The sequence below is a fragment of the Petaurus breviceps genome, unplaced genomic scaffold (assembly GCF_028583685.1).
Source record: "Petaurus breviceps papuanus isolate PSGF00001 unplaced genomic scaffold, PetGlider_PUasm1.0 65, whole genome shotgun sequence".
Classification (NCBI taxonomy): Eukaryota; Metazoa; Chordata; class Mammalia; order Diprotodontia; family Petauridae; genus Petaurus; species Petaurus breviceps.
Window position 1 is genome coordinate 1163757 of NW_027186436.1, and position 139140 is coordinate 1302896.

The 139140-nt window shown below is 40.2% G+C and overlaps 2 protein-coding genes across 4 annotated transcripts; one reads left to right on the forward strand and one right to left on the reverse strand.

Annotated features, from left to right (window-relative positions):
• The first annotated feature begins 27850 nt into the window (after positions 1 to 27850).
• LOC138173829 (transcriptional repressor protein YY1) lies at positions 27851 to 69530 on the forward strand. 2 transcript variants are annotated; one of them, XM_069103922.1, is made up of 7 exons: positions 27851 to 28660; positions 37292 to 37366; positions 52015 to 52177; positions 58616 to 58676; positions 60724 to 60882; positions 61900 to 63362; positions 68958 to 69530. In XM_069103922.1, exons 1-6 carry the CDS (start codon positions 27970 to 27972, stop codon positions 62080 to 62082), a joined length of 1332 nt encoding a protein of 443 aa, XP_068960023.1. In that variant the 5' UTR covers positions 27851 to 27969; the 3' UTR covers positions 62083 to 63362; positions 68958 to 69530. The 2 variants fall into 2 exon arrangements, with proteins under 2 accessions (XP_068960023.1, XP_068960024.1); XM_069103923.1 differs by lacking the exon at positions 37292 to 37366 and having other exon boundaries at positions 27855 to 28660.
• A 22426-nt stretch (positions 69531 to 91956) lies between these two features.
• LOC138173832 (mitochondrial basic amino acids transporter-like) lies at positions 91957 to 117737 on the reverse strand. Of its 2 annotated transcripts, none has more exons than XM_069103928.1 (4): positions 117720 to 117737; positions 102152 to 102195; positions 97114 to 97197; positions 91957 to 94184 (listed from the first exon to the last, which is right to left on the reverse strand). In XM_069103928.1, exon 4 carries the CDS (start codon positions 94149 to 94151, stop codon positions 93447 to 93449), a length of 705 nt encoding a protein of 234 aa, XP_068960029.1. In that variant the 5' UTR covers positions 94152 to 94184; positions 97114 to 97197; positions 102152 to 102195; positions 117720 to 117737; the 3' UTR covers positions 91957 to 93446. The 2 variants fall into 2 exon arrangements, with proteins under 2 accessions (XP_068960029.1, XP_068960028.1); XM_069103927.1 differs by lacking the exon at positions 117720 to 117737 and adding an exon at positions 117394 to 117615.
• Between the last annotated feature and the right edge of the window lie 21403 nt (positions 117738 to 139140).

Sequence of the window (139140 nt, forward strand, 5' to 3'; positions counted from 1 at the left end):
GATTTTTTTAAATCTTTTTTATTATTTGTATCAATTTGTATTAATCTCTTTTTTCTCCAATACTGCTTGTGCTGGTTTTCTTCCTGAGGTAGTGGTGATCTCTGGGAGATTTGGAAGGCTGGGGCATAGTAGGGACAGCATTCATTTCACATAAGCTAATACAGTTTGCCTTTAAGGAGGCAATCCTTGGAATTTGGTTGGTCCAGAGAAATAGAGACATAAACCCACTCTATGAGGGGTTGGTGTTCCTAAAGTTTACCAGAGTTTTCACTGACCTGGTGAATTATTGCACTGTGTGGCCCACAAATTTTTAATTTAATTCCTATATCACAACACTGACCCAGAATCCTCTCTCAGAATCACTGTTCCATCACCTGTCTTAGGGACAGAACACAAAGCAGAAGCAGCAGTATCCAGGCCTCAAGGCTCTACTGCGTGCTCACATAGGCAAGCACATGTTCTTATCACCATGTGCTATCATCACAATGGCTTTGAGGGCAGGAGGGGCAGCAAGAGGAGCTACCTGGGCAACATCAGAACAGGTGGATTGAAAGAGAGGCAGCAAAAGATGTGTCAGCAGTAGAAGGATCAAGCCAAGGAACAGAAGAGGAGAACAAAAGCAAGTAGAGAGGGAATTTTCTATTATCAGGTAAAGGGGAAGTAAGACCTGGCCAGGGTAGCACCTTGCCAGCTGCCCCAGAACACAGGATATTTTTTTAAAAGCTAGTTGTGTCTGATGTGTATGATAAGCACTGCCACCTTCTCCAGGGCAAGGATGTTGTTCCCAAGAGATGGGGAGACCTGTGCAGTGGCTGAGGCAGAACTGTTGGGACCCAGGAGTGGGGAGGGAAGGTGGTGACTGACATTAGAAGATGATGACATTGGCACTGCATAAAGGATGTGGGGAAGGGTGAGGGAAGGTGAACAGAGTACCAGCTCCCAAACTAGTCATAGTTTCTTGGTAATTAGGAAGCATCTAAGAAAGAAAGGAGAAGAGGAGAATGGGGAGCTAGGAGAGGCCTCCATGATTAGGGATGTAGTGAAGAGAGTACCTCACACGGCCCCTTCCTCCCTGATTTCCTCTGCTCCTTTTCCCCCAGTCACCAATCATCTTTGATACAACCTCCTAATCATAGGTACCAGTAAGGAATTTCTTTGTCATCTCAAATTACAAGTCCTTTAGTCATAGCACATGTCTTCCCATAGATAAAGAGCATGCCCACCCAATTCCATGGGAGGTACCCCAACATAGCAGATGAGAGAGCTACCCCTTTCCCACAAGGTGAAGAATCTCCAGCTTAGTTATTATCTAAAGATCCCCTCCAATACGAATGTTCTATGTTCTAAGCACCCTTCTAATTCTTACATTTTGTGATGTAAGTCAATAGGCCCTTCTGGCGCTGATTTTCTCAGCTTGGAAGCAAAGTACTCTCTGCTTACCCCTAAGGCATGCCTGTAGGGTTATTAGGATGCAAAACCACCACAAAGTTAAATTAGTAACATATGATTCCTCCTCAAAGTGTAATTTATTTTCTGGATGAAACTAGATAGTCCGTGCTCTCAGATTAAAACCAATCAGAAACTTTGGCTGCGGTAGAAGACAGCAAATAGGCTGCTTTCTACTTAAATCAGCTTTGTCTATATAAGATGCTGCACTGCTATCCATTCCCCATGGATTTTGCTATTTTTAACCTTGAAGGCACTGATGTGGTTCATGCAATGATTACCTGGATTACTCCTTTTCCCTTCTACACATTTATACCTAATGCAACAGTAGGGAATCTTTTTCTATAAGTGGTCAATGAGCTATGGGAACAACAACAAAACTCTAACATTAAATAGTAGAAGTAATTTAATTTATGAGTTTTCTACGCTTAGAAAAAAATTCATTTTTATATTAAGACTAAGGTATATAAAGCAATTCAATAAATATTTTAAAATATATCTCATTTCTACATTTTGGACTGTTGGAAGGGGCAAGTAAAAAGCAGGGAGAAGTGATTAGAAGGAGAGCAAAAGAGGAGAATGAAATGTGAAGAGTTAGAAAGACAGAGAAGGAAGCGTTTAGAGAGATAAACAGAAGGGAAGGGAAAATAGAAAAAGAAGAACAAGAGAGAAGGATAGACAGAAAAGGAATAGGAGAAAAGAGAAATAAACATAAAACGGAAGAGAGGAGAAAAGAGAGGAAAAATTAGACTCAAAAAAGGAGTCAGATAAGGAGAAAAGGGGAGGGAAAAAGAGAAAGACGAGGGGATAAGATACAAGCATAGAGGGAAAAGAAAGATGCAGAGAAATCGTGTTTTGGATAGAGGTTAGACTAAGCCAGAGGTGTCAAATAAATCCGCTACTTACAACACTCCCAAGTACAGCCAGAACCAGATTAAAATGTAAATGGGAAACTTTTAACATAAATAAAAATACAACAGAACATAGTGTTAATAGATGTTTTTCTAAGTCTATATGAAGCAGCAGGGATCATTATGTGCAATCCTGAGTGGTTCATTTCCATTTGAATTTGACACCATTGGACTGATGATTTCTGAAGGAGTCCTTTCTAATTATGAAACAGCCACAAAAACCCAAAAGGGGGGAAAAAACCATCACTTACACATATAATCATTCATCATCATTATTATTACCACCACCATAATTAGCAACTCTTATTAAGAACCATTTACATACAATATGCCTCCCCAGAATAGAGAAGGTATATGTGTTTTAGCCCTCAAGGAACTTAAAATCTTTTTTTTTTTTTTAAGCAATTGGGGTTAAGTAACTTGCTCAAGGTTACAAGGCCAGTTATTTCTGGGTGTGGTACTAAGTATCTGAGCCCAGATTCAATCCCCAGGTCATCCCGACACTGGGGCTGGTGCTCTTACTCGCTGAGCCACCTGGCCACCCTAGGAACTTATAATCTAATTGAGGAGAAAGGATATGTGCAAAAATACAAAGATTGATATAAAGGAGCATATGAACTAAATGAGTGGTACTGGCAATAAGCAAAGAAATTTAGAATTTAGTCACCCTCCCAAAATCACATTAAGGGGGGAAAGATAAATCAAATTGGAGGCTGAATAAACTGGATAAACAAACTGGAAGCAAGGCAAAGGACTGTTCATTCTTTATCTAACAGGTACAATCAACTTGAGTGCTCTTCCAAAAATCCTGGGAAATGATCTACAAGAAATTAGAAGACAAATATTTCAAATATATTCAGTGATTCCACAGTCTCACTTGGCAATTCCAGATATCCCCTAACCCTTAGTCAAATTTATACTTTTGTACCTTTCTATAATAGACAGAAATATGGACTTAGTTCATTCCTTTATTCATTCATTCACTTCTTCAACAATATCTTTGAGCACCTTAAGCAGGGCCTGGTATTTGGTGAATAGGGGAATAGGAAGATATAAAAGAACTGCTTCCTACTCGTTGGGAGCTTATCACAGCTCAAGCACTACCTTCTATATAAAAATCTTTCCCGATTCCCTGCCAAATACTAGTACCCCCTTTCCCAAACTAACTTGTATTTAACAACTTTATATTTATTTATATTTATTCTCTTCTATTTATTGATTCTGTTTATTACTTACATATGTATTTGTCTCCCTTATTAGGATGTAAGTTCTTTGGAAGTAAGTATATCAGGGGTTAATAACCATTTTTCCTATCACAGAACCCTTTGGCAGTCTGGGAAAAACTATGGACCTCTTCTCAGGATGTTTTTAATAATTGAAGGAAATGATAAATTTCAGTTAGAGGCCAGTGGAAATAGACATGTCACTTTTTTTTTCTCATCCATGTTCACAGCCCCCCTGAAAATCTCATGATCTAAGGTCAAGAAACCCTACAGTACTGGGTTTTATTTGTTTTCTTTCTGTCTGCATACTTAGCACCTAGCAGAAGGCCTCGTACTGGTATGTGCTCACTTGATTGAGTGACTGAAAGGAGAGAAGACTCAGACACTTAAGTTACACGCTTTGAAAGATTCATGATTTGATTGTTGTGGGTACTCCTTCTACTAACACAGACCACCATCTTCTTTTGAGTTTCTATGGTCCCCAAATTAATCTCTTGATTTTTAACTTCATGCCAATGAACTTCTTTATACTCCATTAGTCAAGGGTTCACACAATAGGCATGGAATCCACTTCCATGTTGTACCTGAAACCTTTCCAGCTTGTTAGTACTTTCCAGAGATTGCACTCCAGTGCATATAGCCTTGGAGAAAACCCATGGTCCTCTCCCTTATGACAAGAGGAATGAAAAAAGGACTATAAAGCAGCATGCCACTTTTTTTCCCCTCTTGGACAAAAGTCCTCCTCCCATGCATGCCTCATCATGAGATGAAGGTGATCTTAAGGTTCTGAAAGGCTAAGGCAGTGAAATTGAAGCTTTGGTAGGGGCTACAAAGCTTGAAAGGTTTCAAAAAGGAGTCAGAGACAGACTGAGTCTGCTGTGCCAGGACAAGCCTGGCTAAATGTGGACAGAAACTCACCACCAGCAGACAGGGCATTAGGTAAAGAATCTTTGTCTGTGGCAACCCAAAAAAAGTAGATGACAATTAAAAATAGTTTTTGGTCCAGTACAGTTGGCTTCCAGACCAAATATTAGAATCCAGGGTATTGTCAGCAAAAGGGTTGTGTGCCAAGGGACAGTAAGGTTGGAAAATGAGTGGTGCGTGTGTGTGTGTGTGTGTGTGTGTGTGTGTGTGTGTGGTATGAGTGAGAGTGAGAGAGAGAGAGACAGAGAAACAGACACTGAGAGACAAAAAGAGAAAGAGCCAGATTAGGAAGGAGGGAGGGACAAAGAGGTGCAGAGAAAGGGAGAGGAAGAGAGAAAAAGAGAGAAAGGCAAATAAAAAGGTGGGTATTGCCCAGTTATGTTTTGAGCTCTGGTCTATATCAGTAATCTGAAACCTACTTCTCCCACCAAGCAGCAGAGAAACCCATGATGAGAAGCAGATAAGATATGTTCTCATATCACTTATCTGAATTGGGCATTTCCTGAAGATATCCCAGTAGTTTCTATTTTGAGAACACAGGTGACCAAGGGAGTGCAAGAGAATTGTACAGGACTAGCTGAGATAAGCATTACCTGTAAATGAAAGGTATCTGACACCAAAGTGATGTCAAAGTGATGGTGAAAGGCAGAAAGCTTGACTGGAGTCATTGCAACAAATAGAGTCCAGAGGGTATTAAAAAAGAACATACTTTTAGATTAAATAAAACCATTAATTGCACTGGTTCACTCTAAATGTGATATTTTCATAACATGTATAATAAAGAAAACATCACCTACTGGAAGAAATGAAAACTGCCAATATTTATATTCTCACTCAAAATGAAACTAGACAACTTCATCCCCTCTGAAATTCATAGATCCAGGATACTAAGAACAGGATAGAGCCAAGATGGAGGCGTAGAAGCAGGAAAACTCCCTGTGCTCCTCCCATAACCACCTCAAATATAAAATGACTCTAAACAAACTTGAGGGCTACATAACCCACAAAGAGATGAGAAAAACAAATTTCCAGCTGAAGAGAGCCCAGCAGGCCAACAGGAAGGGTTCATCGCAGTCTGCTGAGAGCAGATCCCAGCCCTGCAAGAGCCTGTGGTTTTAGCCTCAGGGCAGCCCAACCAGCCATGGCTAGAGGGACATGGGGAGAGTAGATCATCAGCAGCTGTGGCGGTTTCCAGAATTATCAACCCATAGATGCCAAAGACAAAGTGAGAGCTCAGTGTAGATTTTTGGAACAGGGAGTGCAGGAGTGCAGTCTGGCTGCTGCCCCTTGGAGGGAGAAGCGGCTGAGGCATAGTGGCCGCAACTGCATGGTTGCTTCAGAGCTCCTGGCCTGCAGATTGTAGGGGGACCAAGCAACCATTTTGAGGGGCAATCGCTTTTGCTTTAACCTGCTTGGATCTGGATTACTGTCTAGGCTGGAGGTTCTGGGATGAATGACCAGTGAGCCAGAGCCTGTGGAGGCTTCAGAATGGGCAGACAACTAATAGCTCCAGCAGCTGTAAAAACCCCAACAATTTGGGACAAAGCTCTCCTCTCTGGAAGGAGAGTTCTACTGTGGCAAAAAGCTCAAAAGTCAAGTAATTGAGTGGCAACACGAGCAAGCAAAGGAAGCACAGTAAGCACAGCAAACCAGCTTTAGATTCCTTTTTTTGGGGACAAAAAAGGATCAAAGCATGGAACAACAGGAAGACAACAAAGTCAGAACTCCTACACCAAAAGCTTCCAAGAAAAATATGAATTGGTTACAGGCCATAGAGGAGCTTAAGAAGGATTTTGAAAACCAAATAAGAGAAGTAGAGGAAAAACTGGGAAGAGAAATGAGAATGATGCAAGAAAATCATGAAAAGAGAGTCAACAACCTGACTAAAGAAAATAATACCTTAAAAAATAGACTAACTCAAATGGCAAAAGAGGTTCAAAAAGCCAATGAGGAGAAGAATGCCTTAAAGAGCTGAATTTGCCTGATGAAAAAAGAATCTCAAAAGCTCACTGAAGAGAATCATTACTTCAGAATTAGATTGGAGCAAACACAAGCTAGTGACTTTATGAGAAATCAAGATACTATTAAACAGATCCAAACAAATGAAAAAATAGAAGGCAATGTGAAATATCTCACTGGGAAAACCACTGACCTGGAAAATAGATCCAGGAGAGATAATTTTAAAATTATTGGACTACCTGAAAGAGATGATCAAAAAAAGAACTTAGAAATCATTCTTCAAGAAATTCTCAAGGAAAACTTCCCTGATGTTTTAGAACCAGAGGACAAAATAGAGGCTGAAAGAATCCACCAATCACCTCTTGAAAAAGATCCCCCCCAAAAAACTCCTAGTATTATTTTAGCCAGGTTCTGGAGTTCCCAGATCAAGGAGAAAATATTACAAGCAGCCAAGAAGAAACAATTTGAATATTGTGAAAACACAATAGGATGACACAGGATCTGGCAGCTTCTACACTGTGGGAACAAAGAGCTTGGAATATGATATTCCAGAGGTCAAAGGAGCTGGGATTAAAACCAAGAATCACCTACCCAGCAAAGCTGAGTATCATGTTTCAAATTTCAGGGGAAAATATGGTCATTCAATGAAATAGAGGATTTTCAAGCATTCTTTTTTTTTTTAAGCAACTGGGGTTAAATAACTTGCTCAAGGTTACACGGCCAGTTATTTCTGGGTGTGGTGCTAAGTATCTGAGCCTGGATTCGATCCCCAGGTCATCCCAACACTGGGGCCCATGCTCTTACTCGCTGAGCCACCTGGCCACCCCAACTTTCAAGCATTCTTGATGAAAAAACCAGAGTTGAATAGAAAATTTGACATTCAGATACAAGAAGCAAGAGAAGTGTGAGAAGGTAAACAGGGAAAAGAAATCATAAGGAACTTATCAAAGTTGAACTATTTATATTCCTACATGGGAAAACAATAATTGTAACTGACGAAACTTTTCTCAGTATGAGAACAGTTGAAGGGAATATAAATGTATACATATATATATATATATATGTCTATATAGGAGGTTATATGGGCATATGAATACATATGTGAATGTGTGTATATATGTGTACAAGTATACATAGAGGGCACAGGACCAATTGAATAGGAAGGGATGATACTTAAAAGGTGAAATTGAGAGGTGAGAGAGGAATATAATGAGAGGAGACAGGGAGAGACAGAATGGGGTAAATTATCTCATATAGTAGAGGAAAGGGAAAATGGTTACAATGGAGGGGAAGAACAGGAAGACAAAAGGGAATGGAACAACCTTACTCTCATTGAATTTGGCTTAGGGAGGGAATGACATACACACTAAACAGGGTATCTCACCCTACAGTAGAGTAGGGGGGAAGGGGAAGAAGTAGAGAAGGGGGGAAGAAGTAGAGGGGGGATGATGGAACGGAGGGTAGGGGAGAGGGAAGTTAGAAGCACACACTTTTGAAAAGAGACAGGGTCAAAGTAGAGAATAGAACAAGTGAGAGATGGAATAGGATGGAGGGAAATAGTCTTTCACAATATATCCACTATAGAGAGGTTTTGCGTAGCTACATGTGTACAACCTACATTGAATTGCTTGTCTTCCAAGTGGGGGTGGGTGACGAGGGAGGAAGGGAAAGAATCTGGAATTCAAAGTTTTAAAATCAAATATTTTATATATATATATATATATATATATATTTTTTTTTAACATGCAACTGGGAAATAAGATCTACAGGCACTGGGGTATAGAGATTCATCTTGCCCTACTGGAAAGTCAGAGGGGGGGATGGGGAAGGATATAGGAGAAAGCAGATTGGGGAGGGGGTATACAGTGGAATCGCTGTTTTGGGGTAGTGGGTAGGGGAAAGACAGGGAGAAAATTTGTAACTCAAAATCTTGTGGAAATGAATGATGTAAACTAAAAATAAACATAAAATTTAATTTTAAAGAAAAAAAAAAGAAATTAATAGATCCAGGGGGTCACCGTGGGGAAATGAAGGTCAGTATAAGAATCCAGGGGACCTAAGGAGAGGCTAACCAAAGCTGGCTGTGGTGGAAACTGGACCTGGTCCAAAGCCCAAATTCAGAAACTAAAGCTGCAAATTCAGTATTTGTAAAATTAGTCTCATCTGAGTTTCTCTTAGGTATCTATCTTAAAGTTAAACCACAGCATTTCTAGTAATAATAGCTTTATACCCCAAAAAGATCAAAGAAAGAGGAAAAGGACCCATGCGTAAAAAATTATAGCAGTTCTTTTTGTAGAGGCAAAGTACTAGAAGTAAAAGGGGTGCCCATCAAATGGAGAAGGGCCAAACAAATTACAATATATAGATGTTTTGTTGTTCAGTTGTTTCAGTCATGTCTCTTTCATGACCCCATTTGAAGTTCTCTTGACAAAGATATGGAAGTGGTTTTCCATTACTTTCTCCAGCTCATTTTACAGATGAGGAAACTGAGGCAAACAGGGTTAAGTGACTTGCCCAGGATCACACAGTTAATAAGAGTCTAAGGCCACATTTGAACTCAGGAAGAAAAATCTTCCTGACTCCAGGCCCAGCACTCCCCTGTGCCACCTGGCTGCCCACTGTGATTTATAGTGGCTCTTTATGTAGTGGCAAAGAAGAGGAAGTGGGGTGCCCATCAACTGGATAATGACTGAACAAATTATGATATATGAATATAACATAATATTATAGTGTCCTAAGCAACAATGAAAAGGGATGGCTTTAGAGAAAACTGGGAAGACTTCATGAACTAATGCAGAGTAAAATGAGTAGATCAAAGAGAACATTTTTTATAACATTGTAAAGATAATCAACTTTTAAAAGGTTTGAGAATTCTAATCAATGCAATGGTCAACAATGATTCCAAAGGACTGAAAATGAAGAATGTCAAACACCTCCAGATAGAGAGGTTAGGGAATCAAGATGTAGAAGTTGTACATTTCTTAGAAACAGCCAATATTGGGGCGGCTAAGTGGTGCAGTGAGTAGAGCACTGGCCATGCAGTCAGGAGGAACTGGGTTCAAATCTAGCCTCAGACAACACAAAAACTAGGTGTGTGACCTGGGCAAGTCACTTAACCCCAACTGCCCTCCAAAAAAAGGAAAAAATAAAGCCAATATGGGGATTTGTTCTGCTTCACAATGCCTATTTGTTACAAGGTATTTTTCCTTTTTCTTTTTTTCCTTTTCTAGTAAGAGAGAAAGGATGAAGAGAGAAAAAATATGCTTGTTAAGTTAAAAACATAAAATAAAACTTAATCTGAGCAAAAAAATTTAAATACATAAAATGACTCAAGATATGTTTGTGAAAGACATATCTCTTCACTACATTCAGTGTTTTCTTCTGTTTTGGGTTTTTGGTTTGGGACTTTGTGGCAGAGATAGGTTTTTTTTCCCAAAAAATACTCTTGAATGACTTGGTCAGGTTATTTATTTAGTCTTGTCTGTGGTTTCTAGTTCTGTCACTGGAATGTACTTTCCCAGGTATGTTTCACGATTCTGCAAACTTCATGGGCTCCTACAGTATAGGCAGAGTACTTCAGGTTTCCAGAATGCAGACTTCTAGTCCCCTCTCCACAGTATCTTACAAACTAAAGGTTTCCAGTCCGACGACCTAAGCTCCCACTGGCTTCCCTAGTGTGACCCCTTTCTCAGTGCCCACAGTGTTGTCTTTTCATGAAGCCCTGAGCTAGATTGGAAAGTTTACTATTCTCTTTAGACTTCCTGAACATTTTTCAATCTGGTACTCTTTTCATCTTTATATAGGAATACTTAAGGGAGAGTGAGTCTATAACCTTTCGTGGCACACCATTTCTAAGCAGTACCATGTTTCCCCGATAATAAGACACTGTCTTATTATTTTTTTTGGAAAGAAAAACACCAGAGGGCTTATTTTTAGGGGAGGGCTTATGTTGTCCTGCCTCAGCTCTCCTCCGTGGCACTGCTCTCATTGGCGCCAGCAAGCAAATCACTGGGGAAGAACAGGATGACGCGCTCACTGCTGCAGCTCTGATTGGATGCAGCGCGGAGCACGGCATGCGTTTCACCCGGGGCGGGGAACAGTGCATACAGAGGGTACCGTAATGTAGTGTGTAGCGCAGGGGATCACCTTCACTATAGTAGCAATCTCAATAGGGCTTATTTTCGGGGTAGGGCTTATTTTAGAGGAACCTTACACAGTAAAGGGGAGGGCTTATTTTCGGGATAGGTCTTATTATCGGGGAAACACGGTAGTCTCATACTAATAACTTTTTTTTTGCTTTTTGGAGGGCAATTGGGGTTGTGACTTGCCCAAGGTCACATGGCTAGTTTTTTGTTAAGTGTCTGAGGCCAGATTTGAACTCAGGTCCTCCTGACTCCAGGGCCGGTGCTCTATTCACTGCACCACCTAGCCACCCCGATACTAATAACTTTTTACCTTGACAGTAATGATTTCCTTCAAAAAGGGGAGGAATAAACAAGAAAATCCTATTATATTCTATGTCTGATTCTCACTAAGATTGAGAAACTAGTTTATATAGAAATGACTGAACTCTGAGAAGAAATGACCACTCCTTCCTAGAAGATGCTATAGAGATAAAGATTTCTTCCCTATCATGTCAGAATAGTCTGACATGCACTATAGATTATGGTACAGCAGATTTCAAATGGTTCAGAGAAAAGATAGGTGGAATCCTACTTATTAAAATGTTAAGGGGAGTCAGCCCAGGAGGGATAGGAGATATTCAAGAATAAAATCCTGTGTGAATACACCAGGAAACAATTTCAACAGCAAGGAAGTGATTATATTTTTCTTGCTATTTCTCAAAAGCACAACCAAAGATAAGATTAATGTTTAGGGAAGCAATTTATGAGGATAATCCCTTTTTGACACAATGATAAAAGTTACCAATGATAAAAGTCAAGGGTAGTAAGGTGGCATAGTGGCTATAGCACTCACTTTGCAGTTAGGAAGATCTGAGCTTGAATCCTGGCTCAGAGACTTAACGGCTGTGAGACTCTGGGCAAGTCACTTAACTGCTTAACCTCAGTTTTATCAATCTGTAAAAAGGAGTCCTTCAAGAAGCCGGATGACTTATTAAGTATGTTACAGAGGGGAATCCTACTGGATATGAATCAAACTAGATGGCTACTGAGATTCCTTCAAACTCTCAAATTTTGTAAAAAATGAACTTAACCAAATCAAAAAAGCATTGTTTTGGTGAGAAACAGGGTGCTCTGTTTTGCAGTGTGAGACTTTGTTATGCTATTCTTTGTAATGGGATTTTACTGTAATAGCATCTATTTAAAGAGAGGTTTCTGAAGGCTGAATAAAACCTAATATCAATTTTGACTGGGTGTGTCAAAACAAGATTATCCTTATAAATCAAATCTACTTAAGACTTCCATGGGCAACAACTGTCTTAAGCTGTACTTTTGACAAACAGAAGAAATAGAAATATCACTTCATCACAGTTGGAGAGATCAAAATGCCTCTTTGGGAGTTATGAATACTATTCTTCATTTTCTTTTCTACACTAATTCTTCTATTAGTGAAGATTTATCACTGCAATTATGTGAATAATCTGGAATTATATCCAAATTCCAGGCAGGATATACTTTTATTTGCTTTCAAAAGAATAAAATTTATTTCTTCCAGAGGCTTTTAAGGACAACCAAGAAATTAAGCTCAATAACATTCAGTAACTGTGGAGTCTTGTTACTGAAGGACTTCCTTTAGGCCAATCTTCATTGTTGAGCAATAAATCCCACCCATTCCCCTTTCCCTGTTATTAAAGACAAATATTCATTATTAAATGTTAAAGTCAGCACACCTACTATGCATAGCCCTATCCTACCTGTAATTTGTGTTATACACTTGAGACGTGAGCCAACATCCAGTCTAACTCACTATGAAATTCAGGGCTCTTTTCTAGACATCTTCAAGTGTCCATCTACTCTTTTTTTTTTTTTTAAAGCAGTCGGGGTTAAGTAACTTGCTCAAGGTTACACGGCCAGTTATTTCTGGGTGTGGTGCTGAGTATCTGAGCCCGGATTTGATCCAGGTCATCCCAACACTGGAGCCAGTGCTCTTACTCGCTGAGCCACCTGGCCACCCCTAAACAATTGGGGTTAAATAACTTGCTCAAGGTTACACGGCCAGGTGTTTCTGGGTGGGTGCCAAGTGTCTGAGCCCGGGATTCGATCTCCAGGTCTTCTCAACACTGGAGCCTGAGCTCTTGCTCGCTGTGCTACCTGGCCCCCCCATCTACTCTTTTAACACCCTCAAGGGCAGGAAATTCATTCACTACCTCTTGAAGCAAATCATTCTATTGTTGGGCAACTCTAAATGCTATTAAGTTTTTTGTGCTGTAAGCCAAAAAACTGCTTTCTCTAATTTCTACCCTTTCAGGATGCTGGTCCTAAGTCTATTCTCTCTTCCAGGTGCCTAAAGTTAATAATCCTGTCCCTGCATAAGTCATCTCTTCTCCATATTAATTTTCTCTAGTCCCTTCAATCATTTCTCACATGACATAAAATGATATGGTTAAAGAGTACTAGACTCAAAATTAGGGGAGATCCAAGTTTAAATTCCAACATTATACTATCACTGGGCAAGTCATTTAATTTCTCAGTTTTCTCATCCGAAAAATGGAGATTAGATGACTTTAATTACATGCTTATCTCAGAGGACTGATGCTAGGAAAGCTCCTTGTAAGCCTTAAAGTACTACTATGGACAATATCCATATCTGTCTAAAGCACAGTGCCTAAAACTATCCATACATAGCCTTTCGGAAGAGCCTTCACCATCACAGGGAATACTAAGATGAACTGTTACTTCTTTTGCACTAGACAAGATACTTTTCTATTCATGCAGCTTAAAATTTGAATACCTCACAAAAATCTCATTCAATTAATCAAAAACTCCCATTCCTTTAACAAGCTGACAATGGTGATTTTGCTAAATAATTTATTAAGGACAGTGGTTGTAGCCAATATGCAATGGTAGAGAAAGTTAGCATGGTGTAATAGAAATAAATTTATAATCAAATCTAGCTTTGACCCTCAGTTCTGTCACTTAACTATGTGTCCCTGAACAAGTCACTTCCTGTCTAAGGCTCAGTTTCTGTATCCTGTGAAATGAGGATGTTCAACTAGATAGCCAGCAAACTCTAATTTTCTATTGTTTTATGATTTGACAATTAACAAGATGATACTCTTATAGATTACAGAAGCTGGTAATATAACAAAAGATGTTAGCAAGAAAAGTTAACAGGCCCTACAGGAGAATGGATTAAGAATAATGTAATTTTCCTAAGGATTGAATCATGAGTCACTGGAACACGTAGGAGAAGGCTAAGAAAGAAAAGCATAAAACCTCCACAGATTGCTGTTGTTTCTCTTTAGACTTCTTTAACATTTTTTAGTCTGGTGTCCTTTTTATATCTTGGTTGAAATACTTATGGGAGAGTTAGGCTGCTCTATGACCTTTCATGTCACTATCTTTAAGCAGCATAAAATCTCCACACAAACATATGATTTTAGACCTCAGAATTCAATGAATCGAATCCCCTCTCTACAGATGAAGAAAATGAGGCCCAACAACCACCTCCACACCTCTATCTTCCCCCCACCTCACCCCCCAAGGACACATGCAGCCAACCAGTTATAGAATTCCCCAGGGCAGAACTTTTCCCCTTATACTGACACTGCAAACAAAAATTTTTTGCCCCTCTTTTATTTTGCAATCCCTTCACTCTTGCAGATAATTCAGGGTTATTTTTTAGTTAAAAAAGAGATCAGTAACCAATCTCTTGTCTAAACACATACCTACAAGTTGCTTATTTACAATTCATGAGAGTTGCTTATTTACAATTCATGATTTCCAAGGTTCCTTCCAGTACTAATATTCTGATTCAATCAATTAGCAGGTATGAATTGAGCACCTGCTATGTTTGGGCCAGGCACTGGGGATATAAATACATCTTTTGTCTTCTCCCCACCTATAAACTCAGTTCAAGTACTACCTTCTACATGAAGTCTTTTGTGATCACATATCCCACCCCACCCCCACCCCCGCCCCTGCCCTGTAGCCGGTGCATTTCCCCTCCCCCACCAAAAAAGTATCTTGCATTTTGCACATACCTACATGTACCTTCTCTCTCTCTCTCTCTTTTTTTAAGCAATCGGGGTTAAGTAATTTGCTCAAGGTTACATGGCCAGTTATTTCTGGGTGTGGTGCTAAGTATCTGAGCCCAGATTTGATCTCCAGGTCATCCTGACACTGGAGCCAGTGCTCTTACTTGCTGAGCCACCTGGCCGCCCCAAGAGCCATCCATTCTTTTAATTCAACAGGTTTTGGGGTTTTTTTGGCTTTTTGAAGGGGGGGAGGGCAGGGCAATTGGGATTAAGTGACTTGGCCAAGGTCACAGGGCTAGTAAATGTTAAGTGTCTGAGGCCGAATTTGAACTCATATCCTCCTGACTCCAGGGCCGGGTTCGCCACCTAGCTGCCCCACAACAGTTATTTTTAAAGCATCTACTAAATAAATAGGATTGGGCTAGGTAGAGGAATACAAAGTAAAGAATTAAAAAGCCCCTGTCTTCATTCAAGAAGCTTTCATTATACTGATTCATACATGCAAACATAAATAAATACAAGGCAATTTGATGGGAGGGCAGACACAACTAAATAGATCAGGCAAGGCCTCCCTTAGGGCTGGCACCCAATCTAAGCCTAGAATGAAGCTAGAGGAACAAAGGAAAGAATGAAGGATGTTATGATGGTTTGAAATTCGGGAGTAAGGGAGAAGAGGGAACTTAAGAAAGAACGTAAATTTTGATGACAGAAATCTAGCAAGATATTTTGGGGTTTAGGGGTTAGACTTCTTTCTTAAAAACCATGCCTTAAACCAAATTCACTCAGGCTGTCACTGATTGGTCAACAATAACTCCCAGCCCAAGCCCCACTTAGTGGTCATTGTCTGGGCCCATAGTGAATGTAGATAGTAATTTTTTCTGTTTGGGCCAGATCTTCCCCCTCCCAGATTAAGGCTGTTTTGTATTTTTTTAATTGGGGGAAAAAAAGGCCATTCCTTGGCTCATTTCTTACCTAGCCTTAATAACTAAATGGGTGTTGCCTCAGTCAAAGCAAGAACTTGGAAGATCCTAGCTCAAAAAAGGCCAAGATCTCCCACTGCATCCAGAACCACCTCCAAGTCGTCCTGATCTTGTCCCTAGACCCAGATGGTTCCAGAGAAGAGACTGGTGACTTTGCACAGCCCTCCTTCACTTAAATCCAAAGCAAAATGAGAAACAAGCACGTTAGGACAAGAATTCTGTGTCTTCAACTGATTCTTATCATTGAATCAGCTCCCCAGACTTCTCACCATTCTAGCAGCCCTCTTAGGAATCAAATATAATCTAGGGCAGAGGTATCAAATGCAATTCAGCACTTTAGGCTGGACCAGATTAAAATGTAACTGGAAAATACTTAACAGATACAATGAAAACATATTAATGTATAGTTTTCTAAACAATAGGTAGCAGGCAAGGATCTTTATGAGTTTAGTGGTCTCTTATTTCTGTCTGAGATTACCATCACTGCACTAGATCAATATGCTTAGTGAATGTGGCTGATTAACTATGGTATTCTCTTGACTACCACCTCACAGGTGATTTATTCATGGAAAGCTTCTACTCTTTCATACCCCACCTCCAGTTCTTCTACATTAAGTTCTATAATCATGCCTTAACTACTCTGTAATTTTACAGTTGGTTCTCTGACACTACATGTATCTCACATTTATTCCTAAGAAATTTCATTTTATGAGATTCAGCCCATTCCTCTGTCAAGGTCTTTTGCTATCTCGACTTTGCCACATTAGCTATTCAGCCAAACTGTGTCAACTACAAATATATTAAGCATGGTTTCACCTAATGATTAATGAAAACGTGGAAGAGCAAAGGATATCTAGGGCACTCCATTTCATATAGCCCTCCATGTTGCTATAAATACATTAATATTTTTGGTTTTAGTCATCTAATGCAGCAAGCAGCCAGTAAAATTCTGAGGGCAACCAAGACAGATTAAAATGTAACTGGGAAATGTTTAATAAAATAAAAATACTACCTAGATAATATTAGTGGTTTTCTAAGCACATATGGGGCTGTAGCAATCTTTTAGAGTTTGACTCCACACATTTTGAGTCTACCAAATTGTACTTTATCTATCTAATCCACATCTCTTCATTTTGCCTACAATGATAGGATGTATTCCCACAGATTTCAGCACAAGGTCATAAAACAAAATATCAATGCTTCTGAGAGAAATACAAAGTGCTAAACAAGTTCTCAGGAATTATTTTTGGATAGGTTTATACTTGAGATGAGGGGATTCTGTAGTGGCTTGTAAAAATGTTTTCCCTGCTCCATACATAGCATTTGGCATTGTCTCAGAAACCTTCATTTTAGTAGTTATAAACTAAATAAAATGTGCCTTGAAGGACTTTTACTTCCTTAAGCACCTAGCTTAGCACTCCTGTTTACTGAATGAACTGACAATTAGCTGATCCAAAGAACAATACTGCATTAGAAGGTCAATTCTAATGCTTTCAAGCATGATGATTAATTAGCAAATTCCATTTTCATTATATTGCGGGGCACTAATCAGATTCAATCACTGTAATAAATCACCTAGCCTCACAAGAAAACCAACCAACACATGGTAAGTGAGTTGGGTGGTTGGTGTCAGTTATGATTCCTAAGTCTCCTTGAACTCTAAATCTACAATCTACTAAACTATAACCAAACTTTAGATAAATGTTTTAATTTTGCCAACTTTATATAAGATCTCATCTCCTAAAACAGGTAAGTAGGAAAGTATATTATGCTTAGGTGTGAACTTCACATGACTTACCATTTGAGATTTATAAGCAAAAGTTATCAGTTAGTTTAGAAAAGCCACTGAATCTGAATTATCCAGGTAAAACTGAGTTCTCACCTTCAGAATTAGTCTCTTGGTATGTACACCAAACCCATATCAATTTTCTTTTTTTTGGAAACCCTGGTTGAATCTCAAACTTTATCTAGTGTTGTGATGGATTTATTGCTCTAAGTCACTCAAGAGTCATAACTTAAGAACGAATCAAAAAGTAGAATATCAAACATTTAAAATGTTTTCAAGAAATATTTATTAAGTAGATTGCTACAATTTGTTAAAACTTCAAAGTAGATAATCCATGGATTGGAGAATGGAAAACAAACTGTTGTATGAAATGTAATGGAATATTACTTTTCTGTAAAAAAAAAAGTGAGTATGAATATAGACAAATACAAATGAACTGATATAAACTGAAGCAGAACAAGAAAAATAATATGCACAATAACTACAACAATGTAAGCTGGAAGAACAAAACAAATGACGCCAGTGAAATTATAATGAACAACCTGGGCCCCCAAACAATGAACTAATGACCAAAGAAAGAAAAAAATGCATTATTTACTATTGCCAAGTACTATAAGAAGTATGGGAGATAGAGATAAAACAAAACTATTTCTGATCTAAAGATCAAAATCTAACTTGGGGTGGGTGGGGAGAACAAATATGAGAGTTCAGCTGCAGTGGCAGCAGATAGCAGGCCCCATCCTCAGGGATGTACCAACAGGTCACATGACAGTACCTACACCCACAGGTCTCAAGGGCATACAGAACCGACAGCTGAGAACTGTGTGTATTGTCTCCAGTAGAATGAAAGCTCAGGAGCTGGGGTGTCATACTTTTCCCTATGTACCTATAGCACTTAGTACAGCATTTATCAGATATGCTTAATACATGCCTTTTCACCTTTTTGATGGTTAATTTTATTGAAATGCTTTTTATTTCTTATAAAGGAAGGTTCCTTGGGAGGGAATAAAAAGAGTGCCACATTGGGAAACATAGATAATATTAAAAACAAAAGATAACAGTAAAATATATTTTTTAAAATGTTGAGCATATTGCTAGACTGATTTAGTTTGCTAGAACAGCAGTCCTAATCTGGGGATAAAAGCTTATATCCATTCTTTCTAATGTGAATTAAAAAGCTAAGAGATTGAATCTACAAAGCTAAAACAATCACAGGATCATAGATTTAGAGATTATCTAGTCCAATCACTACAATTTACAAATGAGGAGACATTTCCAATAAAGTAAAGTGACTTGCCCAAGGTCATACAGCTAGTAACAGAGAAGATCTGAAGCTGGGTTGGTCCCCTTTCTCCAAATCCTACATTTTCTCTTGCACCAGAGGGTCAATTAAGACAATCATCTCTGTCTTTATTTTTTTTTTAATTATCTTAATATATAGCTAAGAGGAAAGGTACTTTTGCAGTTATATTTTATTATACTAAGTCAAATGCCTTTCTGTTAGTTGAACAACTACAAAAATAGGGTCTTTTGTTGCAGAAAATTTTTGGTGACATCAAACTTAAAAAACAAAGGACACAAAATATACTTCCATACAAAGTATCTGGAAAGCAATTCATTACTGTCAAATAAATGACAGAAAACACATGCTAGAAGAGGTCAGGAGGCAGTTCAGGTCAATTATACACACATTTATTAAGTGCCTATTGTGAGCAAAGCATTAAACTACTTCCAAAGTTTGGACAAGACATAATCCCTGCTCTCGTGGAGCTTACAGTCTAGTAAGCCATAGAATACAATATTGTCTACTACATGCAAAATACTAAGGGGTAACACAATTTAGATAAGATACTGTCCCTGTCACCCAAGAATTCACTATTAGCAAATGAGACTCTGACACCGATACATTAGAGTTTAAAAACAAAGTGTTACACTGTTTGAGGGTAAGACTGTTACCAAAATCACCAGGAAGTAGGAAGTGGCATTAAATCCGTTTTAAAAGGGAAGGAAAAGCATTCCAGGTATATACAGGGTAGATTTGGGGAGTCAACTAGTCCAGTCTGGCTAGTGTCAAGTGTCCAAAGGGAAGAAATGAAAAGCCTGGAGGGAATTTATAACAGATAGCAGAGTGGCTCTTACGCCGGTTCAAAATTTATAACTTCACTAGATAAGAAATGGGTATCCAGTGAAGATTTTTGAGAAAAATGATGTCACAACTAAATCTATGCACAAGATTACTTGGCAACGGTATGAAGGAGAGGGAAAGAATAAATGAAGAGATGTAGGCAAAGAAATCACTTCAATGGGCTAGGTAGGTGGTGATAAGGGCTTATATTATTGTAGGAAAAGTGGAAATTAAAGGAGGGACAGAATGAGAGTTGTGGTAGAAATGGTATTAACAGGACTTGGTGACTACTTGAATGAAAGGTGAAGAACCAAGTTATGAACACTCGGGACAGAATGAATGGTGATGCCACTGACAGAAATAGTTAAATTTGGAGGAAGGGTAGCTTTAAGACAAGAAAAAAAAAAACAATTAAACTTAGCTTTGGATATGACTAATCTGACGTGCCATAGGGACATTCAGATGAAGAGGTGGGTGTCGTAGGCAGCTGAAGATGACTGTCTGGAGCTCTGTACTGGAGATAAGGTTTGAGAGTCATCTGCATAAAGGTGGTAGTTGAAGTCTTGGGAGTAAATGAACTTGTCAAAGGAGAGTAAGAAAAGAGACATCAGATGAATCATCTTAGCCCACAGAAGAAACACACACATTCATATCCTGGATGGCTCTAACTTTGCAACTTACCTTTTTCTTCTATGCAAGCTCCCTTTGTAATACAGAATACAAAAATATTTTCCACAAGACCTATACGTCAAGGGCTTCTTTGTGCTAGGCTCCAGAAAGTTGCTTTTATGGATAAAGATAAAACAATCCTGACATCCTGGGGCAATATTAATTCATGGCAGTCTGTTAACTATGACAAAGTGATGGCAGTAAAAAATTATTTCATCTCAGTATCAAACTCAGTTTTAATAGCCATCATTATTCAATTTTTTCACTTGTCTACAATTAAGTATTGTTTAGGTAAGTATTATCAGTAACATTCCCATTGTATAGATAAGGAAACTAAAGCTCAGAGTAGTGAAATCATTTATTCAAGGTCACACAACCAAAAGCAAGTATGGATGTAAGCCTGGATCTTTTGACTCCAAGTCCACTACACCACACTACATTCTCAGTCATCCATCATTTTGCATGAACAATTTGGGTGTGTCCATATCAGATATTAATATATCAGGGATCAGTTAAGAGAACCAAAAGTTTTAAAAGGAAACTGTTATTTTTTACCTCCAACTACACCTTTACAGAGAAAAAATATAATTTAGACAGCCATTGCTCTTTGACCAGCCTTCACATACAGGATCAGATCAAAAAGAGGTTAAGAGTTCACCAAGGGGCAGGGGGGTGGCACAGTGAATAGAGTACTGGCCCCAGAGTCAGGAGGTCCTGAGTTCAAATCTGGCCTTAGACACAACACAAAAACTAGCCTGTGACCTTGGGCAAGTCACTTAACCCCAATTGCCTTTCAAAAAGCAAAAAAAAAAAAAAAAATATTTTTTTTAAAAACGAGTTCACCGAGTTCAACACTCTCATTTTACAGATGAGAAAAATGAGGCCAAAAAAGAGTACCTTTGTCAGAGAGCTACAGTAAGGACAGTCAGAATTTGGACCCAAGTCAGTGACTACAGTTGGATAGTAGGCTCAGAATTAAGAGAAAAAGACTGGTTTGTATTTAGAAAAGTTACTCAATTTTCATTTAGCCACTTGTGAAATAAAAGTTATGAGTTTCATCTGTGAAATATCGAAGCAAAATTTACAAGTTATATTCTGGCTGACTTTATTCAGATTTGAGCTTGCCAAATTGAGTGGGTACAGAATACCAAATGCCATTTATTAAAATTTAAATAAAGGATTCAAGTTTGAAAACAAAAGTTCCACAAAATTAAAGCACTTTTCTTTCACATTTCTTAAAATCTCCCATAAGGTCTAAATGTAGGCCCTATTTGAATATATTAAGTCTATCATAGTTTAAAATTTTAACATCTGAATCCCGGGTCTTAGTCCCTTTGAAATCAAGAATTCTAAAATGTTACATTAAAGTTTTTACTTAAGAATAGGATCCCAATAAAAGGAATCAATGTACAAAAGCACATGCTGTTTTTCCATTAAGTAAAGCTGGGAATGTATATATTTTCATTAGCTTAAGGAGATTGTTAAGAGGTAGAAAAGATCCCCAAGATTCCAAAAAGGTGCATTCCAATAAAAAAAAAAAACAACAAAACCTCAAACCCCCAAAAACAAGCCATGACCCATCACTATAGATTTAGTCCAGTTCAATTGTGTTACTTTTTTTTTTTGCTTTTTGGAGGGGAGAGGCAGGGCAATTGGAGTTAAGTGACTTGCCCAAGGTCACACAGCTAGTGTGTCAAATGTCTGAGGCCAGATTTGAACTCAGGTCCTCCTGATTCCAGGGCTGATGCTCTATTCACTGTGCCACCTAACCACCCCCAATTATGTTTACTTTTATTTCAAGTCTTCTGTTTATAATCAAGTTGGTTAATTGCATAATATAAGTTACATGGGTGATCCGCCTAGCAAAACAGATTGCTGCAGAACAGAAATTCAGGACAAATTAAATGTAATTACTTTCACTGTACCTGGAAAAGAAAGTTGATATCCCTGTGACCTATAATTGATAACACCATGAAGACACGTAGCATTAATGCTGCTAAATTAATGTTGAAAGGGGGTCATTAACTGTACTTTATTGGCTGTGACACAAAAGGTAAAGAATATTTGAGAGAACAAATTTAATTTTCAGCCACAGGTTTAAGAATATATTTGGAAAATGTAAAAAGATGGTTTAGGGACAAACATATATACAACACACAGGCTATTATTATTCTGGTGACTTTTTATCTTTCAAAAAAGATAACCGAATACTTGGTGCAATACCAAGCATTATATTCTTAATCATAATTAAATGAGACTTCCTGACAAGAGAAGCTTACAATCTAAATTAAAGAACATCAGTATCATGAAAGTAAGTGTAGGTAGGAAGACTTTTCATTGTCTCTAAAATATCAATCTTATTAAGGCAACAATTCAAAAAATCCAATGGAACAGTGGAAAATGTATTTACCTTGTCTTTAGATGGGGGGAAGAAGGTTGATCTATATCACTGCCATCTGGGCTCTTTAAAATTTCAGGAATTTTTTAGTACAAACTTAGGAACTGCTGCTGTTGCTGTTGCAACCTGTCGTCAAATCACCTCTCTATCCTGAGGAAGTATGGCGCAAAAAGACCAACTGAAGTACTGAACTGATAAATGCGTATTTTGAACTGATAAAAGGGGTATTTCTTATGCAAGTACATTTTATTTGAGCAGCAAGGTCCAGGGCCAGAGAAGCTATAAGGTCTTAGCCTGAAGTTTAAGAAGCCCCATAACATTATCCAAATATGAGTACTGTTCCAACAAAAAGATAAAAATAAATTCCTATCTGTAAACAAGTATGTAACATCATTATAGATCTAGAGCTGGACCAGAGAAGTCACTAGTCCAATGCCCTCATCAGATGCAAATAAAAACCACATCAAAACGTTACTTTTCAACAGGTTTATTTATAGGCCTATGAAATATCTTTATATGAAAATACCTTATTTTCCTGAGTATATGAATTAACATTTAGTGATATGAGTTGATAATTTAGAACTTACTACAGGAAAAGGAAATTTGTTTTCTCTACAACAGAACAGTAATCTCAAAAAATCCTAGAAAAACTCAGTCATTGTTGGTGTCAAATGATATCACGTTTCCCTTCATTTATGGTCATAAGAATTAGGGCAGTCAACTTGTACTGTCCATAGTTAATTTTTTGGCAAGGCAGCTAACTATACAGCAAGGCCAAGACAATGCTAGACTTGGAAGTTGGGAAGACCTGAGTTCAAGTCTAGGCTCAAACACTTACTGTGTGACTCCTGGACATGTCACTTATCAAGTCTCCTCAATTTCCTTATCTACAAAATGGGTTAATGATGCCTCACAGTGCTGTTAAGAGAAATTATTGAAACATTATGTAAAGCAATTTGCAAACCTTAATTTGCTATGCAAATGCTAATTATTCTTTTCAGTTATGAAAATGATCTGTATCCTGAGCAGCCAATTAATTACCATTAGGCTCAAAGAAATTGATAAATACTGCTTCCTTATTAATGAAAAACAACTTAATCACATCCTGGAAGATGGCTTGTTACACTTTCCAGAAAAACATTTTCATTTGGTTACATTTGTTTGATAAAAGCACACAAGTGTTTTATATCCTTAATATCACAGTGATAAGTATAATAAGTGTTACACCTCCTGGGACTGCTTTTCCAAGGCACCTGAATGTATTTCTGCTCTTTTCAAATCAAGTTCAAGTGCATTCATCATTCAAATATTGATAATCAGTACTGCATCATATGAATTAGCATCACTGACTTTTTTGTTATTCTTTTATTCAACCACAAGTAATTACATCAGGAAATTACTTTTTGCTTTGAGTTCAACTTCAGCTATAGACTTTTTTCATTGTAAAGGTTTACAACATTCATTCATGAAAATCCTGAAGGGTCTTTCCGGTCTTATGGAACTTACCCAACAAATGATTCCAAAGACCTTATATAAGAATACACTTTTGAATTTCCTATATTTTCCCCCGAAGAATGGCAGCTATCACCATTTTCCACTGTCAATATTGTGAACATGAGCAAAAATGTTAATAACTGAATCATAACACATAACAATGATTAAAGTAGCTTTTACACATGCCTCCCAACTATGCTTAGAGAGATATTCTGTTACATAGAATCCTTTACTCTGAATAATCCTTAACATTTTGCTAAGGAACTAAAAGCAAGATACAGGCAGACAGACGGACAGACGGACACGGACACGGACATAGACACACCCCCATCCCCATCTAGACAAGGGCAAAATGTAATGAGGCCCACAAATTCCAGTGAACATATATGTATATAGTACATGAATATTTTTAACATACTTCTCTGCCATCATGTCATCTGCCACGTTGGTTGCTCTACCTTTCCTCTTCAGTCACTAGCTGAATTTAGTTGCTGCCTAGAAAACACTACCAACGGGCCATGTTCCCCCACTATGCTTTTCTAATTAATGATTTTTAAAATAGAGTTCAAACCAAAGAGACACACCTCATAACAACTGAACTGATTCGCACATAAATGATCTAGTTCAGAATCATCAATCTGACTTATTTGGCTTAAGTGATCCAAAACTGACATGTTTACTTTGAAGACTATACACTACTATTTTATATAATAATAAAGATTTCTGAGATCTACTACTTCCATAATCTGTACAGTTTGCAAGAAATGGATCAAACACAGCCTTGATCTCTCTCAAGCCTAAAAAGTTCCAGTTAAGGACAGATAGGGGGCAAAATGGACAGAGCACTGGAATTGGTAGTCAGGAACATCTGAGCTACTGTGGCTGTGTGACACTAGGGCAGATCACTTAACCAATCTAAGCCTATTTTCTTATCTGCAAAATGGAAATAATAATAGCACCTAGGGTTGTGGTGATTAAATAAGTAATATATGCAAAGTTATTTGCAATCCTTGTAAGTGTCTTATGAATGTTAGCTATTAAGTGGCAAGTTGAGCTTTTTGTTGATTTCACTAAAAGCTAATGCACAGACTGCAATAATGTTCTGATTTCAGTCCTCACTACTATACTTGAATGAGAAATAGAACCTCTGTATAGTTATCTAATTTGGTTCTTATTCAAATGTCATTACAGCACAGTTACCCTTATGGATCTTTCTACATTGCAAATGAAATTTCAGCAGTCAAGATAATTCAGAGACCAAAATCAGAGAACTAAAGATTTAAAACTAGAAGGGGTTTTAGGAACGTCATCTAATCCATCCTTTTCTTTTAAAAATGAGAAACAGATGCACAGAAAGGCCAAGAGGTTTGCCCAAGATCAGAAAGGTAGCTAGTGGCAGTGCCAAGAGTCAAACCCAGTTCCTTTTTAAGTCCAAATCCAGTGCTCTCTGCTATAGCAAATTATGATCTATAAAGTTTATCCTAGAAGAGATGGATATGTTTTGCTGTTTACCGGGCTTTTCATTTTTTTTTATTTTTTGCTGTGAGGCCCTTTCTTTATAGCCAGTCAAATAACAGTCAATTTTCAATCATTTTAAACTGCTCTTGGGAGTTTTTTTTTTCTCTTCTGATATTCACTTTCAAAAGTCCTCTTCATTTCTAAAAGTCCTCTGAAAAAAACAAGACTATCATTAGGCAAATTCTTCCCTTCTAACGTTTTGTATCACTCTGAAATTCAATTGTGCTTATCTCAGGTATTATCTATGTCACTGCTCAGCACTGTGACTCTGCAAAAAGTAGACACTTACCTATATGACCTAAAGGTCATTTAATAACTTCTCCAGGTCTCAGTTTCCTCATCTAAAAGTAGAGGAAGTTGAGATAAGATGATCTCTTAATTTCCTTTCCCCCTTAATAATTTCTTTGTGATTACTATCTGTATCTCAATATTTCTGCTCTTTCCTTTCATTCTCTTTACTCCTTCTATTCATGCAGTGAGCAACTACTGCATTCCCTGTTGCTTGTACTGGGGTCAACAAAACCACATACCTGGTGCCCAACCCTCTGGTGACAGACCTCTCCAAACTTGGGCTAATTCTTGGAGCCTGTCCAAATGGCCCAAGCTATATTGGAAACATTATGGCACAGTGTTCAAGAACCCAGTATCCTCCTTTATGTAGGGCAGCATAAAAGGGGTAAGTGGAAGATATTTACAGTTGAGAACAGAAAAAAAAAAGCATAAAGAAAACTTTTTGACCAGGATAATTTCTCAATTTACAGGTTTTAGAGATACAGATATTAGATAATGTGTAATACAACCTCTTTGTTTTACAGATGAGGAAATAGGTGCAGATCGGTTAATACAACCAGACCTAGGTCACATAATACTAAGTAGGGGAGCCTGGATTAGAACCTAGGATCTAGTATTCTCTAATCCTCCATAGCTGTTAACAAATAGAATTCCCGATTTTAAAAATCGCTTAACTACACATTCATGCCCAAATATCACAAAAATTATCTGCAAATCATGGGGTGGAGAGGGGTGTGTGGAGAGTCTGGAGCTCACATACATGCTTTTTTACAGAACGTAGCCTAAAATGTTTACGACAATTTTTAAGTGGCTCTCTCCTCCATCCTCCGCCCTCCTCCCACCATGATTCAGCTGCTCTCTGCTCACTGCAGAACCCCCAAGGCACCTACAACGGATCTGAGGCTTTGTGGGCAGCCATAACCTGTGTGGGTCCGTCATCACAGCTTCAGATTAATCCGAAGGCAGATTCCCTCCCGACGGCAGCTGGGCCAGAATCAGACCAAAGCTCAGCGATGAGCTCGACTGAACCAACAAAGTTGCCATCATATGGCGAGGACAAACTTTTCCACAGCCTTCCCTTCTGCCCCCTCCCCCTATGCCCCTCCCCCCAAAGAGGCATCGAACCCGGGGTGGGCGCCCCAGCCGGCCCGGGCTCCCTGGCGGCCCATTCTGGCCCGATCACCCTCTCACCTCACGGTCCCGGGCCCTCCGGCTGCGGAGCTGCCGACTCACCCCCCTTCCATCTTCCCCGGGCCTTCCCGCTCCCGCTGCCGCCGGAGCCCCAGCCCCGAAAGCTCCACACCAAACCTTGCCCAGGCCCACTCCTCCACATCGAAGGTGGCGGAGCAGGGAATGCAGAACCGCGACGAGCGGAGCTTCCACGGCTGACGGCCGGGGAGAGGACGGGAGTGCGGGAAGGCGAGCCGAGCCGCTCAGCAGGCGGTGCAACAACGCCCCGGTAACCGAGCGCAGCCTGGAAACGCCAAGGCTGCACATACACAGGCAGTTCTAACCGTTGGGGGGGCTGGGAGGAGAAGAGGGAAAAGCACTACGAAAAGGAGGTGGGACGTCAACGTACTGACGTCATGCGCTGAGAGGAAGCGGGGCGATTCCCCTCCCCCTCCCTCAATCCGGGCGGAGCTGGGGAGTGTGGGAGGGGTCTAAATCACGGCAGCCTGTCACAGCAAACGGCGAGGTCGGTTGGGGGGGCGGGGAGGGAGGAGCCAGCGAGAGTGAGTGAGAGACGCGCGGAGGGAGGGAGAGGAAAGAGCGGAAGTCTCGCGAGGCGATACCGGAGAGAGTGTGGCGGCGGCGAGATTTGCAGTCGGGCTGAGGAGTTGGTATTTGTGTTGAAGGAGGAGGCGGAGGAGGAGAGGAGGAAGAGGGGGGGAAAGCCCGGAGACCCGGCCCGAAGGGTGGGGTGGGAGGGGAGGGGCCCCCCCCCTCCCCTCTCGCTCGTTCCCTTCCCTTCCCCACGACCGGCCGCCTTGCCCGCCTCGCCCGCCCGCAGCGGAGGAGGACGCGGACGAGGGGGTGGAAAGCGGCGGTAGCGGCCGGGGCAGGCGGCGGCAGGAGAGGCTTCAGCCATGGCCTCGGGCGACACCCTCTACATCGCCACGGACGGCTCAGAGATGCCGGCCGAGATCGTGGAGCTGCACGAGATCGAGGTGGAGACCATCCCCGTGGAGACCATCGAGACCACCGTGGTGGGCGAGGAGGAGGACGATGAGGAGGATGACGAGGACGGCGCGGGAGGCGGCGGCGGGGGGGGCGGCGGCCACAGCGGCCACCACCATCACCACCACCATCACCACCACCACCACCACCCGCCCATGATCGCCCTGCAGCCGCTCGTCACCGACGACCCCAGCCAGGTCCACCACCACCAGGAGGTGATCCTGGTGCAGACCCGCGAGGAGGTGGTGGGCGGCGACGACTCGGACGGCCTGCGGGCCGAGGACGGCTTCGAGGACCAGATCCTCATCCCCGTGCCCGCGCCGGCCGGCGGCGAGGAGGACTACATCGAGCAGACGCTGGTCACGGCCGCGGCGGCCGGCAAGAGCGGCGGCTCCTCGTCGTCTGGCGGCGGCCGGATGAAGAAGGGCGGTGGCGGAGGCAAGAAGAGCGGCAAGAAGAGTTACCTGAGCGGCGGCGGCGGAGGGGCAGGCGGCGGTGGTGGAGGCGGCGGGGCCGAGCCGAGCGGCAGGAAGTGGGAGCAGAAGCAGGTGCAGATCAAGACCCTGGAGGGGGAGTTCTCCGTCACCATGTGGGCCTCAGGTGAGCGGCGCCAGGCCGAGGAAGGCGAGGGGATACGGGACGAGGCCCAGGAGACACGTCCCCGGCTCCCCCGGCCCCGGGGATGTTTTTGTTTTGAAGGGAAGCCATGTTTTATGTGTGTGATGGGCGCCGCCATCTTCTTCGCCAGGGCAAGTATGGCGGCCCCAAAAGATGGCGGGGCCTGTGCGGCGGCGGGGGCGGCGGGGCTGCTGGGACCCGTCCGGGGGGAAAGAAAGATGGCGGCGCTGGCGGTGTGGATGGGACGTGGGGGGGGGGGGGGCGGCGGGCGGCGGGCGGCGCGCCGGCTCCACAACTAGGCCGCAATGGCGTAGTTTCTCCGAGAGGGGGAAGCGGCTGCGAAGGGGAGGGGGAAGGGAGGAGTGGAGGCGGGGGGTGGGGCCAGGCTCGGAGGGGGGGTGGGGCGGGGGTGTCTCGCAGCGTTTAACTCCACGCTGCCGCCCGCTCCTTTCTCCCCGTGCCCCCACCCTCACCCCACCTCCCCCCTCTCCAGCTCGTCCTCCCTCCGCTCCTCCAGCCACGCGCCCGCCCTGTCCGGCTGCTCCAACCTCTTTACTCCCCCCTGCCTCTGCAGCCTCGGGCGGGGGGGGAGGGGTGCCTCCCCGGGTCACCGTTACCCCGGGAGGGGGGGTGGAACCGCTGCATTGTTCTAGCCGCGGCTCGAGGCTCCGCTTTCTCCTCCTCCTCTCTCCTCCCGCCCTCTTCTCGCGGGGGCGGGGGAAGGAGCAGAGTTCTGCCTTCCCAGCCTTTTACCCCAGCGGACCCCTCACCAGCCCCTGGGGCGACCCCGGCGAGGGAGGAGGGGCCTGCCCGTTGCGGCTGTTTTCTGGGTCCACTTAGAAAGTGGAGCTTGGAGAAGGAAGTCCTGGAGGGCCGGAGGCTTCTTCGGCCGGTAAAGCCTCGGTGCTCGGAGAGGAACGGGGCCGGGATCGTGCTGAGGTTCTTATAGAGATTAGATTACAGCGCACACACCCCGGGTCTGCCCCCCGGCCCCACCCCCTCCTTTGGGGTGAGAAGCTATTTGTTCCTTCCCTTTTCGTCTCCTCTCCTCCCTAGGGGACCCTTTTCAAAAGGGGTGGGGGAAGCTTTTCCCCTTTTCACTTTAGTCTTTTAAGTTTCCCTCAACTGGTTGGTTCCAAGACTAGACCATTCTCAGGAAAGTGTGCTAATTGAAGCACTTCTTTTTGCAGTACTTTATTTTCAGCCTTTTCTCAATATTGGTATTGTCTTCATCTTTTATTCGTAGTAATAATAACAAACTGAGAAACTTGATTTTGACCTAAATTGAAACCATGATTGGAAATGAAAACTAACAAAATATTATCTCAATTTTTTTCATTGAAAATATTTTAAATTTTAAAAAATTAATTCATCTTTGGTTTTAAACATAAAAAGTTTTTTGGGAGAAAAGTTAAATATATATGGGGTAATTTTGCTCTCTAAAGAAGAAAATCTTTCAAAAGGTCTTTCACTTTGCTTTTCATAGAGATATTGTATAACTATTACCTAACAAAATTCGAGGATATTAAATAGGCGACTAAGATGATTGCTACTGCAAGTAGTAATTCATCTGAGGTTTCAAGGTTGACACTGAACTTGTCATCCCCTAACTGCCTTTTCCTATCTTCTCCTACCCCCCAAAAAATCCTGCATACCAGTAGTTTCTTTTAAGTTGCCTTAATTTTAACTTTTGAATCGAAACAGTTTAACAACAGTGTTGTTGTTAAAACCAGAAAAGAACCAACCGTGATTAAAAGTCTAGCAGATGAAACTGGTTTAGGTCTGTCCAATGAGAAACAATATAACTCAAGCCAGGTGTAGGTATGTGATTCAAGGAACAGTTGAATAAATGGACTATGCCCAAATCATCTCAACATACGTTGACATGCATCTAGAGATCTTGAAGAATGCCCTGGGGAGATTTTAGTAGCTTGACCACCCCCCCCCCTGCAGAATTTATAGAAACTGCTTAGCAAATTGATCAGGATACAGTTGTTACAGGTATTTTTAAATTTAATTTAGGGATTTCTGGGCTGTTAGAAATTTGGGGTATAAAGTTTGCTGATTTTAATTTTTTTTTTTAATTTTCCTAAAATTATTTGGGGGGGTAAATGAAAATGTACAATTGAAATGAGTGTAATATAATGTAATATAGTGTAATCCTGAAGTTATGCTTACTTATTGAAAAGATACATAATTGTACATAAGCAATTAAAAACCAATGTGAAAATTAAGGTTTAAGGAGAGATACAGCTGTTAGGAAGTGATTTGGAGTCATGAAGACTTAAGTTCAACTCTTAGGGTATGTGACTATAAACAAGTCACTTAAACTATATTCTCCTATAAAATGGAAATAATACCTTGTTGTGGGTCATTGTGAAGTACAAAACGTACTATATAAACATCAACTTAACAAATATTTGATACTCAAAATAACCCTTGGAGGTGAGTGCTGTTATCCCCATCTTGCAGTTAAGAAAACTGGGCCAAGTGACTTGCCCAAGGTCTCAATGCTAGTATATAATAAGGCTCAGTCTTCTGACCCACTGTGACCTAGCTTCCTCATTTGTAAAACCAGTATAATGTTCTGTGTTAAAATATTTAACCCCAGGGCATCCCTATGGCATGAGTATTGTGCCTGTTTTTACCATTGAGGAAGCTTGTGAGTTGGCTTGATACAAGGTGTCAAAACTTGTATTTTAACCCAACTCTGACTCCTAAATCTAGCATTCTATTTTTCAATTTCAGAAGGGTTAATAGAATAACTTCAACTTTCAATTTTATAGGTGGTAATGTGGAGTCTGAGGTAACTTGAGAGAGGCCCAATGGTGCCAGGTTAGCCTGACTAAAAATCGACTACCAAAAAGGTTGAAGATTTTTACTGTTTTAAGTAATTAAAAGCTAATTATCGGCATTTAAAAAACATTTTCCCACTGCTATTCACATAGTTGCACAATTTAGGATTTATTTTAATGTAAATTAACATAGGATGAACCTGTAACAGTTATAAGCATACTGACATTTAATTAATATTAGATGATAATATGTGGCATTTTGCTTCCACTGACATGTTTTGTGGTAGGCTATCCCCCTTCCCTTTGCCTTTGTGGTTGAGAACATATTACAGAAGAAAAGCTAAATGGTTTGTGGTCAGCAGGGCATGTCCTAAATTCCAATTCACAATATGATTTTCTTCTTAGAAGTGGGATAACTTGAAGTAGAAACATGAGTGAGGAAATGATTAAAACATTCCATTGTTTCACTAAATGTAGACAAAAATGTAAGCTTGGATTTAGGATTATTTTTTTTTAATACTTTAAACCGTTAGCATAATAGTTCTGCATTGGGATTATAATTTGTAACAGTCCAGTAAATTAGGTCATGTTATTGCCATCCTATAGATTAGGAGTTCTTAACCTGAGGTTCATGGATAGGTTTCAGGGGGCCTATTAAGTTGGATGGGAAATTTTTTTTCATCTTTATTTTGACTAATCTCTAATTGAAATTTAGCAATCCTTTCCATTTATTTGAAAACACTGAACTAAGAACAGGTTCATAGGCTTCACCAGACGGCCAATTGGGCCCGTGGCACAAAAGAAAAAAGCATGTAAAAACCCCTGCTATAGATAAAGAATTATTCATGGTAAAGGATCCTTGTCCATAATCACATGAATAATAGTGGTGAAAAGTCAGAGAGCCTAGGTTTGAATCCCATTCTGTCACTTAGTGCATATGTGACCATGAACAAGTCACTTACCCTTATGCCCCACCGTTGTCTTCATTTATAAAATGAGAGGATTGAATTAAATGATCCTCAGGCATCTCTTCTAAATCAAGATTATAATCATAAATTAAATTAGTGAAGTAAAGAGGTCCCAGGTTTAATGCTGTCAAATATAGCAGAATGTCATTTGGGGTAGAATTCTGTCCAGTGTTCAGGAATCAATTATCATATTTCACCTTCCTGCTGCTGCCATCTACCTGACTTTTCTAAGAGGAGAGAAAGAATCAAGGAATCCTATGAGCTAGAAGACCCCAAAATACCTGATCTACCCCAAAAGCCATCATTTTACAGTGGCCAAAACTGAGTTTAACTTGCCCAGGGTCACACGACTAATTAAATATGAAACATTCTTTTTATTAGTATAGCTAATTTAGAACTGTAGCTTCAATGATTATCTTTTGAATGGAACACAGGCATGAGTAGAACAACAAAGTTCTTCATTCTTCTTTTTAAGAAAAATTGAGAAAGTTATATATTTTGGGCAAATGCCTTAGTCTCACGGTATGGTTGGGTATTTATTTGCTTGCTTGGTGCTTTTTTTTAAGCTATAGTAATTTTTTTTTTTTTGGAGGGCAATTGGGGTTAAGCTATTTGCCCAAGGTCACACTAGTTTTTGTGTTAAGTGTCTGAGGCTGGATTTGAACTCGGGACCTCCTGACACCAGCGCTGGTGCTCTATTCACTGTGCCACCTAGCCAGCCCTAAGCTGTAGTTCTTAATCACAGTTCAATTTAGAATGTTGTGAACAAATTACTTTTGATGCTCTTAAAATGCTTTTTTCTTATGAATAATTAAAATAAATATTTCTATATCAAATTTAGAACTCAGTTTTATATTGGGATTCTCCAGAACTCATTTTTCTCTTCTAAATATTGAACCATTGTCCTAGTGAGAACTGGAAATTCCATAATTGTGATAGAATTGCTATACCTTTATTTGAGGGAAAGCTGTGTATTTATCATCTGTCCAACTGGATGTTGAACTGCTTTATGTTTGAGTTGTAAAGGATGTTAGAGATCATCTAGTCTAGGGATTCTTAACCTTTTTTGTATTGTGGATTCTTTTGTCCGTCCGGTGAAGGCTTAGCACTCCTCAGAATGATGTTTTTAAAATACATAGAATTGCAAAAGACCAAATTATTGAAATATTTTTAAAAGTAAATTTACTAACCCCAAGTTAAGCATCCCTGATATAATCCAATCCTTATACTAATGAAAGTGAATACTCCAGACTCAGTGACTTTTTCTTAAGTTACATAGAACCCCACATCCTTTAGTTCTATCATGAGTGTGTGTGTGTTTATGTTGAGTTGTGTAGATAAAAAGGATGAAGATGAAATACATATATCCCTCTGGGTTTCAGATGAAGTGCGTAATAATCTAAAGGATATTATATACGCTTTCAAATGAAATTGTATGGTCAGTTTTTCCTGCACTGTTGACTGTCATATATGTCTGTGTTTGTGTAAAGGAGAGTATAGAATATGTTTGAACAAATTGACTAAATTAGACTTCATTTTCAAAAGAAAGCTCCTGAGGTAAAATCTTTTTTTGAAGGAAAAAACTGTTGGCTTCATGTTTTTTGAAAGATTAAATCTGACCTCTCTTACATCAGCAGTGAAGAATTTGAGTTATGAATGAAAAGCTGTAAGGAAAAATAAATGTAACACGTGGAGGGAAGGCTACAAATTATAAATGTGTTAAAAATATTGTCATCTAATCACTTCAACATTCATTATTATTCTTTATTTTGTTGTACTCCTTATTATGCTTTCCTTTTTACTTCGAAGAGCTATAAGTATCACGAAGCTATGTGAGCACTGGTGTTCAAATATGCCAAGTGTTTTGGTTCCTATGACAAATTCAAAAATCACTTTTGGAGGAAAAGCAATCAACTACAATATATAGATTTCTTACCATCAAGAGAGGATTCCCTAGAAAGTAGAGGAGTAAGGTTATTTGATGTCTGAACCCAGTTGCTAGAGTTAATGCTTGCCTTCTCCAAGGCTTTAGCCTAGAACTGGCATTTTAGAGCTTGGTAGAAAGTAGTTCAGCAAGTCAGTAGCAAAGTAAATTAGAACTGAGGCCCCTTGAATTCTTATTCCTCTGAGCTGTTCTTCAGATGGATAGTATTGAACTATTTCACTTCCTAAGAAAAAGATTGAAATATAAAGTTTTCTAACTTCATGAGTTCAAAATGTAGGTAAATGTAAAACTAAATGGGTCTTTAATTGAATGTTTAAAATAAGTTATGAGTCACTTCATCAAATTAAATTGCACAGTTGGTTAAAATGTTAGCAAGAAAAGTTTACTATCCTCTAGTATTTAGCAAGTGCTGTAAATCAGGTTTCTGAATTTTTTTTTTTATTAATTTGGGGGGCATCGTGGTATACTTGGAAGAGCTTTAAATTTGGAGTTGAGACCTGAATTCAAATGTTGGCTCTGTTACGGGTATAGTCTTGGGCAAGTCACTCAGTTTCTCTGGGGCTCCCTTTTCTCCCTTTGTAAAATAGAAGGAAGATTATATGACCTCTAAATTTGATTTCTTAAGCACTAATTTTATGATGCGTTTTATTTAGATGTGTCTGAAATATTAGAGTAAGTGCACAGCTTAAATTGAACCAAACATTAAACTAAAAAAAAAAAAACCTTCACTCTGGCAACAAGCAGGAGGCATTTCTGGAGGGAAAAGGGATTTAGATAAGGCTTGAAGCAAACAGTTCAATGGAAATAGAGTGGAACTTGGGTCTGAGACCAGAATTCAAATTCCCCCATGTCACAATGCACCTGTTTATCCTCTTAGGCAAGTCACATAACCCCTCAGCTTCAGTTTCTTCTGTAAAATGAGTATTGGGGGAGTAGATGGACTCTGTGGGCCCTTTTGGCTCGAAATCTATTATGCTAATATATTTTAAAAGGAGCCGCTGTGGCATTAGAACCCACAGGTTTTTAAGTGTATACTTCTGAGTACATAGTTTTTGTTCTTGTTAAATTTTAATATTTGATGGGTGCTACCAGAGGGTGTGTTTGAAATGTATTGATATAATCATTACCTCTTCACTTCAGGAAAACCCAGAGTGCTGACCTAGGAGTCAGAAGAATTAGGTCCTGTGACCAGCTCTTTTAACCTTTGTGACCTTGAAAAAAGTCACTTTACCTTTTGAGATCTTAGTTCTTCTGTCTAAATTAATATTGGTCCTTTGAGGTGTTTAGCAATCACTAAGTGAAGATAGCGCATACACACACACACACACCTTCCTTGTCACAGCATGATTTGGCCAGAATGTTATCTGGAGAACTTTTATTAGGTTACATTTTCAATTCTTCGTGGAACCTTCTAATTGATTTACAGGGAAAGGATTCCCTATTCACCCAGAACAGTATTCTAGAACTCCTTCAGGTCTTTATTAATCTGGTAGAACATAATACATGTGAATTGCAGGTAGTAAGGAAACTAGAAACTATTTTGTTTCCTTGATAACCAGAGTTACATGCCTCCTGATCCTCTCTTGGTAATGTGTTGCTGTAGCAATTCTCTGAATTGATGTGAATGCTATGTTGTGTTCTTGATCATTAAAAAAGAGGGGGCAGCTAAATGATTATTTAATGCAAGAACCCATTTTTATGTCTGCCAATTCCATTAAACATTTACTAAAGATATATTGTGTGCAAGGCCTGGTTGTTGCTAGGAATACAGAACTATAATCCAAATCCTGCTCCCAAGTAGCTTGTAATCTCAGGTTAGGAGAGAGGATGTACACAGGTCACCATAATACAAGGGAAGAGGAGAAGTGCAAGAGAGAGGTTCAGGCAAAGGAAAAGAAGAAGAAAGAATTTTCCACTGGGGAGCAGGTGTTCTCCTCTCACAGACCCTGAGTTGGAAAAGACCTCAGAGGCCTCTCTAGTCTTATCCTTACTTTAACAAGGATCTCCTCCACAAGACTGCTGACCAGTATGCCCATCCCACCCTTTTTTATGTCATTCAACAAGCACTTAATTAAGTACCTCAAAGCACTTTACGTAAGGTAGTGGGGACAAACAAAGCTGTTCCCTGCCCACAAGGAATTTTCCTTTTAATTTGGAGAAACAACTGAACAGTTAAACCAATACAAAATGATTTTAGTGGAGGGGGACACTAACAACTGAGGGATTAAAGACATCCAGTGAAGGAGAACCTGTTGTATTCCAAGGCAATCCAGTTAGACTCTGGAATATTTCTAATTGTTGGAATGCTTTTCTTTACATCAAACCTAAATTGCTTAGAGTTTCTGTCCTCTAGGTCCAAGCAGAAATAAGTCCAATCCCCCTTCAGCATTATAGCTCTTCACATACTTGAAGACAGCTATCATATTTCCCCCTGAAACTTCTCATCTCTGCTAAACTGCCCAGTTCCTTTGACTAGTAACATTCTTGAATCCCTTTACCATCCAGGTTAACCTTTTTTTGAATGCTCTACAGCTTAATCATTTGTGGTTAAAATGTGACCTTCAGAACTGAGCAATCCTCTTGGCCTGATATGTTATGAAAGCCTTACTGGTCTCCCCACCCTTTTCAATCCTTACCTTAGATCCTGGCCAAAAAAATGTTTCTAATGTGTAGGCCTGATCATTATACTCCATTATTCAAATCTGTTCAGTGGCTCCTTAGTCATCTTTATGATAAAATGTAAACTTTTTTTCTAGTTTCACAGTGCTCTATAAAATGGCCCCAAGCTTAGTTTCTAGCCTTATTTCACACTATTATCCTTCATGTACTCTATGTTCCAGCCAAACTGGACTAATAGCCATTTCATGGTCTCATCTTGCCCTTTTCCACCTCTTCATTTGCACAGGCCATACCCCATGCCTGGAACAGACTCCCTCCACATCTCCGTCTGCTGAAATCCTTCTCTTCCTTCAAGACTCAGGTCTGGTTGTCAACTCCTTCCGTGAAGTCTTTCTTGTTTTCTTTACCCACCCTCCCCCTCCCCCGTTCCTGTCTATAGCTAGAAGTGATCTCTCCTACACACTTAACACATTTTAACTTGTATTAGCTAGTAAGGACAGAAATGCAGTATTTTGCTCACTCTCAGTTTGTTCATTAAGATTGAAAATCTTGTTTCAACTCTTAGCATAGCTTTTTAAAAGTTTCGCAACACTAATTTGAACCACAGAGTGTTTGTGACAGTAATTTGTGTTCAAATCACTAGTATAAGATAGGGTTTTAGACATTGTCCTAAATGTTTATAATCATCAACTGATGGTGGAGCATCTAGTGTTTGCATGGCACTGTTAGCCACTGTGGGAGATGCAAAGACAAAAGCTCATGACCCCTCTCCCAGAACTTAGCTATTTGGAGAGACGAGCTGTATTCCAAAAGGTAACTGAGAATATGAGTTGACAAATACATACAAGAAGCCACACAAGGAAATTCAAGATTAATAGATGGTATCCTATAAGTGTTGCCAGTTATTAATAGAAGTTAAAATAATCCAAAAATTGCTTGATTTTGAAATGGGATTTTGTATTTATTTGCACGTTTAAAATTTTTTATTGGTGTCTTTTGTTTTTACATCACCTTTGTTCCAAATGTATCCTTCTTCCCTACCAGCCTTTAAAAGAATAAAGGGGGTGATTAGTGAAGCAGTTCAGCAAAATTAACCAACAACCAAGTTGAAATGTGCAACATGTATAACCCCAATCCTCCCCCACCTTTACCAAGAAAGAAAGGGAGGTAAATTTCCTCATCTTTTTTTAGGGCCAGGCTTATTACCCAGAAGATACAGCTTTTTGTTTTTTCCATTTATACTGTTGTCATTGTATATATTGTTTTCCTGGGGCTCATTATATTAGAGGATCAAGCATCTAGAGCTGAAAGGTATCTTAAAAGCTATCTAGTTTCATTCTGATGAGTTCTTGCCATGCTTTTCTAAATTTTTCGTATTCATTGTTTCTTATGCCACAGTAATATTCCATTTTGATTACATTGCATTTTGTTTAACCATTCCCCAATTGATAAACATATCAGGCATTTTTTTAAGGTTAATTTCAAATTGCTTTCCAGAATGGTTTGGACAGATTTACAACTCTATCAGTATTAATTTCCCTGTATTTCTACAACCTGTCCAACATTTACTGTCTCTATTCGTTGTCATCTTCGACCATTTTCTGTGTGTAAGTTGAAACCTCAGGGTTACAGTTCTCTTATTGGGAGCAATCTTTATATGGTTAATAGTTGGTAATTCTTCTTTGAGAACTTTTTCATTATCTTTTTGTCTTCTGTTCATATTAGTTTCCTACGTATCTTGGATTTTAGACTCATATCAGAAATATTATTTGCACTTGAATATTCTGAAAATAACAAAATATTCAGATATTCTGGGAATTTTCTTCAAATGAGAAGTGTTATTTAAGATAGTAGAGAGAGGACTGGCCTACATTGTAGTTGGGAAGACCTGAGTTCAAGTTCTATCTCTGACACATTGCCAATCTGCCCAGGAGCAAGTCATTTAACTTCATTATCTTCCTCCAAACTCATGCTTCATCCTCACCCTCTTTCTGTCAAGGATGCCACCATCTTTCCAGTCAACCAACTTTACAACCTCTTACTCATCCTCAACTCTTCATTCTCCCTCAGTCCCCCACCCCCACATCAATTTTGTCAATTCTACTTACATGGCTTCTCTTGCATCTGTCCTCTTTATTCATACATCCTCCACCCAGATTCAAGCCCTTGTAAACTCGCCTGAAGCAATAATTTCTTTCTATTCAGTCTCTTCCCTTCTCCAATCCATCCTTGACACAAGTGCTAAATCTAGTAAAAACCAACTGCATACACCCTGTTCAAGAAGATTTAGTAGCTTCCTTTTTTTTTTCCCTAGGATAAAATACAGATTTGTCAGGCATTTAAAGCCCTTCACAATCTTGCTATATAACCTGTCTTTCTAGACCAATATCACATCATACCTCACAATCTGGTTCAGCCAAACTGGCCTACTTCTCCCTATATACATGTACACATTGCATCTCTTGGTTTGTGCCTTTGCACATACTGTCCACCTAGACTTGGCCATGTACCTGCCCCGCACCTATGCCTCATAGAATCACTAGTTTGCTTCAAGGCTCAGCCTCAAGTGTCAACTTCCTACAAAAGACCTTTTGGAACTCCCTCTAATTTCTTTGCATATTTTTTGTATTGGTTTATCTGCACTGCACATTTCTACCCAGTATGAGTTCTTCAGGGCAAGGACTGTGTTCATTTGTCTGTGTTTCTTTAGCTTCGCATGTAAAATAGGCACTTAAGAAATGCTTGTAGATTGAATAACACTTGAAGTGTCACAGACAGTTCCCTAGAGCTTTGTTATAGACAAGTCGTCTTTAGATGTTCCTGAGTCTCTGTACTAGGAGTTCCCTACACTGATGGACAGGTCCTCATGAAAATAACTTGTGTAACAGGACAAAACTAGGGATAAGAGTGAAGATTTCCAGTTACCCCTGGAAGTGCAATAGGACTTCAAAAGGAAGAGATTGCTGTGTCATACAATTGTCAGCAAAGACTTCCCCAAGGAGGTTAGATTTTGAAAGGAGAGAATTTTTGGATTGAGGGCATGAGCTATATGAAGAATACTAGGGTTAAGAGGAATATGTCAACAAAATTCAATTAAAAGTTTTATCAAAAGAAATGTCTAGTCCCTGTCCTCAAAGCACTTAGAATCCTCTGAGGATGACAGAAATGGAATGACAGTGCTATATGAGACAGAAGGGAGAGAAAGATCACTTCTAGCAGAAGTGGAATAGGGAAGGTTTTGTGGGGAGGTGCACCAGAACTGAGCCTTGAATGGAAGGATTTTAATAATTGATAATCTTGTTTTTTTATATCACATAACTTTCCCTAAATGCCCACCTTATAACAAAGTTAAAAAACACATAAACCAAGTTCAGCATATATGAGGTATTCCATACCCCATAACCCTCTACTATTTCCAAGGAGGGAAGCATTCTCATATTTCTTTCAGAGCTAAGCATTTAATTTCAGGGGATTTTTGCTATTTACTTTTCCATTTACATTTTTGAGGTGTTTTCATTATTTTCTTGTTTCTACGTTTACTTCACTTTGCATCAGTTTATACAGTCTTCCACTACTTCTGTGTTCTTTCATATTCATTGTTTCTGTTAGCTCAGTAATTGACCTTTCGTGTACAACAGTTTAATGATTTAATGGCATCTGCTTTCTTCCCATTTCTTTGCTGCAACGAAAAAATGCTCTTAATATTGTACTCATTACAGTTTTTATCTTTGACCTCCTTGGAGTAATATTCCTAGTAATGATATCTCTTGGTCAAAAGGAAATGGATTATTTCCAAGTACATTCTTTATGTATAAATGAAAGGATTTTAACAGGTGGAGATTGAGAGAGAGTTCATTTCAGTCAGGGGTGGCATGTGGCAACAAAGGCACAGAAACTTTAGATTTGGAAGAGAAAAGAGAACTAGTCCAACTCATTTTGCAGATGAGAAAAAGGCTTAGAAATGGAAACCATATGAGCCATCAATTGGGGAATGGCTGAACAAATTGTATATGAATGTAAGATTTTATTGCATTGTAAAGAACAGTGGATACAAAGAATCTGGACACACATGGGAAGATCTGTATAATCTGAAAGGGAAATTAACAAAAGCAAATCAATTTGTGGGATGACTATGACAGTATAAAACAGTATTGAAACACTGTAGAACACAGTGATCGATTGCCATGTCAGAAGATCCTTAGATTGAGAACTAGAAGGCCAACAGTAATCCAACCCCTACCTCTCTTTCCCTATTTACAAATGAAAAACTCTGGCCTAATGAGATTGTGACTTGCCCAGGGTCACACAGTAAATTGTTGAGGTGCTACTGTTGATGAGATGTCTCCTTCCTCTTCTGGTGGTCTGTTATTCAATCCTGTCTGACTTTCATGACTCCATTTGAGGTTTTCTTGGCAAAGTTACTAGGGTGGTTTACCGTTTCCTTCTCCCAGCTCATTTTATGGATGACCTGGCCAATAGGGTGAAGTGACTTTACCAGGGTCACGGAGCTAGTAAGTGACTGAAGCCAGATTTGCAGTCCCACTGCACCACCTAGCAGCACAAAATGAGGCAGATAATTGTCAATAAGTGGGTGCTGATGTGCAAAAAAAAATTTCATCAAAATATTTCCCCGCTCTACCCCCAAAGAGATTAAGTTGATTGATTTGAGACCTCACAATAAATAGCAGAGCCCTTACTTCATATACTTGTGTGCTTTTCCACTATACTCATGATGAGTACTTGGAAAGAGAAGATAAGAATAGAGAGAAATAAGCACCTCCAGTTTGGCTGGAAAGACCAGAAAGCTAGTGGGAAGCTGAGCTGGATTATGTAGGGCTTTGGATTCCAGGTTTGAGAAGTTTATACTTTATTTGGGTGGAGGTGGGGAGGTAGAAAGCCATTATTAAAGATGTCTGAGCAGGTTAGTTATATTCGACTTCTGCTTTAGGATAATTTCTTTGGCAGCATGTGGAGGCTGTATGAGAGAGGGTATGATTCTGAAGTAATGGTGTTAAGATAGTAGGGTGTTAGCTGGGGAAGTAGAAAGGAAGGGGATAGACTCTGGTAAGTAACATCTTCAGTGTGGGAAAGTTTAATGTGTTCTAGGTTCAGTATGGAAATGCTAAAAATTGGAATGGATTGTCCATTTATGCCTATCTATTTATCCTGCCTTCTTTTCAATAATTTCATTGTCCATTGGTAGTTTGGCCACAGATTAGAACATGCTACTGATGGGGCCAGCTACAGAGAACAAATTGTTCATGGCCACAGGCCATAAAGGGAGTTACCCAAATGCATCCATCTATCTCGAAAATGTAACAGAATGGATGAATTAATGAAATCTAGCAACCTTGTTAAGGGGACTCAAAAAGTACATGTCCTGTGTTGGAGGACAGAGTTTCCTCTATGCTGTCTTCATTGTCTTGGATGAAAAGTTACCTGAATGATTTTCCACTAGCCATACAGTAAATGTGAGGGCATATATAGCCATTTAAGTACATCAGTCTTGTTCTAGCAGGGTAGGAGTCCCCAAGATGTCTATTTTTATCCACAGTGTTTTATGGTGTTTGAGTTCAAGTATTAACTCCAAACACAGTAGTTGGATCTTGGACATTTCACCTTTAGCAAATTATAGTTTTCTCATGTGTAATGAAGGTAATAATTCTTGTACCTACCAACCTTATAGTTAATTAGGCAAGTGTTTTGTAGATCATAAATAACCATATGAAATGTGAGCTGCTCTTATTTCTATTCTGATTACCTTTCCCATTTGCCATCAGAAAATTTGAATTCTCAGCCTTTGTTGGGAGAAATCAAATGTGCCTGACTCATACTACCTTCTTAATATATGGTTGTTGATGGACTGAAAAAAAGGCTCAAAAATAAAACTTAGTTATTTACTCTATCCCAAGTTTGTCGAACATGATGTATAGACTAAGAAAACTGTGGTAGGAAAGGTTAAAGTGACTTACCCCAAGGTGATCACAAGTAGTAATACTCATTAGGTATAGCCAAGATGGTGGGAAGGAAGAAGCAGTATAATACGAAAGTTTAGATCCATTATACCCTTCAACTAATACCTAACCAACAGCAAATATCAAAAAAAGAATGCCAGACTGAATAGTGATTAGGAATTCTGCAGTGAGTCATCTTTCTAATTCAAAATCACAAATTCTACTCACTGGCAAGTGACCAAGGTGAGAACTATGGAACAGAGGTGGGCTGGGACTCATTGCTCAGAGATGCTGTTCAGGCCAGCAATACTAGAGTTTCGGATCAGTGATCAACTAAACTCTACCCCTCTGCTTCCCGCCTCCCCCCCCCCCAAAAAAAAAAAAAAAAGGTGATAGAGCTATTATCAGGCTATAAATCCCAAAGAAACAGAACTCTAAAAGAGGAGAATAATTCCAAAGCACCTATAAGCAAAACCTCAAAGAAAAATATACTTGGCCACAAGACTAATTTGAATTCCTAGAAAACATGATGTATGAGATTATAAATGAGTTTGTTTTGTTTTTAATATAAATGAAATAAGAGCTTTGGAGGAAGCTTGGCAAAAAATCAACAGCTTAGCACAAAAAGTTTAAAACTTTGCTCCAAATAAGACACCCTGAAAATTAAAAGTGAATCAAACAAAAGTTCATTATGACAAAAGTCATTAAGAAAATGGTAAAGTCAAAAGACTGAGAAAAAATAGAAGAAAATAAAAAGTTACTCCTAGCAAAAACAACTGATCTAGAAAAGAGATCTTCAAGGAAAGGTGATTTAAGAATCATTTTACCTGGGGGCGGCCAGGTAGCACAGTGAGTAAGAGCACCAGCCCCAGAGTCGGGATAACCTGGGATGGAATCCGGGCTCAGACACTTAGCACCCACCCAGAAACACCTGGCCATGTAACCTTGAGCAAGTTACTTAACCCCAATTGCTTAAAAGAAAAAAAAAAAGAATCGTTTTACCTGACAGCTATGACCAAAAGGAAAAAAAAAGATCTCAGATATATTTATAGAAACTATTAAAATAGAATCCCCCTGCAGTCTCCTGAAAGAAGTTTCAATATCCAGAGCTTCCCAAGTCAAATTAAAAAAATACTATAAGCATGTAAAAAAAAACACTTGAGTACTGAGGAACCACAGTTAAGATCCCACAAGGTTTAGCAGCTACCACAGTGAAAGAACAGAGAGCATGGAATAAGCCATTCTAAAAGGTAAAGGCATGATAGTTAACATTTGAATAGCACTATATGCCAGGCACTGTACTAAGTGCTTTACAATTATTCTCTAATTAGATCCTTACAACACCATTATCCCCATTTTACAAATGAGGAAACTGAGGCAAGCAAGTTGAATGACCTGCCCAGGGTCACCTGGCTAGTAAGTATCTGAGTCTGGATTTGTTCTTAGGTCTCCCTGACTCCAGAACCATCAATTTCTCCACTATATGTCTAGGACCATCACTGTCTCCACTATGCGACTTAGTTTACTACCAAAAATAGTTACCCAGAAAAATTTAATATACTCCTGCAGAGGGGGAAAATGGATCTTAAATGAGATATCTTTCAAGACATTCCCAGTGAAAAGATCATGAAGTTGAATAGAAACTATAGAGAAGAAATTAGAGAGGAAATAAGATGAATGCAAGCAGTGTTTGCATTCCAATGATAATATAAGCATCCTCTGGGGGGGAAATGTCAGCAGAAGTCACCGGGAAATGAGTAAGATGGATGGATTGGCAGTAATTTGTGTGGTGTTTTATCTTGGGAGGGGATACAACAGAAGAAGAAATGTATTTCACTTAGCTGGAAAGAGTGCAAGTATAAACAATCAAATGTTACAAACTTTGCTTTTTAACTCAGAGTAAAGTAAGAACCAGGAGAATAATTTATACTATTTTTTTAATTGTGAAAAATAATTTTGAAAGATTTTTTAAATCCATCGAAATGATCATGATTCCAAAGGACCCATGAATTACAATAGTGCTTACGTACTGACAGAGAGGTGATAGACATGCAGAGTGAAATTTGCGATTTTGGGCACAGATTATGTGGGAGATTATTTTGCTTGACTATGCACATTGTACAGTAATTTTGTTTTTTAATGTGTTCAGTTTGTTAACAAAAATAGGGGTAGCTAGGTGGCTCAATGAATTGAGCACCAGCCCTGGAGTCAGGAGGACCTGAGTTCAAATCCGGCCTCAGACACTTGACACTTAACCAGCTATGTGAACTTGTGCAAGTAACTTAACTCCAATTGCCTTGCCTTCCTCCCTCCTCCCCCCCCCCAAAAAAAAAAAAAAGAAAGATGCATTTTAAATCTAATAATTTGATGTAAATTTGTGGGATTTTTCCTTCATTGAAATTTTGCTGATGCAATATTGTCATGTATCCATATAGTATAGTATTGTGAGCAAGTCATTAGATGCATATATTCCTTCAAATGCATGCTGAATTTCATGACAATGTGTGATACACTCAACTGCCCACACTTGCTTGTTAAGAACCTATTGGGGAATTTGACCACTGATTATAACTTGAATTTTGTTTGTATATATGGAAAATAATGTAATCACTACAACTGTAACTCTTACACAATAGATGAAATATGTTCAAACTGTTTTCCAAAATTTTCATTCAGTACCTCTCAGGTGCACCTGAGGCTACCACCACCCCCCTGGATCTTCCAGCACCACCCAGGATACCGTACTGCCCACTTTGAGAACCTATAACTTTATACTATAAAATTATGTCACAGTATTCCATCTTTATTTGGGAATTCTGCTTCTCAGTATAGCAATATATTTATCAGATTATCATTCAATAGGGATAAGACTTTCATGCTCACTAGGATAAACACATAACATTTTTAGATTGTGAATATTTTCTAGTCTGAAGATAACAAGGTGTTATGCAGGTTCATTTACTTTGGACAACATCTGACAACAGTTTTGGTATATCCTTGAATGAAAAACTGCTGCTTTTTTTTTTTTTTTTCCCCAGTTAACAACTGCTCCATCTTCCGGGTCACTATGAAGGTCTTTGCTTGTTTTCTGAGGATTAATTAATTAGGCTCTTCTACAACAGTAAAGAGTTCTGTCAGTGGTTGGTGCTTGACCATAGGCCTTTGTGCTTGAAAGCAATGATCAATCCTATTTGATTGTGGGCTTAAATGATAGTTTGAAACACTTCCCCACGCCAACAGCTGCTGTAATATCTCTAACAGTCATTGAAGTGTGCTATTTAAGAGCTACCTGACTTTTTTACATTTCCTTAGGATGATAAAAAAAAATTAATAACTCAATAAAAGAGAGCGATGGCACAAAATCTAGCATTCAAATGGCCAAAAACTAGTTAAAGGTAGAGAAATCCTATTAATCCAAGTCCTGGTTAAGTCAGATGATTTTAGTCAGCCTGATGTCAGTAGATGTGACTACTGCTGTCAAAAAATGAAACCATATCAAAATTATTGCTGGTCCCAAGTCATTTGCATACCATAGTTACTGCAGGCATTAGGAGGATAGAGGTAAAGCTGCAACCTGTTATCTCATTGATGTCAGGAACTCCCAAGGCAGAAAAAACATACCAAAGCAGCTAAGCTGCAATGTAGTGTCTTAGCTGCTTTAAAAAAACAACTCAGAAATTGGTATCAGAGGTGGATAGTCTTTCTTATATTTTTATGTCTGGTTCTCTTTTCTCTGTGCTATAGCTGCTTCTCACTGCAGGTATTATCCTTATTTTACAGAAGTGTTCATTGAGGCTGGAAAAGGTAGTGATTTGCCCATTGTCACTTTGAGTGTTTGAAGTGAGATTTGGGGTCTTCCTGAGTACACAGGAAGAAATAGATTTTAATTAGAAGAGATGTATGAACAAAAAGATGGAGACAGGTGAACAGTTCAGAAACAAGATTATGGAAGTGGTTTGGTTTAACTGGATTGAATAATACCAGAAAATAGGAAAGGTAGATTTGAATCAAGTTGTGAAGGGCTTCAAAAGCAGGATCAGGATTGAAGGAGTTTGTTCATTGAAGACATGTTGGGATTGGGAACAAGGTTGAGCAAAGAATCTCTTGCTAAGACTGGAGGACCCAATATTACCTCCTGGCTCAACTATTGAAATAGCTTTCTCATTCTCACTGCCTCTAATTTGTCCCAATTTCCACTTGGTTCCTCCACATAGTTGCCCTTGGCAGCTAAGTGATTCCTGAAGTTCTGGTGTGACCATATCTGTCACTCATGCCAAAGAATCTCCAGTGGCTCTCTTTTGCCTCTGGGATCAAATACAAAGCCTTTTTTTTTTCCAGACTTACTACATATTACTCCCTTTGAGTCATTCTACAGTCCATCAAAATGGCCTACTTGCTGTTCCTCACACACAAACCACTTCTGTCTTTGTGCAGGTTGTCCCACATGCTTATAATGCACTCCTTCCTTGGCTTCAACTTTTAGACACTAGCTCATTTCAGAAACCACCTCCTATATGAGGTGAGGCCTTGATTTTCTTCCCTTGCCTCATCCCGCCCTCCCCCCCCCCCCCCCCAAAAAAAAAAGTTACTTTATGTTTTTTGCTGGATATGTATAAGTTTCACCTTTTAGAATGTAAAATACCTTAAGGCCAGAGACTATTTAGAGTTTGCCTTTGTATACCAGCTTCTATCACTGTATCCAAGATGGTTTAGATGTGTAGTAAAATGTCTCTACTTGATTTTGTTGATAAAAAGATTGTCCTGTATCAGTGAGAGCCCAGTAAAGTTAACATAAATTTGTAAGGAAACCAGTTAGCTCCTTAGAGGGGGTGGGTATTATTCAGAATTCCAGACCAGATCTTCTATCTTGGCCCTACTTAACAGTTTGAAGAACTTTATTAGGCAAATCACTTAAGTCCTCTGAGCTTTAATTTCACTATCTGTAAAATGGTCTTTCAGTACTTCCCTGACAAGATTGTGTTGTGGATCCCATTTGTATGTGTATTTTTAGTGTTGGCATAAGTACACACTTTTTTGCTAGAGGAATTTTTTTGTCTGTGACCATGGCATTATATATTATTGTATATAATATATATTGTATATAGAAAGGCATTTATAGTACTCAAATGAGACTGTGGTCTTATTACTTTAGTTCGTTCCTTCTAAAGATTCTAATCAGATCCCATCTATGTTGGGTGAAAGAATATATCACCAAATATCCAATTCAATCCCATTTCTATTTGACTGCAGTTTTTCTGTGAATTTGTGTAGTAGCTTTAGAGTTTATTATAAATACTTAGAAATACTTCATTATTTCAATCTTTTTTACCTTGATTATGGACATTAACATTTCGTTATCATTCATATTTATTAAACCTCAGGTGCACATCCTATATTTTCTAAAACTTGAATTCTGTGAATTCTTTAGAAGTAGGATATGTAAAATATTATGCTAATTAACAGCACATTAGTTAATCTCATGTTCACTTTACAGAGTTAAGAATTAGAAAGGAAGAAAAACATGAATTATATAAAGGAAAAGGATTTGGAATTTTATGACTTGACCATGTGAAATATGAACCTAAGGGTTCCTTCATCTTAAAGCTAGTCTAAAATTTAAACAATGTTAAACATGTTTCTATCCTGTTGTTAATATACCTGTTGGAAAATTAATTTCTTTCCCTTGGCAGCCAGTCAGTCCCTTTGTTTAACATCCATCAGGAAATATCAAATAAAAAGCATTAATGCTATCACTTAAATCTATTTTCTTATGCAGTGTCCACATCACATGTCTAATTAACTCTTCCTTTAACCTTTTCTGGGTCGAATTATCTAGGTTCTTTTTGTCATTGTCTCCAAGGTGACAAATGTATATATTGTTCCATGGTTTGTAAAAGCACTTACCTCATTTGGACCTTACCAATTTGTACCACAATTCTGTGGTACAGCTAGATTCATACATTATCTCCCATATCTTATAGATAGATGAGAAAACTGAGGTGGTTTAGTCCATTTCTCATTTTGTTTCTTTTTATACTGATCTTAGTGACCCACTTTTGACTGCTCCTCTCTCCCTTATTTCCATGATGTGATAATAGTGATTACCTGAGAAGTGCTGCGAATAATTTGAGGTTTATCTTACTATTTTCTTTATCCCAGTAGTTCATAGGCTCTTCTATATGAGTGAATGGGATGTTACTGTGAGCCAGTTTGGGGGGAAAGGGGGAGGGGTTAAAGGGAGAGGAAGAGAGATAAGTTGTTGTGAAGAAATTTGGTTACATTTCCCTCAGATTCCACAGTAATGATATGTCCATTTGTGATACAAGTTAGAGAAATGAGAAGAGGTAGATGTTAGCTATTGCCAGGCTTTTTCCTATGCCAGTCAGACTCCTCCCCAAAATTAGAGTTTAGAATGAATATAGATTTTTTTCCCCCTAGATGCAAGCTTACTTACTAGGAATTAAAACCAATAATATTTAAGGTTTTTGGTGTATAACAGGTATTTTGCTTCAGTGTTTAGAATGGGAGTAAAGATGAGTTGGATGAGGAAGAAGAGGACAGCAAAGTAGCATTCTGAACTAATATTAGGGCATTTTCCTATAAATACCTTATGCATGGGAAACAGTATAGCATAGTGTAAAGGGAACTGGGAAATGCATGCTCATATTCACGAATCTTTTACTTAATTTTGGTCACTATACTTAACCTTTCTTGGCCTCAGTTTTCTTAGCTATAAAATGGGGATAATAATGCTTTCTTTAACTTCATTCCTCCTATGAGGTAAAAGTTTTCTAAACCTTGAAAGTGCAATATAAATGGGAACTTTTATTAGTTACATTTTTAACTCTTTGAGCAATTTTTTTTTATACAGGGATCTATACTCAACCTAATATTCTTAATTTGTTGTCCTTGGCTGCAAAGGAGTAAACTTGGGGCTGTATATGTGCTTTTAGGTCTGTGGGCCAGCTCAAACAATGCAGTGAGTTCAGTGGTATCATTTCTGTGGGAGACAGTTGCTTTGCTGAGGAAAGGAGACTATTCTTAAACTAAGGACTTTGAAAGAAAAGGTGTCAGTAGGTTTGTAGGGAAGAATATTCTAAGAAAGGGTACCACAAAAGTAGATAGCTCACAGAGTCAAGAAGCTGTTCATAAATGGTCCACTGTTGGGTTGCCTATAGAGTATATGAAGAGAGGCTAAAAGAGTAGATTAAAACTAGATTGTGGGTTGTTTTGATTGGCAGGCTGAGTTGTGAGGGGTTTCCCCCTAGTAGGGAATAGAAATCACAAAGTGTCTGCTAATTTTATAAGTTACAAAATTATTTTGGTACCTACATGAAGGATGTATTGATAAGTGTGAGATTTGAAGGGGAAGGAAGGCTTTTCAACACTACTGCAATCATTAGAAAAAGATGAAAGTGAAGAGTTGGGGAAGGGAGCATTTGAGAAAGAGTTCATAATTAATTGGACATAAATGGAGGGAGAGAGAGAGAGAAAAGTTAGAAAACGGTTTTTGATCCTGGGTGGTTATAAGAATGACAATGCCACAGCAGCAAAGGAGAAGTTAGGAGGGGGCAGGTTTCAGATCAGAAAACCAAGAAAAAGGCTAGTATGAATAAAGTAGAGCCCCTGTGGTTATAAGCTACTTAAATGGACATAACCTTTAACTAATTCCAAATACAAGAGCTGTTTTGAAGATGCAGAAGATATTTTGGATTGGATACACAGGATGGGGCCACTTTCAAGGTAGGGGGAGCCTTTGGAGGTTTTTGTTGGCTTATCTTCTAAAACAAAGGTATTGGGGATCATGGTGGATACAGAGAATGGTTCAGACCCAAGAAGATAGTCTCTGATATGTACTGGCTATGTGACCCTGGGCACGTCACTGAACTTTTCAATGTTCTAGGCAATTTTAAACTAAGAAGCTGTTGGCCTAAATTGATAGTGTAAGTTATCTCACTAGTAGTTCCCTATGATGAATGAAATAATGGTCTAGTCCCTATCCCTTTGTTTTGTTTTTTTACACAGGGAAGTAGGTGTATTATAGTTTTTGGTCTAAAGATTATTAAGGAAAGTATTTTTGTAGACCTTAAAGAATCTTGTAGTTATTTTCCAGGAAGGAGAGGAAAGATGTGAGAGATTTCAAGGAGATTTTCCAAGACTTGGTGACTGAGCATAGGAAATGATGGGGAGGAAAGGTGATTTGGGTTTTGAATGTGTTAGATTTGAACTTATTTATGGCACGGTATTCCACATGCCAATGTCCTACAAGCAGTTGATCGTTATGGGTATAGTTATGCTAGTTAGAAGGAAGAAGAGAATCTTCTAACCCCCAAGCTTGAAATGTATCTCTCAGACTAAAATATGATTTAAATTTTTGTATACATATCATCATTTCTATTCCCTGTCCTCCACCCTCAGACATCTCTGGGTATCTGTAAGCTTCTTGAGGGCAAGGCCAGTTTTATTTTTAACAGTCTTTACATCTCACACAGTTGATATTACAGTGCCTTATATAGTAAGTTCATATATTATTAACTTTAAAAGATCAAGAAGATTTCTTAGGAAATTTAAAGGAAGGTACTTTTAAAAGGGGGGAAGAGGTGCTCATAATCGAGAGGCAGAATCTTGTATGCTGGGGACGGCTAGGTGGCGCAGTGAATAGAGCAGCAGCCTTGGAGTCAGGAGGACCTAAGTTCAAATCTGGCCCCAGTCACTTAACAGTCACTAGCCGTGTGTCCTTGGGCAAGTCATTTAACCCCAATTGCCTTGCCCTTCTCCCCCGCCAAAGGCAAACAACAAACAAACAAAAAAAAAAAACAATTTATGTGCTTAGGAGTCACTGAAGTAATGTTAAAGAGAAGGAAGGCTGTTTGGAGGGGGGAAGAAAAAGTTATTGAAAACCTGGTTGGGGGGATGGTTAGTGCAGTTCCAGTAGAGGAAAGAGATGGCTACAAAATCTAAATTACTGGTTGCTTTAACTTTGAGAAGTTAAAGCAGTTCTAACTGAATCTGCACATCTTTATAAATCCTAGGGTAATCTCATAATGTGTTTCAGATGATAAAAAAGATATTGACCATGAGACAGTGGTGGAAGAACAGATCATTGGAGAGAATTCACCTCCTGATTATTCTGAGTACATGACAGGCAAGAAACTTCCTCCTGGAGGAATACCTGGCATTGACCTCTCAGATCCTAAGCAACTGGCTGAATTTGCTAGGTAAGTCACAAGAATTGCCACCTCCCCAACCCCACCCCCCTTTAAAAAAAAAAAAATTTAGAAAATGCTCTGCAGTTCTGACCAGCCATGATACTGTGCCTTAGTTGCCATTGTAGTTTGTATTATTTTGCTAGGTAAACTTTGAAAACAAAATTGATCAGTTCTATTTTAAGCAAGTGTGCTAATGTGTGTGGCAGCATTTTGGATCCTTTGAGACCATAGAATAGAGACAATTTTCTCCATCATAGAAACCAAAAATCATCTTTACCACATTAACTCTGCTGTTTTAATCCTAAATTTTGAAAGTATATTAGACTAGAGTTTAGGAGACTTGGGATCATAGTGCTGTTTCTGTTGACTGATTCCAGAGAGTTATTCAACCATTCTGTGCCTTGGTAAGACATTAGTTAAATTAGAGAATGTTTTGGTCAGATCAGTTAGCAGGCATAGCCTCATCCCTAACAACACAAATAGGTGACTAGGAATCTCTAAGTCAGTAACTGGTGAAAGGTTAGGAGAGACCTAGACCAAGGTCCATATACAAAGGCTCTTGCCTCAAATATTAGCTACCTTTGTGACCCTGGGCTTATCACATGGCTTCCCAGCGACAGTTTCCTTACTTATAAAATGAGTATAATATATGCACCTGCTTCTTGGGGTTGTTGTGAGGATCAAATAACATTATGCCTTTAAAGCACTTTGCAAACCTTAAATATTACATAAAGGGCATTTAGGAAGTAATAACAGTGTATGGAAAGAACACTGTATTTGGAGTCAGGACCTAGTGCAGGGGATGGGTATCTGGGACCTTGAGGCTACCTGTGGCCCTCTAGTCCTCAAATGTGGCCCTTTGACTCCAAATTTCACAGAACAAAATCCCTTAATAAAAGGATTTGTTCTGTAAAACTTGGACTCAGATCAAAAGGCCACACCCAAGGACCCAGAAGGCCACGTGTTCTCAAGGTTGCTGGTTCCCCACCCTTGACTAGTCTCAATACATGCTGAGCTTCAGTTTCTTCAGCTTCAAATAAAGATAACTTCCCATATCTACCTCAAAGGGTTGTCATGAGACAACCCACGTTATGTGCTTTGTAAACTCTTAAAGGGTGCAAACATGGTGGTACCACTTTTACCTATGGGGAGGGAGAGGCTTCATGGAGCAAGAAGGCATAGTAGAGGTTATTTGGGTTTCATCTTTGCTGTCGGAGCCTGTTAGCCTTTACTGTGGCTTAGTGATGTACTTGAGCACTTTTGGCCCAGTGAATTGGTAACCAAGCTTTGACTAATTGATACTTGGGGGAACTAGAAAGTACTGTTGTTAAATATGGTGGTGGTGATATGACTTCTTGATTCCTTCTACAAACATCATCAGGTAAGTTGAACTGACTTACCTTAACCAATGGTAATCAATTATAGTACCTTGCAGCTTGCAGCAATATACTGTTGAAGAGTATTTGTATAATATGTATTAAAGTGGTTTCTTTGTTGGGCGTTCTGCAAGTATTTCTCTTCCACATTATGACAGTAGGTAGGTATAAAACAAGTTGAAAGCTTTTTTTTTTAACTTGGGGGGCAGGATGGTTTAAAACAAAGAGGCTCCTTTGTTTCTAAATTTTCTTATATTTCTAGTATTCTTTAATATTCCTGGTTTAAAGTGATCTTCCCCTCTGGGGACTCAACACAGCCCTTCTATTATATATCTGTGTCCTGTTTTTCTGCCTGTTTCTCTTAGCACCTAGGATTTACTTATGATAAGAGTTAAGTAAATTTTTGTTGGAATGATGAATGAATCATATAAGTATATAAATTATGTTTATATATTGGAATTATCTAAATATATTCTAAAAACTGTTGGTAATACCATTGGTTATAGAAAGCAATTACTAATTGATCCAGGTAGGTTGATGAATAAACACTCCTTGCTGAGAGCTTTAGTTTCTAATTCAGGGCTATCACCTTTATAGGTAGCATGGGGTTGGAAGATGGCCAGCATTTAAAATTGTGCTATTGATGACTGTAGTAAAAATAATTATGACCTTTTGAGGGACCTAGCATAATATAATAATAATCCCTCACATTTCTATAACATTTGATAGCTTACAAATTGGTTTTCCTTAAAATCATCTGTGGGAAGGCAGAACAAATGTTATCCATTTTACAGATGGGGAAACTAAGGCACAAAATGGTGAATCTATTGTTAGGTAGCAGAACTAGTACTCAAAGAAATGTCTTCTGATTCTAAGTCTAGTTTTCTTAATCACTATAACATATAGAGACTTGTGAAGATATCTGATCAGCAGTAGAGAATAGCATTGATGTCTGAATTGCTCCCTTTGGGCAAAATTGCCAGACAGCAAATTATTTGGGCCTATTCCACCTCCCTTTTCCACCCCATCCTCCATCTCCGCCACCTGCTGTGTAGTGCCTTTGTGCTTTGGCACACCATGTTGCTTTCCATAAACTACCCATGCTCCAAAATTGTCTTTTGTTTTCCAGTGGAGTTGAGGGGAAATGGGGGGAGGGGGACTCATTTTCTTCAAGCCAAAAAGAAAGTCAAATGATCTAATTAAAAGTGATTCATATTGAGAGGTTTGACCAATAAGACCTTAATTGGTATATCTTAAGCAAGAACAACTTCCTGTTAAAAAAAAAAAAATTTTTTTTAAATTGGCAAAGGGAAGAGGGGTTAAGAATCTTTAATGAATTCTGGCCCTTGGTTTACCCCTAATTTAGTTTTAAGTAATTTGTATTAATTTTTGGCACAACAGACTGCAAAAATTTGTTCTTTGAGAAACCCAGGCAGTTTATAAGTTGATAGTGAGTCAGTAATATTTTTTATTATGATGTCAAATACAGACCCTACCTACTTCACGAAGTTGTACATAAGATCAGATCTAAGTATTTAAGAGTATGTCATTAAGAGCAGCCCATTAATTAATGGTATGTTTCACTACATTTTTGGTTTTGGAATGATTTGATTATTAGGCCCTTTATCAAATATTTCATCAAAAGCAATGCCATTCTTTCCATAAATCAGTGGTAAGTTCTACAAGAGCTTTTGGCCTGCTAAAATGGTCCAAAGACCCCCAAAATGTTCAATCTCAGGGCTGAAGAGGGATCTTAGAAGTCATCTAGCCTAATAAAATATAAGCTTGTTGAGGGCAGAGACTATAATTTTTTTTTTATCTTTTGTGTCACTGATTTCTTGCTTCTAATAGGCATTTAATCATTGCTTTGTTGGATTGAATATAGCCCAGTAGCAGGATTCACTTGACATCCCCACCAGATTACTCCAGTACCTTTGCTTGCTTGAAGATCTTGAATGATTCGAAACTTCTTACATCAAAAGGCAGCCCATTGTACTTCTAGATATCTCACATTCTTAGGGGAATGTCTTTTAGTGCTTAAAATAAAATCTAATTTCCTTGTATAATCCATCCTTTGTTCCTACTTGTCCCATAAAGTAGGCAGAATGAGATTGAGATCAGTGACAGTATGTGATGACATAATCAAGACATTGAATATTCCCACTAACTCCTCATTCCTTTCCCAGGCTTGAACTTCTTTCTAAAATAACCTTCTCATGATACTGTGATTCTAGAAACTTAAAGTATATATTAAACTTAGTTCCATTTCCCTGGCATTAAGATGACCCTTTTGCAGCTTTAACTGTGTTTGAAGAAGCAGACTTTCCCAAACTAGCATTCCATACAATTTCATGGAGGAAAAATGTTCCATTTTAAGCTCATTAAAAGAATTCTGGTTGGATTTCCCTTCCCCATTTTTATATATAGCAAATTACCGATCTAGTAAATAAAATGTCTTTTCTGCTTGCTTGTTTCTTTTGTCTTGACCTCAGCTCTTTACCCTTGAATGCAAGTAGATAATCTGAATAGGATTACATGATTTGAACTTTTATCTGATAATATTTTAAAAATTACAAAATCGCCCCGTTCAGAAAATGGATTTGTTTTTTCTACTAGACTTTAAAAGATCATAAACTCTTTCATTTTTATTCAGTCCTCAGAATGTTTGGTTTACTGTAATGCTTTAAGAACTAGATTTCTGTGTAAATCCAATGGTGCATTTTAAAATATATTTCATACTGAAATTCATTGTTCCATAACCTAACAAAAAAGCAAATGTTTCTTGATTAAAGTCCATACTTAATGGACACTGAATGTCCATACTATGTATGTCTCTTTTACTCTTCTAACTTCAAATAATTTTTTGTTATCTTGATTTAATTTTGATGTCCTCAAAAGTGGAAAGAAGCAAAAAAAAAGTTTGTATAGATTGGATATTTTTGCTAATCAGAGGGAGAAGATGAGGGAAATTAAAACTAAAACTTTTAAAATTTGGCTTTTATCAAATTTCACATTTGACAAGTTTGTATTTGAGTAAAAAGTCATAGTATTTTTGATACTATTGCACAGAATTCTAAGAAGTAGCAAATCTGAATCCAACCTCCAGGTGGAGCAGTGTTACAAAAAAAATCTACTTACATCTGTTAGATATGGATACAGGCCCAAACCCAGAGATTTATGAGTCTTTGTTACAGAACAAAGCCTAGTACAGGGGTGGGGAACCTTCGGCCTTTAGGCCACTTGTGGCCTAGGCCCTTGGGTGCAGTCTTTTGGCCTAAGTCCAAGTTTTACAGAATAAACCCTTTTATCAAGGGAATTTGTTCTGTGAAGTTTGTATTCAGTCAAAGAGCCACACTGTCAGATCTAGGGAGCCAATTCATATGTGGCCTCAAGGCCACAGGTTCTCCACCCCTGACCTAATACGATATTTAGAAAACATTTGTTAATTAGAGCCATAATCCAGTTATCAAGGCTTAACATCCATTTCCTTAAAAAACACCTACCTATATCTTTTTGGTTTGTAAGGTAAAGCTATCTAGGTGTATAGTCCCTACCAGGGTTGTTTAGACTGCTTGGTTCAAGAACTTGTCTCTTTCCTTTCTACTCTACATAGATCCTAAGGGAGAAAGTAAAGGGAAAGTTTTTTTGATGATCTTGCCAAAAGACCAAGTTTTAGGTCAGTGAAAATGCCAGGTAAGTCAGAGGATAATTTAGGAACCAGACAGTAATCGGAGAGCTATGGGTTCTTTCTTCTTGCCCCAAAGAAGGAGGCTGTGGTGATCCTTTGATCTCTTTGTTTCTGTCTACCTCATTTGGCAATAAGAATCCCCATGGTTAACAGTTGCTGGGGTTTGGAAGTTAAGTTTTTTGTATTTACAAAGTGCCAGCCTTGATCTGCTCTGTCACCACTGCCATGGCTTTTATTAGCATAACGCTGTGTGTATGGAGAAGAAAGCACTGGATTTAGTCAGATCTGGGTTTGAGTCCTGGTACTACCATATAACTAAGCAAATTGCTTCCCTTCTTAGGAACCTGTTCCTTTGTTATAAAAATGAAAATAGTAACACTTGGACTGACAGGGAAAAGTATTTTGTCAGTAAACTATAGATAGCACTGTGGAAATAACTTGTTCCTGTGACATGTTTTTCTTCTGAAGTCCACATTACTTTACAATTCTTTCCTGATTCTTTACCTGCTGACCTAAAGTTTACAGTGGAAAGTCAAAATTAAAGAAAATTTCTTCACTCCATAGCCTGTGTTGCAAGCCGTGTTCCCCTTTTGTCAGAATTTTTGATAACTAAAGCATCAGTTCCTAGATTCTTTCTATTCTGGTTCTAGGATTCCATTGTTTAACTTAAAATGAATAAAAATCTGAAATATTTTATCTGTATTGGATACATACCCAAGAATATCCTTTTTATAAACCAGAGATAAGAGAGGTAAAAATCAAGCCTATTATCATTTAACAAAGTCTTTATATGAAGGACTTTATAGTGCTTGACTTAACTGGTACTAGCAAGCCTACTACAACTAGCTATCTGCTGGTGGGTGTCAAAAGGTGTGTAATCAGGATGGTGAAGGAACTACAAACCATTTCTTGGGGGTCATCAGAAGGAGCTGACAGTGTTTGGACTCGAGTCTGGGGGAGAAGGGTGGGAAATGATCATTATCTTTGCAGATGATCATTATGTGTCCTACAGAGTAATGTAGGAAGAGAAATTATGTGTAGTCTGTTGATTCAGAGACAGAATGAGGGACAAAGAATTGAAGCTGCAGAGAGGCAGATTTTAACTTGATATATTTTTAAAACAAACTTTTTCAAACTGTTGGAGCTAACAAAAAGTAGAATAAGCTGCCTTGGTGTAGGTAGTGAGTTGTGTTACACTGGAGGATTCGGGGATATTGTTGGAGATTTCTGTCCAGGTTGGACTAGGTTTCTTCTGAGGCCCTCCTACTCTGAGATAATGGTAGCTCTATGATTTTTATATTAGGATAACATTTCAGGGAATATGATTTATTTCAGTTGAGTCTACCCACTCCTGCAAATGCCTGTCTCTCTCTCTTTTGTAAGAATGAAGCCAAGAAAAATTAAAGAAGATGATGCTCCAAGAACAATAGCTTGCCCTCATAAAGTAAGTAATGCTAGGGGATTTATGGGAATTTGGTGATAATTGTCATTACATTGTAGAATGCTGAATTTTACAAATTTTCATTTTTTTCCCCATCTTCCTATTGACAAGACTTTGCTCCTAGAGTTCTTTTGTTGAAATACGGAGATTTGACTTATCTTTGAATTAGATATTCACTTTTTGACATAGGTAGCTATTTGATGTAACTTTTTTTTCCTAAAAGGCCATTTTAGTTAAAGGGGACTGCATTGTGGCCTCAGTCCCTTTATTACTGTTATATTAATATACTGTTAATCCTTTTTAAGCATTTTATCAATATTTGGAAATTACTCAAATGATACTAACTTAATATTTATCTTTACCTCAATGTTCTGATGAATTATTGGGACACTGGGGTTGTTATTCCCAAGATCCATGATTTTCAGTGACTGATCACAATCTTCCTTCACTTGGGGCATGAACTTCTCTGCTAAGTTAGTCTCACAGGTCAGACAAAATAAGTCTTGACAGTAGGCTTGTCTACCTTTGTAACTTTGCATTAGGTCCTCCCCAAAATTAATTCTTTGAAGATTTAGGGTCAGATCCATGCCTCAGGAAGTCACTGGAGAAAAAGATATATATGTCAGCAGATATGTAACTTTTCAAGGTACATGAGTTTCTGATGTAATAGACTTGTTTTCAAACTTAGCTCAAATATGAATAATCTGATTAACAAAGTTTTTTTCATGGGTACCATGGGGAAGTGGTACAAATAAAAAGGTTTTAAAATGCTAGAAAGAAATCTGAATTTTGAGTTAGACACAGAAATTGGTGAAGGGAATGAGATAAAAAGGCAAGGAAGTCATAAAATAGGGAGTGAAGATGTGTAAATTTAGCTTCAGCAAAATCATGTATTATATAACTCAGTACTCACAGCTTATGTTTCTCAGTCTGACTTCACTGAATTGATGTTGAGATTTGTAAGTGGGAAAGGACTTTGATTGGGATCAGAAATGAATATGGAATTTAAAATAGTGTTGCTGAATTTCTGTCATCTCATTTCTTTCAGAGATTTTTAAAAAGCTCTTAATTTCCCAACTAACTACTTAATAGCCAAGGTGAAATGACTTTGGTTCCTCAAAACCTCCAACCTCAACTCTGCTCACCATATACCTTTTTGTCTGGGAACTGCTTTAATGGTTATTTATTCTGTCCTTCTGTCATGATGTTTTATCATTTTTCCAGTCACTCCATTATTTGGCAACAACTGCAGAAGAAATTGTAATTGACACGCTTCTTAAGCACCACATATCCATTAGCCTCAACATGCATTGCATTGTCTGCCTCTCTCTGTTCCTCGTGTCTCACAGAATCAATTTCTTCTGTAGTTGCCATTCCTTGGAGACCCTCTTGCTTCTTTCTCTGTCAAGAAGGGGAAAGAGGCAAAGAGAGAAGAAAGAGGGAAGTAGGAGATGGAGAATGACAGACCATACTTTCACCAAAGACTATGGGGCCCACCAAAGGTATTGGTGGAGTGCCATCATTTTAATTCATTTCTTTATCAGTGCTTCTTCCTGTTAATATACTTTTGTAGACAGCAGATTTGGGAGAGACAAAGTAGACTAGATAGAGAATCAGGAGACCTGGGTTCTAGTCCCAGTTCTGCCACAGATGAGCCATGTTGCCTTGAGCAAGTCACTTTCCTTCTATGGGCCCTAGTTTCCTCATTTGTAAAGTAAAAAGGTTAAACTGCATGATAGCCTTTTTGGTCTCTTAACATTCTGTAATTTTATCTTGAAATGTTTTATTACATTTGCCATTAGAGAAGAGACTAGATCATAAGCTTTTGAAACCATTGATCTTTGTAAAGTAAGTTATACTGTAATTTTTAAGTAATGTAAGAATTATGGGTTGGAAAAAGTGAGCAGACTTTGAGAGAAGTTTTATGTTAACGCTGCTCATTTTGGTTTTGTTTTGTTTTTTTAAGTTGACAGTAGTGACTATCCTGATAGGATTTGAATAGTTAAAGAATTTAAGGCAAAAATAATGAAGTTTTTCTCTCTGCTTTAAGGGATGCTCAAAGATGTTCAGGGATAACTCTGCCATGAGAAAACATCTGCACACCCATGGTCCTAGAGTCCACGTATGTGCAGAATGTGGAAAGGCTTTTGTTGAAAGTTCAAAACTAAAACGGCATCAACTGGTTCATACTGGAGAGAAGCCCTTTCAGGTATAGCCAATTCTTTTCTTCTGTCTGCTTTGCATAGTACTAATATTAAGTGGGCTGGATGGTAGCATCATCAGTATATTGTATATATTCTGAAATAAACCAATAAACATTTTGTATAATTGTATTGGATAGCTGTGTTGGAATCATGTAGTATCAAATATTAGATGTGATTTAATAGTGTTAACACCCAGATGAACCATTGTTTGGTTGGGGTTTTGTTTTTAGCATTTATCAGTTGTAAGGGTGACCTTAGTTTTTTGTTTGTTTTTCTTTTGACTTCATCTATAGTTAGCTCACAACATTTGACCAGGTATTTGGGGAAAGGATTACTAGGGGAGAAAAATAGCAATCTTCTATGAGAGGGAATCTAGTTTTGTCTTTGTGCTATGGTTTAGGAATATTTAATAGTTTTTCAAGATGTTATTTAAGAATTCTTTTCTGCTGTGTTTCTTATTAGGATCATAATAAATCGTTTATGGTTAATTAAACCAATTAATTGTGTGTGGACATGTATTATATATACATTTGTATATTAATCTGTAGCAGTAAGCTTAATTTTTGTTTCCTTGAGGTTATCCTTAATATGGAATTTAATATAATAAATAGATAAATGTACTTTGGAGTAAAAGGCAGGATTTCAATCCCTTGAGATCTCATATTAGAAATTTTTATAAAACTGCTAAGGAGCTTGGTATAATTTAGTTTCAGGATGCTAGGTAATTTGGTAAAACTCCTGCCAACTTGCCAGATAGTCAAACTGTGCTTTGAATTAACATTCAGATTGGGCTACCTGTACATAATACAAAATGGGTCAGTTCAGTGTGATCCCTGTGTAGGGATCATATAATCGCACTAGAGAGTAGCTGTGTATAAGACAGTGGGCTATAGAGAGATCTGATTTCCTTAAAGGGAGAGTAAGCTACCCCCCAGAGAGAAATGGAAGTTTTGCCAGCCCATCTCCCAGGTAACTGTCAAAGTTGCTGAACAGTTTTGATAATGTGGTCTTTCCTCTGACAGTGCACGTTCGAAGGCTGTGGGAAGCGCTTTTCACTGGACTTCAATTTGCGCACACATGTGCGAATTCATACTGGAGACAGGCCCTATGTGTGCCCCTTCGACGGCTGTAATAAGAAGTTTGCTCAGTCAACTAACCTGAAATCTCACATCTTAACACATGCTAAGGCCAAAAACAACCAGTGAAAAGAAGAGGGAAGAATGTTCTCGAACTCGAGAAGCATCTTACAGGAGTATGATTGGAAATAAATATGCCTCTCCTTTGTATATTGTTTCTAGGAAAGAATTTTTAAAAAAGAATTGAATCCTACACACCTAAAGGACATGTTTTGATAAAGTAGTAAAAATAAAAACAAAAAAACCACAAAACAAAAAAACACACAAAAAAAACTTTTAAGATGACGTTGCTAAGATGCTCTATCTTGCTCTGTAGCCCAGTTTCAAGAACACGGTGTTTTTGTAAAGCCCCAATAGGAGGCTGATTCATGAACTTGCATCAAAAAAGACAATTCTTTATACAACAGTGCTAAAAAAAATTGGACTTCTTTTCACATTCTTATAAATATGAAGCTCACCTGTTGCTTACAATTTTTTTAATTTTGTATTTTCCAAGTGTGCATATTGTACACTTCTTGGGGATATGCTTAGTAATGCTATGTGTGATTTTTTCCAGAGGTTGATAACTTTGCTTGCAGTAGATTTTCTTTAAAAGAATGGGCAGTTACATGCATACTTCAAAAGTATTTTCCTGTAAAAAAAAAAAGTTATATAGGTTTTGTTTGCTATCTTAATTTTGGTTGTATTCTTTGATGTTAACACATTTTGTATAATTGTATCGTATAGCTGTATTGAAATCATGTAGTATCAGATATTAGATGTGATTTAATAGTGTTAATCAATTTAAACCCATTTTAGTCACTTTTTTTGGAAAAATACTGCCAGATGCCGATGTTCCGTGTAATTTCTCTTTGCCTGTTCAGTTACAGAAAGTGGTGCTCAGTTGTAGAATATATTGTACAGGCATTGACTTTTTATTAACACCCAGTATGTACATCCCATGTAATAGAAAGGGCAACAATAAAATAGTGGTCCTAAAGGAAGAAAATGGCAGAAAATGATCTGTAAGCACAGTCTTTTTTGTTTTTGTCCAGAATAATAATTCTTGAGCCTCCCAGAAATTAGAAGCTAAATAAAGCTACTCAAGTTTCCTTTACTTTTGCATTTAATTACAGTGATTTGTGATGAAAGCGGTGCCTGAACTTTACAGACCATTGTATATTTAAGATCTGCCTAAAGTCAGAATAGGTAATGGACATCTTGGGTTAGACATACTTGAGAGCTCCTCAATTCAGGATGGTTGAATTGTCGTTGGTGATGTATTTGTTCTTTCAGCACCCACCCCTGCCATGGCAAAGCCACTCAATGAAGCTGTGTTGACAGTGATCATCCTTATGTGCTTTGTCGAGGTAAGATATTCCCAGTGGCATTTGGGGGCTGCAGGGGGGTTGGGGGGGGGGGTGAGGCAGTGCACAGAAGAGATTGGGTTACTCATTACTCCATTGAGGTTGTATATTCAAACCTTTTTTTACAGCCTTGAAGTTGCCTTTAAGGTCATCAGTGAGCCTTTGAGCCTTCCCCTTAATGTATTTGTTTCTCCTGTAGAGGAATGGACTGTTTCTAAGCCTTTGTTCCTCTCTCCAGTAGAGTCTTTCAATGTTAGTTTCCCCATTGGTACCAGAGAGTCACTGAAGAACTGGTAACCTGCATGCTTCTGAATAGACAGTGAGTGCAATTTTGCAAGGTGACTATCATTAGACTGTTACAAAATTGTACTCAGGGAATATTTTACCTCTCATGTTGTAGGTATGATTATAATCTCGGAATTTTTATTCAAGGAATAAAATTAAGTATCAGACACATTGAAAATATTTTTTACAAACTGCCACAATACAGTAAATTCCTTATCCAAACAGCCAGATGCTTTTTTTCTATGTCAGTGCTTTTATGAGAGACTGAAACAAGTAAAGTAGCTGTTATCAGTGATTTCTTTATTGAAAAATAATTTTTAGGCTATATCAGGGTTAATTGATTCAGTCCATCTATCCCATCTCCTAAACTTTCTACATGTATTGTCCCATAAAATAATCATCACTTAGACTTTCGCAGGGCCTCAGGGTCATCATAAGTGCCTTCTGAATTGTTAAGAAAGGTTAGGTTGATTTTAGTATTTTGGTGATATATGAGAAATAACTGTGTAGACTAAATGGATTTAATTATGTAATTAACATTTTGCTTCATTTACAATCGCTAATTGATCCAAGCCTATCATAATACTTATTTGGTGGTCATTTAAATAATAGTAGTGGTTGTCAGGTGGTTAGGCCCTATAAAGGGTTCATGCTAGCTAGATGATTAGTGAGAACAGGAAAGAACTTTAGAAACCTCTTCCAGTCCACTTATTTTATAGATGAGGAAATTGAGGCACAAAGAGAAATGACTTCCCTAAGATCACATGGCAGATTTTCTCTCTTAGTCCAATGTTCTCTCCACTTTAGGAGAAGGGATTAAAAATCTCAGGCAGCCACCTTTGACTCCTAGGTTGCATGTTCTACACCAGGTAAAAGTTAATCAGTTAATCATACCAGTGGAAAAAACCTGGGCTGCAAGTCCAGAGATGTGTTAGTCCTGGTTTTGTCTTATTCACTAGGTGACCTTAAGGATATCACTTCTGCTTTTTGAACTAGAATTTCCCCATCTATGAGATAAGGAGGGAGGGGGGTTGGAACTTGGTGTTCTAGGTTCCTTCCGACTTTGGAGTTCTGTGTTCCACAATCCCATTCCTCAGCCTTTCGAGATACATAAGACTTTACTGTATTTGGCAGTATGTGTAAGAAGTAAGCCCTTGGATGGATTTCTAACTTAAAACTGTGTGCTGGCACACATGATACTATGCTTTGATTAGACTTGAGGCACAGAGTCCAACTTATTAATGTAATATAAAATGGTTCAGTGTCCTAAGGCTTATTTGTGTCTGTGTGAGATCATCAGAATTCCAACTGAGCCACTAGTTTGCTTTATTTTTAAATCAGTTAAATTTCCATTCATCAATCCATGTAATACACTGGAATCTCACCATAATTGAGACCAGGTTGCACAGAGATCCATCTGCTAATTATACTCATTAGAGCTCCTTGGAAAGGGGGTCCAAGACAGGCCCATGTTTATATAAAGCAAATCTCTAAGGTAGACCTTTTTTTCCTCTGTGCCTTGTTAACCCCTGGGCATGTCTTGAACCATCTTTTCCAACCAACCCTTCCTATTCTCATAGCCTCCTTTCACACTGTAGTCTGTTCAAATTTATCTTGTCCATTTGGAAAGTATGAATTTTTTTTTAGGAAGTTTCATGTGGGGATTGGTAGAGATAATATAAAGGGATTACAGCAACAGTTAAAAAGTGATTGACAACCTTGAAAAATGTAGTAGTTCTTTAACTTTGTTGATCTTGAATTTTGCTGCTTATGTTTAGATTTATAACTTGCTGAAAATACTAAAATTGTTAAAGGGCTTCTGACAATAGATTTGAAGATTTGACTTGATTTATGATAACCCTCATTCATTATCTTATCTGTAAACAGATATAAATGCACATTTCTAAGCTATGTGACTTCAGAGGCAGGTTACAATTCATCAAATGTTTATATTTTTTAATTTCTGGTTAGTTCCTGATTTTTTGGACATTGGGGGAGTCTGTCAGTCCAGAGAATTAGTCTCTTCAAAGGTGACAAAGTTCAGATGATCAGACCCCAAAACTTGAGGAATTCAAGAAAATGATTATCTGTAATTTGTCCCTGTTGCAGAAACTGGAATAATTAGAAGGGCTTGTCTTAATTATTGCAAAAAACAAACCTGGAAGCAGTTTTAAGATTTGGTCTACAGCATAACTAGGTAGAGGTCCTTTCTTATTCCTGAATATATAGTAAGAATTAGATTAGCAAATTGATTTGTATGCAAATGATTCTGCTAATATACTTTTTGGAGTGTTTCTTTAGAAACTCATTAAATCCTAATATGCCTGATTATGTGCCAGTATACTGTACTAAGCCTGCTAGAGATAGAACAATTAGTAAGGCTGTGTCCCTGTCCAAAAATCTTAGTTTATTGTGAAGAATGAATGGGTACACAAGAGAATATAAATTAAAGTATGAAAAGTGCCTAAGAGGAAGATAAAGAGCTACTAAATAAAATGTGGGAAAGGTCTATTAAACTGTTAGAAGGGTTTGAATATTTTCTGGGTTTTTCTTTTTTTCCTCCTCTTACTAACTAGCTTGGTATTTGTAGGTCAGGTATAAGGTAATCTTCAACCCAACATGCCCAAGTCTATGACATTCCAGGCATATTAGGATTTGCTGAATATTTGTTACCAAGTTTGAGACAGTCACTTTGAACACATTTCTGAATCTAGAACCTTTTACTGATCTAACTACTTCCACTACAGGCTTATTCCTATCCCTACCATGTTCTCTTGGCTCCTAGGGAAGGTGGCAGTAGCCCAGTTTATATGATCTTTTGTGCAGTACCTGAAAATTTCATCTCTGTTGACCCCCATGGAGAAAGGGATTGAAACTCAGAGGCCATAAGTAAAATATTTAACAAGTGTCAAAGACCTGAGCTACTTTTCTAAGATGCCACTTTGGCCTGAGAGCCTTTTTCTTATAAAATAGGCTATTTCTTCCTGGTTCAGGCAGCAGCAGACCAAGGAAAGACTGCATGCCTATGTTCCTGTCTTGGCTTTACAAAACTGATGATGATGCACAACCTAGACTGGCCAAAAACTTTCAGTCTCCCTCTTCCAATACCTTCAGTGTCATAGGGAACTTAAATATTGAATAACTGTTAAAGCACCTATCATGTATGTCCAAAGTATTGTGCTAGGTACTGGAGGGGAGATAGACTGTAAGAGAAAATGAAGGGACATCTCATCTAAGCCCGTCTTGTTTTAATTATTGAAGGCTTTTTATACCACTCGTTTTGGATTAATGGGACAAACACCCATCACGTAGATGAAAATGTAAGGTACAGAGAGGTGAGATGTTTTTTCCCTAGGTTACATGAGGAAAAAGCTGGGGTTTGAACCCAGATCCTTCTGACTCCCAAGTTTCTGTTCTCCACATTGTAGCATATCCAAAAGAGACAATTCATACACAAATATGCATTTCTATACAAAGTATGTGTAGTGTAGGATGAAAGGCATTATAAGTACAAAATACTTTTCTAAGGAGGATCATACAGAGTTGGGGGCATGTAAGAATTCCTAGAGGAAGCAATATTTGTTACCTGGCTTTGAAAGTATAAGAAACATTCCAACAGAAGGGGCTATTAGAAAGGTGTAGGAGGCATTAGCCAAGGTGTAGGAGCTGGGAGGAAGTGCTACAATAGGCAGAAGAGATGAAGTAGTTCATTTGGGCAGAAGAGGAGCACACACAGAAAGGAGTGCCATGCAATGAGAATGGAGAGGTAAAGAGTACCAGAGAGTTGGAGGGCTCTCAGTGCTGTACTGAGATCTCTAGACATTCATTAGGTAACAGGGAAGCATGAAGGGGCAACATGACTAGGTTTATGCTTAAGGAAGGTGGCAATGAGAAAGATGGTGGAGAGGGGAAAGGATGGGCGTACAAAAGCCCTGTTAGACTACTTCAGTGTTCATAATTCGAAGTAATCCTTCCACCTATGTTGGGGTTATGAGCACAAGGGGAAGTCAGAATGGAAGTACTAGGTCCTTGTGTAGTTTTGTAGAGAATGGAAATGGGTATACTAGATTCAGAAACTGCCTGACCCAGTTTTGTTTTTAAACAGGCCTGAGCTTAGCCTTTAAGAGTCTTTAATGCCAATTACATTAAAGTATACCAGAATTCCTTAGTAGTCAGGGGATTCAGTCAGCAAACCTCAGGCATGTAGAGCCTTATTGGAAGGCATCCTGGATCTGGAGGTGAAAGGCCTGGATTCAAAACCAGACTTTAGCTGCTCTGATCTTATGTTTTAAATCTAGATGTAGCAAATTGTTAAATTCTTAACTTTCTCTTGAATCTGGTCAGTTTCACATATAATTCTCTAAATAGACTACCCTTGAATATGTTATAATACTTGTTTGAAAGGAAGAAAATATGTATCTGATAATGAATGCCTCAGAACATCTATGATTTCAGCCATGCAGTGGCAAGTATCATTGTATTAAAAAGAGCATGGACTCCGGCTAGGCTAAGAAGACTTGTTTTGAATCCTAGTTCCACCACTTAATAGCTGTGTGACCTCAGACAAACTATTTGTAAAATGGGGATGTTTGCACAACCTACCTCACAGGGATGTTGTGAGGAAAGTGTTTTGTAAACCTTAAAAGTGTGATGTAAATGAGTTGTTAGCCCTGTGGGTACTCCTCCCACACCTGCGGATCAAGTAACAGCTGGTCTCTAGGAGCTGCTGCGGCCAAAACGTTAATCTCCTATTGGCTAAACCTGGTGAAAAGAATATGCACTTAGCTAGGCTGTTCCTCAGACTACAAACACAGGTTCTGAGAACAACAAAAAAACCTGTGCCATGATAAAGTATTAGAAGAGGACTTTAGTGAAAGACTAAAAATTAATTGCATAAAATTATCATTAAATAATATATACATGCTATAGGGAGTTTGAGGTTTGGTTTTTGGGGTTTTTTTTATGAGGTTAGACTTGTTTTGGGGATTTGAGGGGGATTTTTAAAAATATTTCCTACTTACAGTTTATTTTTATTCGCTATTAGGATCACATGTAATTTATCCTGTTAAGAGAACTAATAATAGAAAAATAATAAAACTTGAGAGAATTCAATTTGGTTTCATATATGTCCAAATTTGGACAATTTCAGAAAACATAGCTTTTGTCTGGACCCAATGTAGCAGTTCTTTGTCATTGTTTTATAACTTAATGATATGCAAATAACAAGTGTAGTTGCATGTCTAATTACCTTGAAGCTTTAAGTCATTGAAATTCCAAACCAGAAAAAAAATGACTGATTTTTTTTTTCCACAGCCTAAAAGGTTTCTCCTATGTTGACTACATTTCATTCTGTATAGAAGAAATTACAGGTCAAATCTGTAAAAGACAGCATTTGAATGTTGAGTAGGATCTTCATTAATTTCTATTGGGTGACATTTGTGAGTGCCACATGATGTGTCAGGATCAAGGAATGCACTTTTTTCGTTACTGAGGGAAGGGGTAACTACTGAATCATTCAACAGAATTTTTCTTCGAAATCTGGAGGCTTTTATCACCTGGAAGTAGTAATGGTTTGATTAGTTAAGCCAGGTCATGGAGAAATTTCATTTTTATCCACTTTCTTGTGACTACTACAGGCCACAATTCAAGGACTTGAGCGGTGCATCTCCTGTGCATTTTTCCTTTAAGCCATTTCTGGAATTTTCCTTGGTTTGTCATTAGCTCATAGATTGTAGCTGCAGAAATACTATATTTGAAACATCTGCATCAAGCATTCAGATGACTTTGCATCAAGAGAAGCATTTAGCTATGACTCAGTTTTAAGCATCAAGCATGTATAACCTGGCCCTATAAAGTACAATAAAGAAAGAATGTTAAGATTTTTAAGGCCTGTAATTCTCATTTGTTCTTTAATCATCTAATCAACCTATTCTTTTGCTTATTCAAATTCATTTGTTGCTAAAATGTGGATCCAAGTGCTAGATGGGACCTTGGGCAACTCAGAGCTAGTCATATAACCTTTCCTAAAAGGTGGTAATTCAGCTTCTGGTTGAAGGCCACCAGGGATGGGCATCTTACTCCCCATTCACTCTCCGTTCACAATTTTTAGAAAGCTCTAAACTGTTTACCCTAATTTGGAAAAATCTGGCTCCACAATTTAAAGAATAGTGGATTTAGGGACAGATAGTACCTTAGAATTAATCTCATCTACTTGAGTCAGAAAGATCTGATTCAATTCCAGCCTTTAAAGTACCAAGTAAATTAGTAGGAGAGCTACATTTTGAACCCAAATCCATTGCCTGTTCCACTGTTTAGAAGAAACCTGTCAACCCTGCAGTTGTCTAGACTGGTTCCCTAACCTTAGTTTAAGGTGTCCTTGATTTGCATAGGCAAAGAAACTCTAGCCCAATTTCCTTTATTAGTGGTCAACAAATTGTTCCTTTGTGGCCAACCAAAACCTTTCCTGCAGAGTTGAGTTAAAAAAAAAAATAATTTATTCTGGAGAAGTTAAGAGTTTTATTTCTAGGCTCCCTTGTACGTAGCTGAAAATTTCCGTACCTCTAGAGTATGTCCTTGTAATCTTGTGATACAGGATCACATGATTAAAAATGAGGACTTTTGTAGGTCTGCAAGCTCAGTATGAGTCAGTAGTAATGACAGCTGAGAGCTAAAGCAGTAAAACTTGATTGAGAGAGGTATATTCAGAATTAAAAGAAGGAGTAGTACTTCTATAGAATCTGCTCTGATTCAGCTACCATTTCCTGGAATTTAACACTTGGTTTGGGGTGTTTTAGGAACAGCATTGCTAGGTTGGAGAATACCTTAGAGGCAAGGCAACCTGGATGGTAGAGACTGACATTCTCGCCATCTGAACCTGAGGATGTTTAGTCTGGATAAAAGTTGAGTTAAAGAGGATATGACATCTATCTTCAAGTATTTAAAACACTGTCCACATGGAAGAACCCACAAACACGTTCTGCTTGGCCCTTGAGGGCAGAAACTAAAAAGCTTTGAGTTGCCAAATTAGCAATGAATTGCAGAGGCAAATTCAGGCTTGATGTAGGATAACTTTCCTAACAAATGGGGCAATCCAGAAGTGGAACAAAGGTTGCTTCCAGGGGTAGTTATTTACCCACAGTGGAAGACTTTAGGAAAATGCTGAATAACCAATAATAACATTTATTCAGCACCTACCATGTGTCACACACTGGGGATTTATTGAGTTGTTTTAGTCAGATATCTGACTTTATGACCCCGTTTGGGGTTTTCTTGGCAAAGATACTGGAGTGGTTTGTCATTTCCTTCTCCAGTTCATTTTATAGATGAGAAAAGTAAAATAAACAAGGTTAGGTGACTTACCCAGGGTCACATAGCTAAGAAGCATCTAAGGCCAGATTTGAACTTGGGAAGATGAATTTTCCTGACTTCAGACATTCCACAGCAATACCTATTTACCCCATGTGCTGGAGATACAAATATTTTTTTAAGCACCGCTTTCCTCAAGGAGCTTACAAAACACAAAAAGAAAGTTGAAAAGAGGAGAGGAAGTCATGGCGAGAATTCAGAGGTGTCCCAGCAAAGTGTAACCAACATGAAGAGTTTTGAGCTGAACTCCCTCCTTAAATAGAGGTTTTGGAGTGTGTGGCTCCACCCCTCAATGAGGGGCAGGGGGTAGTGATGAGGTCTGCAAGGTTGACATCTTGCAGGATGGTGAAGTTTTTCCAATAATAAGCTTCCTGAGACATGGTGGAAAAGACATTAGTGCACATTAGTGCCACCAGATGAGAAATGACCATTGTTGTAGAGGCATTTATTGATATGAATTGAATTCAGTGGTTGAACTCTGAGGTTCTTTTCCTCACCTGTGAAATTCTGACACCTCATAGACACTCCATCAAAATCAATTTCTCCAGGAGAAATTGAGAAAAATTTTTTTAATTAAGTGTAAAGTACCAAAAAGTTTTGGTATCCTGTTAAATTAATAATTGCTGCTCATTCATCTATACATTTCCTTATTTTAATGGATGCATCAGGTAAGAAAGGAGTGCTGAGGTGGCAAATAGAGTAGATTATAAGTAGCCCTTATGTTCATCACAAGGTCTGTGATCAATGGAAGTCTTGGTGGTGTTGCCTAGCAAGGACAAAGTTATTTTTAAACATAATTACGGTGCATATTTGCGTTATTTTTATTGAAGGAATATATAGTCCTACCACCTTTGTGTAGCCTATCTCTAGGGATACAGAGTGATACAGAGCAGAAGCACAATCACTAGCTTGGAATTTGTTGCTGTTGTTTAGTCGTTTAATTTGTGTCTGACTTTTCATGACCCCGTTTGGGATTTTCTTGGCAAAGATCCTAGAGTGGTTTGCCATTTCCTTCTCCAGCTCATATGACAGATGAGGAAACTGAGGCAAACAGGGTGAAGTGACTTGCCCAGAAACATACAGCCATAATAAGTGTCTGAGGATGGGTTGAAACTCAAGAAGATAAGTGACTCCAGGCTCAGTGCTCTATATCCACTGTGCTACCTAGCTGCCCATCCTGGGATTGAGGAGCCCCAAATTCTAAACCCAGCTCTACCGCTATCATACCGTGTTTCCCCGATAATAAGCCCTCCCCCCAAAATAAGCCCTATTGAGATTGCTGCTGTAGTGAAGGTGATCCCCTGCGCTACACGCTACATTACGGTACCCTCTGTATGCACCTCCCCCCCCCCCCCCCCCCCCACCCCCGTGAAACGCACGCCGCGCTCCGAGCTGCATCCAATCAGAGCTGCAGCAGTGAACGCGTCATCCTGTTCTTCCCCAGTGATTTGCTTATTTAATAAAGGTACATTTTTTTTGTTCACATTTACCTGTTTATTAAAATTGCTGTCAATGTTCATTAAAATAAGCCCTCCCCTGAAAATAAGCCCTCTGGTGTTTTTCTGTCAAAAAAATTAATAAGACAGTGTCTTATTATTGGGGAAACACGGTAGTATGTGGGCCTGGGCAAATCATTGTCCTCTCATTTTCCATTAAGTAATCATGTGTAGGTTAATTTCTTATGTTTATATGATTCTTTACAGTTTATCTCATTTGATCCTAAAGAAAGATAAGGCAGGAATTATTAACCCCAGATTACACAGAAAGTGTCATAAGTGAGAACTTGAACCCAAAGGTCCCTTTCAGCTTAACAACCTGGTAGAACTTGGGAGTCAGGAATCCTGTAGGGCTCAAGTTTCCTCTTTACAATGGTGAAGTCAGTCAATCTGATCACTGAGGTCCAAGGTAGTTCTAAATCCTATGATAATATACTCTGAAATTCTAAGGTCACCTCCACCTAAAATTTTGTTACTTTCATTTATTCAATAAATGAATACTAAATCCATCTAGCTAGGCATGCATTCCATAGTCTATGGTTCTAATGGCCTTTGCAGCTGGAACAGCCTGAGATTGAAATGTAAAGTATTGCCAGGCTTTATAGTGTGGGCCTGTAGGCCCTGTTACAGGGGAGGCTGTCCAGGGGATTGCTTGAGTTCAGCAGCAGCAGTAGGGCAAAAGCTGATCAGTCGTTCATACTAAGCCCTCCACCAACAAGGTGGGTTCCTGAGAGAATGGTGGGATCACTAAGCTGTTTTAGGAGTGGACTGGTCCAGGTCAGAAATCGAAGGTTTAAGCTTCCATGTCAATTAACAAAAGGATTAGATTAAAAGGCCTAGGAGACAGTTTTTAAAAAATTTGAGTAAATAAAATACTTAGTCACCATTGTAATACATTGAAGAATGAGTTGACTTCTTCAATTACATTTTTTAAGTCTTTTAATTACATCTTTTAAGTCTGCAGACAACTTTAGGAGCTGTCAGTTCTCTAAAAACAAACAGCTTCCTTAGGGATATGGCACAGAAAACTCCGACTCTTGTAATAAACATTAAAATCATGCAATTTTTGAGTATTTCCCTCCTTTATTAGCACTGGAGGGCAGTCTTATATGCTATACACCTTAAGGATGTTTTTATTTGGGTTTGAGGACTAGTGAGTAGAGAGAACCCATGTGTGCTGAGAGGGTTGGCTCCTAATGTCCAGAAATTTCAAGCTACCTGAATTTGAAAGAAAGCCCATCTTCCAAAAGAATAATGATGTTATATTTTTGTGGCAAAGTTGGCCATAGCCATAACTAGAAATTTCTTCTTTTTTTAATTATTTAGGTTTGCAGCATTCACTTTATTAGAATTTTTAGTTCTAAATTTTTTTTCTCTCCCCCTCCACAATATGGCAAGCAATTTAATATAAGCTATACATGTAAAATCATATTAAACATATTTCCATATGTAGCTAGAAATTTTTAGCTCTAAGGCCAAATTGAACACCAGTATCTTATGATCTTGCCCAGGATTCCTGTTTAAGGGTAGGCATGCTGATAGGACAGTATGGGAAAATGGGCCCAGAGAGAGTCACTTTGGCAGCAACAGGACATTCAGGGATGATGGTCCAAGACCAAGTGAAAGTGAAGATGGAGAAGGTCATACCAGGCAGCATGAGGCTTCATTATGGAGCAGGATAAGAAGAAAGCATGCTCCCCTCCTCCATGGTTTGCACCCTGTGTCAAAGGCCTAATCAAATCCCCTAGTGCTAATTAGGAGTTTGATAACAACCTCAAAGGTTATACAAAAAGCTATGGACACCATGATTCCAGAATAATGATTAGGAAGTATGTTGGCCATTTCCTGACCAGGGAGGCATGGACTCTGTATGCAGGAAGGTACATTTTTTGACTTGGTCCAAGTGGAAATTTGTTTTGCTTAACTATGCCTATTCCTACACCCTCCCCCAGCCCTTGCAACCCCAGGGAGGGGAAGGAGAGGAAGGCAGGAAAGAAAATAATGCTTGTAGATTTAAGACATAAATAATTTAAAAGCAAGTAAGTCAAACTTAAAAAAAAGAAAGGTATGGTGCTTTCCGGCTCACTAAGCTTAGTGCCTAGTTCCTAATAAGCACTTAATAAATGTTGATTGACTTATTATAGGGGTCAGAACTTGCTGCTCTTTCTGTAATTCCTGAAGGTTAGATGAAACTATAAATAAAATTAAGTTCATAAACTTAAGTAAAAAAGGAATATATTGTGCTTTGAGCCTAGGTACCACAAGATACCTAGGAGTATTATTAGCTTTCCAACTAAAGTGAATGTGCATTTAATCCAATTATTCCAATGTACTAAGGGTTTTCCCAACAGCCTCTGCTTCCAATCTGCCTGGATAGACTCTTTCTTGCCTGGTTTCTTTGTTAAGCAGGGAGACAAAATAAGGTCATAAATTTAGGGAGGGAAAATTACTTTAGATGTCACCTAAAGATATCTGGCACCCTTACTTTCCCAGAGGAGTAAACTAAAGTTCAGAGGACAAGTCATTTTCCCAAGGTCACAAACCTGGCAAGAGACAGAAGCAAGACTCAAATAGCAGGTCTAAGATTCCTTTCAGTCCTCCTCTTTGTTTAAATGATGGCCTTTTGTCATTTTTGAAGATACCTTTCACGGTCCCCAAATCCAGTGAATCTTCCCTTGAAATGGAGAAAATCCTAAGCAAAACCAATGGATATGGAGACTGCATCCCATTCCTTTTCTATTAGGGCACTTAAATTTTTCTTCCTCACAAGGGAAAGGCCACACCCTCACTAAGACTAACACTGACCCTTCCCAACAAGAACAACCCCTTGGATGTACTCTTTTTTTTTTTGGAGGGGGAAGGCAGGGCAATTGGGGTTGAGTGACTTGCCCAAGGTCACATGGCTAGTAAGTATTAAGTGTCTGAGGCTGGATTTGAACTCAGGTCCTCCTGACTCCAGGGTTAGTGCTCAATTCACTGTGCCACCTAGCTGCTCTGCTTGTATGTACTTCTGACCTCATTCCCTCCTATTTCCCCAAAAGATTTCTCTCCCGGTCATTCCTTATCTCCTTTAATCTTTAATCTCCCCACATGTACTGCTTCTGCCCTGCTGCCAACAAGCACTCTCAAGTCTCCCAGTCCAAAAGCAATAAAACCGAAACCCTCCCTGGACCCTAGCATCCTACAGGCTATGATCCTTTAACTCTTTTCCCTTTCACAATCAAATTCCTTTAAAAAAAAAAAAAAGTTCTGCATTTGTTGGCTCCACTTCTCATGCTTTTCTAAACCTTCTGCAATCTTCATCATTTAACTGAAATTGCTCTCTACAAAGTTACCAGGAGCCTCTTAATTAACAAATGTAATCCATCCTCTTCACCTCTATATCATTTGGTACTTTTGACCATCTTTTCCTGGTTATTCTCTTCTCTCTCTGCTTTTGTGACTATTCTTTCTTGTTTCTCCCAACTTTTCTGACTACTATTTCTGTCTCTTGCTCATCATCCATGATACATCCCCCAACTACAGGTGTACCCTAAGTCCCTATCTCATACCCGCTTTTCTCTTGTTCTTCTTCTTTCTTGTTCTTGTTCTTCTTCTTCTTCTCTCTGTCTCTCTCTGTCTCTCTCTCTCTCTCTCTGTCTCTCTCTCTGTCTCTCTCTCTGTCTCTCTCTCTCTGTCTCTCTCTCTGTCTCTCTCTCTCTGTCTCTCTCTGTCTCTCTCTCTGTCTCTCTGTCTCTCTCTCTGTCTCTGTCTGTCTCTCTCTCTCTCCACCTTCTGTAGGTTCAATTTTGCTCTCTATGGGAAACTCACAAAACTGCATAACCTTTTCCTCCAGAATGCCAATTGTGTATTTCAAATTGAATGTCTCATAGACAGCTCAAGTTCCGCAAGTCCAAAACAACTCATCAACTTTCCCCACAAATTCACTCCCCATCCAAACTTCTCTCTCTCTTTTTTAAAAGAATTTATGTGTATATTTTTAGTTTTCAGCTTTCAGCATTCATTTCCACAAGATTTTGAATTCCAAATTTTTTCCCCATCTCTCCCAAACCACCCACCCCAAGCTGGCCTGCATTCTGATTACTCCTTCCCCCAGTCTGTCCTCTCATATATCTCCCCCCTCCCCTTCCCTCCTTCCCCCTTACTTTCTTGTAGGAAAAGATGGATTTCTATACCCCCTTGCCTGTATATCTTATTTCCTGGTTGCATGTAACAACAATTTTTTAACATTTGTTTTTAAAACTTTGAGTTCCAGATTCTCTCCCTTCATCCCCTCCTTACCTATCCCCAGTGGGAAAACAAGCAATTCAATATAGGTTATGCATGCGTAGTTATGCAAAACATTTCCATAGTAGCCATCAAACCTCTCTTTCTATCAAGGGCAGCAACATCCTTCCAGTAACACAAGTTTACAATCTCAATGTTGTCTTTGATTTCTCTGACTTCCTCTTGTCATTTCTGCTTCCACAGGGTCTCATATATCACCTCTTCTACCCACACAGACACCATCCTGATTTAGCCCCTTACAACTTCTCACCTGAACTGCCACAGTAGCCTCCCAATTGGGATCCTTGCCTAAAGTCTCTCCTGCCTCCAGTCCATCCTCCACACTGACAGTGGCCATGTCGTCCTTCTGTTTAGTAAATTCCGGTGGCTCCCCTTACAAACTATTATCAGATATAAAATTTCTTCAAAAAAAGCTTCCTTAGTGGAGGACATTCTTGATTATATTCTTCTTTGCATATTTCAATTTTCATGTTGGTGTTTGTCAAGTTCAGAAAAACAAAAAAAGTTAAAGTTATGCATATATTACATATTGACATAAATTACAATCCATTGTAACAAATATGTACAAACATACCCATATGTATATATCCTCTGTCTGGCATTTGAAACTCTTCATGTCTGACTCCACACTACCTTTCCAGCTTCACTCTATCACCAACATCACTGTGGTCCAACCAAGATGAATTTCTTACTCTTCTCATACATATCACTCCTCTGATCTCTGTCCTTGTAAGGTTTCCCCCTATACCTGGAATGCACTTCACCCTCAGCTCCAACTCAGTTTCTAAGACTTGACTCGAGCACCTCCTTCTATAGAAGATTTTTCCTGGTCCTTCCTGGTTATTATTTTACATCTGTATCTTTTTTATATGTGTGTGTGTATATATATATATATATATATATATATGTGTGCAAGATTTGTAGAATGTAAGCTCCTTGAGGGCAGGAACCGTTTCACTTTTGTTTTTGATTGTCCAATGCCTTGTACAGTACCTGGCACTTAATAAATGCTTGTTAATTAAAAGCATTATTATGAATGTTGTTATATTGTGGATCTTTGTGTCTTTCTTTAATTTCCTTGAAATATGTGTTTAGTAGTACATAGTACACTGTTGCAAAGGGCATTGTTCTATTTATGACACCATACTTCTAGGAGAAATGTGATAGAATAGGGGAAAAAACACACAGGATGGAGTTAGGTGTCTTGGGTTGTAATTGCAGCTCAGTAACTATCTTGCTGTGGTCTGGGGCAATTCAGTTTCACTTTCTTTTTTTGTTCAGTCTTGTCAGACTCTTCATGACCCCATTTGGGGGTTTGTTGTCAAAGATATTAGAATAGGTTGCTATTTCCTTCTCTGGCTCATTTTACAGATGAGGAAGCTGAGGCACACAGGGAAGTGGCTTGCCCAGGGTCACACAGCTAGTCTAAGGGCTAATTTGAACTCAGATCTGCCTTACTCCCAACAGTTCTCTATCCACTGTACCATCTAGCTGCCACTTTCTAAGCCTCAATGAATTTTTTTATCAGAAGAGTTCTGGAAAGCTCATTAAAAAAAAAAGTTTTATTGCTCTTTTGTTTTTAGACTATTATCATTTCCCCCTTATTTCCCCACCGCATCACTTCATATTCTGTATTGTAATAAAGAAAAGTATTTAGACCAACAGACATAATAGCAATTTGATCCCATATTGTATGTCACATGTCACATCCATAATCTACCACATCGTTACTGAAAGGAAGTCATGAATATATCTTCATGGACTGGTTTGTTTTGTTTTGTCTTTGTATCTCTGGGGGCCTAGCACAATGCTTGTGGAGAGATCATCAGTTTTTCAGGGCTAAGATGGGTCATTCTATTTAATCAGGGTTCCACTGCCTTTTATGGTTTTTATTATTTGCATTGTTACGGCTTTTTGTCCACTGTTCTGATTCTGCCTGCTTGATCCTGCATCAGTTCATTCTATGTTTCTCTAAATTCCTCACATGCATTACTTCTTAAAGTGCAATACTATTCCTTTATGTTCACTTAACACACAATTTGTGCAGCCCTTCCTCAGCTGATAAGAACCCATTTTATTTCCCGGTTTTTGCCACCACAAAAGGTGCCGTTATGACTCTATGAAGGGAGGAAGAGAAGGGAATAAGCATTTTTATAATACTGTACCTACCATGTGCCAGGCACTAGGGTAAGGGCTTTACAAATGCTATCTCATTTGATCCTCATAACAACCCCGAGAGGTAGGTGCTCTTATAATTTCTGTTTTTCAATTCAGGAAACTGAGACAAAGAGAAGTTAAATGGCTTGTCCAGGGTCTCATAGCTAGTAAAGATCTTTGAGCTAAGGTCTTCCTGGCTCCAGGCCTAGCTCTCTCTACCCATGATACCATCTAGGTTCCCCTATGAATATTTCCATATGTATGGGATCTCTCTTTTTTCTTTCACTTCCTTGGGATATATCACCCTTTCAAAGTCCATTGCTAGGACAGAAGTGCCTTTACATAAGAATTAAGTGACTCCTGCTAGTGTGTGCTGAAAGAAATGAGTCTGTTTATGTGGCTTGTTTATAGGAAGGCCTAAAAGGGAAGAATGTGTATCTTAATTGGAGACAACCGCAGGAAACTAGAGGCAGAGACAAAAACAAGGAAAGGACACTAGGGCAGACTAATGATCCCTACTAAGGCCAGACCAATAAATACCTTCAATCAATCTAGGCCAGCTCTACAGCCTTCTCAAAATGTGACTAAGTCCCACAAACTAGGAAAGCCCTTTAACCTTCCTGTCACAAAGACAAGGACCAGTGCCTCCAAAGCAGAACTAGAAAGGAAGGGATAGGGAAGGGACACAATCAGGGAGCTCTAGGAATGATAGTCTTCAATCCATGGTGGGAAGAGGGAGTCCACAATAAGTCAGGACTTCTTACTCCCTGCTTCAAGGCAACTTAGGTATCATGGTAGCTCCATGGATGACGAAGGCTTGGAGTAAAGACAGAATCAAGATTGCTCTAGGTAGACACCTGGTCATTGGTATACTTTTAATAAACTCTGTAGTTAAATTAGAAAACATGTGCCCATGTCTCCCCCATCCTGAAAAAAACCTTCACTTGATCCTTCCATCCCCATCAACTATTGTCCTATATATTACCTTTATAGGTAAACTCAAAATGGCTTCTGACATCTCACTGAAACTACTCTCTCCAGTACTACCGGTGATCTCTTAGTTGCCATACCCAATGTCCTTTTCTCTATCCTCATTCTCCTGGACCTATCCGCAGCCTTTGACACTGTTGATCACTCTTTCTTCTTTGATACTCTCTTCACAGTAGGTTTTCAGGATATCACTCTTTCCTGGTTCTCAGCCTCCCTATATGACCACTTATTCTTTCTCTGATTTTTCTAGAATCTCCTCTAGCTCTTACCTTCTAACCATAGAAGTCTGTCAGGGTTCTGTCCTAGGTCCTCTTTTTGCTCTTTACTACTTCCCTTGGGGATTTCATCAGCATCTATGTGCTGATCCCCAAATCTACTTATCCTGCCCCAGTCTTTCTGACCCCTAATTTCATGTCTCCAACTGCTTTTTAGACATCTTGAATTGGATGTCCAGTAGACATCTTAAACTCAATATATCTGAAACAGAACTTATTATCTTTTCCCCTAAACCTTCTCTATTCCTGTAGAGGGTTACACCATCCAGTTCCTCAGACTTGAATCCTAGGAATCATCCTGGATTCCTCACTATCCCTCATACACAAGACCCTCCACCACATCCAAGCTGGTGCTAATTTCACCTTTGCAACATCATCTTTCAAATATGTCCCCTTTTCTCCTCTGATACTTCCACCCTCCTCACCTCAGATTTGTTTTACAGTGATAGCTTGCTGGTGGGTCTGCCTGCTTCAAGGCTCTCCCCATTCCAATCCATCCTCCATTCAGCCACTAAAGTCATTTTCCTAAAGTACAAGTCTGATCATGTCACCCCACCCCCCTCAAAAAACTCCAGTGGCTCCCTATTCCTTCCAGGATTAAATATAAAATGTTCTGTTTTGGTATTCAAGGCCCTTCATAACCTGGTTCCCCCGCTTAAACCCTGCCCCCAACTTTTTACACTTTACTCCCCCACACTGACCTCCTGGCTATTCCTTGAACAAGACACTCCAGATCTTGGCTCCAGGCATTTTCTCTGGCCTGGAATCTGTCCTAACTAAACTCTCATCTTTTACTAGAAATCTTCTCCAATCCCTCTAAATTCAAGTACCTTCTCTCTATTAGTTATTTCTTACTTAGCCTTTATAGAACTTGATTTGTGTACATTTGTTTGCATAATGTCTACCCCATTAGATTGTAAGCTCCTTAGAATTGTCTTTTGTGGGGCAGCTAGGTGGTTCCGTGAGTAAAGCACCAGCCCCAGAGTCAGGAGGACCTGAGTTCCGTTCCTGCCTTAGACACTTCACACACACACACACACACACACACACACACACACACACACACACACAAAACTAGCCGTGTAACCTTGGGCAAGTTACTTAACCCCAATTGCCCTCCAAAAGACAAAAAAATAAAAAATTTAAAATAAAAAAAAAAGTTAAAAAAAATTTTTTTTTGTATCCCCAGAGCTTATCACTGTCTGGCACATAGTATTTTAGCTTAAGAAATGTTTATTGATTGATTATTTTTCCAAAGCTTCTATCTATTAAATTCTCTGGCCAATCTTAAAAAAATCTTCCTTAGAGGCAGCTAGGTGATACAATAGTTGTACTATATTGGGCTTAGAATCAAGAAGACCTGAATTCAAATTCAGCCTCACACACTTACTAGCTGTATGTCCTTTGGTAAGCTAACCTCTGTCTGTTTCAGTCTCTTCAACTGTAAAATGGAGTTATTAATACTAACTACCTCCCAGGGATGGGAAGATTAAGTAAAATAATATTTATAAAGAGTTTAGCACACTATGTGACACACAATAGGAGCTTAACACATGCTTCGTTCCTGTCAGGAAATTGACAATCTGATTGAAGAATGTTCAAAAGAATGATACAAAAACTGTTACAAAGTAGAAAGTGATAAAAGGCAAAGAAAGGACTTGCAAGGCTCACGAAGAGGAAGTGATTTGTTTAGTTTCATTCAGGCAATAGTCATGAACTTTCTACCGTGTTTCCCCGATAATAAGACCTAGCCCGAAAATAAGCCCTCCCCTTACTGTGTAAGATTCCTCTAAAATAAGCCCTCCCCCGAAAATAAGCCCTGTTGAGATTGCTACTGTAGTGAAGGTGATCCCCTGCGCTACACGCTACATTACGGTACCCTCTGTATGCACCGTTCCCCCCCTGGGTGAAATGCAAGCCGCGCTCCGAGCTGCATCCAATCAGAGCTGCAGCAGTGAGCACATCATCCTGTTCTTCCCCAGTGATTTGCTTATTGAATAAAGGTACATTTTTTTTGTTCACATTACCTGTTTATTAAAATTGCTGTCAATGTTCATTAAAATAAGCCCTCCCCTGAAAATAAGCCCTCTGGTGTTTTTCTGTCCAAAAAATTTAATAAGACAGTGTCTTATTATCGGGGAAACACGGTACTTACACCACATTGTTCCACCATGCAAAAAAAAAAAAAGGTGAGGCAGGGTTTTAAAGATTGAAGAGCTTTTCCCTTTATAACCTGTTACAGATACAATGTCCACAGAAGAAATGTGGCCTAGTCATACATCCAGCCCCGAGTTCAATTCCTCAGGCTCACTTTTTTCCTGGTTGTGGTGCTGGTCTACAAAATGACAAGCAGCTGGTTTTACTCACTTTATGCATTCAGATATGCTTCTTATTAACTTCCAGGATAAGAGGTAGCACAGCAGGAGCAGAGGTTTTGGTAGGAATCAATAAGAGACAATTTGACAGATTAGATTTACTTGACTTGGGGGCGGCCAGGTGACTCATCGAGTAAGAGTACCGGCTCCAGTGTTGGGACGACCTGGAGATAAAATCCTGGGCTCAGACACTCAGCACCACACCCAGAAATAACTGGCCATGTAACCTTGAGCAAGTTACTTAACCCCGATTGCTTAAAAAAAAAAAAAAAAGATTTACTTGACTTGGTCCCAGAGGGCAAAACTAGAACCGAGGGGAGGGAGTTAGAATGAGACATATCATTGAGACAACACACAGCTAGCGTCTGAGGTCAGATTTGAACTCAGGTCTTCCTGACTCCAAAACCAGAGCTCTATTCACTGTGTTACCTAGCTGTCCATCTTCATTTTATAAACAAGGAACCTGAGGCTGAGGGAGATTGACTTACCCTGGGTCTCACAGTGAAGAAAGAACCTGAGGCTAGAATTGAACTTGGATCTTTCTAACTAACAATTACTTATCAGTGGTCCCAGGACCAGGAAGGGCAGAGCCATGGTTAAAACTTAAATTTCTGTACTTCTGGGGAAGATAGTGAGCTTCCTAGAGTCCTTTGGACATTTAAACAGAGGTTGGATGACCACTTCTTTTTTTTCAGTTAACAGGCATTTATTTTTTCTCCTTCAATATAAAAAGATGGTGAAAACCTTGCAATAAATACATATAGTCAAGCAATACTAATTCCCACATTTTCCATGATTTTTTTGCATCATTCTTATTTCTTTTCCCAGTTTTTCCTCCACTTCTCATACTTGATTTTCAAAATCCTTCTTGAGCTCCTCCATGGCCTCTGACCAATTCATATTTTTCTTGGAAGCTTTTGATGCAGAAGCTCTGACTTCATCATCCTCCTCCAGATCCATGCTTTGATCTTTTTTGTCCCCAAAAAAGGATTGTATGGTCTGATTGTGCTTCCTTTGCTTGTTCATCTTGCCAATTACTTGACTTTTGCCTCAGTAGAACTCTGCTTACAAAATGGAGAGAGATTTGTCCCAAATCGCTGGGGTTTCTGCAGCTGCTGGAGCTATTAATTGGGCGCCCTCTTCATAGCCCCCACAAGCTCTACCACACTGGCCACACACCCCAGGACTACCACCCAAGACCATGATCCAGATCCAAGCAGGTCAAAGCAAGAGCGATTATCCTCTGAATGGTCTCTTGGTCCCCCTACAATGTGCAGGCCAGGAGTTCTGGAAGCAGCCACGTGGCAGCAGCTGCAGCCATCATGCCTCCCATCCACTTCTTGCTCAGGGGGCAGGGGCCTGAGTACTCTCTTCCTTCACCCTTCCAACAGAGTTCCCCACTGACCTTTTATTTTCTCTTTGGCATTTATGGGTTGAGAAGTGTGGAAACCACCACAGCTGCTGGTGATTCACTCTCCTGAAGTCTGCTCTGAGCAGTCTGGGCCACCCTGGGGCCAGAACCGCAGCTCACGGGGGACTGTGCTCAGCTCCCAGTGTGCTGCGATAGGCCCTTCCTGTCAGCCTGCCACATTGGCTTCAGCGGGAGATTTGTTTCTCTTTATCTCTTTGTGGGTTCTATAGCTTTACAATTTGTTTAGTCATTTTTTTTTACAGGTATTGGAAGTGGTTGGAGCCAGAGCCCACACGAAGTTTCTGCTTTTACTCCACCATCTTGGCTCCACCCCCTCCCACATTTTCCATGTCTAAAAATATCTTACACTAAATCCATCACATTAGGAGGTGGGCAGCCTAGATTATCATTAGTCCTCTGGTATCATAGTTTATCATTGTACTGATTTGATGAGAGAGCTGAAGTCTTTTTTTTTCCATTCTTCAAATGCTTTATTAACTTCTGATTTACATCATTTATTTCCACCAGATTTTCAGTTACAAATTTTCTCCCCATTTTTCCCCTACCCACCACCCCAGAATAGCAGTCCCACAGGATATCCCTTCCTCCAATCTGCTCTCTCCCATATATTCTCCCATACCCCCTTAGACTTTTCCAGTAGGGCATGGTGGATCTCTATGCCCCAGTGCCTGTATATCTTCTTTCCCAATTACATGTAAGATTGTATTAATAATAGTATATATGTATATATACTTATAAACATTTGATTTTAAAACTTTGAATTCCAGATTCATTCCCTTCCTCCCTTGTCACCCACCCTTACTGGGAAGATAAGCAGTTCAGTATAGGTTGTACATGTGTAGCTAATGCAAAACATTAACATAGTAGCTATATTGTAAAAAACTAACTATATTTCCCTCCCTCCTATCCCACCACCCACTTGTTCTATTCTCTACTTTGATCCTGTCCTTTTTCAAAAGTGAGTGCTTCCAACTTCGCTCCCCCTGAGCCTGCCCTCTCTTCCATCATCCCCCCTCTCATCCCCTTCCCCCTACTCTCCTGGAGGGTGAGATACCCTATTTAGTGTGTATTTCATTCCCTCCCTGAACCAAATTCAGTGAGAATAAGGTTGACCCATTCCTTTTTGCCTTCCTATTCTTCCCCTCCATTGTAACCATTTTCCCTTACCTCTTCTTTATGAGATAGTTTACCCCATTCTGTCTCTCTCCATCTCCTCTCATTATATTCCTCTCTCACCTCTTAATTTCCCTTTTAAGTATCATCCCTTCCTATTAAATTGGTCCAGTGCCATCTATCTATGTATACCTGTAAGCATATATACACACATTCACACATGTATTCATATGCCCATATACCCTCCGAAATAGACATATATATATATATATATTTCTATTCCCTTCAACTATTTTCATACTGAGAAAAGTGTTATCAATTACAATTATCATTTTTTCCATGTGGGAATGTTAATAGTTCAACTTTGATCAGTGGCTTATGATTTCTTTTCCCTGTTTACCTTCTCAAGCTTCTCTTGCTTCTTGTATCTGGATGTCAAATACTCTATTCAACTCTGTTTTTTTCATCAAGAATGCTTGAAAGTCCTCTATTCCACTGAATGACCACATTTTCCCCTGAAAGATGATACTCAGTTTTGCTGGGTAGGTGATTCTTGGTTTTAATCCCAGCTCCTCTACCCTCCGGAATATCCTATTCCAGGCCCTTCAATCTCTCAGCGTAGAAGCTGCCAGATGCTGTGTTATACTGATTGTGTTTCAACAATATTCAAATTGTTTCTTCCTGGCTGCTTGTAATATTCTCTTCTTGACCTGGGAATTCCACAACCTGGCTATAATATTCCTAGGAGTTTTCGTTTTGGGATCTTTCTCAGGAGGTGATTGGTGGATTCTTTCAACCTCTATTTTGCCTTCTGATTCTAAAACATTAGGGCAGTTTTCCTTGAGAATTTCTTGGAGGATGATTTCTAGGTTCTTACTTTGATCATGGCTTTCAGGTAGTCCAATAATTTTTAAATTCTCTCTCCTGGATCTATTTTCCAGGTCAGTGGTTTTTCCCATGAGATATTTCACATTGCTTTCTATTCTTTCCTTTGTTTGGATCTGTTTAACATCATCTTGATTTCTCTTAAAGTCACTAGCTTCCATTTGCTCCAATCTTAATTCAAGGGAATGGTTCTCCTCATTGAGATTTTGAGATTCTTTTTCCATCTGGCAAATTCAGCTTTTCAAGGCATTCCTCTCCTCATTGCCTTCTTGAGCTTCTTTTGCCAATTGAGTCAGTCTGTTTTTTAAGATGTGATTTTCCTCAGTCGGGCTGTTGACTCTCATTTCATAATTTTCTTGCATCGTTCTCATTTCTCTTCCCAATTTTTCCTCCACTTCTCTTATCTGCTTCTTAAGGTCCTCTATGGCCTGTAACCAGCTCATATTTTCCTTTGAAGCTTTTGGTGCAGGAGTTCTGACTTCATTGTCTTCCTCCTCTTCCATGCTTTGCTCCTTTTTGTCCCCAAAATAGGAGTCTAATGTTGGAGTCTTCTGTTTGTTTTGCTTCCTTTGTCTGGTCATGATGCCCCTCAGTCACTTGACCCCTGGGTTTTTTACCACAGTAGGACTCTGCCACCAGACTGGGGAGTTTTTGTCCCAAACGCTGGGGTTTTTTCAACTGCTGGAGGTATTAGATGGGTGCCCTCTTTGAAGCCTCCACATACTCTGGCAAGCTGCTCACACACCCCAGGACCTCCACCCTAGACCGCAATCCAGATCCAAGCAGGTTAAAGCAAGAGTGATTACCCCTCAGACTGGTCGCTTGGTCCCCCTACACTCTGCAGGCCAGGAGCTGAAGCTGCCGCGTGGTGCTGGCTGACTGTGCTGGCATCTCAGTGGCTTGACGCACTCTTCCTTACCAGGTCCCAAAGTCCAGACTGCACTGACCTCTCACTTTGTCCTTCGCATCTATGTGTTGATAAATCTGGAACCGGCAACAGCTGCTGCTGATCTGGAGTCCCTCAGGTCCTCGGCTGGTCAGGCCCACCAAGGGGCTACAGCCTTGGCATGGGGCTGGGCTCAGCTCCCAGAGTGCTGGGCTGGCTAATTCCTGCAGGCCTGCTGGGCTGTCCTCAGCAAGAGGTTAGCTTCTCTGTGTCATTTTGTGGGTTCTGCAGCAATAAAGTTTGTTTAGAGTCCCCTTTTTATATGGATCGGGGAAGGTGGAAGCAGGAGCAGCAGGGAGGTCCTGCTTCTACTCTGCCATTTTGACTCCGCCCCGAGACCTGAAGTCTTTCAAAGTTGTTTATTACCTTTATAATGTTGTTACTGTATAATTGTTCTCCTGGTTCTACTCACTGCATTCTGCATCAATAAGAGTTTTCCCAGGTTTTTCCAAATCCATGGTTTTAATTTCTTCTAGCAAATGGCATTCCATTCTATTCGTACATCATAACTTGTTCAATCATTCATTACTTGGTTGATAGACACCGCCTTAGCTTCTGGTTCTTTGCAACTAGAAAAAGAACTGCTATAAATATTTTAGTACGTATGGGTCCTCTTCCTCTGAGACATAGGCCTAGAATTATTTCTGGGTCAAAGTATGCACAAAATAGCAACAACAAATGGGTGTTAGGTACAACCTCAGCATTGCTCTAATGTGCATTTCTCTATTATTAGTGACTTGGAACATTTTTTTAAATTTTATTTATTTACTTACTTTAATTTACAACATTCAATTCCACAAGCTTTTGAGTTCCCAATTCTCTCCCCCTTCTTCTCCTCCCTCCTTTCCCCTCCATGGCACCATGCAATCACATGTTCTGGAAATCAGTTCTACAAATACCTTCACATTAAACATTAGTCAAGTTGTAGAAAAGGATTATAACCAATGGAGTGAACAATGAGAAAGAAGAAACAAAAAAAAAAAGAGAGAAAGAGAGCAAGTGGTTTTCTTCAATCTGCATTCAGATTCTGCAGTTCTTTCTCTGGATGAGGATATCCCTTTCCATCATGAGTCTTCTGTAGTTGTCTACTAACCTTGTATTGCTGAGAGGAGCCCTGTGTATCAGTCAGTCATCACAGATATTATGTGTCTGTAACTGTCTACCGTGTTCTCCTGTTTCTGCTCCCTTCACTCAGCATCAGTTTTTATGTCTCTTGGAGCACTTTTTCATATGCTTTTTTATAGCTTGGATGGTCTACCTTTGAGAAGTGTCTAATCTAGTCAAATCTTTCACCATTTATCAATTAGGGAATATCTTATTCCTATAAATTTGAATCAATTCCTTATGCCAGAGCATTATTTCTCAGGGATATTGTATAGAGTTTTGTTGTTATTCAGCCATTTCCAACTCTGTGACCCCATTTGGGGTTTTCTTGGCAGGGAAGCTGGAATGGTTTGCTATTTCCTCCTCCAGCTCATTTTACAAATAGTAAAAAGTAAGGCAAACAGGGTGAAGTGATTTGCCCAGGGTCACCCAGCTTGTAAGTGTCCAAGGCTAGATTTCAGGAAGATTCATCTTTCTGATCTAAGGCCTAGTGCTCTATGCACTTCCCCACCTAACTGCCCTAGACAACCTGAGCAAATCTTTGCAGACAAAATCCACCCCAAGCCCTTCAGTTATTGTCCTTTGCTTTAAAACCTAAAAGTTCATTAGAGGTCATCTAGCTCAAACTCCTCCTTGGCAAAGGAAAAGGAGATCCAGATGTCAATTCACTTTCCTAAGGTCATGCAGGTAGTAAGTGTGGCAGTCAGGACTCCGTCCCAACTTGTCGTACTAGCCATTGCTTGGAATATTCTCTTCCTTCCTGCCACATCTTGGAATCTCTGATTTCCTGGCAGTCTCTGCTCAAGGACCACCCTGTGCCAGTCTCTCCTCATCCCTTTAGCGGTTAACCTTGTAAGGTCACAGTGAATCTACCTTGTACATCTCTATATTTTGACTGTGAGCCCCTTGAGGGCAGGGACTGTTTCATTTCTGGATTCCCAGCACTTAGCTCATTTACAACCTGTAGCCTGGCACATAGTAAGCATTTAATAAATGCTTGCGATTGATTATTCACTTGAAAATCCAGTCCTTTTATTTCACCTAATTCCCGATATAGGAGATTTGGCCAGGTTTCTTCTGAGCAGCTGTAGATCTCTTTTAGGAAGCAGACTGAACAGATCAGCAATGGAAAGAAAGCCATGATTCTGTCAGTCTTCCTTGACTGACTTCAGTGTTCTCCAGCCCTTTTTGTAGTAACTTGGATTTATGTAGCACTTTAAAATTTGTGATGTAAGTTACAAATATCTCATTTGGGAGGGAGGGAGGTGCTATTATCTCCATTTTTCATCATTGTTGTTGTTGTTTCAGTCATGCCTGACTCTTTGCGACCTCATTTAGGGTTTTCTGGGCAAAGATACTGGAGGGGTTTGCCTTCTCCAGCTCATTTTACAGATGAAGAACTGAGGCAAACAGTGACTTGCCTAGAGTGACACACCTAGTGTCTGAGGCCACATTTGAACTCAGGTCTTCCTGACTCCAAAGCCAGAGTGTGCCACCTGGCTGCCCATCTCCATTTTATAAATGAGGACACTGAGGCTGAAGGAGATTAAGTGATTTACCCTAGGTCACACAGTGAAGAAAGAACTTGAAGCCTAGATGATTCCTGCCTCTACTCTGGTCATCCTTGCACTTCTCCTGACCCAGAGTACACAGAAGTAGCAGCAGCTACCTGTTAGAAACCAAGCACACTGCAGTCAAGGCCTACCTGAAAGCTGGCTGCAACACTCACCAGCTGGGTGCCTGTGGTTAGACACCTAAATTCTCCCGAAGCTTGTTTCATCTGTGAAAGGATAAATGTCATACCCTTCATGGGGCTGTTATTATGAGAAATCTTAGTAAATCTTTGGGTGATCTATACAATCTGAGCAATGATTGTTACTGTTCTGTGAGTGGCCTCAAACTTTCCAGGCAGAGCCCTAAGCCAGACATCTCAGAGCTAAGGGAACATCAGAAGCAAGAATAGGGGAGATGTTCTGGACCCAGCTCAAGGCCCCATCGCTGGTACTCCAGGCAGTTTGCTTTCTCTAAACATTAGATTTGGGAATACCAACCATAACCATAGTTTACTATGAGTTTTCTTTTATCACTGCTCCTCTAACACAGGAGCCTTAAGTCACATGAATCTTTATCCCAGGTACATTCTCAGAGCCAGAGTCCCTCAGAATCCACTCTTCCTTTTTTATGTCAAAATGTCTCACTGAGGAAAGGTTTTTAGCCCCTCTTCCTGCGAGCCTCACCCCTTGGGGTGGGCTGACACCATCTCCCCTGCTAAATTTTACAGGACCATCTCACAGGGCTAAAAGGGAAACATCATGTACACCAGAATGCATCAAAAAAAAAAAATGTGAATCATTTAGGCTAAATTGATCATTTAGGCACCTAGTCCATGTAAGGCCATGTGTCCTCTACAGGAAAAATATAGAATATAAGATGAAATAAGATCAAGTCCCTGCTCCAAAGTGTTTTGAATTAAACAAGGTAGAATAAGTTTCAGAAGTAACCACAATACAGTGTGGTGAATTCCAAGCAAAATGCTGAGATATCTTAAGGGGCAGGCAGATTTCAGGGATGTAGAAGAGAGGAGGGTGAAAGAAATGGCCTAAGGTGGGCCTTGAAGGGAGGAAACGGAATGGTCAGAAATTAGAAGGGCAGCAGAAAGGTCATCCAGGCCAACTCCAGGATAGGGCTAAAGACTCAACCAGATCTTAAAGGACAATTCAATTCAATGGGCCTTGAATGGCAAACTTTACTTGGCACAAGGAGTTACTCTAGGGCTTGAGAACATACAATCCAGGCAGATAGCACAACCTGATGATGTAGGTGCAGAGTAGACTTCCAATTATTTTGTCATCTACTTTTCAGTAAACTGAAGAGAAAGGTGGTAAGACCAGTCTAGAGCAACACAATGGAATGTAAGAAACAGTAAATCTCCATAAGACTCATGGCCAAATCCCAGCTCTGCCACTGACTAGTTGTTGACTTTGGAGAAGTCACTTCATCTCCATTAACATCAGGCTTTATCTTAATTCACTCCAGGGGACTTTGCCAAATAGAAAATGCTCAAAGAAAGGTTATTTGAAGACAAAACTGAATGCTAATTTTAACCAAACTGCTCAGATGAGAGAAATGTTCCTCCCCCCTCTTCCCATCCTTTTTTTTTTTTGCTTTTTGGAGGGGGGAACACAGGGCAATTGGTGTTAAGTGACTTGCCCAAGGTCACATGGCTAGTGTTAAGTGTCTTGAGGCCAGATTTGAACTCAGGTCCTCCTGACTCCAGGGCCAGTGCTCTATTCACTGTGCCACCCAGCCACCCCTCCCCATTCTTTTTCTTGAAAGGTATAGGGGTAAGATATTCTATATCCTATGTAGTCAGATCTAGCTCATGTTATTAGCTTGCTAAACAGCTTCCTTACTCCTTTAGAAAAAATAATTCCTAAGAAAAAAATAACTTCCTAATCTGGGCATAAGAGCAGTAGGAATATATTTAGAAATGAAGGTGATACAAGAACCATGTCTTTCTCATTTTTGAATGGTCCCCTGAATCCAACAGTAGCTCTCTGCACAAGTTAACATTTTAACTGTTTGCTGAATGACTATTGGATACCACCTCCCTTCTGTATTATAGAAAGTAAAGACTGAAACTGAAAAGCCAGTTGGTCCCAAATAAATAACAAAACACAACTCCTTTCCTTAAAGACAGAGTCAGGGGCTATACAGGGGCAGGATGTTTTAAAGCCTCATCAGATAAAGTCTCAGTATCACTCTTTTTGTTCACTATTTTGTTATAAGAGGGTTCAATAGAGAGTTGGGGGGTGGATCAATGGTATGCATACCCAGAATTGATTGATATAAAAAAAGGGCATCAATAAATTTTTTGTAAGTCTTGATTTAAAAAAAAAATTTTTATTGAGTCTGTACAGTAATTACAGAATATCTTACAAAGATATCATTTGACTTGCATACATAAACTCAGGTGACACATTGCACATTCAGAGTGAAGCTCAGTGGCCACAATATCCTTCTCTGCCTTCTGCCAAATATTTGGATTCAGAAAATGTCTCCAGCATAAGTTATGTTTCCTTAAAATACAATGTAAAGGGGACCCACCCATCCCCTGAACTCCCTAAACCTGTCCCACACCCTTGCACCTGTCACCAAGGGAGAGTTACTTCCTTGTTTCCTGGGAAACAATATGGTGAATGGCCCCCTTTTCTATGATCTGCAGCACATCCCCTGCTATCAAAGTAGTTGCATTAACAAGGCTTACTAGATCTTCAAAAATGAGAACGCCATTCTGACAACAATAAATACAAAGATTCCCCAGAGTCCACATTTGATACTGTACACTTCTCAATATGCCAAAACCACATCTACCTATATCACTGAGGGCTATGGCCTGAAATGCAGGGGGTGGGAGGTATGCAATTCTCATTTGACTCCACTAGTTCTTTCTGTCCCAAGTTTAACAAGATAAAAATGTTAGTCGACTTCATTACCACAAGTAGACTTTCTGTTACTGAGGAAAGGTGGAAGAGATGCCATCTTGCTGGACAGTGATGCTCAGGCCTCTCTGCTTGTGCACCTGGCTACAGCCCTGCTCCTGAATGAAATTGCCTGATGACCCAGAACCATGATTAAGGGGAAGTGTTTCTTGGCCTAGAGAGCCAATACTTATCCTCTGGGATAAGAGGAGCAGGGAGCCAACAACATGCCTTGACTATGAGCCCTAAAATTTAGATTGGGAAACACCACAGGGGATCACCAATTGCAATACCCTTCATTTTATGATTAAAACTGAATTCCATGGAAGAAGTGATTTGCTCAAAATCACACAAGAACAGAGGTGACAATCAAACCCAGACCTGACTGGAGCCTTTGCTCTGATCACATGATGATGGTCTCTAAATCTAAGCCTAGCAAAAATCAAATGGGCCCAATATATAAAAGTAAAATGTGACCAGGCCCAAGGACAAATGGCCTCCAATCTCTTCAAAAGTGGTATAGATGTGACCGTCTTGAAGAAATTAGTTGATTAAAACTCCAGGAAAGAATCTGTCAGAATGCTGGCATCAAGAGAAAAAGAATTCACTCCAGTGTGCCCTTGGATCAGAAGGCTGGCATCTGAGGTGCTTTAGAAGAGGTTGCTTCTATTCCCAAGAAAACAACAGAAAGAAGGAAGGGAGGGATGATACCCAGGCTCCCCAGAGGACAAGATGGTACCCAGGCCAAGACAGGTGAAAAAGCTTAGTGGAGTTTGTTTACAATTTTCTACAAGGACAGGCATTTACAAAAATATGACAGGGCAAAGTCCAGCTCTGGGAGGGAGAGGGACATGTCAAAAGTGAACAGGAGACATCCTGGGGCTGGGGGCAAATCTTTACAAGCTGGAAGGCTGAGGGAGGGCTGCCTCACACTCTGTCATCACTTCCTCTGACCGCATGTACATAAGGAAGATGGTGACAGTGGCAAAGGTGGCTGCATTGACCGGGAAGGCCCGCAGCAGGGTGGATGTGAGACCCCTGGTGAACACCCTCCAGCCTTCCACCTGATAACTCTTGCGCACACAGTCGAGGATGCCACTGTACTGCTGGACACCGCGCACACCGTCCGCCTGTAGACGGGACTTAATCACATCCACGGGGTAGGTGGAGAGCCAGGACACAATCCCAGACATGCCACCTGCCAAGAGCAGCTTGGGTACCACAAAGCTGTCCTCAGGCTCGCAGCCCAGGGAGCGGGTAAGGCAGTCATAGGTGAGGAAGTAAAAGCCAAAGCTGGGCGTCTCCCGGATCAGAGTGGACACCATGCCCTTGTTAATGCCTCGAAGGCCCTCCTGCTGGTAGATCTTTGCCAGGCAGTCCAGGGAGTTTTTGTAGGTCCTTGTCTTCAGTTTGTACTCGCCTGTGCCCTGAAGCTGCATCCGAGTCTTGGCCAGTTCCATGGGGCAGCAGATTACACACTGGATGGCGCCTGCAGCAGACCCAGCCAAGAACTGGTTCATGGGTGTGTCCTTCCCCAGGGCCCGAATTGTGTTGCCTTGGACCCCAAACACAAGGGCATTGATGAAGGTCAGGCCCATCATGGGTGACCCAATACCTTTATACAGGCCAAATACCTATAAACAAAACAGAAGAGAAAAAAAAATCAATGATGGGGAATGGTGGTGGCAGTGATAAAAACTGCCTCATGAATGGAGGAAGTCATCATATGGTGGGGAAAAAACCCCCAAAACAAACCCTGAACAAAAAAGAACATTTTAAGCCTTAGGCTAAAAGTCAGTGGACTGGGGTTGATGTCAGGCTCCACCACCACCTCACTGACTTCCATGGCCTTGGACAAGCAGCCTTCTCTTTCTGGTCCTCAGTTTTCTCATCCATAAAATGGAAATAGTGAAAAAATACTAAGAACAAAAAATCAAGGATAATTGCAAGGATTAGCTAAGATTAAAACGTTAAAACATGCTGGAGAAAGCATTTATCAATATATGAATCAAAGATTCACAGAAGTGTCAATGACAACGGACTTAAATATTGAGTTCAATCTCTTCATTTTTACAAATGAGGAAACTGAGACTGAAGGAAAACAGTTACTTGGTGAGTTAGTAAAAATGCAGGGCTTAGAATTCAGGTTTTCTGTCTGACTCTAAGTCTCATGTACTCTGTAACCATTAACACATTGGTATACAAAAGTCAAAACAAGCTCCCCATCTCTATATGCCTACAGTACCCCTCTAACAACTCAGGACACAGATCACATCAAATCACAGTATCGTTTAGAGGCCTTAAAGAGGAGTTGCATTTCCAAAGTTTGGGAGACAGGGTGGTATAGTGTTAAGACCTCCAGATTAAGAGCTAGAGACCCTAGGAAGTAGGATTACATGGAAGTTGGCTTCCTTTAAGTCCCAACTAAAATCCTTAATTCCAGCTTCTATTTTCTGTTAATCTATTTATCCTGTGCATAGCTTGCTTTATATATATATTTGTTAGCAGTTTGTCTCCCTAATTAGATCTTAAGCTTCTTGAAGGAGGGACTGTCTTTTGTGCCTGGCACTCTGTTGCTGTGTCATTTTTTGGTCAAGTCCAACTCTTTGTGACCCTGTCTGGGGTTTTCTCAGCAAATATACTGGATTGGTTTGCCATTTTCTTCTCCAGCTTATTTTACAGATGAGGAAACTGAAGCAAACAAGGTTAAGTGACTTGCCCAGAATCACAAAGCTAGTAAGTGTTGGAGGCCAGATCTGAACTCAGGAAGATGTCTTCCTGACTCTATGGCGCCACCTAGCTGCCTGGCACTTAGTAGGCGCTTAATAAACATTTTACTAAAAGCCACAAGTGATTGAAGTTACAGAGAAGCAGATTCAAGTTGTATTTAAGAAAAAAATCTTAATTATTTTTATAATTATTTTTTATTTATTAATATTTTAGTTATTTTATGATGAAATGAGCTGGCTGCCAAGGAGGGATTTTGTCTTCACTAGAGGTCTTCTGAGCAAAGGGGTGGAAGACCCTTTGCTGAGGGTGTGGTAGTGGAGTTTCTTTATCCTACCGGGTTGGAAGAGTTTTCCTTTTCAATGTGTTAGGTGGCACCATGGACAGAGCCCTAGGTCTAGAGTCAGGAAGACCCAGAGTTAAAATCTGGCCTCAAGACACTTACTAGCTCTGTGACCCTGGGCAAGTTATTTAACCCTGTTTGCTTCAGTTTCTGTAAAATGAGCTGCAGAAGGAAATGGCAAGCTCAGTATTTTTGCCAAGAGAGACTCAAATAGGGTCACGAAAGAGTCAAACAAAAGGACTAAACAAGAAGATGCGATACATGCCACGGCCAGACATGCTCAGAGGTCACTTCAGAGGCATACACAGGTAATCTGGAAAGGTTATGCCATTAAGCACTGCTTTGGAAAAAGTCAAGGGGTCTGTGCTGGTAACTTATTTGTGTCCTACAAATTACAGGGCACGTCCTCACTAGACTGCAAGCTCTCTGAGGGCAGTGACCATTACTGGCTATACCTAAACCACCCAGGCTCTTTGTTACCTGCTTTATAGAAATACAAATCTTGTCTTGGCACCTGGATTCATGCATCCATTTTGCTGTGTGCAGAACTATAGCAACAAAGGGACATAAAGATAAGTGTACAGGGCTTTTGTATATTTACTCAGATACTTACCAGCTGTGTGACCTTGGGCAAGTCACTTTACCTGTTTGTTCTGTTTTCTCATCTATAAACTGGGGATAATAATAGTCCTGTACTTCTCAGGGTAGGTGTGAGGATCAAATGAGATCATGATGAGCTCTGTCTTCTCCCATGTATACTTTCCTTATCTGTTTCTACCTCAGCTACCACTTGGTACAATTTGTCTCTTCAAATTACCTTATCTGTGTATATCTCCTATCTCCCATTAAAATGTAAGCTCTTTATGATTAGTTCGTAGCACACAGAGCTTGTGAATAGTATGTGCTTTAAAAACAATAACAAAAACCTCCCATGACCCAAGCCTTCTACCTTACTGATAGAGAGGTATGTTAAAATGAGCATCCCACTAAATCAGGATTCAAGTCTATTGTTGTTGATTTTTTTTTCAGTTGTGTCTGACTCTTTGTGATCCCATTTGGGGCTTTCTTTTTTTTTTTTTTTTTTAAAGCAATCGCGGTTAAGTAACTTGCTCAAGGTTACACGGCCAGTTATTTCTGGGTGTGGTGCTGAGTATCTGAGCCCGGATTTGATCCAGGTCTTCTCAACACTGGAGCTGGTACTCTTACTCGCTGTGCTACCTGGCCGCCCCAGCCATTTGGGGCTTTCTAAGCAAAGATATTGGAGTAGTTTGCCATTTCCTTCCCCAGCTCATTTTACAGATGAGGAAACTGAGGCCAACAGGATTAAATGACTTGCCCAGTCACACAGCTAGTAAATGGGACCACAGTCCAGTGATTCTGCCTCTAAATCAGAGATAACAATTCTTAGATTATCTGACTTCTGAGAGCTGCTGTAAAAAAAGGTGCCCAGTGAACCACAAAGCACTGAAGAAATGTGAATTACTATTACTTACACTTTCTTGCTTGATAATGGACTGAAAGCAGTGAAAAGTCCCTCGGTAGAGAGGTTTCTCTACACTCTGAACCTGGAGGCGTACCTAGAACAAAAATCCACAGTGAAAAGGTTTGACAAACCCAGGGAACCCACACAGTTTACTTGTGCTCTGTACTTAACATCTACAGCACTAGGGAGGCCCACATGTGGCCATCAGAGAACAGGAAGTGGTGAGATGCACTAGGCAGGTTATTTTATAATTAAGGTAAAGAGGGTTGGTGGGGGAATGGAGGGATGGTGCACAAAACATTTCATGGGCCTTGAATGGGGAGGGAGTTAAAAGAAAAGCGCTCTTGGTGAAAGCATAGCCCTCCCTTTACATCTGTGACTGACTGGGCCCTGGAGTGGGAGTGTGTGGTTGCCTCTTGAGGACTCCAAAATCAGGTCCTCTTACTCTCTACTGAGTTGATAATCTTTAGGTCCCAGTTAATGGCTCCCATGGTAAGAGTGAGCTACTAATATCCCTTGGCTACCATTATATCAGCAGAGAGGCTTAGATATATAACAATACCTGCTCTCAGTTTATTTAACTGTCCTCATTATAAGGATCAAAATGCTGTATCTCTTTTTTTAAAGAGAGGAGTAGAGCTTAGGAAGAGTAAATACAGCACAATTTATCTTTCTTCTATGCTCAACAGTCTGGTTTTGCCAGGAGCCCCAAATATAGATATCAGACTCCCACTCCAGTTAAAAAAAGTATTATTTTTAAGGAGAGTAGTGTTAGGACCAGACCAGATTCCACAGGGCTCTCTCCAAGTAGCTGGCTTTAGACTTCAGCTATCAGCAGCTGGGAAGAGGAGGTTCCCCAACAGACAAAACATGCCTTATGGCCCCCAGGCTTATCTCTACTCTGGATATGCATGGTTTCTAAAGTTGCAGAGATAAGGAGAAACATTTACCCAATTTGTATGTGACTGAGGTCGGGAACACCCTGCCCTTCACCCTTCCTCCAGTACCCAAAGCCAGAGTAATGGATTTGGAGACTGAGGTCGACCTAAGATTAAATCCTTGTGCTTCTCAGTCTCAGTTTCCTCCTTTGTAAAATGAGTGAATCATCCTTACTGGGTTGTTAGTTATTTAACTTTTGGCAAGGTGTTTTCCTGACTTATTAGCACTTGGTATGGAAAGAAGTAAGGGAAGACCATCTATCTTATTTTCTGTGAAGGGACTAGAAGATACAATGGGTCCCTTCACCTGACCTTCAGAGCTAATATCCACCCGGAAAAACTGGAACCTCAAAAGGGGGACTCTCATAACCCTACTTTTTAGGGAAGATATTACATGGTACTGGTATGTGAGTGTGTGGAGGTGCAGGAGTTGAGGATGAATCTTTTTTAATGTTTATTTAATCTCAAATGACGGGGGGGGGGTGTCATTTGGTCATTGGACCCCCAGCACCTCTATAAGGTTAATAACTCCATGAAAAAAAGTGTGACTGTGTGTGCGGACAGTGTCCAGAGGAAACGCCCACATAGTTCATACCAAACAGTAACAAAAATTAGGTTCTAGGAAAAGGAGTTGTTCAAATGCATCTTGAGAAAGGGTCACTGTGTGGCTCAAATTAAAAAAAATAAAAGTCAGGTTTTATTTATGTGTTGGTTTTGAAACATAATGGGATTTTTTTCCACTAACATTCATAAAGTTATTTTAATTAAAACTCCTGTGAATGAGAACATGCTGTTCCTTCCTAGAGACATGGCTTAGAAATCCTATGGGGAGGAGGTTCCCCAAGCCCTGATCACTCTCAATCCAGGACTTCATGACAGCCTACTGTAGAGTATCTGCTAACTTAGGTTTGCTTTAAAATCGGGCAGAAAACCTCAAATCTCTGAAACAAACTACCGTTTCCCCAAAAAGCAGCCTTGAGGTTCATTCATCCCCATCCCCAACACTCCCTCCAATCCAAATAATCCCCCTCTCCTTCCAGATCCTGATGAATCCTAATCATGGCCATCCCATCTCCCATCTCTGGGGTAGAGGGAGAAATAGGGTTCAATTCTCAAGCATCGAAGGAAATACAGTTTAAACGCTCTGAATAAAGGGTGCACGGAAGTCAGGTCTAATTATATTGGGAGTGATGATAGTGCTGCCAATTCCCCCAGGATTCTTTTTTTTTAGGGGGTAAGGGGACATGGAAAACTGGGCTGGTCAGCAAAGGTTCTAGCCAGGCCGGGATACTCTCCCTACCCACAACCCTCCACCCCCAGATTACCAGCCAGGGCTTGGGGGACCTGGGAGGAAGGACTCGGGAGGGGGGGGATGTAATGTCCATTCTTGGCACTAATCATACATTCTGGGAGAAATTCAGACTGAGAGAAACAGAAGGTTCTTCTGGTCTGTACTTACTAGGTAACTCTCCAGGGATGAGGCTTATCTCTCATCTACAACAAAGTAACACTTTTGCTGTTATAATGAAGACAGCCCTGGGCTCAGAAAGTAAAGGCAGTTAAAAAGCAACAGAACAAATTTTCAACATCACATCAAACACGCAGGGGTAGGGGAGGAAGGGAGGAAGGGGGAAGTAGTGGCAGGGAGGACCCCGGATCCAATCTCCCTTCTAGAATTGGAAAACCAGCGGCCCCACCCTCTGGGGGCCAGACCCTGGCCACCTGGGGGGAGGTGCTATGGGAATGACAAAAGCCAAACTATTCACTTCACCAAAGGGATTTCAAGTATTTGTTTACAGATTAGCAATCAGGTGGGTGGAGGAAGAAAAAAATTTTCATTAAGCCTACCTAGGCCCTAGGCTAGAAGGGCCAGAAATTGAAAGAACACCGAATTTGGATACTGGAACCTGGGTTCAAATTCTAGCTCTAATCCTAATGTTCCAATCATTTAATTCCCTTATATGTAAAACTAAGAGGTTGAATAACGTGACCTCTAAATGCCAACAATGGAGATAATGCTATGTTTAATGACCATCGTAGGGAACCAAGACAGCCTACAATAAAGAGGTACAATAAAAAGGGAGGTATATATTGACTGGTCTCTGAACACCTGGGTTCAAAGCTCTGCTGCTTACTAGGCTGGCCAAGATCCAGCTCAGCTTCTTCACCTACTCTAGAGGGTCCCCTTGGGGAGAAAATCACTTTGTAAGCCTTAAGAACTACGTTGGTGGTAAACTACACTGGAAGGAAACCATCCAGAAAAAAAGAGGGCAGCCTCACTAGCATCCTGATTTAGTGAAGAAGGTTTTCTAAGACACTAATTTTTTAAACAGCATTTTATATTTTGCAAGCATCTGTTTTCTAGATGAGAAAAGCTAAGTGATTTGAGTAAGGTCACTTAGCTAGTAAATCTTAAGGGCTGAAATTCAAGGAATTGTGGAATTGAATCCTGTAAATTAAAAGGAAACAAACAAATTAATAAATTAAAGAATTAATAAAAAAAAAGGAAAAAAAATCTTAAGGGCTGGACCTTTCTATACTATACTTTCTAATACTACCAGTTGTTTCTCAATTTACAGAAACTTGGAAGAAAAGGAAAATTGCCCGGATTTGGGGGGAAAATTCGTTTTGAAGGACTTTTTTGAAGAAATCTATTCCCTTCCATCCTGAAAGCCTCAATACCCCACTCAGAGTAAGTAACAAGTAGCCTGGTCTGGTCTGAATGGAAGCTAAACAATGGGAGAATGCTTCGGGAGACCAGAGTAAATATTTTGTCTCCTCTTCCTGCAAGCATCTCAGGTTATCAAGTAATAGCTGTAATTTTCTTTAAAAACAAAAACCCTGAGACTATAAAACTCATGTGAACAACAAAATATCACATTCAGGAAACATAAAATGCTATTGAGCTTCCAAGTTCAAAACCTTGCTCTAACACTGCGCCTCAGTTTCCTCTTCTATAAAATGGGAAACCTCTAAACACAGCAGAAAAGTAGAAATTCTCTTTTCTCCTACTCCACAGGAGAGGGCAAGGTCAGAGGGCCATTTCCTGTTTTCTAAAAGCAGCAATCAGGGAGTCAAAGCAAATGCTAATTCAGGATCTTGGTTCCAGGCTATGCAGGTATGCCTTTCTAAAAGAATCTGAATTTATGCAACAGAATGAATTTGGAGCTGCCTCTTGGTTTTGTTAAGACTTCCCTTAGGGTTCTTCTAGGAGACACCTCACCTCCAAACATTTAATATATGATCTGACTTGCAAAAAAGTTTTAGAAATCATGATTGCCTAATACAAGGTAGGCCTAGGACCAAAATTAGGAAATACACCTTTTTAAGCCAAACAAAAAAAGGCCTATGCTTTAGTTTCTTATTAGTTTGGCAGAAAGGAAGTAAGGAATTCTTAGTTTTAGCTTGTAACTGGATTTATTAGATATATTTTCTTCCTTCCCCTATGTAACCTGGCTTCCCAGAAGTGGGTAGTGGCTAGGAAAGGGAGGGAGGGAGTAATATAGTTGGTAATAAGAGATATGGATTTACCTTTTAAAGGTTTGGATTGTTTTCCCTGAGGTTTCCCCCAAAGTTTCTCTTTGATCCCAGGCTGGTCAGATATGGGGGTTTCAGAGGGTAACCCATTTAAGTAGTTAGCTTCCCCTTCTCCCCAACAACAAATAAAACTTGGTTGAAATTCTATTTACAGTTTTCATTTTCCTAAAAAGTGCATCAAAGAATGGCTTTCTCTAGTGGCCTTGGAGAGGTGTGTTAACTAAGTCAGTTGTTCCCAAAAGCACATGTCAGAGATTTTCACAGCAACATTCACTCAAGTTCTTCAGTGTCCATAATCTCAAGCCTATTTCAAACGAGAATTTATAAATGACTCACCCTGTAAGCAGTTTTAGATTTAAAAAAAGTCTCTACAAAATGGTTTCTCCAGGTATACACCTGACACCTCTCCGAAGACACCCAGAAAGGACTTTCATACACTTCAGGTAAAAATGAAAAAAGTTGGAAAATTTCCCCTAAGATGTTGGTTACAAATCTTCCCCAGTTCCCATTTTCATTGGGGCTGCCTTTTATGCAAATTCATTTTATAATTAAACCTGTGGAAAAAAACCTCACCTTGACGGTGTCAAAGGGATGTCCCACCAGCACACCTGCAGCACCTATGAGGATTATAAGAAAAATGGCACCGTCAAGTGGACAGACAGGTGACTCCCCAGGTCATCCCACATTTCAAATTCCCAAGGAGACTGAGACTGGCAGGAAAGCCTTTTTTTAAGACAAGGGGGAGGGGGAGAGAGAGAGGAAAGAATCTTTGGTAAACACAGAAGAGGGTCGAGTTCAGTTGTGTCAGACTTATGGGGGGGGGGTGAAGAAAGGGAGGGTTACTGGCAAAAAAACTAGAGTAGTTTATCATTTCCTTCTCCAGCTCATTTTACAAATAAGGAAACAGTTAAATGACTTGCCCAGGGTCATACAGCTAGTGTCTGAGGACAGATTTGCACTCAGGAAGAGGAATCTTGGTGACTCCAGGCCCCACATTTCTATCCACTATGCCACTTAGCTGCCCTAAAGGGAAAGATGATGAAGAAACTGAATGTGAGACTGGAATAATGGGTCAAAGGCTGCCCTAATCAATTATCAGTCCTTATCCATTTTACTTCCCCCACCTCTCTCTCATCAATAGAAGCAGTAGAACGAACACAGGCTCTGAAATCAGAGGTTGAGCTGTTTCAGTCCTCTGGCTTTTCTTGGCATAGATACTGGAGATGTTTGCCATTTCCTTCTTCAGCTCATTTTATAGATGAGGAAACTGAGGGAAAGTTAAATGACCTGCTCAAGGTCACAGAGCTAGATAAAAAATTCCATCTCTGAAGCTTACCTATGTGACCCTGAGCAAGTTACCTTACCTCTCTGGGCCTCAGTTTCTCCACCTGTATTATGAGGAGGTTTATGGCCCGAGGCCCCATTCAAAGTCTTTTACTTTGACCCAGACTTCTCTGACCAGGAACACACTCCACACATGTATGTGTCCCTTCAACAAGTTTTTGCCTATGCCTAGGAAGTGTTCCCTCCCTACCAGGGGCCTCTGCCAGTTGAATTCCTACTTATCCTTTAAAATTGAACTCAATACTTCTCCCCTCAAGAGGAAGCTTAGAGGAAGCTACATTGTCTAGTGGACAGAGGGCTGGTCCTGGAATCACAAAATTCAAATCAAGACTCAGACATTTACAACTGTGTGACCCTGAGCAAGTCACTGAATTTCTGTCTGCCCCAGTTTCCTCAACTGTAAAATGGGAATCATATGGGCATAGTGCCTGCCCAGCACACAGCAGGTGCTATAGAAATGTTTGTGGCCTTCTCCCTCAAGAAGCCTTTTCTAATGATCCATCCAGACCTTCTCCACTTCCCTTCCTGCTTCAAATGACACTTGGTTTATATACCCCACGTATACTTTATCTATGTTTGTGTTAGTCTTATTCCTAGACTGTAAGTTCCAAGAGGGCAAGAACATAAACAGGGCATCTCCTCCAAAAATTTATTTCAATGTTAAGCACTCAATACACGTTTACTGGTTAAGGGGGCCTCTTTAGAAGGTCGTCTCTGGAGAGCAACTATGAGGTCACTGTATAAGGTAGAAGAGTAAAATGCACATTTGGGGAACAAAAAGGGTAGTCCAGTTGAATGGACAGAGTGAGTGGCTATGATACAACTCCTGGCTATTTCTAAAAATCAAATCCATCTCCATCATCAGAGGACAAAGATTTGCTAGTGCAGGGGATATTCAAAGCATGTGTTCAGGGCTACACCTGCATTTCACAAAGGTGAAGGCCCAACTCCCAAGGAGTGGCTTTGAGGGGAAAGACTCATCTTATCTGAATGTAAAACCCAGGTCTTGAATACAATTTTGAAGTGTCAAAAGAGATAAGGAATCCATAAAAATCATAATGATCAAACTCCTTTCTATGGAAGAAAAACAAAGTGCCAGTGTATTATACCAGACATAAAGGTCTGTTCAGAGTGGTGAAATTCTTAGGAAGGAACCTCCTCGCCTTCCTCCCCATGGCTACTGACTTAAGCATATAATTTCACACATAATAAGCAAGGTCACTTTTATAGTCCCTTACATTGCATGGAGCTACTTTGCAAATTATGGTGATAACATTCAACCCTTACAACAACAGCTCAATGAGGAAGACCAGAGTATATCACTACCACTTGGCAAATGGGAAAACTGAGGCCCATACAAGCTGAAAGGTAATTAAGCTTAGGTCAGTTAGGTGGTGAAGTAGAAAGAGTTATGGGGCCTAGAGTCAAGATGACATCTTCCTGAGTTCAAATCTGACTTCACTTACTAGCCGTGTGACCCTGGGCAAGTTCACTTAACACTGTTGGCCTCAGTTTCTTCATCTGTAAAATGAACTATAGAAAGAAATGGCAAATCACTCTAGTATCTTTGCCAAGAAAACCCCAGATGGTGTCACAAGGAGCAGGATACAGCTAATTGACAATAACAATTAAGCTTAAGGTCTTCAGAGTTAGTTTTACATGAGTGAGATTTAAGTCCAGTCTTATTCATCCTATCTATTAGACTATGAGCCTTCTACCCATGATTTATCAATAAATCAATAAGAATTTCTTAAGGGCCTTCTATGTGCCAGGCACTATGCTATAAAAAGAGGCCTCACTGGGGGTAACTAGGTGGTGCAGTGAATAGAGCACCAGCCCTGGAGTCAGGAGGGCCTGAGTTCAAATCCAGGCTCAGACACTTGACACTCACAAGCTGTGTTACCTTGGGAAGTCACTTAAGTCCAACTGCCTTGCCTTTCCCCCCCCCCCCAAAAAAAAGAGGCCTCATGTAGAAAGTGATGCAAGATTGCTGATGATCAAATATTTGCCCCTGCCACCATCAACAACAGATATCAGCAGCATATTGTATTGAAGCTTAGGTACCTAGATAGCCGTGGCATACATACACTCTCCCTCTCCCTCCCTGCAATGCCTTCTCTACCTCATCCCTTTGATTCTCATCACCCTTCAAAGCCCAATACACTCCCACCATGTCTTCCTCAGGCTCTTAATGATGTCTGTACAACTCAATTATCTATGACCACAGATATCCTTGAATGGTCAGGCCGGTCAACAAACATTTGCCAAACACTGTGTTAACCATTAGAAATATAAAGAAAGGCAAAAATGCTGCTCAAGAGATTCATTCTAATGAGGGACACAATAACCATACCTACAAGATAAACATATAATAAGCTGGAGACAATCATAGAGGGAAGACTTTGGCTAGCATTAAGGGGCTTAAGGATGTACTTGGAATATTTGGAAAAAAAAAGTTTAGTTGGGAACTGAAGCTTGGGGGCCAATCTTAGAAAAAAATGGGTGGATCATCATGTAGCAAGAACAGCTGGAAGGCCCGAGTCACTGGATTGTAGAGTACTCGGAATGGGAGAGAATAAGGTATAAGAAAGAAGCTGGGAAAGAAAGGAAGGGGGCCAAGTTATGAAAAGCTATAAAAGCCTAACAGAGGATTTTATATTGGATCCTGGAGGTGACAGGGAAGACAAAGAGAGTTTGTTGAATAGGGGAGTGACATGCACTTTAGGAAAAATCACTTTGATCAGCTGAATGGAAAATCCATTAAAGTGGGAAGAGACTGGACAGAGGTAGAGGAGGCTATTACAACAGTCCACCAGGTATTATAGTAACAGTAACAATTAGCATTCATATAGACTTCAAGGTTTGTAAAGCACTTTACACATTATTTAACATTAAATGACTCTTCCAAGATCACACAGAGGCTATTATAGTACTTCAGGTATAATAATAATGATAATAACAATAATTAGCATTTATATGTCCTTAAGATTTGTAAAGCATTTTACAAATATTCTGATTTGAGATGACTTGATCAGGGTCACACAGCTAGTAAGCATCAGAGGCTGGATTTGAAGTCAGGCTTAGGTGCAAGAAACCGAGGGTCCAGGGTGAGGGCAGTATCAGTGGAAAGATGGGGGTATATACAGTAGAGGTGTTTTTGTGGTAGTTCAGTCATGTCTGATTCTCCATGACCCCATGGACCATACATAACATGCCAATAATATCCATGGGGTTTTCTTGGCAAAGACACTGGAGTGGTTTGCCATTTCCTTCTCTGTGGGATTAAGGCGCTTAACTCCGGGATGTTAAGTGACTGGCCCAGGGTCACACAGCTAGCAAGTATCTGAGGCCAAATGTGGGCTCAGGTCTTCCCAACTCCAGGCCCAGCACTCTCAACGGTGCCACCTAGCTGCCTCACTAGACAATTACAAAGGTAGAAATGACAGGATTTGTCAGCTGACTGGATGTGGGGTGAGTGAGAGGGGCTGAAAACTATTGAGTGGGGCCTTCAATAGAAACAGGGAAGTCAGGAGGAAGGAAGGCTGGTTTGTGTGGGGAGAGGTGACAATGGGGGGTTGGGGGCATGTAAGCATCAATAGGCTTTAGCTTTCTACCTGGATAGCTCCAGACATGAAATCTTTCAGCTGGAAGGTGCTTATTATGGAATAGCAAAGCGCAGAATGTCAGAACTGTAACAGATCTGGCACTCCACCAGGTACAGAGCCGGCAAGCTCCAGCCTGCCTGCTTGCCTGGGGGCTAAATCCTGCCCTAGGCCTGTTTTTGTTATTATAGCAGGCCCTACAAAAACAGTGCAGGAGTTGGGGAGTGGGAGACAGTGGCCAGCAGGAGAAGGAAGGACAAATAACAAGTAATTTAACTTGTGACTCGGCCAGTAGGGCCAGGGGTCAGGAATATCACCTCATCTGTGACCCTGGACAAGTCATTTCACCTGTTTGCCTTGTTGTTCTGAAGGGAAAATGAGATATTTGTGAAGGACTTAGCACAATGCCTGGTACATAGTAGGTATTATGCAAATATCAGCTTTTGCCATTTCCTTCTCCAGCTCATTTTACAGATGAGGAAACTGAGGCACACAGGGTTACCTGCCTCGACCGGGGTCACTCAACTCTTCTGTGGCCAGATCTGAACTCAGGAAAAGGAGTCTTCCTGACCCAGGGCCCATGATCTATCCTGTGCCACCTGGCTGCCCGCCACAAATCTGTTTCTATAGATGTATTTAGATACAGGATAGATTCAAAATAATCAACAGAGAGAAGGCACTAGAATTAAGAGGTTTCTCATGGAAGATGAGTTTAGTTGGACTTAAAGGAGGCCAGGGAAGCCTGGAGGCAGAGATAAGGAGGGTGGGGAATATGGCAGGGACAGGGACAGGGAATGCTTGGAATCCAGAGATGGAAAGTCCCAGGAGCCTTTCTTTGTCCCTCATCTGTAAATGATGAAGCTGGAGCCCCAAGGTTCTCCAAGGGCCCTTAAAGCTCTAAATCCTCTAATCATATCAACCTATGGCCCTTTATTCTTATTACCACCTCTTATTGCTTATAGCACCCAACTAATAACACTGCTTTGTCTCTAACTTTTGCTCCTGCTCAGCCCTTTTCAGTCATAACAGACTCTCCATTACCCCATCTGGGGTTTAAGTGGCAAAGATACTGGGGAGGTTTGACATTTCCTTCTCCATGCCTTTAACTATCAATCAACATTTATTAAGCACCTACTATGCCAGGCATTGTGCTGGGGATACAACATACAAACAAATATATACAAGGCATGGATAAATGGGAAATAATAAACAGAGGGAAAGCACAGAATTAAGAGGAGTTCGAGTAAGATTGGAATGTGGGAAAATCTCCACTTTGTTTTGTTTAACTTTATTTCTAGGTGGGGGGGGTCAATGGGAAGTGACAGGAATATAAAAAACATACACACAAAAAATTTCAGTAATAAAAAAGTTAAGAGGGAAAGTTATTTCTCCCTAATCTTCCCACAGGAGACTTAGAGTGGGAATAATGGACGGTGCTTCAAGGTTTACAAAGCACTCGACACATTACATGTTATTTATTTTTTTTTTATTTTCACAACCCTGGGAAGTAGGTGCTATTTTTATTATTCCCATTTTACAGATGTGAAATCTGAGGCTTGGATAGAGTAGCTCAGTAACTTTATGCACCTTTGAACTCAGTGGCCACTCCAAATCCAGCTCTACTCTGCCACCTAGCTGCCGGATAGGAAAGTGGGGATGGTCATCATCCTACCAGGGTTAATGGCTCAGCATCTTGCATTGCTTCCTTATTAAGCGTTTTGAAGTCAGTTATCTGAAGGATTGTCTAGTGAAGAAAGAATGAGACAACTTCTGGTGGGTGGAGCAGTGGTTAAAGTCATGGGACATGGACAGGTTGGTTTCTTCTGGGAAGCAGCCTTATTCTGGGTCAAAGGAAGAGCAGGCATAAATACACCAGGTGTCCCTGGTGCCTAAGCTGAAGAAAGGGGCGCCAACAATGACAAAAACTGAGGCAGCAAGAGTTAGGGTGCTGAACCTGGAGTCATGAAGGCCCAAGTCCAAATCCAGCCTCATGTGTCTGCCTCAGTTTCCTCAACTGTAAAATGGGGATAAAAATGGCACCTAACTCCCAAGGTTGTTGTGGGGATGAAATGAGAGAATCTTCAGCACAAAGCAGGCATTTATCAACCACTTATTTCCTTCTTTCCTCAATTTTTTTTTTTGGAGGGGGGAAGCAGGGCAATTGGGGTTAAGTGACTTGCCCAAGGTCACATGGCTAGTTAGTATTAAGTGTCTGAGGCCGAATTTGAATTCAGGTCCTCCTGACTCCAGGGTTGGTACTCTATTCACTGTGCCACCTAGCCGCCCCTTTTCCTCAGTTTCTTCATCTGTAAAACTAGGATAATAGAATGTACCTCCCAGGGTGGTTATAAGGATAATATTTGAAATGCTCTTTGAAAACCTGACAATGCTATATAAATTCTACTTATGATTATTGGTGGTGTTATTATAATTTTACTTGTTACATTACTTGCTTGTTGAGGCAATCAGGGTTTAAGTGACTTGCCCAGGGTCACACACCTTGTTAAGTGTCCACCCACTGTGCCAACTATTACTTGTTCTTTTTGGCCCCAAAGATCTTGGAGTGGTGGGTGGATGAGGCAGAGTTAAGTTTAGGCTTGATGTCATTAACAATTTTAACTGTCTACAAGTGGAGTGAGCTGCAGTGAGAGGTGGGTTTCCTGATCCTTGGTGGTCTTCAGGCAGAGGCTAGGTGACGGCGAGTCAGGGTTTTTTTTTTTATCATAGAGGATTCTTTGAGTGCATAGGTTGGACTAGATTGTGGCCAGGGTCTCTTCCCCTTCCAAAATTCTGTGATTCTCTGATTTTATCTGCATCAGTGGGAGTGCCCAAACCAACAAAATCAAAGACTTTCTCATGTATGGAAGTAACTCCTTGAGGGAAGAGACTAGTCCCATCTCCAAATCCCTCCATCAGCATAGATAATGGAGCACAGTGCTGGGCATCATTAACTCACATTTATACAGAACTTTAAAACGTGCAAGGCTTTTTACTTTCCTTATCTCATTTGATCATCACAATAATTCTGTAAGGCATCTTAATACTGCCAGTTGTAATTATCCCTGTTTTATAGATGAAGAAACTGAAGTTTAGGAGTTAAATGACTTGCCCATAATCTCCAACCTGGCATTTCAACCTACTGTCCTTAGGACCTGGGCTTCAGATTGGCGAGTCTTCGCCATTTCTTTTTTTTTGGGGGGGGAGGGGGCAGGGCAATTGGGGTTAAGTGACTTGCCCAAGATCACACAGCTAATAAGTGTGTCAAGTGTCTGAGGCTGGATTTGAACTCAGATCCTAACTCCAAGGACCAGTGCTCTATTCACTGAACCACCTAGCTGCCCCATTACCATTTCCAATAAACCAAGATGCCTACACTTTTTCTCCAGCTGTTTTCACTCACTTCATCTAATGTAAGACCTCTCCCCATTCCCTCTATCTCTAGGAACAGTAATCAAATCAATATTACCTTCCTCAGAAAGGATATAACAAACACTCTATGATTCCACTGGAGATTTCCCTGAACACCCCTCCCTCTATAACTCTCCCCTACATATATTATCTTCTTCATCAGAATGTAAACTCACTGGGAGCAAGACACTGTCTTTTTTGCTTGGCACATAGTCTTAAATGCTTATTTATTCATTCATTCATGTCACACAACTAAGTTGTTAGAGTTGGACTCCAACTCAAGCTTCCTTCCTGACTCTAAAACCACCCTTCTTTCCATGAATGCCTTCAGCAACTGAATAGTAACCTGAGCACTGAAAGGACCTCTGAGGTCATCTGTTCCAACCCTATAATTTTGTAGATGAGGAAATTGAGTCCCAATGACTGGACCCAGGTTTGAACCTAGTTTCTCATTCCAAGTCCAACACTCTTGCAACACTCCCCTCCTAGAGCTCTGTAGTACAAGTGTTTGTCCCATTTTGCAGAAAAGGAAATGGAAGCTCAGGGAGTTAGCCCAGAGTCACACCACTGCTTTCAGAGTTGGGGCTAGAATTCCCATCTGCTAACTAGACTGTACACCTCTCAAAAGCCTTTATTTATTTTGGGGGGAGGCAATTTGGGTTCAGTGACTTGCCCAGGGTCACACAGCTAATAAACTTCTGAGGCCAGATTTTAACTCAGGTCCTCCTGACTCCATTGCCAGTGCTCTATTCACTGTGCCATCTAGCTGTTCCCAGAAGACTTTTTTAAAAAAGGAAAAAAATTTTCTAGGTCACAGGGATTCAAAGAGGCACCTACTCTACAATTCAATCTTAGATGGTGGCCCAGGGTCACACAGCTAATCTGTCATCAGCCCAACGTTGAACCCAGATCTTACTAACTAGAAGGTAGTCTGTCTTTATCAAGATGCCCACCGCCTCCTGGGGATCAGTGCCTATTATGGTGCCCAGCCTTGTATGAAGGGATACATAGATGTGTCATAGTTTCGGTGCCAGATTATGGTATAGGCTGAGGAAACGTCTTGGCCTTAACTTCTCCATTCTACTCCCTCAGTGAATTCTCTATATGCTGATTCTTGGTGTAAGCAGGAAGGATTACTGTGTATATGTGAAGGGGGGCAGGGGTAGAGAATATTCTTATGTAATGGGGGAATGTAGAGAGAGGAATGGGACAGTTCAGAGTCTACACTGTATGGGGAGAGGGGATGCAGGGGACAAAACAATCCATCAATCAATTCTGTGGTATCTTCTTGGGCAAATCACGGTAGCTTCCTAAGCCTCAGTTTTCACATCTGTAAAATAGGGATGATTTCTAGTCACTTAATAGGCTTATCAGAAGAATCATTTGAGGTACTACATGAGCATTTGTGAGAAGGGATCACTGATACCCAAGTAGGGGACATAAGGACGTGTCCCCCAGTCCTTGTCATGGGGACGACAGAACAGTTGAGGAAACAGAAAAAAACCTACTCCCGTAAACCAATGGAAGAACCAGTGTACGTGAGGCTGACAGTCGATGGTCTTCTCTGAAAAGCAACGTCATCTCTCACCTCAAGATAACAATTAGAAAGTGGGTTCTGGGTGAACTTAGGAAGGTCTCTTTAAATTCTCCAAACCTCAGTTTCACCATCCATCCAATGGGAATAATAACAAGAGCTATCATTTACAAGGTGTTTTGTATAGGGTGAAACAGGTACATAGTATAGATATTAAGCTAGTAAGTCTTGAAGCTAGGTTGCCTAATTCTAAGTCTAGAGTTCCATTTTTTATTTTATTTTTTAAAAGTTTTATTGATATACTTTGTTTTTATGTTATACACATTTACAGATCACCTTCACTCTTGTAACAAAACAATTTTATCAAACAATATAATGATTTATATAGACTTATATAGTCTAAAAATGAATGCATCATTCCAAAAAATAACAAATCTATTTTCTCTCCTTACTCTACCCATACTCAATAGGAAAAAGAAAAAAAATTCCTTGTAACAAATATGCATAGCCTAGCAAAACAAATTCTTTCACTAGCTGTATTCAAAGTAGATGTGTTTGTGTATATTATATATATGTATATATGTATGTATACACACACACACACACACACACACACACACATATATACGAGTGTGTTTCATTCTGCACTCTAAATCTATCACCTTTCTGCCAGGAGGTGGAAAAGTATTAGTCCCCTGACTATAGATGGCCACAGAACACAACCACAGCTTTCAAGGCTGTTTATCTTTATACTGTTGTGGCCACTATTTAAATGGCTCTTGTGATTCTGCTCATTTCATTCTTCATCAGTTTACAAAAGTCTGCAACATTGTTTTTACAATATTAATGTCATAGTACAAGTTGTTCTGATTCTTCTCACTTAACTCTGCATCAGTTTATATATATATATAATCTTCCCACATCTCTTTGGAACCATCTACTTCAAGATTTCCCATAATACTATTCCATTCTATTAGTATACCACAAATTATTCAGCTACTGTCATCTACTGATGGGTATCTCTGTAAATAGTTGCACCATAGTCTAAGGCCCTTCTCCAGCTCTGGGGTAGGGCAGGGAGTGGCTCACAGGCCCAGCAGTGGAAGAGCTGAGCTATAGGACCACCTATTGCGTCACTTTTTGTGAATAAATCCAACCTGCTTTCCTGAATGCACAGACCCACCGACATTAGCGTGCCTGTTCCCCTACCACCCCTCCAACATTTACCCTTTTGGTTCTGCTGGACTGTTTTAAAAACTAGAAACGCTGTTCTGCCTTCCCCACAAGATTTTTTTAAGACAGTAGATGTGCATGGGTTTTGAGGGAAAAGTGGATAATGTTCATCATGGTGACCTCCCAGAATCCTAGATTTAGAGCTGATGGCCATTTAATCCAGTTCCCTAATTTAACAGATGAGAAAACTTGCTCAAACTCCCATAGGTTAGTTAAGAAGCAGAGTGAAGATTCTGACTCATATCCTCTCTATATGTCCTCCTGGCAGCCTGACTCAGCCCACGGAAGTTCATTGGCTGGCTAGGACCCTTAGGGCTTACAGTTTGGCTTGGACCAACTCCCTGCTCCTCCCTTTGAATCATCTGTGCCAGGAAACACATCACTGCCCCAGATAGTGTGTTATGCAGAAGGAGAAACTTCCTACTTTTCGCTGTTCAGTTGTGTACTAGTCATTGTAACCCCACTTGGGGTTTTCTTGCCAAAGACACTGGAGTGGTTTGCCATTTCCTTCTCTGACTCATTTTACAGACGAGGAACTGAGATAACTGGGGCCAAGTGATTTGCCCAGGGTCACACAGCTAGTAAGTGTCTGAGGCTGGATTTGAACTCAGGAAGATGAGTATTTCTGAGCCCAGACCCAGCATCAATCCACTGCAGTTTATTACTGAACTTTCTTGAAAACACCAAACCAGTGCCTGATATCTCTCAGTTGGGCTGTGAGCAATGGGGTTAAAGAAACAGCATATCAAAGTTGGGAGTGGATCTTAGAATTACAGGCCATAAATTACAGCTGGGAGGGATCTTTTAGAAGACTGATAACCTGTTTGTTAGAATTTTAATCCAGTTTAGCACACAGAAAAAGCCTGGGGCAGGAGACTTGGACAAGACATCTATCTGGGTTCCAGTTCAGCAAAGACTCTTATGAGCTGTATGAATTTAAGCAAATCCCTAAACCACTGAGAGCTTTTAAGTTGCCTCTTCTGTTAAATGGGCATAGCATCTGCACTAACTACACACAGCGCTGAGTTTTCAGGAACGCAATTTTAATCATTAAAGTACAAACCGTCAGCTACCATTATTTGACAGATGGGGCATCTAAGGTCCAAAAAAGCTATGTCCTTTGTCCACACAGACTCAGTTAGGGTCAATGGCCCAACAAGAAGCCAAGTGTCCTAACTTCTAGACCAGGGCTCTTCCTAGTATACTGTATTGCCTCATTTAGAAATAAACAAGCAGATTTGCCTGTATCTGTAGTCTGCAAAAGGCAGTTTTTGTTATAAATTTTTGAAATTTTCTTTACTAGAATTTACTTTAATGTTATTGCTTTCTATAGGGGTACAGCATTTTATGTTTCCAAAGCACATTAGTACTTCTGATCTTACCAGCAGCCCTGGTAATGTAGGAGATTAAAAATCCACAGCCTCCCAACTGGACAGATGAGAAAACTGAAGGCCAAAGAAGGAAGGTGATTTGTCCAAGGAACACAAAGCAAAACTTGGTAGTACATCAGGAACTGGTCCCTGGTGTCCAAATCTCCTTCAACTTTCCAAACCTTCCCAGGGGCTGTATAGAGAATTTCAGAGTGTGGATTCTAGCCCTGCCCTGGCCATCAATTAGCTATGCAACTGAAAACTGAAAACAGATTTCTAAGAGCTGATATGGATCAATACAGGGTGTCCCAAAAGTCCTACTGCAGCTTTCTGCTTATAACAGCAGTAAGACTTGGTGGAGATACCTCGCATAGTACTATACCATATGAAAACCAGTTTATATCCACTCTCTTATTATAGACTTCACAACCCTGGATGGGCACCACAGGTAATATTCTTTTCTCCCCCCCCATAGTATTTTATTTTTTGCAATTATATGTAAAGGTAGTTTTCAACATTCACTTTTATAGGATTTTGAGTTTAAACTTTTCTTCTCCCTCCCTCTCCTCTCCCCTTCCCAAAATGGCAAGCAATCTGATATAGGTTATACATGTGCAATCCTATTAAACAGTAATATATCTATATGCATGTATGTATTTGCTTTTTGGAGGGCAACTGGGGTTAAGTGACTTGCCCAAGGTCACACAGATAGTTTTTGTGTTTTGTCTGAGGCCGTATTTGAACTCAGGTCTTCCTGACTCCAGGGCTGGTGCTCTATTCACTTCGCCACCTAGCTGCCCTGAACAGCAATACTATTTTCACTTTAAAGATGAGGAAACAGACTCAGGGAAGAAACTTGCCCATCATGATGACAAAGCCAAATAAAGTAGCATCTGAATCCAGGTCTTTCCTACTCTTGAGTCTAGTTCTCTATTCATTATGCCATACTCTCTACTTCCTTCAATAGTTTAAAAGTTAACTACTAGTTCTTTCCAAGATCTTTTTTTTTTTACTAAGTACATCTGGTTCTATGAAATTAGTATTATAGAAGAAATAATGAGGCTTAGAGAGGAGACATCATAAAAACAGTTTACCCTCTTGGCTACTTTCCCACTGCCCCCATCTCCACCACTAGCTGTCTTCTCTTGGCCAGTGGAACAGACAACTGCCATGGTCTGTGACCCCCCAGTGTCTTATCAATTCAAAGCCTTCTTGAATCCTGAGAAACTGCTAAAGGTCTGGACCATCTGATATGTGGCACTCTAGGGATCCAGGGGTGGAGTATTTCCGGTAAAGAACAAGCCTTGTGGCTGAGCTGATGAAAAGGGATGTACGCTGCCAGTGTAGGGCAAGGGCCAAACACCAGGCTGAACAACAACAGACCAAATGCCACAAAGTGGAAGGAGACAACTCCCCACTCTCTCTCCTTGAAGGCAAACTCACTGCTAAATCAATGCTTGGTCTGTGGCTTGCCAAGGAGGTGACCGGAAAAAGAAAAACGAATTCTGAAAGATATAATAAAGTCACTGTCCAAAGCTTGGAGCAAATACCAGCCTGGCCGGCGAGGTGTCACGTGGCTCTCCAGGAAAGACTCTAAATCCTGGCTTCCTTTGCCAATCCTTCCCTGTTCTAGTTGCAAATATAATTTGCTTTCTTTAAATAAGGCATAATGCTAACTTCAAACCATCAGGGCTGAAAAGAGGTTGGTGAGGAGAGGACTGGTTTGACCTTACATAACCCCCTTCATGTTCTAGGTTAAAAAAAAGTCATCTCTAAGATGCTTTTCAATTCTAAATCCTATGATACTGGCCATTTTATTTGACTTCCTTTTCCTTGCCATCTCCCTCCCTCCTCCCCCTCACCCTGGCTGCAAATGTTTGAAGTTGTATCATCTAAGTTCTGAAGATAGGGAAAATGGACATTTCTTAATTTTAACTTAGAGCCTGACAGTTGTTTCTGCAATTTATGTCCAGGAGGGGAAAGGGGGCTTCTTTTTTGGGGGGTGGGGGTCCTAGTCATGTTTGTAGAATGTTCTGGAACTCTAGCCAGAGACCTCACTCAGAGTTAAGAAACCTGAAGACAGGAAGTTATTTATTCATGTGATTTGCAGTCAGAAACCCCAGCCTCTTCCCTCTCTCCCCCCAGGCTAAAACCTTTCTGAACGTGCCACTCTTGGAAGTTTGGATTTCACTGGGTCCTCTGACTAACACTGTCCCAGGAAAGCTCAGTGGGTTGACAAGAGAGGCTGCTATGACTATGGCACCATACTGTTTCAGAAAACTTAGGGGGAAAGAGTTATTGATGGTATAGGAACAAGGGTTGACTCCATTTTTCAAGAAGTTATTTGTTGGTCCTCAAGCAAATTCCTAAGTCTAGCTACAAAGTTAAGAGGGGGGGAAGGAATAGGGTGAATTGTAAAGAAAGAAATTCTCACAAAGGCATCCATAAGTTAAATATTTGGCGGGCACCTAATAGGTGGCTGAGAATCTAATTGTAATTTAAGTTAAAATTCAACCTTGTGTGTGGTCTTCTCACATTAAAAAGCCTTTGAATTTTCTAATCCAGTACCCTCATTTCACTGGAAGAAAAATGAAACATGGAGAGGAGAATTTAAATTAAGCTACACTGATTCTAAGGGGCCCTGGAGAGAGAGGGAGCTTGACCTCACTTACCGCCCTTCCCAAGTAAAATCACGCACTGGGAAACTCGCAGTGGGGAAATGGGGTTTTAAGGAAATTGGGGGGAGGGGGTGTGAAATGGGAAAGTGAGACTTGCTTATTTAAGCCTGGGGGATAAAAGAGCGCAAAGGTGCTACCCAAATGCTTCTGGGCAACAAAAGGATGAAGGACCGAGCTACCAGGGGTGACCACCCTCCCCTATGCACACCTCCCTCCCCCCCAGCAAAGAAGAGCCCCGCTCCACCCCAGGTAGGGACCAAGTTAGACTAGAGGCGGGGGTGGAAGGTGAGGGGAGATGGGACATTCCCGGCCTCCGGCTAGCCTGACCCCAAGCTGAGGATGCTCGGAATGCAGTGGGGGAGGGGGCGAGGCGCGGCTACGGCCGCGGCAGCAGAGCCGCCTCCCAGCGCAGCCCATTGTTCGCAGCAAGCTCCCCGGCTCCCGCCGGCGCCAAGGCCCGAGTCCCGCCCCGGGCCCGGAGAAGACCAAGCACGCTTCCAGCTTCACCCCAATCCCAGCAAGCCCCGAGGAGTGGGGTGCACGTGGAGGCCTCCTCGCGTCCCAGGGAATGCACACACCCACCCCACCCACCCCCTGCGCCAGGTTGTACGCCGCTGCGCACGCCGGCCCCAGCTCCCCCACTCACCCCCAACGCATCCTGCCAAGAAGTCGAGCGCCATCGCCGGCCTCTCTCCAGTGCCGGGTGCTGGGCCTTCTTCTCCTCCTCCGGGTCGCTCCCCGGGCCGCCTCCCACCCGCCCCACCCGACCGGCTCCGCGTGCTCGGCTAGCTTAAGGCCGGGGTCAGGAGATGCGCCGCCTAAGCCCCGAGCCGCCCTCCCCCCCAGCCCCAGATGGAGCCCCGGCTCGCTCCTTCCTTGCGGCTCGGCGGGGCCGGGCGCTCCCTCGGCAGCAACAGCAGCGAGCGCAGCCCGCCTTCCCAGGGGGCCCCGGCCCTGCCCCGCGCGCCCTACCCTGCGCAGCCCCCGGTGCGCCCGCCTCAGCTCGCGCCGGGTTCCGCTTCTCAACAGGGAGAAAGCGACCCCGGGCGCCGAGCTTTCTCCGGTCCTGCTCTCCAGGCCCGGCGGGGAGGGGAAGTCACAGCCAATCAGCCCGCGAGGTGCGGACAACACCCCAGACCGGGCCCTGAGCGCGGAGGCCTGATTGGCTGGACGACTCACGGCTGGAGGAGGCGAGAGGTGGACGTGGCGGGCGCGGCTGGAGTGGAGGGAGGGGGGCGGCCAGCTCCCGGGTTTGCAGACAAAGGACCGGCTTTGTGCTGGTGGGCGGCTGCCTGGCCGGTGCGGGGCACGGAGGGGGAGATGCTGAGCAGGAATGGGGCGTACCTGAGCCCACTGGCTCCGGGGCGGGGTGTCACTGCCCCGTCAGAAATGGAAAGTGCTCAGAGATCCTTTTAGTCTGTTTAGAGAACTGGTTTATCGAGGGCTTTAAAGTGCCGGACTCACTACAACCCTGGGTTGTAGGAGGAGGAAGCATCCTTACCCCCATTGTATGGAAGAGGAAACTGAAACTCAGAAAGCTTAAGAAACTTGGCCAACTGTGTATAGCTAGAGAAGAATTGGAGGGGGGTGGAGGTGGTTGGGGGGGTGAGACCGAGAGACAGAAAGAGATGGATACTTAGAGGTAGGAAGTAGACGAGAGACAGACAGATGGACAGACTGGAGGTAATAGGGGTTGAGTGAAGAACATGGTCAGATGGAAGCTTTTAAGAAGATCATTTTGACAATGATGAGGTACAGGCTGTGGGAACCCCCTTGAGCTCTCCTTGAATCTTCCCACCAGAGGCCTTTCCTAATATATATAGCTCGGCTCAAATCTCTGTTACTCTTAACCTAGCCTAGCCCTCCATAGTCTGTCATTTCCAGGTAGCCTCCTCTAATCTCTAATAAACTTTGCTTTACTTTGGCTGAGAGAAAGCTTGAGTTGAATTCATTCAGCAGGACCTGGAGTGTTGGTATTTTGGGGTCTCACGAACCCCTAAACCTTAAACCTCAACAACAGGAAGGTGGACTGGAGTAGGGAGAGACTTGAGACATGAAGACCAGTCAACTTTATGGTCTGTGCCAGGGTGGTGTCAGTTGTCAGAGGAGACATGATTATTATATGAGAGGTGTTTTGAAAGTAGAAATGTCAGGACTTGAGTGAGAGAGAATGAGGAATCATCGCTAGTGTACATTTCAAGGCCATGTGACAGGGCAGATCGATGAATCCTCCACCATAATAGGGAAGTTAGGAAAAAGGGGAGGTGGGGGAGAGGGATATAATGAGTTCAGTTTTGGACATGTTGAGTTTAAGATGTCCAGTACGTTGGGGTGGCTGGGAGGCCCAGTGAGTAAAGTGCTGGCCCTGGAGGACCCGAGTTCAGTTCTGGCCTGAGACACTTAACATCCACACAAAAATACTAGCCGTGAAACCTTGGGCAAGTTACTTAACCACAATTGCCCTCCAAAAGGCAAAAAAAGATGTCCAGTAGGCAATTGGAGATAGGAAACAGAGGTCAGGAAAGCGGTTTGTTGCTACTCTTTTCTGCCTCTTTGTGACCCCCTGTGGAGTATTCCTGACAGATACTGGAGTGGTTTGCCATTTCCTTCTCCAGCTCATTTTACAGAGAGGAATTGAGCAAACAGGGTTAAGGGACTGCCCAGGGTCACACACAACTAGTGAGTGACTGAGGCTGGACTTGAACTCATGAAAATGAGCCTTCCTGGTTCCAAGTCCAGGGCTCCATTCACTGCCATCAATAAAGAGGTTAAGACTATATCAGTAGGTCCTAGCAACATCTGCATAGAGATGATAGTTGAGATTACCAAGTGAAATAGTATAGAGGGAGGAGAGAAAAGAGATAGAGGCTGGGGGACACCCTTTGTTGGCTGGGCGTGTCCTGTGTAAAGGACACTGAGTAGGAGGAGGGCCAGAAGAGAGCAATGTTGTAAAAACCTAGAGAGGAGAGAATATCAAGATAAGGAGAGTGATGGGCAGTATCAGAGGCTTCAGGGAAGTCACTAAGGATGTGAACTGAGAAAAGACCTCAACTTGCCAACTATGAGATCCTTGGTAACTTTAGAGAAAGCATTTTAAATTGAATGATGATGAGGTTGGAAGACAGACTGCAAAGAGTTAAGGAAAGGAGAGGAAAAGAAGTAGAGATATTGATTGTAGATTACTCCTGGAGTTTAGCCAGAAAGGGGAGAAGACATAAGAGGGTGATAACTGGCAGTTGTGGATAGCTTAAGTGAAGTTATGTGTGTTTTTTTAAGAATCGGGGAGATGTGGGCCTTTTCGGAAGCAATAAGAAAACAATGGATACTGGGGGAGATTGAAGAGAGTGGGAATGATGGAGGGAGTCTTCTGGTAAAGATGAGATGGAATGGAATCACCTGTCTAGGTAGAGGGGTTTATTTTGGCCAGGAGAAGGACCACCTCTTCATGGAAGATGGGGGTGAAGGAGGAGAAAGTGACAGAAAGCACCTGGGTGATGTGAGATGAGGAGGAAGAGGGGAGAAAAGAAGCTTTTGGTGAGTGGCCTCAATTTTTTCAATGAAATTTGAAGTGAAATTCACAGCCATAATCCTATTATCTTAGAGAGCATCCCTTTCATTTTTCTTCTATCACATTCAACCTTTCATGATACTTGTTTGTGTAGTTGTAGTTTCCTCCTGTAGATAATGGCATGATGGAAGTAAAGTGTGAGAAGACTGGAAAGGTATGAAGGGCTTTAAAAGACAAATAGAGGGGTTTATATTTAATCCTGGAGGTAATAGGGAACCACGGGAATTAACCGAGTAGTGTATCATAGTGGAGAATAGGCTGGGGTAGGGAGAGACTTGAAGCAAAGAAGCTATTGCAATAATCTAAATGGTGGCAATGCCAAGGGAGAAAAGGGGGCATCTATTAGAGATGTTTAGAAGTGACTTGGTCAAGGTCACACAGCTGGTTAAGGTTAGAATTGAGACAGAAGTGGAGGGTTACTGACTCCCAGTCCAGTGCTCTCTCCCCTGAGCCCAGGTGAATAATTTAGCTTTCACCCCAGAGGAAGTTAAATCACAAAATAACAATTAAAAAAAAGGGGAGGAGAGATGGGGTGGGCTGGAGGAAGGCCTTTGACGGGCAGTGGGTGTGAGTTAAACTCCCCTCTGAGGTATCCTACCCTATTTTTCTTGTATTCATTTCTCAAAACCTATAAAGAGAAAACTGGGCCTGCCAGTTTTCCCCAGGATCAGGATGTTAACTGATTCGCAATGGCTGAGATGGGGCAAAGTTCCAGCTTTACCCGGTTTTGCCCGAACAAGAACCAGATTTCTTTCTTGGGGAAAACTTCATGAGCATTGAGAAAAGCTTTTCCGGTGCTGGCAAGGACCATCTTAGAGAGGAGGAGACAAAGGCCTGGAGAGGGGAAGGGACTTGTTCTTGGTCACACCTATCCTAACAACTTAGACTTAAATATTATTTTTAAGCCTCTTTTCAAAACTTCTGCCTCGCCCCCAACAACCCTGTGAAATAAATTGAGAGGTGAAGTGATTTGCTTATGATCACACAGCTGGCAAGTGGCATTTGAAGACTTGATCTCCGGGCTGTATCACTTTAGCCACTATAGCAAACAGCTGTGATTCCATCATTCTCCCTCAAAGATCTGTTGGATTTGAATAGCCAGCATAGTAGGTAGCCATGTGGGCTGCCATTTGTTGGCAGAGGAAACACCTGAAGGTATTTCTTGGGCATTAGGAAAAGTAGAATATATTTTTCTAAAAAAAAAAGAGGAGCAGAGGGGTTTTTCTTTTAGAATCGTGGTCCTATGAAACTAAAACATCTGGGACAAGTCAGGGAAAAACCAGGGAAGAATTCAGGCCTGGGGTCTAAGGAGAGCTATGCCTGGTGCCTTAGAAGGATGAGAGAAGAAAGCTACTCCTGGAATCCTAGTGTACTGCCTATTTTCTGAGGTTTGGAGGTGTGATTGACTGCTTAAACTCACCAAGATGGTTTTCTTTATGTGAAAGTGAAAGTTAATCCTGGATTGCAAAATTGTTCTTGCTCCACGGAGGAAGGCTAGGGTCCACCCTTAAGAATCACCCTAGGAGATTGTGAATCAGGGTGATTGGCATGCGCCCAATTCTTAACTCCCACCTCCCATCTTCAAGTCCTCTTCCCCACAATTTAGAGCTGGGCTAACTTGAGATACCTCACAGCTCAATTAAAAGCTTGTTGATATGGTAGTTTCTTAATCAGAATCTGGGCCCTGAAGCAGCTGCCACTCCCGACCTTCCTTTTTTTTTTTTCCTGAACTAGAATATCCTGTCCTGGGAGTGGCTGAGAAAATCAGTTTGCAGGATAATAAATTTCCAGCTGGAAAGGACCAATTCAATTAAACAAATATCAATCAAAATTTATGAAAAGGCAAACAATTTATGAAAAAACAAGAGACAGAGAAAAATATGAGGTATGAAATGGATAATTTAGATGACATTAAATTAGAAAGGGTTTGTACAAATAAGACAAATGTGGCCAAGATCAGAAGAAAAGCAGAAAATTGGGGAAAACTTTTATAGCTTCTCAGATAAAGGTCTTGTATTTCAAATATATAAAGGACTTTGTCAATTCTATAAGAATATGAGTCATTCCCCAGCTAATAAATGGTCAAAGGTTATGTACAGTTTTTCAATGAAAAAATCAAAACAGTTTATAGTCATGAAAAAAATACTCTAAATCATTACTGATTAGGGAAATGAGAATTAAAACAAACTTAAGGTATCATTTTACACTTATCAGATTGACTAAAATGATGGAAGGGGAAAACAATAAATTTTGAAGGGGATGTGGAAAAATTGGGACACTAACTCACTGTTGCTGGAACTGCAAATTGATCCAAATATTTTGGAGAGCAACCTGGAATTAGGCCCAAAGAATTATTAAACTCCCTTTGACTCCGAAATAACACTATTTGGTCTGTTTCCCAAGATGATTAGGGAAAAGGACCTATATGTTCTAAAATATTTATAGCAGCTCTCTTTGTGGTGGGAAAGAACTGGAAATTTCGGATATGCTCATCAATTGGGGAACGACTGAACAAGTTGTGGTATGTGATCGTGATGGAATACTACTGACAAATATATAATATTTAATAATTTATATATTAATTCGATTATATATACAGGAAATGATGAAGTCAATGATCTTAGAAAAACATGGATAGACTTAGACAAAATAATGAAAAGCGAATTGAGCAGAACCAGGAGAATGTTGTATACAATAATAGCAATATTGTTTTAAGAACAACTTTGCTGACTGTGTGACCTTGGGCAAGTCACAACCCCAATTGCCCCGGCCCTGCCCTGCCCCGAGCAACACCCTGCCCAGCCCCCGGTGCACCCGCCTCAGCTCGAGCTGGGTTCCTCTTTTCCTGTCCTGCTCTCCAGGCCCAGTGGGGAGGGGAAATCACAGCCAATCAGCCCTTGAGGTACAGACAACAGTATCCTAGACCGGGCCCTGAGCTCGGAGGCCCAATTGGCTGGAGGACTCAGGGCTGGAGGAGGTGAGAGGTGGAGATGGCCTGAGTGGCTAGGGGCAGGGGGGGGCCTCAAAATGACCTCCTCTTTTCATCACTTTCTCACAGCTCTCCTAGGCCCAAAGCCTAGTTCCCAGGTATGTGAGAGTAAAGGACATATTTAATCTGAAACTCTTTTACATAGAGTATGACTAATAACAGAATAATTTTTGCTACTGTTTGGGGGAGAGGAAAAGAAAAATATTTGCATTTCGAAAAGTAAATCCACTTGGGACAAAAGAGTAATAAATCACTAATTGTAGAATTTCAGCCACAGCTCCAGACTCATGGGGGAGATATTGTTTCTTTGGGGGTTTCCTTGGTGTCATTAACAACCTTTTTTTCCTTTTTTACTGTATTTCTCTTCTGTTCTTCCTTTCTGTGTCATTTTCTTTGTTTCTGCCTCCTTTTCTATCTTTCTCTAGATATACCTGTCTCTCTCTCTACATCTCTGTGTATCTAACATAAGAATAGAAATTTAAGAGGATAACTATAAACTCCAATACTTAGGTCTGAAAAATAAACTCTAAGTAGGGGATAAGGGGGACCATGATGCCAAGAAGTTCATGTTAATCCATCAGTCCTTTGATACACATTTACTAAATGCCTACTCTGTGCCAGGAACTGTGCTAGATGCTTACAAACACAGTAAGTGAAAAAATACCTACTCTCAAGGAACTTACATTCTAACCAAGGTAGCAAGGACATAAAGAAAAATAAAGTAGTTAAATGACAAAGGCAGCAATTTCAGAGAAACCTGGGAAGACTTGTTTGAACTGATGCAGAGTGAATTGAGCAGAACCAGGAGAACCATGTATACAATAGTTAAACATTGTGAAGACAGACACGTTTTGCTTTTGATTACTGCAATGACCAACCCTGATTCCAGACTCAAGATGTGGACATGGCCAGTGGGTAGAGAGGTGGTTCAGTGGATAGAGAACTGAACCTGGAGTCAGGAAGACCTGAATTCAAATTAGGTCTCAGCCACTTACTAACTATGGAACCCTATGTAAGATACTTAATATCTGTTTGTCTTAATGCACTGGAGAAGGAAATGGCACACCACTCCAGTATCTTTGCCAATAAAACCCCATGGCATGGCAGCCCAGCATAGATAAGGTAGAAACCAAGAAAGGGCAGGTCAAAAATAGAAAGGAAAATAATCCAGTTTGACAGAACTGTAGAGTTGATGAAAACAGGATAGTATGGGAAAGAATGAAACTGTAGAAGTTTCTCTTTGCTCTATAGCTGTTGAGGCAGGATGATTGAGGGGAAGGAGCACTTGGGAGTTCCAGTTTGGGATGCACTATTTACTGCCATGGGCACTATGATCCATAAGAGTGGGAAATGATTGAACAACAACAATGGGGGAATTTGTTTTGCTTTGCTATGCCTATTTGTCTGACTAGTTCACTCCCTTGTTCCCTGACCTAGAGCAAGGATGACTATGTCTCCTTCTTGGGATTCTAAGGGTACCCTAAAGGATTTGAAGTTATTTCCCCTACTGCCATCAGCTTGAGCATGCACCAGTTGTGTTCCCCTTACTGTTGGATGTTGGTGTTTAGCTCGCCAGCTCCATTTAACTGCTTAACATTGATGAGCTTTTACAGAACAATTTTTACTTCAAAGATAAAGTAAGAACAAAAGTACAAATATTTTCTCCTAACACGTTAGGGGTATACTCTTCCCTATCCCACTACAGTCTCAGTAGAGAGTAGGCCCGAACTTGGCTCAGTTCCTGCATGACATTAATCCCACCAAATTAACATCCAAATGTAACCTTTATGCTAGATGAGTCCGTGTTCTAGCTACCACTGGAAGGAGTCCTGAAGGCCACTTCCAAGGTTAATTCCTTGCTCCTTAGGTTGTTGAAGCTGAGCTGGCTGCAAAACCTAAACTCTGAGATACTAGAGTATCTTTACACTTGCTCTCCTGAAATTTTGAAACATAAGGTTGACATCTCCCATTCTTTTATTTTATTTTTTTTTTTGGAGGGCAATTGGGGTTAAGTGACTTGCCCAAAATCACATGGCTATTAAGTATGTCAAGTGTCTGAGGTCAGATTTGAACTCGGGGTCTTCCTGACTCCAGGGTCGGTGCTCTATTCACTGCACCACCTAGCCACTTAATCATCTCCCATTCTTTTCCCTACAATGGGAAGAAGCACATATTGAGGAAGGCTTTTGAACTATAGTTTGGAGAGTTTAAATGTGAACTAGAGCTCAGTACCTTGAACTTGTGGTAGTCCGCCTCTAAATGATCTAACTACCCTTGGGGTGTTACAAAGGGAAAGGGAATAAGCCTTTTTATAGTGCCTACTTTACAAATATTACCTCATTTAATTCTCACAACAATACTGGAAGGTACATGCTGTTATTATCCTCATTTTACAGTTGAGGAAACTGAGGCAGGTGACACTTAAGTGACTTGCCCAAGGTCACACAGCTAGTATGTAACCGAGGATGGATTTGAACTCTGTCTTCCAGGCCCAGGGCTCTATCCACTAAGGCACACAGTTGCCTCATATGTGTATCTATATATGTGTATATACATTAGTTCTCTTGATAGAATGTAAGTTCCTTGAGGGCAGGGACTATTGCTTTCTTATCTCTGTGTTTCTGGCTCCTGACACAGTGCTTGTGTAGTGCCAGTGCAATATTTACAATGCCCATGATCACAATAAAGACTGTGACTATAAATATCACATGACATTCCATTGCAAAATATAACAGATTCTCCAGGTAGAGGACAGAACTGAAGCATTTATTTAGACACCAGAAAACTGAATCCTAAACTAGTAAGCTGATTCCATCATAATACCAAAGATATGCAGAAGCCACAGCACCCTTTAGCCTTCCCACAAACCAATATTAGGTCAATATCTACTCACAAGCCTATCTGACTCCTTGTCTGAGCGTCCTGTCTCCCCCACCATCTCCCTAGCTCTGACCAGCTTCCTGTAGGCTCTGCTTCCCTTCAGCAAACTTCTTCCACCATGGACTCCATGTGACTACCTGACATGCCTATCAGGGGACAGAATTTATCTTCACAGCAGGGAAGCTTCCTGTCAGCTCTGTTCTACCCTTTAGCAAACTCCTCCCAGCACAGGCTCCATGTAATTACATTCAGCCTGTTAGGGGGCAGAGTTTACTTTCAAAGCAGGGAAGGTCTTCAAATTACCCCCTAGGTCTATTAAGGGGCAGGGAAGATCTTCATATTCCTATTACAGCTTTGCACACAGCAGTTATTTAATGGATGCTAGTTGATTGGGAAATTTATCCTTAAGTTGAAATGTAATCTGCCTTTCTATAATGTTCACGCCTTTGCTCCTAGTCCTTCCCTCTAGTGACAAACCCCTTTTGCACTACCTAGTCCTTCAAAGGCTTGAAGATAATAATCCTGTCTCTCTTAAGTCTTCTCTTACCTAGACTAAGTAAACATCTCAAGATCCTTCAACAGATCCTTTCAGAGTCAGTTTTTGCAAAGCCTAGCAAAACCTCAGTGCCCTCAGGACAGAATATGACCCAAATTGCAAATATCATGTCATTCTTAAAATTTCCAGGACTTGTAACAGTAGTCCAGATGCGACTTGACCAGGTCAGGGTATAGCAGGGATGGTAACCTCTCATTCTTATCATTACATGTCTGTTAATTGAGCCGTTTCAGGTAAATTTCCATGTCACACAATCAAGAGGGCATTGCTTCTGTGGAGGTAACAGGATGGTTGGGAAATAAGACTTGGACCAAAAAAACCATCAGGCTGCAAGACAAAACAGTATGATATTTTCTGTGTAAGGGATTAAAGGAAGGCTTATTTTCTACAAGCAGGGGAATTGACCTGTGAAACATGATAGATGCTGACAGTTTCTACTTCTTAGGTATTTTATATGAGAGCTGGGAGATGCAGGACCTTTAGTCTAGTGCTAGGCTGTCTTAATATTAAGACATGAGAGCTATGAGAAAAGAATCAAGAGATTCAGGTGTCTCTTTGTGGTAGAGTATCTGAGGGTGGGGTTAGGGGGACTGGTTACCTGGTACATAGTAGACAATAAACGTTTGTTAAATGAATAAGTGGGTGACTTTCTGCATGTTTGCAATCTTCCATGTTATGTGTCTCCCTTGGAAAACCTGGCCCTCTATCATGCTAGATCACAAGGCTATGATGACAGCTGTGTCCTTAATGACACCTACTCAGCCCTTTTCAGTTTTCTTGGGTGTACATAGCAGAATTCCTACTTTTTGATGTTATGGAAACCAAAAGAATTGTTTAGGCTGAATTTAATTGATTTTTAAACTACGAGATTGATACTGAATAAAGTAAAACCCCAAATTTAGCAGCATTAAAAAAAAGTCTTGGTTTCTTTCTTTTGGGGCCATATCAAACAACATAGTTCTTGGTGTTCCCCTCAATGTGGCCATTAAGAATATAATTGTTAATAACAGATAAGTAACCAGAAGTCTATAGCCTTGAGACCTGAAACCATGAAAAGCTACACCACATGGATTATACAACTGGGACAAGAATCACAAGAAGGAGAAAAGTTTATAAATAGACACATGTCAAATGTCCAAGTAAAAATAGAGCTGAGCAGGCGAGACACTATGAGGCACTGAGGTGTGGGAAATCTAAGGAGAGTGTGCCTTCACTGAGTTCATAGCTACCTATGCCAACTGGGTTGGAAATGACCAGATGAATACATTCAAGCAACTAGGCATTTGGTTTTTAATTGGGTCAATTCAGTGCAACCACTGGTTATTTTGAAAATAACCTAGTGAATCGGTCTAATAACCCATTATTTTGAAAATAAATGGGTGAATTCAGACAAGTAACTGCTACTTAAATAACTGGGTAAATAAAATCTAGTTATTCAGCCAAAGAAAGATACCTCTTGGCATAGTGGATAGAGAGATGTCTTCAAAGCCGGGAAGAAATCAGTTCAAGTCCTTCTGCTGTGTGACCCAGAGCAATTCACTTAACCTCTCACTGCTCTAGCCAGTTCTCTAAGACTGTAAGGGGTAGAGAAGGTTCTCCAACTTGCATTGGTAGAGGTAGGTCCTTCACTATGAAGCTCTAAACTAATGAACTCAGAACCAATCTCTATCTAATTCAAACAAATTCTCTTTATTAGTGAAATAACCAGTTTCTAGTCAATTCAGTAAGTATTTATTAAGTACCTATAGCAAGGGCAGCTAGATGGTGCCAGACATGGAGTCAGGAGGACCTGCGTTCAAATCTGACCCTCAGACACTTATTAGCTGTGTGATCTTGGGCAAGTCCCTTAACCCTATTGCTCCCCCCCCCCCAAAAAAAAAGTACCTGTAGCAGCAAGGCCTTTACTGGGAAAGTAGTAAGTCAACATGCTTTATTTAGCATAGAGTAGGTGCTAAATAAATGCACCTAAATAAATTCCTCCAGTGGTGTGGGTAGATGAGAACAATTTGTTCCAAGAGCCATGAAAGTGGCTGAAGCAAAGCATTGTGGAGCACTTAGAGATTGTTCAGCCAAGGCCACCCACTGCATCTCATTAGTTTTCCTGACTTGTATCCTTTCACTGGACTTCAGTGACTCTCAAAGAGAGAGTGAGGCTGATGACGGTACATCTTTGCCTCACTGAAGTCTGATTCACATGCAAGTCAAGACACCATCCTGTTCTGTCACTGGTCCTCTTCAAAATGAAGGATGAACGACAGCAGCTCTGTGCTAGGCCTTGTGCTAAACATTTGAGATACAAAGAAGTCCAAACAGTTTCTGCCCTCAAGAAGTCCATATTCTATTTTTTTTCCACTTAATAGTGTTTTCAGTGTTTTATTTTTTCTCATAACATACAAAGATAGTTTTCAGAATTCATTTTTATAAGATTTTGAGCTCCAATTTTTTCTCCCTCCCTCTCCTCCTCCCCCTTTCCCAAGATAGCAAGCACTTTGATATAGGTTGTACATGTACAGTCACTTCAAACATATTTCCACATTAGTCATGTTCTGAAAAAAGAATCAGAACAAAAGGAAAAAATCATGGGAAAGAAAAAAACAACAAAAAAAGTGAAAATAGCATGCTTTGATTTGCATGAAGACTCCATATTTCTTTCTCTGGATGTGGATAGCATTTTCCATCATGAATCTCTTGGAATTGTCTTGGATCATTGTATTGCTGAGAAGAGCCAAGTCTATTATAGCTGATCATCATACAGTGTTGCCATTACTGTGTACAATGTTCTCTTGGTTTTGCTCACTTCAGTCAGCATCAGTTCATGTAACATCTTTACAGGTTTTTCTGAAATCTGCTTGCTACCATTTCTTAAAAAATAATAGTATTCCATTGCATTCATATACCACAGCTTGTTCAGCCATTTCTCAATTGACGGGCATTCTCTCAATTTCCAACTCTTTGCCACTACAAAAAAAGCTTCTATAAATATTTTCGTACATGTGGGTCCTTTCCCCTTTTTTTTCTTTTCCCTTTTTTATGTTTTCTTTGGGATACAGACCTACCGTGTTTCCCCGATAATAAGACCTATCCCGAAAATAAGCCCTCCCCTTACTGTGTAAGATTCCTCTAAAATAAGCCCTCCCCCGAAAATAAGCCCTGTTGAGATTGCTACTGTAGTGAAGGTGATCCCCTGCGCTACACGCTACATTACGGTACCCTTTGTATGCACCGTTCCCCACCCCCTCCCGGGTGAAACGCACGCCGCGCTCTGAGCTGCATCCAACCAGAGCTGCAGCAGTGAGCGCGTCATCCTGTTCTTCCCCAGTGATTTGCTTATTGAATAAAGGTATATTTTTTTGTTCACATTTATCTGTTTATTAAAATTGCTGTCAATGTTCATTAAAATAAGCTCTCCCCTGAAAATAAGCCCTCTGGTGTTTTTCTGTCCAAAAAAATTAATAAGACAGTGTCTTATTATCGGGGAAACACGGTAGTAGTGGTATTGTTGGATGAAAGGATGTGCACAGTTTGATTGCCCTTTGGGCAAACTTCCAACCAGAATGGTTGGATCAAGTCACAATTTCACTAGCAATACATTAATGTCCAAATTTTCCCATATCTTCTCCAACATTTATCATTTTCCTTTTCTGTCATGTTAGCCAATCTGATAGGTGTGAGGTGGTACATCAGAATTGTTTTAATTTGCATATCTCTAATCAATAGTGATTTAAAGCACTTTTTCATATGAGCATAGATAGTTTAAATTTCTTCATCTGAAAACTGCCTGTTCATATCCTTTGACCATTTATCATTTAGTGTATTATAAATTTGTATTATATATTTGTATATAATATATATAATATAATTTGTATATATAACTTGTATTACAAATTTGACTCAGTTCTCTCAATATTTTAGAAATGAAGCCTTTATAAGAGACACTAGCTGTAAAAATTGTTTCCCAGATTTCTGATTTCCTTCTAATCTTAGCTGCATTGGTTGTGTTTGTGCAAAACCTTTTTCATTAAATGTAATCAAAATTATCCATTTTGCATTTTATGATGTTCTCTATCTCTTGTTTGGTCATAAATTTTTCCCTTTTCTATAGATCTGAAAGGTAAACTATTCCTTGCTCTCCTAATTTGCTTAAGGTATCACCCTTTATATCTAAATCATGTACCCATTTTGACCTTATCTTGGTATACAGTATGAGATGCTGGTCTATGCCTAGTTTCTGCCATACTATTTTCCAGTTTTTCCAGCAGTTTTTTTTTTGCTTTTTTTTTTTGGAGGGGGGAAGGTAGGGCAATTGGGATTAAGTAACTTGCCCAAGGTCACATGGCTAGTTTTGTGTTAAGTGTCAAAGGCTGGATTTGAACTCAGGTCCTCCTGATTCCAGGGCTGGTGCTCTATTCACTGCACCACCTAGACTCCCCCAGCAGTTTTTGCTAAATAGTGAATTCTTATCCTAGAAGCTGGAGTCTTTGGGTTTATCAAACAGTAGATTACTATGGTCACTTACTACTGGGCCTTGTGTACCTAACCTAGTGCACTGGTCTACCACTCTTGTTTGTCAGCCAGTACCAAATAGTTTGATGATTACCACTTTATAATATAATTTTAGATCTGGTATGGCTAGGCCACCTTACTTTACATTTTTTTTCATTGATTCTCTTGATATTCTTGACCTTTTGTTCTTCCAGATTTTGTTTTTATTTTTTTATAAAATGAATTTTTTTTTGGTAGTTTTAGTGGTATGGCACTGGATAGGTAAATTAATTGCGGCAGAATTCTCATTTTTATTTTATTAGTTCAGCCTACCTATGAGCATTTGATATTTTTCTAGCTGTTGAGATCTGACTTTATTTGTGTGGAAAGTGTTTTGTAATTGTGTTCCTGGGTTTATCTTGGCAGGTAGACTCCAAAACATTTCATATTGTCTACAGTTATTTTAAATGGAATTTCTCTTTCTGTCTCTTGCTGCTGGGTTTTGTTGATAATATATAGAAATGCTGATAATTTACGTGGGCTTATTTTATATTCTAGAACTTTGTAAAAGTTGTTAATTATTTCAGGTACTTTTTTAGTTGATTCTCTAGGATTTTCTAAGTATACCATTGTATCATCTGCAAAGAGTGATAGCTTTGTGTCTTCTTTGCCTATTCTGATTTCTTCAATTTCATTTTCTTCTCTTATTGTTAAAGTTAACATATGTAGTACAATATTAAATAATAGTTCTGATAATGGGCATCCTTGTTTCACCCTTGATCTTATTGGGAAGGTTTCTAGCTTATTCCCATTACATTTTAATGCTTGTTGATGGTTTTAGATAGATACTACTTATCTTTTAAAGAAAATTCCATTTGTTCCTATAAGAAGCCCATATTCTAATGAGGAAGACAACAGGCAAATAATTATGTACAAACAAAATATATACAGGGTAAATTGGAGGTAATCTCAGAAAGAGGGTACTAGCATTGAAGGAGATCAGGAAATGCTTCTTGCAAAAGGTAGGATTTTGATTGAGATGGGAAGGAATCTAGGGAAATCAGGAGTTTGAGAACAAGAGGGAGATCATTCCAGTGAAAATGCACCAAGTTGGAAAGTGGGGTGTCATAGGGAAGGAACAACAAGGAGACCATTGTCATCAGATCTAGAGTATGTGGAAAGGAGTAAATTATTAGAAAACTGGAAAGGTGGGAAGGGTCCAGGTTATGAAGAACTTTAAAAGCCAGAGGATTTATATTTGATTCTGGAGGTAACAGGAAGCTGCTAGAATTTATTTAGTAGTGGGGATGACATGGTCAGAACTGAGCTTTAGGGAGATCCGTTCGATAGTTGAGTGGAAAATGGATTGGAATAGGGAGAGACTTGAGGCAGGAAGACTAAGGCTATGAGATCTTTTACTGGGAGCTTTCCCCAACTCCTCTTAATTCTAGTGCCTTCACTCTCTTAATTATTTCCTGTTTGTCCTGTACATAGCTTGCTTTTTATGTATTGTTTACATGTTATCTCTCCTGTTAGATAGTAAGCTCCTTGAGGACAGGGACTATCTTTTGCCTCTTTTTGTATCCCCATTGCTTAGCACATAGTAGGTGCTTAATAAATGTCTTTTGATAAGAAACATTATAATTGTATAAATATATTTAAAATAATTTTTTTCCTGAAAGAATTTCTGGCAATCCCCAGCGAGAATGTAAATGAGTTTATATGTAAATGAGTTAAAGTTTGAGAGAGAGACACACACACCCCTTTACAAGGTAGAACTGGCCACTTCAAGATAGGGAAGGGGGTGGGGCAGCTAGATGTCTCAGAGGATAAAACACTGGTCCTGGAATCAGGAGACCTGAGTTCAAAAATCTGGCCTCAGACATTTACTAGCTATGTGACCCTGGGCAAGTCACTTAACCCCCTTTGCCTCAAAAAAATATATATATAGGGAAGGGTTCACCCACCTCTTTATTAATCTAGACATGAGCTATTCATTACCTATTTTCTGAGATTTTCCAGAGTAAACTCTGGGTAGAAGATAATAGATTATTGATTTTTATCCTGGACGGGAGCTTGGAGGTCATATAACCTAAACTCATTTTATATATGAGCAAACTAAAGCATAGGGAGATTCAATGATTTGTCCAAGGAAGAGGCATATGTGAGATCTAGACTCATGTCCTCTGACTCCAATTCTATCATTTTTCCCATTGGGCCATGCTGCCTCTTAAATATGAAAGAGAATGATGAAATAATGAGAGAGAGAATGACCTGTTTGGGGGTCAGCCTTCAAGACTGGACCTTATCTTTGTGAGCCGGAAATGTGGCTCTGGGCTACATCTATAAGAAGCAGAAATGACAGAAGTTGCTATACAACAAATACAACCCAGCCATGACTGGATCACTTCCTGCCCCAACCTGTGAAGGACCAGCCTCTTAAGAAGAACTCTGGCAAGAATATTTCCAGCAGTGACTAAGAGAGGACCCCCCCCCCCCCCCCCGTGATTGTCACAGGACAATCTGTTTCCTTTGCCTTTATAGAGATGGACAATGGAGGCATCCTTGAACTCCTGGGGGATGACCTCCCCTTGCCATATAACCTAGAAAATTTCAGTCCGCTTTTGTATGAGCAGTGGACCCCCTACCTTGTAAATCTCAGCTGGAATAGAATCAGCATCAAGTGCTTTGCCACATGAAAGGACCCTAATGGCACTGAAAACCTCTTCTTCAGTTGGAACTTCAGCTAGGGAGGGATTGACTTTAATCTGGGGTGAACAGTCAATGGCCCCAGCATTGATTGATGATGGTCTATTGAGAACACTATGGAAGTGTTCAGCCTATCTCTCTAGGATCAGATTCTTATCACTAATCAGTATGACTCCATTAGCACTGAGTAGTTGAGATGCACCATAGGTCTTTGGCCCATAAATAGCCTTTAGGGTCTCATAGAAAGCCTTTGGATTGTTACTGTTTGCAATTTATGGTGCAGAGTGCTAGACTAATCATAGATTTATCTTCTCCAAGTTAAATTTTCACATTCAACAAAACTGGTGTCCCCAAGGCAAAATGACTACCAGAAGAATTAACATCAACAAATTAGAGCTTTTCTCTGAGAGGGAACAGTTTGTTGCTAACTTGGAGGAAAAGTTGAGCCAACACACAGTTGATAACAGTGGAGCAGAAAAGGAGTGGGCAGTTTTCAGAGATTTTGTGTATAGCACTGCATTTGCCCATCTGGACCAGAACACTTGCAAATATCAAGACTGGTTTGATGGGGCGGCCAGGTGGCTGAGTGAGTAAGAGCACCAGCTCCAGTGTCAGGATGACCTGGGGATCGAGTCTGGGCTCAGATACTTAGCACCACACCCAGAAATGATTGGCCTTGTAACCTTGAGGAAGTTACTTAACCCCGATTGCTTTAAAAAAAAAAAAAAGACTGGTTTGATGAAGATGATTAAGAAATTCAGAAGCTGTCAAATGGAAAATGAGAACTCCACAGGGTTTACTAGCAGGATAGTTCATCTATCTCTAAGAAGGAAGCATTTCATACCATCAGAAGTAAAGTACAAGCAAAGCTTAGAGAGATGCAGGATTCTTGGCTCATCAAGAAGGAGATAAAATTCAGTTTTATGCCCCAACTTGTACTCATTAGTTAAGTAGTGCAAAGGATGACTGCCCCAGGTTCAAGGTATTCTGTGGTACTCTACTACTAAAACTAGAGCTCTTGAACTCTCACCAAAGGGTTTACCCTAAATAGGCAGCCACTTGATACAACTAGTTCAAAGCAAAGGTATTTACTGAAATGACATGATAAGGAAACAGAACAGTTTTCCCTATAAACCTGGGCTATACTCTCTCACATAGATTAACCTATTTTAATTTTGGTTCCTACCTACTGCCAAGTTGTGCAGGTCTGCCCTAGTACCAGTAGTAGTGTGGCCTTCAAGGCCTGCCATCTCCTGAGCAGGATCCCAGCTCCAGGTGTCAGTCCACATTCCTTCCTTGGCTCAACTCAACTCTACAGCTAGACTCTGCCACATGCTTCTGTTTCCAGATGCTGTTGCCACTATGGAGGGGGAAAGGACAGAGAAATCTTCTTCCTGCTCATGTTTGCTACAATGTCGAATAAAGGAAAGGGAAAAAATAAATATTTTAACATCTGAGACTTTCTTCCATGTCTGGCCCTCTTCTCAAATGACTAAGAAGCTCAACTGCTAGATTGCTGGCAGGATCTACCCCATCACTTTTCAGTCCTCACCTATGGTGCCAACGCAATATTTACAGTGCCCACGATCACTATAAACAGACTTCATGGTGCTTGATAGATATCAGAAAACCAAATCCCAAAACCAGTAAGCCAGTTCCATCATAGTAGCAAATAAGTTAATAAGCCACAACAACACAGAGAGCCACAGCATCCTTTAGGCTTCCCACAAACCAACAGAAACCTAGCTATCAAAGCAGGTGGCAAAAAACCAACTTTTACTCACGAGCCTCACTGACTCCTTGCCTGAGTGTTGTCTCTCTTTTCCAGTGTAACTAGCCCTGACTTCCAGCTTCCTGGGGGCTCTGCTCCACCCTTCAGCAAACTCCTTCCACCACAGTCTCCATGTGACTTAATTTAGTCTATTAGGGGGCAGAGTATATTTTCAAAGCAGGGAAGGTCTTTAAATTTAAATTGGGCTTATTAAGAGGCAGGGAAGATTTTCAAATTCCCATTACCAGTATATCACCAAGGCTAGCTCTGCCCATAGCAGGTCTATTGTCTGTCAATCCTCAACCACATTTCCTGGAGCTTCTATTCACAAATGAGCCAAAGTTTGAAAAGGACACACATGCCCTTTAGAAGGTGCAAATGGGCTACTTCAAAGTCTGAAAGGGTTACCCTTATATCTTCATCAACCTTTAATTTCATCAAATGAAATGGGAGGATTCAGTGATCAAGGGTACCCTTGATCTATCTTCTGCCACATTCTTGCTACAAATGTAAAATTTCCAAGCATGAGATTTCACCCTAGAGTCACTATTTTTTTTAATAGAAATTCATTTTCCTCCAGAGATTTCATGGGATTTTTTTTTCAGTGTGGTACACAGAAAATTCTTTTAAATATTTGTATTTGTACAAGTATATTGCTTCCTATCGACCTTATCCAAAGATGGATCCTACCTAGGCTGATGTGCTTCCATAGTACCAAATGGGACTTCTGAAGCTGATTAACAGGAAGAAACGTTGTGGCTTATCAGTCCTCACTCAGGGCGTGCCTGAAGCATCATCAGTCATGTAGAATATGGATGCTAGTTAACAGGGATGCAGGTATCTAAGCCAGTGGGCCAGAAGGAGGAGAGGTATTTAGATCAGAGGCATAAATAGGCACCATAGGTCAGTATGTAAGGAAATAACTATGGTGGCTTCAGGTCCAGGAGAAGAGTCCAGTACTATAAGGACAAAGGCACTCTGAGCTCAGCATAGAAACCCAGACAATTTGCAGTGCTCAGCTTCTTATTGGCTAATAAGTGTTTTATGACTCAGTGTATGGGGTCAGCCTTGATTTATAACTTCCTTGAATGATCTTCAACTGAATAGCCCTATCATACCATGAGCAGCCATTCTCTGGACTCCATGAAACAAAGGCCCATCATTTAATACCAATATTCTTAAAAAATTTTTTGTTCTGAATTCCATAAACACCATCAGACATGGGCATTTCAATATAAAAACAACAGAAAGAGCATTGCATATGAAACCCTGAATCTCTGTTATTTCTATCTTGTTTACTTTTAATAATACATACATTATATGCAAATTATGTGTTATATACACACATATTTATATATAAAACATTTATTTATATGCACACACATGTGTGTATATATGTATATGTACATATATGTGTATATATATGTACACATGTATATATACACACACACATTTATATAACTTTGTAACCATCTATTCAGATAGGTCCCAGACCTTTAAGCACCTCTGTGTTTACCTGTTTATCTATTTGAAACTCCTTGTGTTCTCTTCTGTGTATTTTTTAAACACTTCATTGATATTAATTTCTTTCTTTTCCTCCTTTATTTGGCATCACTATCTTTAGCTTCCCTCTCACCTTTCCTAATTCCACCCAAAAGACCCTCTCATAAGAAATAAGCATAGTTAAGCCAAACAAATTTCCACATTGTCTGTGTCTGAAAATGTATGTCTCATTGTGGGCCTTAATACTATCACCTCTCAGTATTTGTAAATCGTGGAGGCTTCCTCAATCAGTCTTCTGGAGTTGAGATTGGTCATTGAGTTGGTCATTAATACCAGCATTTCTTCTCTTGGTGTTAAATGGCTGGAAATCATGGACCTCTATAGTCTCCAAAGATTTGAAATTGAGAATTTCTGAGGGAAAATGTATAGGCCTTTTTTTTTTTTAAACTCAGTTTTCAGCCTTCTTGGCCTTTCTGTAGCATTTGGTGTGGTCAACCGCCTCCTCCTCCTGAACATTCTCTCTCTTCCCTCATTTTTTTTCTGCCACTGTTCTCCCCTCCCTCCTGCCCCTCCCCCTATCTATCTAACCACTCCTTTCCTTAGCTGGACTGTCATCAATGCCCATCCCCTTTGTGTGGCTGTATCTCAGGACTCTATTCTGCTTTGTGTCTTCTCTTTTCATTCTTTCTTGATGTCATCAGGTCCCATGTATTAAAAAGATCAGTTCTATGCATATGACTTCTAGATCTTTACATTCAGCCCTCAATGTTCAAAACAGAGTTCTTCACCAAAGAAAAAATCAACTCCATCTTCTTCCTAACTTGTCTGCTTCTTTTGGAGAAACCACCATCTTTCCAATTACTTATATTCAACCTCAACAATATCTTTGACTCTTCCTTCTCCCTCACCCCTTCTACTGTAATCAGTTGCCAAAACTTATTGCTTCTACCTCCTCAACATTCTTGTATCTGTCCCTTTCTCAGCCCTCATACAGCTACCACCCTGCTTCTTACCCTTATTTCCTGTCCTGACTGTTGAAGTAGCTAGTCTCCTAATTTCCTAGATAATTTCTGGTAACTTCTAGTGTCTCTCCTTTCAAATCTATGCTACAAAGAGATGCCCAAAATTGTTTCTCAAATATACATCAGAACATGACACTTTTCTCCAGAAACAGCACCTTTCTCTTACTCACAGGATAAAATATAAACTTCTCTCTTTGGCTTTTAGAGCCCTTTTCAGTTTAGCTCTAAGATGCCTTTCCTGGATTACTGCACATTATTCTTCAAGCACTCTGTGTTCTAGTCAAAGTGACCTCCTTGCTGTTCCCTGTATAAGACATTCCATTCTCCTTGGTATACATAGATGAGTTGTAATCTGTGTTATCGAAGGGAGTGTTGTGACTGGGCCAACAAAACTAATTTCTGCAAATCTTTCCATAATGTCTGGTCTTTGTGGTTCTCTACCCATTTAAAAAAAAATTATGTATATAAGACTTTGGCTTTGTTTCTTAAAAGTTTTGTAACTTTAAGTGCTATCTTTCCTCCTTCTGAGGAATGAAATGAACTAATATTGCTTTCTTTGGAATATATACCTGTGGAAGGGAGGGAGTTTCCCTATCAGCCTTAGCTGATATCGTAGAATGTAGTCATATGTGATATTTTAATGTGTAAACAAGTTGTGGAGAGGCAGGTAGGTGGCACAGTGAATAGAGCAAGCAACAGCCCTGGAGTCAGGAGGACCTGAGTTCAAGTCTGGCCTCAGACACTTGACACAAAAACTAGCCTTGTGACTTTGGGCAAGTCACTTAACTCTAATTACCCTCCAAAAAGCAAAAAACCAAACAAATGAACAAACAACTTGTGGTAAGCCTTATGATCCTGTTATGAGATTTGAACTTCTGGTCAAGAAGAAAACAATCAATTGGTTGAACAAATA

Excerpts from the sequence above, each read along its gene's own strand:
- LOC138173829 (XM_069103922.1), top strand. The coding sequence starts at position 27,970 with ATGGCCTCGGGCGACACCCTCTACATCGCCACGGACGGCTCAGAGATG. Across the intron at positions 28,661-37,291 it reads CGTCACCATGTGGGCCTCAG|GCCATACCCCATGCCTGGAA; the intron begins GTGAGCGGCGCC and ends TCATTTGCACAG. Across the intron at positions 58,677-60,723 it reads CAATAGCTTGCCCTCATAAA|GGATGCTCAAAGATGTTCAG; the intron begins GTAAGTAATGCT and ends CTCTGCTTTAAG.
- LOC138173832 (XM_069103927.1), bottom strand. The coding sequence starts at position 117,427 with ATGGCGCTCGACTTCTTGGCAGGATGCGTTGGGG. Across the intron at positions 97,198-102,151 it reads ATCCCTTTGACACCGTCAAG|GTACGCCTCCAGGTTCAGAG; the intron begins GTGAGGTTTTTT and ends TTTTTGTTCTAG. Across the intron at positions 94,185-97,113 it reads CCATTATCAAGCAAGAAAGT|GTATTTGGCCTGTATAAAGG; the intron begins GTAAGTAATAGT and ends TTTTGTTTATAG.